This window comes from Hesperophylax consimilis, unplaced genomic scaffold (assembly GCF_061612785.1).
Source record: "Hesperophylax consimilis isolate HC1 unplaced genomic scaffold, BYU_Hcon_1.0 scaffold_39, whole genome shotgun sequence".
Lineage (NCBI taxonomy): Eukaryota > Metazoa > Arthropoda > Insecta > Trichoptera > Limnephilidae > Hesperophylax > Hesperophylax consimilis.
In genome coordinates, this window is record NW_028301269.1 from 1,042,686 (window position 1) to 1,186,864 (window position 144,179).

General features: G+C 39.0%; 2 protein-coding genes across 3 annotated transcripts; both read right to left on the reverse strand.

Moving 5' to 3' along the window:
- Positions 1–7,701: 7,701 nt before the first annotated feature.
- LOC149409010 (kallikrein-8-like) lies at positions 7,702–64,585 on the reverse strand. Its single transcript, XM_089650252.1, has 9 exons — positions 64,369–64,585; positions 62,674–62,768; positions 56,755–56,875; positions 55,291–55,445; positions 20,340–20,434; positions 18,132–18,272; positions 11,820–11,919; positions 10,754–10,876; positions 7,702–8,213 (listed from the first exon to the last, which is right to left on the reverse strand). Exons 1-9 carry the CDS (start codon positions 64,388–64,390, stop codon positions 8,046–8,048), a joined length of 1,020 nt encoding a protein of 339 aa, XP_089506378.1. The 5' UTR covers positions 64,391–64,585; the 3' UTR covers positions 7,702–8,045.
- Positions 64,586–64,703: 118 nt separating this feature from the next.
- On the reverse strand, positions 64,704–90,116 carry LOC149409011 (trypsin beta-like). 2 transcript variants are annotated; one of them, XM_089650256.1, is made up of 6 exons: positions 89,990–90,116; positions 71,823–71,984; positions 70,281–70,402; positions 65,891–66,070; positions 65,315–65,480; positions 64,704–64,926 (listed from the first exon to the last, which is right to left on the reverse strand). In XM_089650256.1, exons 1-6 carry the CDS (start codon positions 90,057–90,059, stop codon positions 64,793–64,795), a joined length of 834 nt encoding a protein of 277 aa, XP_089506382.1. In that variant the 5' UTR covers positions 90,060–90,116; the 3' UTR covers positions 64,704–64,792. The 2 variants fall into 2 exon arrangements, with proteins under 2 accessions (XP_089506382.1, XP_089506383.1); XM_089650257.1 differs by lacking the exon at positions 64,704–64,926 and adding an exon at positions 64,995–65,094.
- Positions 90,117–144,179: the final 54,063 nt, after the last annotated feature.

The following is a 144,179-nucleotide window of genomic DNA, read 5'->3' on the forward strand; positions in this document are numbered from 1 at the left end:
ACCAAATAGGTGAATTATATTCCACTTGGCTTCTAACTAGTGAAATGTAGAGTGTTTTCATGCAATCCAAGGACTTAAAATCAGTTAAGGTTCTACAAAGGAAGCCAAGAATCTTTAAAGCCTTATTAGTTATATCATCTATATGCGCTGTGAATGTTAAGTTTGATTCGAATATAACTCCCAAGTCACGAATTTGTGATACTGGTGTTAATTTAACATTATTTAAATTATATTCATGTAAGATATGAGAATGAGTTCTGGAAAATCGTATTACTTGACATTTCTCAATGTTCAAAAATAACATATTTTGTTCGCACCATTTAAAAAATTTATCTAAATTAGCTTGTAAAATTAGGCAATCATATATATTTCGTATTCTTTTAAACAATTTTAGATCATCTGCAAAAAGTAGGACTTGTACATCTTTAAATATGTTTACAATGTCATTAATGAATATTAAGAATAATATTGGGCCAAGGTGGGACCCTTGAGGGACACCACTTGTGGCCTCGAATACATAGGATTCTATAAAATTAATCCTGACACAAAGAACTCTATTACTGAGGTAACTAATAATCCATGTCAATAAACTACCTTTGATGCCTAACAGTCGGAGTTTGGATATAAGAATATGATGTCGAACCTTATCAAATGCTTTACTGAAATCGGTGTATATAGAATCCACTTGTTGTTTCAGACTGAGCGATTCAGATATGTAATTATTGTAGATAGTTAAATTACTTAAGGTAGATCGACCTCTGATAAAGCCATGTTGGTTAGGAACAATAATATTGTTGATAGGTTTTACAATGGTATCTAATACTAATGACTCGAAAAGTTTGGGTAAAGCAGACATAATACAAATAGGTCTGTAGTTAGATATATCGCTTTTGTCGCCTTTTTTATGAATGGGCGTTAAATAACTCTTTTTCCACAGAGCCGGAAAACAGCCAGACGCTAAGGATTTGTTAAAAAGTTTATGTAAGGGATATATCAAACTATCAATGCAAGTTATTAAAAATATGGGAGGAATACCATCCGGTCCAGCAGATTTATTACTATCTAGTGCTTTTATGCTTCTTTCTATGGAATCTAATTTTATGAAACATTGACTTAGGTTTAATGACTCTTCCACTGACGTACTGGAGACTGCTTTGATGGGAATATCTTTGTCGTAGACACTTTTAAATGAGTCAGCAAAAAGATTAACTATACCCTCAATACTGTCGGCACATTTTTCTTTAAAGAACATGCTATTAGGATATCCACAGTTGTCTTTTCGTTGAGATTTAGTAAAATTCCAGAATTTTTTCACATTGTGATGATGTACCTCATTTTCAATTACGTTAACATAGTCACTATAGCACTTTATTGATAATTCTTTACATTGTTTTCGTAGTTTAGTAAATGCTATATAATCGTTAGAATTTCTGGTATGTTTATATTTTCTGTGGATACATTTTTTTTTATTAATTAAATTAGTTAGTTCCCTTGTAAACCATTTCGGATAATTAGATGATGTAAAGCTAACCTTGGGAACAAATTGTTCTATAGAGGTATTTAAAATCGAGTAAAAGTATTCTAATTGATCATTTATATTATTTTCCTCATCTAAAAAGGACCAATCTGTTTGGGCAAGGTACTCCGTAATATGATGGTATTCAGCTTTGGAAAAGTTATACGATGGGACACTTGTTTTTTTTGAAGATGTTAAAGGCCTATTTGTTATGATAATGTCCAACGGTGGGTGGTGTTGATCTAATGGTAATAATAATTCGTCGGATAGCTCAACCACTATTTTCGAATCACTTGAAAACACTAAATCCAACATTCGATTGTTAAAGTTGAAAATCTTGTTTGATTGAGTTAGTCCCAAAAATAAAGACATATCACGAATTTCACTACATTTAGCACACTGTAAATCGGCTTGGTTTGTAGCAGGTCCGTTGTCATCTTGGCTGGTCCAGTTAGGAAGGTTATAATCACCAGCAATAATGAATTTTGCTTTAGGATATTTGAATTTGAGTACTTCTATGTCCTCATTGTGATTTTTATACGTTTGCAAATCCGATGCAGGTGGGATATAGACACAGCCAATAATAATTTTTCCATTAGGTATATTGAGCAATACAAAAATTTGTTCAACACTTTTGTGTTTTACCGGTAATTTAGTAGATGATATATTCTTGGATACGCACAGCATCACACCTCCTCCGTTAGACTTTTTGCTCGTAATAGAATTTCGATCAGAACGATATGTGGTATATTGATGTAGGCCTAATTCTGACGAGCTGATATCAGCATTTAACCATGTTTCAGTTAAAAACAGAATATCGTGTGAGAAGATTGGGGAGTTAGTTTTAAGTTGGTGCAATTTTGTACGCATTCCCCGTACATTTTGATAATATCCTGTAAGTCTAGAAAATCTGTTCTGTTTGTTTTTCAGTTTTTTGCTTGGGTTTTGATGATTTTGGGAATTCCGTTGAAATGTTTGATTCGTAAATCGACTTCGCCCTTTTCTTTCCTCTCTTCTAATTCCTTCCAGAGGTCAGTTAAGTGATTTCTTTGTTGTAGTGTCCTGTCAGGTTTGATTATAATTCCATTGGACAGAGTAGTTTTGTTAAAGAGTATTAGTTTCGCCTGTTTGACTTCATCAAATTCTAATTTAATTGGCCTGGTTTTGTTTGGAATTTTACTTCCGAGCCTGTAAATTTTCACATCTTCTAGATTGAACTCGCTATTAATTTCACTAATAGCTGCTAATACCTTTTTTCCATCCTCCAAGACGCTCACTGTAGTTGAGTTCGAATTACACTCGGGGACGTTGAGTAAAATTATGTTCTTCGAGCGGGTCTTGCGTTCCTCTATCTCAGCGAGCACCTCACAAATTGGCGTTGTTTCCTGTGGTAATACTTTCTTTTCAATGATTTTTTCGAATGTCATAACTTTTCCTTCAAGAACTCCAACAGTTACTCCTAGGTCTTGCATAGTTCCAGATAGATTAGAAAGTTTACTGAGTATTTTTGCCATTTGGTCTTTTGTTATTTTTAAGACAGGATCGGTAATGGCATTGTGGATGCTATTAATCTCCTCCTTAGCTTTGTTTAGGAAAGCAATTGCTTCATTATTATTCATTTCGAAAGTTAAATTTAAATTTTTTTTTTTTATAAGAAAATAATATGAGTGACAACCCTGCTCGCAATGTACAGGTAATTAACTCAAGTAGGTAGCGGGAGCGTCCACAAGTGTTATCCAGTAAGTGCGAGGGAGAGAATACCTTATCCTGTTACTTGTTAGAGCGAGACGTAGGGAACACTGTGCACAATTGATTATTAAACAAATTGATTTATAAATTTTATAATAATGGTGAATATTTACGATGATTTCGAAATGATTATTAATAAATAACGTAGTGCACTAAATTATGTTGCAGTATACTGAAACTTGTTTAAAAACACTGTTTTTTTTTGTTCTATTTATAAGTTTCTAGTAAGACACAGAAAAAACTCGACAGCTGTCAGTGATATTTATTGTTGTGAAGAATTCAGACAAGCGATTAAAGTTATATAATATTCTTCTAATATTATATTTTAACAGAAAATTATTATAATTGACATTTAAAAAATGGATATTATTAGTGAAGAATTCAGACTATCTCGTGATTTTTCACAGGTGTGCACTATTACATAACTAAATATGAAGTATTTAGTACTATTACATAACGCTATAAACATTCATAGTAATTGCAAATATATTTTCTTATTCAAAAAAATATTAATATACTGAAAAAAGATGAATATACAAAAAATTACTCTATGGTGCAATACATTTAAAGAAAATAAAGAAAAGGAACATCTGTTTTTTTGAGCTAATGGTCGGACGGGCAGACGCAACTTATGGCCACACCACACTCTCCACCCAGGGGGTGTAGTGGGCCACGCGGAGGAACAGTTGATGGTCAGACGGGCAGACGCAGCTTATGGCCACACCACACTCTCCACCCCGGGGGTGTAGTGGGCCACGCGGAGGAACAGTTGATGGTCAGACGGGCAGACGCAGCTTATGGCCACACCACACTCTCCACCCCGGGGGTGTAGTGGGCCACGCGGAGGAACAGTTGATGGCCAGACGGGCAGACGCAGCTTATGGCCACACCACACTCTCCACCCGGGGGGGTGTAGTGGGCCACGCGGAGGAACAGTTGATGGTCAGACGGGCAGACGCAGCTTATGGCCACACCACACTCTCCACCCAGGGGGTGTAGTGGGCCACGCGGAGGAACAGTTGATGGTCAGACGGGCAGACGCAGCTTATGGCCACACCACACTCTCCACCCAGGGGGTGTAGTGGGACACGCGGAGGAACAGTTGATGGTCAGACGGGCAGACGCAGCTTATGGCCACACCACACTCTCCACCCAGGGGGTGTAGTGGGACACGCGGAGGAACAGTTGATGGTCAGACGGGCAGACGCAGCTTATGGCCACACCACACTCTCCACCCAGGGGGTGTAGTGGGACAGGCGGAGGAACAGTTGATGGTCAGACGGGCAGACGCAGCTTATGGCCACACCACACTCTCCACCCAGGGGGTGTAGTGGGACACGCGGAGGAACAGTTGATGGTCAGACGGGCAGACGCAGCTTATGGCCACACCACACTCTCCACCCAGGGGGTGTAGTGGGACACGCGGAGGAACAGTTGATGGTCAGACGGGCAGACGCAGCTTATGGCCACACCACACTCTCCACCCAGGGGGTGTAGTGGGACACGCGGAGGAACAGTTGATGGTCAGACGGGCAGACGCAGCTTATGGCCACACCACACTCTCCACCCAGGGGGTGTAGTGGGACACGCGGAGGAACAGTTGATGGTCAGACGGATAGACGCAGCTTATGGCCACACCACACTCTCCACCCAGAGGGTGTAGTGGGCCACGCGGAGGAACAGTTGATGGTCAGACGGGCAGACGCAGCTTATGGCCACACCACACTCTCCACCCCGGGGGTGTAGTGGGCCACGCGGAGGAACAGTTGATGGTCAGACGGGCAGACGCAGCTTATGGCCACACCACACTCTCCACCCCGGGGGTGTAGTGGGCCACGCGGAGGAACAGTTGATGGTCAGACGGGCAGACGCAGCTTATGGCCACACCACACTCTCCACCCGGGGGGTGTAGTGGGCCACGCGGAGGAACAGTTGATGGTCAGACGGGCAGACGCAGCTTATGGCCACACCACACTCTCCACCCAGGGGGTGTAGTGGGCCGCGCGGAGGAACAGTTGATGGTCAGACGGGCAGACGCAGCTTATGGCCACACCACACTCTCCACCCAGGGGGTGTAGTGGGACACGCGGAGGAATAGTTGATGGTCAGACGGGCAGACGCAGCTTATGGCCACACCACACTCTCCACCCAGGGGGTGTAGTGGGACACGCGGAGGAACAGTTGATGGTCAGACGGGCAGACGCAGCTTATGGCCACACCACACTCTCCACCCAGGGGGTGTAGTGGGACAGGCGGAGGAACAGTTGATGGTCAGACGGGAAGACGCAGCTTATGGCCACACCACACTCTCCACCCAGGGGGTGTAGTGGGACACGCGGAGGAACAGTTGATGGTCAGACGGGCAGACACAGCTTATGGCCACACCACACTCTCCACCCAGGGGGTGTAGTGGGACAGGCGGAGGAACAGTTGATGGTCAGACAGGCAGACGCAGCTTATGGCCACACCACACTCTCCACCCAGGGGGTGTAGTGGGACACGCGGAGGAACAGTTGATGGTCAGACGGGCAGACGCAGCTTATGGCCACACCACACTCTCCACCCAGGGGGTGTAGTGGGACACGCGGAGGAACAGTTGATGGTCAGACGGGCAGACGCAGCTTATGGCCACACCACACTCTCCACCCAGGGGGTGTAGTGGGACACGCGGAGGAACAGTTGATGGTCAGACGGATAGACGCAGCTTATGGCCACACCACACTCTCCACCCAGAGGGTGTAGTGGGCCACGCGGAGGAACAGTTGATGATCAGACGGGCAGACGCAGCTTATGGCCACACCACACTCTCCACCCCGGGGGTGTAGTGGGCCACGCGGAGGAACAGTTGATGGTCAGACGGGCAGACGCAGCTTATGGCCACACCACACTCTCCACCCCGGGGGTGTAGTGGGCCACGCGGAGGAACAGTTGATGGTCAGACGGGCAGACGCAGCTTATGGCCACACCACACTCTCCACCCGGGGGGTGTAGTGGGCCACGCGGAGGAACAGTTGATGGTCAGACGGGCAGACGCAGCTTATGGCCACACCACACTCTCCACCCAGGGGATGTAGTGGGCCACGCGGAGGAACAGTTGATGGTCAGACGGGCAGACGCAGCTTATGGCCACACCACACTCTCCACCCAGGGGGTGTAGTGGGACACGCGGAGGAACAGTTGATGGTCAGACGGGCAGACGCAGCTTATGGCCACACCACACTCTCCACCCAGGGGGTGTAGTGGGACACGCGGAGGAACAGTTGATGGTCAGACGGGCAGACGCAGCTTATGGCCACACCACACTCTCCACCCAGGGGGTGTAGTGGGACAGGCGGAGGAACAGTTGATGGTCAGACGGGCAGACGCAGCTTATGGCCACACCACACTCTCCACCCAGGGGGTGTAGTGGGACACGCGGAGGAACAGTTGATGGTCAGACGGGCAGATGCAGCTTATGGCCACACCACACTCTCCACCCAGGGGGTGTAGTGGGACACGCGGAGGAACAGTTGATGGTCAGACGGGCAGACGCAGCTTATGGCCACACCACACTCTCCACCCAGGGGGTGTAGTGGGACAGGCGGAGGAACAGTTGATGGTCAGACGGGCAGACGCAGCTTATGGCCACACCACACTCTCCACCAAGGGGGTGTAGTGGGACACGCGGAGGAACAGTTGATGGTCAGACGGGCAGACGCAGCTTATGGCCACACCACACTCTCCACCCAGGGGGTATAGTTGGACACACGGAGGAACAGTTGATGGTCAGACGGGCAGACGCAGCTTATGGCCACACCACACTCTCCACCCAGGGGGTGTAGTGGGACACGCGGAGGAACAGTTGATGGTCAGACGGGCAGACGCAGCTTATGGCCACACCACACTCTCCACCCAGGGGGTGTAGTGGGACAGGCGGAGGAACAGTTGATGGTCAGACGGGCAGACGCAGCTTATGGCCACACCACACTCTCCACCCAGGGGGTGTAGTGGGACACGCGGAGGAACAGTTGATGGTCAGACGGGCAGACGCAGCTTATGGCCACACCACACTCTCCACCCAGGGGGTGTAGTGGGACACGCGGAGGAACAGTTGATGGTCAGACGGGCAGACGCAGCTTATGGCCACACCACACTCTCCACCCAGGGGGTGTAGTGGGACACGCGGAGGAACAGTTGATGGTCAGACGGGCAGACGCAGCTTATGGCCACACCACACTCTCCACCCAGGGGGTGTAGTGGGACACGCGGAGGAACAGTTGATGGTCAGACGGGCAGACGCAGCTTATGGCCACACCACACTCTCCACCCAGGGGGTGTAGTGGGACATGCAGAGGAACAGTTGATGGTCAGACGGGCAGACGCAGCTTATGGCCACACCACACTCTCCACCCAGGGGGTGTAGTGGGACACGCGGAGGAACAGTTGATGGTCAGACGGGCAGACGCAGCTTATGGCCACACCACACTCTCCACCCAGGGGGTGTAGTGGGCCATGCGGAGGAACAGTTGATGGTCAGACGGGCAGACGCAGCTTATGGCCACACCACACTCTCCACCCAGGGGGTGTAGTGGGACACGCGGAGGAACAGTTGATGGTCAGACGGGCAGACGCAGCTTATGGCCACACCACACTCTCCACCCAGGGGGTGTAGTGGGACACGCGGAGGAACAGTTGATGGTCAGACGGGCAGACGCAGCTTATGGCCACACCACACTCTCCACCCAGGGGGTGTAGTGGGCCATGCGGAGGAACAGTTGATGGTCAGACGGGCAGACGCAGCTTATGGCCACACCACACTCTCCACCCAGGGGATGTAGTGGGACATGCGGAGGAACAGTCGCTGGCAGGTGTCACCGACTATCTCCATATCCATGTGGAGCCCCACCAGCAGCCGGGTGCAGGCCACTCTGCCACCGTTGCTGGCTGTGAGGTAGTCTCCACTGAAGATCTGCAATGCACACATTAGAGTCAGTCAATGTGGAATATAAGCAGTAATAACCCTTTGTGCAGTGAAAAGCTCGGTGGCATTAGTGGACAGCGCGGCACAACAGCCGCCCACAAGGTAATTTTATTTTTATTTTTATTTTGTTTATTGCAGAAACAAACAGTACATAATTACATAGATGACAATAGTTACAAAATTATAAAAGTTAGTACAATTATTGGTACCAATGACATGTCGCTGACATATATACATAGGAGGTATATTATACATTTTACGGTTAAGTTACATTTTTAAGTTAAGTTAAATTAGTGTTCTGGGGAAGGAGAGAGGTGTGTGTGAGTGTTTGTGTGTGTGTGTACGTGTGCATGTGTGTCTGTGTGTGGTTGTATGTGTTATGTGGGCGAATTCAGTGTGCTAAAAAAGTTTTTCTTAAATAGAGGGAGAGAATCAAAAAATATATCGGTATTTGTGCTTGTTTGAATTGAGTTGAATGTTTGAAGGATGCGAGAAATAGGGGAATTGGCTGCAGCGTTTGTATTATTACTAGTTGTGTAAAAAAGGTTGGTGTGTCGAGTTCTTTTAGATGGGGTGTTAAAATTTATTTGGGATAGAAGTTCTGAGCAGTCTATTTCGTTGTGTATTATTTTATGGAGAAATGTCAAACAATAATGGGAGGTATTCTGCTCGTGGTCAGTAAGTAGGCAGTAATTCACACGGGAGTCATTCTCAACAATCAAAGATTAGTTTAATATTTTAGCATATTTAAACTTGGTCTAATTTACTGATTTTGCTAAAAAACTTGTCCCGTATTATCTGTTATAAACAGTTTGTAAAAATAGTAATCTTCACAGTTGATTAATCAATCAGTCAATATTAGTGACATTGTCAAACAACGTGACGGTTAAACTAAATATTGCTTAAATATGAAACAATGATTATAAAATACACATTTGGGACGGGTTGTTACACAGAATTTCAACGATTCATTAAATTTCAAAGTTAATTTTCTAGTTCTGCGAAGGTTCTATCCAAGTTCTACTAATGATACAATAATAGAACATGGATAGAACCTTCCAGAACTTTAATATTAACTTTGAACAACTGGCCCTTATACTTTTTAAATCACTTTAATTTATGTAAGTCTATAATTTGATAAAATGGAGATTTAAATAAAAAATAATATAATCATCATACTACTTATTTTAAAGGTACAGAATATCAGAATAAAGAATTCTTTTTTTGTGCAGTAGGTACTGTGGGGTTACTTCGGGGTAAGAGGGGACTGTGGGAGGGTGTTTCAAACAAATACTGTCGCGGTAAGTGTATTTTATAACAGCTGATATTAGAGCAGGCTGTACGCTTAAGTGCATTTTATAACAGCTGATATTAGAGCAGGCTGTACGCTTAAGTGCATTTTATAACAGCTGATATTAGAGCAGGCTGTACGCTTAAGTGCATTTTATAACAGCTGATATTAGAGCAGGCTGTACGCTTAAGTGCATTTTATAACAGCTGATATTAGAGCAGGCTGTACGCTTAAGTGCATTTTATAACAGCTGATATTAGAGCAGGCTGTACGCTTAAGTGCATTTTATAACAGCTGATATTAGAGCAGGCTGTACGCTTAAGTGCATTTTATAACAGCTGATATTAGAGCAGGCTGTACGCTTAAGTGCATTTTATAACAGCTGATATTAGAGCAGGCTGTACGCTTAAGTGCATTTTATAACAGCTGATATTAGAGCAGGCTGTACGCTTAAGTGCATTTTATAACAGCTGATATTAGAGCAGGCTGTACGCTTAAGTGCATTTTATAACAGCTGATATTAGAGCAGGCTGTACGCTTAAGTGCATTTTATAACAGCTGATATTAGAGCAGGCTGTACGCTTAAGTGCATTTTATAACAGCTGATATTAGAGCAGGCTGTACGCTTAAGTGCATTTTATAACAGCTGATATTAGAGCAGGCTGTACGCTTAAGTGCATTTTATAACAGCTGATATTAGAGCAGGCTGTACGCTTAAGTGCATTTTATAAAAGCTGATATTAGAGCAGGCTGTACGCTTAAGTGCATTTTATAAAAGCTGATATTAACCCCCTAAGGAACCTTTTTTTTCAAATTAGACCTAAAAAGATCCATCTTTGGACTCGATTTACTCAAAAACGAAATCTCAAATCAAAAACTGTTGTGCCACAAAATTAACACAAAATATTATTTAGATTCACAAACTTCCCACTTTTGCTACGATTTTCCGGACACAGTGTATAAAAAGAGTCAGTACCTACCTAAAGAAAACATTTAATTTACAAAAACAATCAAATATTCTATTTAGTATTATTGTAATATCATTTTAACATTTGCAATTGAATGAACCAATACAACAAGATCCCTTTGTGTGTTAATCATTTAATTTAATAAGAAATGGGAACTAAAGGGATATTTAAATTTAATAAATGAATGATTTAACAAAATCACAGAATAGCCCGCAAGGCCCGTCGAGCAGTGCATTGAATTAATTAATAGTTGCGTCATCGCTACTTACATAACACTCTTCAATACTGCTGTTGGTGCACATGAGTCCGTCTGTAACTCCGCCAGGTGCTCCTTCACTGCCGCGAGGGAACCGTCTGCTGCACTCCTCTTGGGGCTGAAGGGTCGCTGGGAACTGTGAATATACACAGAAACAATAACAACTAATTATTATGTATTTACTTTCATACTGAAGAGATGCTGGAGGCCACTAATTTACATACTTATCCCCTTATTAATAAACGTATTTTAAATTTTAACAGATTGCCATGTATGAATGGTTGAATAACAGTTGTGTTAATTTTAAAACACGTTTATTAGTCAGACCCATAAAGTTTAAAAACATGCATATCACTTAACTTAACTATCTACTTTTCACTTTAAACTTCGTTTAGTTAACTTTACACAATAATATACACGCGTACTTGTAATATATAAGTTCTCCTGTCCTAAACACAAGCGTCAGCTTTATCAGGAGAGTGTATGTAATATTAATATTATTTACCGGGAACCATTTATTGGATAACCCATTGCCAGTATTTGGCTACGTTCGGTGACTTAGCAGGGGTGCCCGGGTTCATGGGGTGAGATTAGTCTAGGTCTTTGCGTTTGGCGGGTCAGATTGAGAGAGACTGGTTGAGGGAGACCTTTTGACCTCTCCAGCCGGACCCTGTCGACCCATCGCCTTGTACCGCAGTGGGAGGGATGGATTCATACATCCCTTCCTCCTGGACATATTGATTCCTACCCACCCCTCATACCTTTTTTCCTTCCCGGAACTTTTTATGATTCCTATCCTTAAAATGCCTCCCCACAGCATCCCCAAAGATTTTTTTGCTCAGGGCCTCCTGTATCGATTTATGAAAAAAAAAAATTGAAAAAAAACATAAAATTAAAAAAATTGTTAAATTTCTCGCTAACTTGAAAAAGGCACCTGAAATTTATATGCGTGTAATAAAAAATAATAATTGAAAAGGATATTGTGAATTAAAAAAGTGCTGAACTAATTTGGTTCTGAATGTGCCGAAAATATCAGCGACCTCTGCAAGCTCATTGCCCGGGGATTATGGTTAACTTACCTTATTACCCAGCAAGCCCCACTCAGTGACTGTCAGTCCTCCCACAGAGTCCTGCGGCGTGTGAAGACAAACCGGCCGATACTTCCTGCTGAAGAGGACCCTGAAACACCATCACAGAGTTACTCTATCAATCATTATATTTACTTATTACATTACCATTAAAAAGTGACAAAGATTCATTAAAAGCGATAAAACAAAAACTAGGTTTAATAGTTACCTATGTAACCTGTTGTGTGTTGAATTGTCATTTTGATGATATACCCGATCACCATTTTATTTGTACCTTTATTACCATTGTAACATTATTTTAGGTAGGACAAATTTAATGAAAATGTTTTGATACCAGGAAATTTGTAATTGGTCTTGTGACATTACCTCACGAGGGTCACAACTGCCCAGAGCCAGTGGGACTATGGCATCCACATAATGCCAAAGGGATTAAGGGAGAGGAAGGCGGTGGGGGGGGCAGTAAGTACCTGGCTATTCAGATCTGATCATCAAACACGGCTACCGGGGCGATACTGAGAGTATCTATTGTGATGGAATGTGTCGCTAATTTGTAATTGGTCTTGTGACATTACCTCACGAGGGTCACAACTGCCCAGAGCCAGTGGGACTATGGCATCCACATAATGCCAAAGGGATTAAGGGAGAGGAAGGCGGTGGGGGGGGCAGTAAGTACCTGGCTATTCAGATCTGATCATCAAACACGGCTACCGGGGCGATACTGAGAGTATCTATTGTGATGGAATGTGTCGCTAATTTGTAATTGGTCTTGTGACATTACCTCACGAGGGTCACAACTGCCCAGAGCCAGTGGGACTATGGCATCCACATAATGCCAAAGGGATTAAGGGAGAGGAAGGCGGTGGGGGGGGCAGTAAGTACCTGGCTATTCAGATCTGATCATCAAACACGGCTACCGGGGCGATACTGAGAGTATCTATTGTGATGGAATGTGTCGCTAATTTGTAATTGGTCTTGTGACATTACCTCACGAGGGTCACAACTGCCCAGAGCCAGTGGGACTATGGCATCCACATAATGCCAAAGGGATTAAGGGAGAGGAAGGCGGTGGGGGGGGCAGTAAGTACCTGGCTATTCAGATCTGATCATCAAACACGGCTACCGGGGCGATACTGAGAGTATCTATTGTGATGGAATGTGTCGCTAATTTGTAATTGGTCTTGTGACATTACCTCACGAGGGTCACAACTGCCCAGAGCCAGTGGGACTATGGCATCCACATAATGCCAAAGGGATTAAGGGAGAGGAAGGCGGTGGGGGGGGCAGTAAGTACCTGGCTATTCAGATCTGATCATCAAACACGGCTACCGGGGCGATACTGAGAGTATCTATTGTGATGGAATGTGTCGCTAATTTGTAATTGGTCTTGTGACATTACCTCACGAGGGTCACAACTGCCCAGAGCCAGTGGGACTATGGCATCCACATAATGCCAAAGGGATTAAGGGAGAGGAAGGCGGTGGGGGGGGGCAGTAAGTACCTGGCTATTCAGATCTGATCATCAAACACGGCTACCGGGGCGATACTGAGAGTATCTATTGTGATGGAATGTGTCGCTAATTTGTAATTGGTCTTGTGACATTACCTCACGAGGGTCACAACTGCCCAGAGCCAGTGGGACTATGGCATCCACATAATGCCAAAGGGATTAAGGGAGAGGAAGGCGGTGGGGGGGGCAGTAAGTACCTGGCTATTCAGATCTGATCATCAAACACGGCTACCGGGGCGATACTGAGAGTATCTATTGTGATGGAATGTGTCGCTAATTTGTAATTGGTCTTGTGACATTACCTCACGAGGGTCACAACTGCCCAGAGCCAGTGGGACTATGGCATCCACATAATGCCAAAGGGATTAAGGGAGAGGAAGGCGGTGGGGGGGGGCAGTAAGTACCTGGCTATTCAGATCTGATCATCAAACACGGCTACCGGGGCGATACTGAGAGTATCTATTGTGATGGAATGTGTCGCTAATTTGTAATTGGTCTTGTGACATTACCTCACGAGGGTCACAACTGCCCAGAGCCAGTGGGACTATGGCATCCACATAATGCCAAAGGGATTAAGGGAGAGGAAGGCGGTGGGGGGGGCAGTAAGTACCTGGCTATTCAGATCTGATCATCAAACACGGCTACCGGGGCGATACTGAGAGTATCTATTGTGATGGAATGTGTCGCTAATTTGTAATTGGTCTTGTGACATTACCTCACGAGGGTCACAACTGCCCAGAGCCAGTGGGACTATGGCATCCACATAATGCCAAAGGGATTAAGGGAGAGGAAGGCGGTGGGGGGGGCAGTAAGTACCTGGCTATTCAGATCTGATCATCAAACACGGCTACCGGGGCGATACTGAGAGTATCTATTGTGATGGAATGTGTCGCTAATTTGTAATTGGTCTTGTGACATTACCTCACGAGGGTCACAACTGCCCAGAGCCAGTGGGACTATGGCATCCACATAATGCCAAAGGGATTAAGGGAGAGGAAGGCGGTGGGGGGGGGGCAGTAAGTACCTGGCTATTCAGATCTGATCATCAAACACGGCTACCGGGGCGATACTGAGAGTATCTATTGTGATGGAATGTGTCGCTAATTTGTAATTGGTCTTGTGACATTACCTCACGAGGGTCACAACTGCCCAGAGCCAGTGGGACTATGGCATCCACATAATGCCAAAGGGATTAAGGGAGAGGAAGGCGGTGGGGGGGGCAGTAAGTACCTGGCTATTCAGATCTGATCATCAAACACGGCTACCGGGGCGATACTGAGAGTATCTATTGTGATGGAATGTGTCGCTAATTTGTAATTGGTCTTGTGACATTACCTCACGAGGGTCACAACTGCCCAGAGCCAGTGGGACTATGGCATCCACATAATGCCAAAGGGATTAAGGGAGAGGAAGGCGGTGGGGGGGGGCAGTAAGTACCTGGCTATTCAGATCTGATCATCAAACACGGCTACCGGGGCGATACTGAGAGTATCTATTGTGATGGAATGTGTCGCTAATTTGTAATTGGTCTTGTGACATTACCTCACGAGGGTCACAACTGCCCAGAGCCAGTGGGACTATGGCATCCACATAATGCCAAAGGGATTAAGGGAGAGGAAGGCGGTGGGGGGGGCAGTAAGTACCTGGCTATTCAGATCTGATCATCAAACACGGCTACCGGGGCGATACTGAGAGTATCTATTGTGATGGAATGTGTCGCTAATTTGTAATTGGTCTTGTGACATTACCTCACGAGGGTCACAACTGCCCAGAGCCAGTGGGACTATGGCATCCACATAATGCCAAAGGGATTAAGGGAGAGGAAGGCGGTGGGGGGGGGCAGTAAGTACCTGGCTATTCAGATCTGATCATCAAACACGGCTACCGGGGCGATACTGAGAGTATCTATTGTGATGGAATGTGTCGCTAATTTGTAATTGGTCTTGTGACATTACCTCACGAGGGTCACAACTGCCCAGAGCCAGTGGGACTATGGCATCCACATAATGCCAAAGGGATTAAGGGAGAGGAAGGCGGTGGGGGGGGGGCAGTAAGTACCTGGCTATTCAGATCTGATCATCAAACACGGCTACCGGGGCGATACTGAGAGTATCTATTGTGATGGAATGTGTCGCTAATTTGTAATTGGTCTTGTGACATTACCTCACGAGGGTCACAACTGCCCAGAGCCAGTGGGACTATGGCATCCACATAATGCCAAAGGGATTAAGGGAGAGGAAGGCGGTGGGGGGGGGCAGTAAGTACCTGGCTATTCAGATCTGATCATCAAACACGGCTACCGGGGCGATACTGAGAGTATCTATTGTGATGGAATGTGTCGCTAATTTGTAATTGGTCTTGTGACATTACCTCACGAGGGTCACAACTGCCCAGAGCCAGTGGGACTATGTCATCCACATAATGCCAAAGGGATTAAGGGAGAGGAAGGCGGTGGGGGGGGCAGTAAGTACCTGGCTATTCAGATCTGATCATCAAACACGGCTACCGGGGCGATACTGAGAGTATCTATTGTGATGGAATGTGTCGCTAATTTGTAATTGGTCTTGTGACATTACCTCACGAGGGTCACAACTGCCCAGAGCCAGTGGGACTATGGCATCCACATAATGCCAAAGGGATTAAGGGAGAGGAAGGCGGTGGGGGGGGGCAGTAAGTACCTGGCTATTCAGATCTGATCATCAAACACGGCTACCGGGGCGATACTGAGAGTATCTATTGTGATGGAATGTGTCGCTAATTTGTAATTGGTCTTGTGACATTACCTCACGAGGGTCACAACTGCCCAGAGCCAGTGGGACTATGGCATCCACATAATGCCAAAGGGATTAAGGGAGAGGAAGGCGGTGGGGGGGGGCAATAAGTACCTGGCTATTCAGATCTGATCATCAAACACGGCTACCGGGGCGATACTGAGAGTATCTATTGTGATGGAATGTGTCGCTAATTTGTAATTGGTCTTGTGACATTACCTCACGAGGGTCACAACTGCCCAGAGCCAGTGGGACTAAGGCATCCACATAATGCCAAAGGGATTAAGGGAGAGGAAGGCGGTGGGGGGGGCAGTAAGTACCTGGCTATTCAGATCTGATCATCAAACACGGCTACCGGGGCGATACTGAGAGTATCTATTGTGATGGAATGTGTCGCTAATTTGTAATTGGTCTTGTGACATTACCTCACGAGGGTCACAACTGCCCAGAGCCAGTGGGACTATGGCATCCACATAATGCCAAAGGGATTAAGGGAGAGGAAGGCGGTGGGGGGGGCAGTAAGTACCTGGCTATTCAGATCTGATCATCAAACACGGCTACCGGGGCGATACTGAGAGTATCTATTGTGATGGAATGTGTCGCTAATTTGTAATTGGTCTTGTGACATTACCTCACGAGGGTCACAACTGCCCAGAGCCAGTGGGACCATTGCATCCACATAATGCCAAAGGGATTAAGGGAGAGGAAGGCGGTGGGGGGGGCAGTAAGTACCTGGCTATTCAGATCTGATCAACAAACACGGCTACCGGGGCGATACTGAGAGTATCTATTGTGATGGAATGTGTCGCTAATTTGTAATTGGTCTTGTGACATTACCTCACGAGGGTCACAACTGCCCAGAGCCAGTGGGACTATGGCATCCACATAATGCCAAAGGGATTAAGGGAGAGGAAGGCGGTGGGGGGGGCAGTAAGTACCTGGCTATTCAGATCTGATCATCAAACACGGCTACCGGGGCGATACTGAGAGTATCTATTGTGATGGAATGTGTCGCTAATTTGTAATTGGTCTTGTGACATTACCTCACGAGGGTCACAACTGCCCAGAGCCAGTGGGACTATGGCATCCACATAATGCCAAAGGGATTAAGGGTGAGGAAGGCGGTGGGGGGGGGCAGTAAGTACCTGGCTATTCAGATCTGATCATCAAACACGGCTACCGGGGCGATACTGAGAGTATCTATTGTGATGGAATGTGTCGCTAATTTGTAATTGGTCTTGTGACATTACCTCACGAGGGTCACAACTGCCCAGAGCCAGTGGGACTATGGCATCCACATAATGCCAAAGGGATTAAGGGAGAGGAAGGCGGTGGGGGGGGCAGTAAGTACCTGGCTATTCAGATCTGATCATCAAACACGGCTACCGGGGCGATACTGAGAGTATCTATTGTGATGGAATGTGTCGCTAATTTGTAATTGGTCTTGTGACATTACCTCACGAGGGTCACAACTGCCCAGAGCCAGTGGAACTATGGCATCCACATAATGCCAAAGGGATTAAGGGAGAGGAAGGCGGTGGGGGGGGCAGTAAGTACCTGGCTATTCAGATCTGATCATCAAACACGGCTACCGGGGCGATACTGAGAGTATCTATTGTGATGGAATGTGTCGCTAATTTGTAATTGGTCTTGTGACATTACCTCACGAGGGTCACAACTGCCCAGAGCCAGTGGGACTATGGCATCCACATAATGCCAAAGGGATTAAGGGAGAGGAAGGCGGTGGGGGGGGCAGTAAGTACCTGGCTATTCAGATCTGATCATCAAACACGGCTACCGGGGCGATACTGAGAGTATCTATTGTGATGGAATGTGTCGCTAATTTGATAAGTTCTGTAAAACTATAAAAATAATATAATTATAAAATTATACACAATATTTTTCAACCAAAAAATGCTATCTCCGAGATTCGAACCCGCGAACTCTACTACGGAGTTCAATAATAATGGAAATTAAATTTGAAAATTGATAATAATTCATTTATTATTAATGTTTGATGCTTACGGCCGGTCCATTTCCAGAAGAGCTATATCATTAGTTCCTGGAAGTCCAGTTCTATTCCCGGGGAGGTACTGGGGATGGAGCACACTCCTGCTCACTGTGAACACCACCTCTGGAGGGGGGGTGATATTCACAGCAGGCCGTCTGCAACCAATCAACGTTCAACCAACAGTATTATTAACATTCCATTGGCATTAGTAACTGACAACGGTTTATACAAAACAAACTAAATTTGTTTGCCTAAAAATTGTAGAAAGTTTAATAAAAATCTTGTATTAATTTTATCTTTGTTCTATGAATGATTTATACAGTCATCGATTTTTACAAGTTTCAATTTCACTCTGATTAAATTAGCCGTTGAAAAGAAAGAGACCATAGTTTGTAAGATTCATTAAAGGTATATGATAAGCAAAATTATGTGATTTGACAGAAAACAACCAATACATCTAAAACTACCCTTCGTATGCTATTCCCAGGATTGGTAATGGCAGAGTTTCTTTCGTAATTAATGTAGACATACAACCATAGTAAATAAAACAGTGATACGCAATAAAACCCACATTTACAACATAAATCTATAGTTTTAGACAATATTTTGTTGATGTAAGATATGTAGATAATACACACATGATATCTATTGTTATAAATAATTAAATCATTTGCCATCAAATGTCAACACATATCACGGTGTTTTTATCATTCCGAGTGAGAAGTGAATCTGTCATTTATCATTTAAATCTTTGAAAAATGCCCTGAAAAAGTTTTAAAAGCAGGTCAAAAGGAATAATACCGACTCACTTAAAGAATTACAATTATCAACGGAAGCTGAGAATGCAGTAATTAATACCAAATCTACTTGTTCATGTAAAATTGTCGTTTTGCTTCTGACTGTCATATTTTTCGAAGCCCATAATACATATCAAATGCGTGATTCCGAACGGTTAGAACGTCATGCTTGTCAACGCCAGTATACTGGGTTACTGGGTTTGTGTATGCGTGAGAATCCATTGTTTTTACTGTAATTTTGCGAGTATGTATTTATCAAAACTTAGAAGCAGTCAAAATTTTAACTAAAACTTCCTTAAAACATTAGAATTTTACTACTTAATGAACAATAAACGGAACTGTCAAACAGATACTATCTAAATATTTTGTCTATTTTTTCCGCAGTAAATTCGTAATGAACAATTAACGGAACTGTCAAACAAATACTATTAAATTATTTTGTTTATTTACTCCGCAGTAAATACGTAATGAACAATTATTTAAAATAATATCTGTGGTCGGAAAACACGTCAAAGGCGCGGCCAACATTTGTACACTGTTGACATCTGTTACATGAGAACTGGTCGTTTATACGACTCGTTCTTGAGTTGAATAGCTCGGCTGTGAAACCTCCTGTGTTGCATCCCTCCTACAACACGGGTCTCTTTAAGACCCATGCCCACTCTTTCCTCTCATCAAAAGACCCTCCACACAGCATCTCCAAAGATGACACAGGTTATGAGGGAAAATGTTTTTTTGAAGGTCTCCCGGTGTGGAGTTAATGTAACAAACATAACTATTACCAAGATGTCTTCTTGCAACAATATATTACTGACATGTCTTCTTGAAACAATATAATACTGACGTGTCTTCTAGAAACAATATATTTCAGACATGCCTTCTTGAAACAATATATTTCAGACATGCCTTCTTGAAACAATATATTTCAGACATGCCTTCTTGAAACAATATATTCCAGACATGTCATCTTGAAAGAATATATTACAGACATGTGTCCTTGAAGCAATATAATGCTGACATGTCTTCTTAAAACAATATATTACTGACATGTCTTCTTCAAACAAAAAAAAAAGACATTTCTTCTTGAAACAAAATATTACAGACATGTCTTCTTGAAGCAATATATTTCAGACATGTCTACTTGAAACAATAAGATAAATCATTTTTGTATATTCCAGTCTAAATTTAAAATGTTTTAAATTTTACACAACTATAAACATCCATTTACGTATGATTAACGGTTGTATATCAGTTGTGTTAACTTTAAAGAAAACAAATGATTACATACTAAAGGCTGTTAGAGTGTAAATAATATTAGCTCCGCAGTACTAATAGTATTAGCCAGGGGAATATAAGTTCCGTTACTGAGAATAATCAGTCCGCCCTACAAGCACAAGCACGCTGCAACTTACTACTGGAACTTACCCAAGCACACGGTTCCAGTCTGATGTCTTGGTAAGCAGCCAGCGCTCACTTACTATGAACACTGAGAACCCCACCCATCCGCCAGGCACCAATCCCTGGAAAAAACAATCTTATATAATATCTGTGTTATAATAATTCATTTCATATTTTATTAAAAAGTTATTAATAAAAAATCAAAAACATTTTGGTTTATAACCAGAGCAAAGTTTATAATGAAAAATCACGGGATAGTCGTAGAGGTACTATTGGGTAGTAATATATCATTTGAAATTTGTTCCACTATTACACAAGTAGCAGTGCGAGGGACCGAATTCAGTAATTTCCTGTCGTTGCAGGTAAAATTGGACTAATTGGTTTGTACAAAAGTGGACCAATTTTTGGCTTCGTGTCTCATCTAAGTAGAATATATCGAAGGGAATGGTATGAAATCTCAACAGATCAGTTCAAATTTTTAAAATGGCAATTAAATAATTTTCTGGTAAAAAAATTATAGTATTGGTAGGTACCTAATTTATTTCTAGTCTGATTTTTCCAAAGAAACAACATTGAAAGTCACACTTAAATTCAAAGCAAAAGTTTTAGAGCTCATTGAACCGGAGTCATAATAGTCCAGTCAAGTTAAACATGAAAAGGGGGCTGTGCTTGCAAAAGGTCCAGTCATTCTGAATTTTTTATATGTTGTTAGGACCTAAACCAGTATTAAAAAAAAAATTTTGCAACTTCGGAAGTGCTGTGCGAGCGGCGGTGGACCTAAAAAACCAAGAAATTTTCGGATTTTTTTCAGTTTTTGCTAAATATCTCAGTAAAGGAAGGGTCTGACCGGTGTAGTTGGTATGCACACTTTTAAAGTAGACTAAATTTGCTATAATTTGAGACTAAAGCAAGCCATACACAGCCATTGGTTTTCAAGATGCAGTTCTTCAAAAATAGGCAATTTTTTCCAATAAGTGAAATTTTTTCGAAATAGTCACTTATTTTGTAAAATAACTTCTAAAATACGCATCCCACGTCAAATATTATTGGAAATAAAGTTGTTGTAAATTTAATTAGCTTTCATTTGAAACTAATATCTGTAGACTTAACGGTTCTCTCAAAAATGGCAGATAACCAAAAACAGTCATAAGTGGATTTTGGGTGAAATGCAAATAAACTGTTCTCACTTCTTTTTATGGTTTTATTTAGCAAACAGTTAACAGATTTTTGATGAAAAAAAGAAAAGATATTACATTTATCGGGAATTACGTCATCTTCAAACATTGTTTTAATGCTTGTACAAACATCATGGTACCTACCATAAGGACAAATTACATGTACACAAAAAATAAAACTAATATAAATCATGTAGGTATTGTGTCTTGGTTGCCAAATCACGTCTTTCTTTTTATCTTAGCTGGGAGAGGCGCCCAGTCTGTAGTCGGGTCATCTTCATCGTCCGAGTATTTCAGCTCCACATCCGGGACGTTAATGCAAAATTTGCCACCGCATGACTGACAGAGGACTGAGCAGTGGAGCCCAGCTTTTCTACACGAGCAGCTCCCAGAGCATCCTTTTTTTCACGAATTTTTTCGCAAAAGGGCAGGAGGTGCGGGATCCATCGTGGTGGGGATGGGGCTGAGTCATTGAGAAGACAGCTTCCACCCCCATTCAGTGGGATTCAAGTTGACTCCCCGCCACTTCTGCACTTGGAGGTAGCACCTTGCTGCATGGTGGCCTGCAGCATCTTCCGTCGGTGGCAAACGGGCGAGGTTTATATTTGTTGAAGTGACAAACGTCTTTTACCTCAGGAAATCCAAAGTATCCCTCGCGATGTCACCCCCATATAGAGCCACGAAGCACTTGATGCCTGCTTCACTCACGGCTTGTGGGGTAGAGTCTGGCCGAAGGAAGACCTCCACTTGGTCAGCAAGTGGTTCACTCTTGCTCAGAAGTGTGCTGATTTTGGTCTTTCCTTGGCCAAACGGTGCTGAGGTGGTATCGCACCCGGCAAACGCGTGGGTAAATATTACCGTTCCTGGTAATTGTCGGGAGTCCTGGTTGTTGTAGGAGGTCGTAGAGTAGTGACAGCAACCAGCTTCACCCTTCGTGCTCTTCTGAAGATAGACGTTTGTCTCTTCAGCGCCTTAACCATTGAGAAGAACAAGCAGGTCGACATCTTCTCCCACTATGACGACCCGATCGGCATCTGCTCTTTTTGATAACGCCATCATGACGATCTCTCGATCAGCATCTTCTTCGGCAACAGCCACTTCTACTCCCTCCTTCTGAAAGGCGTCACAGAGAAGAGTTATATGGCGTCTCTTATTGTTTTCATTGCCCAAAACATGCTCTTGAGCAATTCGAATTACTGTGGATTCATCGAAATTCAATTCGTAGCTGGAATGAGCTGCGTAGCGCCGGAGTCGTTCCGCTGTTTTGGTGTTTTTTTTTGGTAGCATCTTCGGGGTAGCCGTCAAAAACGATGGAGACGTTCTTCCCAAAGTGGTTTCGGACGTAGGTGGTATAACGCGCCAAAAGTGCTCGAACCGTGCTTTTCCGCTGCCACACGACCTTGTGCAAGAGGTAGCCAACATCCAAAATGACGTGAGTGCTGGCATCTATCGGCGTGTGGCTGGAAAGAGGAGTGAAGGCAGAGTACAGAGTAGATTTTGTGCCCTTGCGCATCCCTTGTTCATTGAACAGAGACATCGGGAACGGGGCCAACTCATACTTGAAGTCATCCTGTAAATCCTGTTCAGATTTCTTTGCAATACACACTCGCTGAAAAATTGTGAGCGGATCCACAGCCACTCTTCTGTTTTTGTCCGACAGTTTAACGGTTGAGGTGATCGATGCCAGCGTGGTAACTTTATTTTTCCGTTTTATTACTACCTTGTCGTACATTTTCCCCACAATTTTCATTACTCCTTCCGTTCCAACTCTCTGGGCTGTGTGGCAATTAATTTCAGGACCTGCCAGTAAACCACTACTGATAGAAATGAAACTGTCAGTTTTAGGAAATGGAGGGTGGAGAGCAAACCAGTTTTTTAGTTTTTTCACATCACTATTATCTCGGATGATTCGAGAAGGTCTCATGTCTACATGCTGCTCTCTAGTATGACATGATAAGCTGTAAAAACTTTCCAGTTCTTCACAAATGTTCAACATAAACACCATTCCTGTTGTCCACCTTGCCAGAACACTTTCGGAGATTCCTCTTCCTTGGGTCAACCCACCGTAGGTTTTCATGGATCGCATCAGCTTCTGCTCAATTGTTAGGTCTGACCACAACCCAGACCAAAACTCGTCAGACCGGCAAATGGTGAAGGATCCTTTTGTGAACATGTCGTATTCACTTTTATCCATCCGATCTTATAGAGCCATCATATTGCTACGTGGAGTAGTTGCTATGGTTACCTGCTACGTGCAACCTACAATACTCACTAGATATTTCAGGTTATAATAATGAATGTGGAATCACAAACTTTATCCAGTACTGGAAGCGCCAATTCTTGAGGGTCAGATACCCACAAGAATGTTTGTGATCCCAGGGTTCTCAGGGGGTTGGGTTCGAAACCAGAAATGTGTCAGGTTACAATGTGTAATTTAGAGTCAAGGAAAGAAGGTTTAGAGTAACATTGATGTATATTATTTCGAATACAATACAAGTCTATACACTCTACCGTGTGAGTTATAACGAAAACAATATAATAAAAGCCAGATACAAGCTTACCCCCAAGGTTACGACCACGCTTTATCTATCTAGCTAATTAAGTAACATCCCACTCGAGCTGGAGCAGCACCTCATCAGGCTGAGCTCCAGGAGGCTCCAGACGGAGCAAGAGGAAGAGTCAGTTCCGCCTCCTGGCGACTGTCCGTGGCAGGAAACTGGCAATCTGGCGACTGAGGAAGAGGAATCTGGTGCCCGCGGTCGCATCCGTGTATCCTGGCGAGGATTCCCTTTATGCAAGGAAAAATAGGCCTCCCTACGGCCCTGGTGAAAATGCGGTCGGCGTAGTGCCAAACCGCGAGAAAGAATACCATCCTTAGGCTTCCGGTAACCGGGCACAACATTTCAAGCCACTGGCTTCTTCATCCCATAAAGGATGGGTCGGATTCAAGCAGATCACACGTCTGACTCCGTTTGCGATTCATGATGCCGCGTGGTTACAATATTCGAACGAGCCACGGAACCAATTCCACTATGGAACCTCGTATTTTACTCCATTTATACGACTCTATAAAACTAGACTTCGCCACTCCGATTAAAGGGAAACCATTCCCAAACAATTTCACTCCGGAAAACTGTGACTGTCGTCTGCCGAGAGATCAGGCCCACTCCCTGGTTTCTCTGCAGGCAAGGAAGTTTTTTTGTTTTTTTTTCTGTTTCCGCCCGGTACAGATTTTAAATTTTAAATTATGATTCGAAATTTTACCAAAACCAATACCCGCGACAATCGCCCAGTTCCTAACTAGGTTAGAGAATCGGCGAGGGTAAATGTGATGATGCAGAATAAATTAATGAATAAAATATTAAAACAAAAGGAGTCTAGCCCTGCATCATAACAATATCCTGAAGATAGAGGTGCGCGCTCTTAGCATACAAAAACTGTCCAGCTGCGTGGAAAAAAGGGAGCATCTTGTGGACAGTGTACAAATGAAGGTTCCAATCACCAGCACGCTCTGCCTGGATGAATAGTTTTATCAAAGTGGTCATACGAAAGTATTGGACCCACAACTGTGATGTTGGACCATTCGCTTTAATTTTCTCCAAGGCACTTTTAAATTTTGCCTTTAGTATTTGGTAGGTATCAATTTCTTCTGCTGATATAGTGAGAGACCTTTCAGTGTCTCGCAGAAATTTTTCAGTCTCGTCTCGCTCCTCAGAAGTTATGTCAACCTCATAAAAATCAATGCTGGCCAGTGTGAGGTTTGCCAAAATGTGGGCTCGAACAGCTCGTGAATATGCGTGCCCATTCATATGGGTACCCATGGGTATAGGTACTAATGGGTACTTGAAATTTGAAATAGTCGTAATTATATTATAACCCTAGAATAAACCCACGATGATTAATGGATTTACTTCACAGCACAATAAAACCATAAAAAGACGCGAGAACAGTTTATTTGCATTTCACCCAAAACCCACTTATGACTGTTTTTGGTTATCTGCCATTTTTGAGAGAACCATTTAGTCTACAGATATCAATCTAGTCTCAAATAAAAGCTTGTTAAATTTACAACAACTTTATTTCCAATAATATTTGACGTGGGATGCGTATTTTAGAAGTTATTTTACAAAATAAGTGACTATTTCGAAAAAATTTCACTTATTGGAAAAAATTGCCTATTTTGAAGAACTGCATCTTGAAAACCAATGGCTGTGTATGGCTTGCTTTAGTCTCAAATTATAGCAAATTTAGTCTACTTTAAAAGTATGCATACCAACTACACCGGTCAGACCCTTCCTTTACTGAGATATTGAGCAAAAACTGAAAAAAATCCGAAAATTTCCTGGTTTTTTAGGTCCACCGCCGCTCGCACAGCATTTTCGAAGTTGCAAATTTTTTTTTTTAATACTGGTTTAGGTCCTAACAACATATAAAAAATTCAGAATGACTGGACCTTTTGCAAGCACGGATGTACATCTTGACTGGACTATAACAGAAATTACTATTTATTGAGAATAATATTACCGTGTAAAAAAACGTTTATTTTCAATGAAGTCTACAAAATACTTGTTTAACAACTGAAAAACTCTTTACTCAGTGAATCCAATCTGTGAAGGCAATCCAATAGTTCCGTCCTGACTTCTAGAGGCGTGCGACGCATGAACTAGACAAGTGCAAACAAGTATTGAACAATAGCTCCATTCTGCCAGGAGTGTTTGGAGATGTTTAAATGTTAGAAGAAGTCGGTGACGCCCGAGGGAAACTTAATGCAATATCTCTGCACCGGAATGAGTTAAATAGTCTAATTACAGTCGATGTAATGTAGTTTATTAACAGTAACATTGTGGTATACAGTAGTGAATGGTGGAAGAAGTCGGAGGCGCCCCAGAAAGATATTAGCAATAGCGAAGTATTGAGGGGGATCCACTAGCCGTTCAGTATTTTAAATATGTTCAAATACAGTAGTGAATGGTGGAAGAAGTCGGAGGCGCCCCAGAAAGATATTAGCAATAGCGAAGTATTGAGGGGGATCCACTAGCCGTTCAGTATTTTAAATATGTTCAAATACAGTAGTGAATGGTGGAAGAAGTCGGAGGCGCCCCAGAAAGATATTAGCAATAGCGAAGTATTGAGGGGGATCCACTAGCCGTTCAGTATTTTAAATATGTTCAAATACAGTAGTGAATGGTGGAAGAAGTCGGAGGCACCCCAGAAAGATATTAGCAATAGCGAAGTATTGAGGGGGATCCACTAGCCGTTCAGTATTTTAAATATGTTCAAATACAGTAGTGAATGGTGGAAGAAGTCGGAGGCGCCCCAGAAAGATATTAGCAATAGCGAAGTATTGAGGGGGATCCACTAGCCGTTCAGTATTTTAAATATGTTCAAATACAGTAGTGAATGGTGGAAGAAGTCGGAGGCGCCCCAGAAAGATATTAGCAATAGCGAAGTATTGAGGGGGATCCACTAGCCGTTCAGTATTTTAAATATGTTCAAATACAGTAGTGAATGGTGGAAGAAGTCGGAGGCGCCCCAGAAAGATATTAGCAATAGCGAAGTATTGAGGGGGATCCACTAGCCGTTCAGTATTTTAAATATGTTCAAATACAGTAGTGAATGGTGGAAGAAGTCGGAGGCGCCCCAGAAAGATATTAGCAATAGCGAAGTATTGAGGGGGATCCACTAGCCGTTCAGTATTTTAAATATGTTCAAATACAGTAGTGAATGGTGGAACAAGTCGGAGGCACCCCAGAAAGATATTAGCAATAGCGAAGTATTGAGGGGGATCCACTAGCCGTTCAGTATTTTAAATATGTTCAAATACAGTAGTGAATGGTGGAACAAGTCGGAGGCGCCCCAGAAAGATATTAGCAATAGCGAAGTATTGAGGGGGATCCACTAGCCGTTCAGTATTTTAAATATGTTCAAATACAGTAGTGAATGGTGGAAGAAGTCGGAGGCGCCCCAGAAAGATATTAGCAATAGCGAAGCACTGCGGGGGATCCCATAGTATTTATATATTTTAACAGTAACATTGTGGTATACGGTAGTGAATGGTGAAAGAAGTCGGAGACGCCCGAGGGAAACTTAATGCAATATCTCTGCACCGGAATGAGTTAAATAGTCTAATTACAGTCGATGTAATGTAGTTTATTAACAGTAACATTGTGGTATACAGTAGTGAATGGTGGAAGAAGTCGGAGGCGCCCCAGAAAGATATTAGCAATAGCGAAGCACTGCGGGGGATCCCATAGTATTTATATATTTTAACAGTAACATTGTGGTATACAGTAGTGAATGGTGGAAGAAGTCGGAGGCGCCCCAGAAAGATATTAGCAATAGCGAAGTATTGAGGGAGATCCACTAGCCGTTCAGTATTTTAAATATGTTCAAATACAGTAGTGAATGGTGGAACAAGTCGGAGGCGCCCCAGAAAGATATTAGCAATAGCGAAGTATTGAGGGGGATCCACTAGCCGTTCAGTATTTTAAATATGTTCAAATACAGTAGTGAATGGTGGAACAAGTCGGAGGCGCCCCAGAAAGATATTAGCAATAGCGAAGTATTGAGGGGGATCCACTAGCCGTTCAGTATTTTAAATATGTTCAAATACAGTAGTGAATGGTGGAACAAGTCGGAGGCGCCCCAGAAAGATATTAGCAATAGCGAAGTATTGAGGGGGATCCACTAGCCGTTCAGTATTTTAAATATGTTCAAATACAGTAGTGAATGGTGGAACAAGTCGGAGGCGCCCCAGAAAGATATTAGCAATAGCGAAGTATTGAGGGGGATCCACTAGCCGTTCAGTATTTTAAATATGTTCAAATACAGTAGTGAATGGTGGAAGAAGTCGGAGGCGCCCCAGAAAGATATTAGCAATAGCGAAGCACTGCGGGGGATCCCATAGTATTTATATATTTTAACAGTAACATTGTGGTATACGGTAGTGAATGGTGAAAGAAGTCGGAGACGCCCGAGGGAAACTTAATGCAATATCTCTGCACCGGAATGAGTTAAATAGTCTAATTACAGTCGATGTAATGTAGTTTATTAACAGTAACATTGTGGTATACAGTAGTGAATGGTGGAAGAAGTCGGAGGCGCCCCAGAAAGATATTAGCAATAGCGAAGCACTGCGGGGGATCCCATAGTATTTATATATTTTAACAGTAACATTGTGGTATACAGTAGTGAATGGTGGAAGAAGTCGGAGGCGCCCCAGAAAGATATTAGCAATAGCGAAGTATTGAGGGAGATCCACTAGCCGTTCAGTATTTTAAATATGTTCAAATACAGTAGTGAATGGTGGAACAAGTCGGAGGCGCCCCAGAAAGATATTAGCAATAGCGAAGTATTGAGGGGGATCCACTAGCCGTTCAGTATTTTAAATATGTTCAAATACAGTAGTGAATGGTGGAACAAGTCGGAGGCGCCCCAGAAAGATATTAGCAATAGCGAAGTATTGAGGGGGATCCACTAGCCGTTCAGTATTTTAAATATGTTCAAATACAGTAGTGAATGGTGGAACAAGTCGGAGGCGCCCCAGAAAGATATTAGCAATAGCGAAGTATTGAGGGGGATCCACTAGCCGTTCAGTATTTTAAATATGTTCAAATACAGTAGTGAATGGTGGAACAAGTCGGAGGCGCCCCAGAAAGATATTAGCAATAGCGAAGTATTGAGGGGGATCCACTAGCCGTTCAGTATTTTAAATATGTTCAAATACAGTAGTGAATGGTGGAAGAAGTCGGAGGCGCCCCAGAAAGATATTAGCAATAGCGAAGCACTGCGGGGGATCCCATAGTATTTATATATTTTAACAGTAACATTGTGGTATACGGTAGTGAATGGTGAAAGAAGTCGGAGACGCCCGAGGGAAACTTAATGCAATATCTCTGCACCGGAATGAGTTAAATAGTCTAATTACAGTCGATGTAATGTAGTTTATTAACAGTAACATTGTGGTATACAGTAGTGAATGGTGGAAGAAGTCGGAGGCGCCCCAGAAAGATATTAGCAATAGCGAAGTATTGAGGGAGATCCACTAGCCGTTCAGTATTTTAAATATGTTCAAATACAGTAGTGAATGGTGGAACAAGTCGGAGGCGCCCCAGAAAGATATTAGCAATAGCGAAGTATTGAGGGGGATCCACTAGCCGTTCAGTATTTTAAATATGTTCAAATACAGTAGTGAATGGTGGAACAAGTCGGAGGCGCCCCAGAAAGATATTAGCAATAGCGAAGTATTGAGGGGGATCCACTAGCCGTTCAGTATTTTAAATATGTTCAAATACAGTAGTGAATGGTGGAACAAGTCGGAGGCGCCCCAGAAAGATATTAGCAATAGCGAAGTATTGAGGGGGATCCACTAGCCGTTCAGTATTTTAAATATGTTCAAATACAGTAGTGAATGGTGGAACAAGTCGGAGGCGCCCCAGAAAGATATTAGCAATAGCGAAGTATTGAGGGAGATCCACTAGCCGTTCAGTATTTTAAATATGTTCAAATACAGTAGTGAATGGTGGAACAAGTCGGAGGCGCCCCAGAAAGATATTAGCAATAGCGAAGTATTGAGGGAGATCCACTAGCCGTTCAGTATTTTAAATATGTTCAAATACAGTAGTGAATGGTGGAACAAGTCGGAGGCGCCCCAGAAAGATATTAGCAATAGCGAAGTATTGAGGGAGATCCACTAGCCGTTCAGTATTTTAAATATGTTCAAATACAGTAGTGAATGGTGGAAGAAGTCGGAGGCGCCCCAGAAAGATATTAGCAATAGCGAAGTATTGAGGGAGATCCACTAGCCGTTCAGTATTTTAAATATGTTCAAATACAGTAGTGAATGGTGGAACAAGTCGGAGGCGCCCCAGAAAGATATTAGCAATAGCGAAGTATTGAGGGAGATCCACTAGCCGTTCAGTATTTTAAATATGTTCAAATACAGTAGTGAATGGTGGAAGAAGTCGGAGGCGCCCCAGAAAGATATTAGCAATAGCGAAGTATTGAGGGAGATCCACTAGCCGTTCAGTATTTTAAATATGTTCAAATACAGTAGTGAATGGTGGAACAAGTCGGAGGCGCCCCAGAAAGATATTAGCAATAGCGAAGTATTGAGGGGGATCCACTAGCCGTTCAGTATTTTAAATATGTTCAAATACAGTAGTGAATGGTGGAAGAAGTCGGAGGCGCCCCAGAAAGATATTAGCAATAGCGAAGTATTGAGGGGGATCCACTAGCCGTTCAGTATTTTAAATATGTTCAAATACAGTAGTGAATGGCGGAACAAGTCGGAGGCGCACCAGAAAGATATTAGCAATAGCGAAGTATTGAGGGGGATCCACTAGCCGTTCAGTATTTTAAATATGTTCAAATACAGTAGTGAATGGTGGAAGAAGTCGGAGGCGCCCCAGAAAGATATTAGCAATAGCGAAGTATTGAGGGGGATCCACTAGCCGTTCAGTATTTTAAATATGTTCAAATACAGTAGTGAATGGTGAAAGAAGTCGGAGGCGCCCCAGAAAGATATTAGCAATAGCGAAGTATTGAGGGGGATCCACTAGCCGTTCAGTATTTTAAATATGTTCAAATACAGTAGTGAATGGTGGAAGAAGTCGGAGGCGCCCCAGAAAGATATTAGCAATAGCGAAGTATTGAGGGGGATCCACTAGCCGTTCAGTATTTTAAATATGTTCAAATACAGTAGTGAATGGCGGAACAAGTCGGAGGCGCACCAGAAAGATATTAGCAATAGCGAAGTATTGAGGGGGATCCACTAGCCGTTCAGTATTTTAAATATGTTCAAATACAGTAGTGAATGGTGGAAGAAGTCGGAGGCGCCCCAGAAAGATATTAGCAATAGCGAAGTATTGAGGGGGATCCACTAGCCGTTCAGTATTTTAAATATGTTCAAATACAGTAGTGAATGGCGGAACAAGTCGGAGGCGCACCAGAAAGATATTAGCAATAGCGAAGTATTGAGGGGGATCCACTAGCCGTTCAGTATTTTAAATATGTTCAAATACAGTAGTGAATGGTGGAAGAAGTCGGAGGCGCCCCAGAAAGATATTAGCAATAGCGAAGTATTGAGGGGGATCCACTAGCCGTTCAGTATTTTAAATATGTTCAAATACAGTAGTGAATGGTGGGAGAAGTCGGAGGCGCCCCAGAAAGATATTAGCAATAGCGAAGTATTGAGGGGGATCCACTAGCCGTTCAGTATTTTAAATATGTTCAAATACAGTAGTGAATGGTGGAAGAAGTCGGAGGCGCCCCAGAAAGATATTAGCAATAGCGAAGTATTGAGGGGGATCCACTAGCCGTTCAGTATTTTAAATATGTTCAAATACAGTAGTGAATGGTGGAACAAGTCGGAGGCGCCCCAGAAAGATATTAGCAATAGCGAAGTATTGAGGGGGATCCACTAGCCGTTCAGTATTTTAAATATGTTCAAATACAGTAGTGAATGGTGGAAGAAGTCGGAGGCGCCCCAGAAAGATATTAGCAATAGCGAAGTATTGAGGGGGATCCACTAGCCGTTCAGTATTTTAAATATGTTCAAATACAGTAGTGAATGGCGGAACAAGTCGGAGGCGCACCAGAAAGATATTAGCAATAGCGAAGTATTGAGGGGGATCCACTAGCCGTTCAGTATTTTAAATATGTTCAAATACAGTAGTGAATGGTGGAAGAAGTCGGAGGCGCCCCAGAAAGATATTAGCAATAGCGAAGTATTGAGGGGGATCCACTAGCCGTTCAGTATTTTAAATATGTTCAAATACAGTAGTGAATGGTGAAAGAAGTCGGAGGCGCCCCAGAAAGATATTAGCAATAGCGAAGTATTGAGGGGGATCCACTAGCCGTTCAGTATTTTAAATATGTTCAAATACAGTAGTGAATGGTGGAAGAAGTCGGAGGCGCCCCAGAAAGATATTAGCAATAGCGAAGTATTGAGGGGGATCCACTAGCCGTTCAGTATTTTAAATATGTTCAAATACAGTAGTGAATGGTGGAAGAAGTCGGAGGCGCCCCAGAAAGATATTAGCAATAGCGAAGTATTGAGGGGGATCCACTAGCCGTTCAGTATTTTAAATATGTTCAAATACAGTAGTGAATGGCGGAACAAGTCGGAGGCGCACCAGAAAGATATTAGCAATAGCGAAGTATTGAGGGGGATCCACTAGCCGTTCAGTATTTTAAATATGTTCAAATACAGTAGTGAATGGTGGAAGAAGTCGGAGGCGCCCCAGAAAGATATTAGCAATAGCGAAGTATTGAGGGGGATCCACTAGCCGTTCAGTATTTTAAATATGTTCAAATACAGTAGTGAATGGTGGGAGAAGTCGGAGGCGCCCCAGAAAGATATTAGCAATAGCGAAGTATTGAGGGGGATCCACTAGCCGTTCAGTATTTTAAATATGTTCAAATACAGTAGTGAATGGTGGAAGAAGTCGGAGGCGCCCCAGAAAGATATTAGCAATAGCGAAGTATTGAGGGGGATCCACTAGCCGTTCAGTATTTTAAATATGTTCAAATACAGTAGTGAATGGTGGAAGAAGTCGGAGGCGCCCCAGAAAGATATTAGCAATAGCGAAGTATTGAGGGGGATCCACTAGCCGTTCAGTATTTTAAATATGTTCAAATACAGTAGTGAATGGTGGAAGAAGTCGGAGGCGCCCCAGAAAGATATTAGCAATAGCGAAGTATTGAGGGGGATCCACTAGCCGTTCAGTATTTTAAATATGTTCAAATACAGTAGTGAATGGTGGAAGAAGTCGGAGGCGCCCCAGAAAGATATTAGCAATAGCGAAGTATTGAGGGGGATCCACTAGCCGTTCAGTATTTTAAATATGTTCAAATACAGTAGTGAATGGTGGAAGAAGTCGGAGGCGCCCCAGAAAGATATTAGCAATAGCGAAGTATTGAGGGGGATCCACTAGCCGTTCAGTATTTTAAATATGTTCAAATACAGTAGTGAATGGTGGAAGAAGTCGGAGGCGCCCCAGAAAGATATTAGCAATAGCGAAGTATTGAGGGGGATCCACTAGCCGTTCAGTATTTTAAATATGTTCAAATACAGTAGTGAATGGCGGAACAAGTCGGAGGCGCACCAGAAAGATATTAGCAATAGCGAAGTATTGAGGGGGATCCACTAGCCGTTCAGTATTTTAAATATGTTCAAATACAGTAGTGAATGGTGGAAGAAGTCGGAGGCGCCCCAGAAAGATATTAGCAATAGCGAAGTATTGAGGGGGATCCACTAGCCGTTCAGTATTTTAAATATGTTCAAATACAGTAGTGAATGGTGAAAGAAGTCGGAGGCGCCCCAGAAAGATATTAGCAATAGCGAAGTATTGAGGGGGATCCACTAGCCGTTCAGTATTTTAAATATGTTCAAATACAGTAGTGAATGGTGGAACAAGTCGGAGGCGCCCCAGAAAGATATTAGCAATAGCGAAGTATTGAGGGGGATCCACTAGCCGTTCAGTATTTTAAATATGTTCAAATACAGTAGTGAATGGTGGAAGAAGTCGGAGGCGCCCCAGAAAGATATTAGCAATAGCGAAGTATTGAGGGGGATCCACTAGCCGTTCAGTATTTTAAATATGTTCAAATACAGTAGTGAATGGTGAAAGAAGTCGGAGGCGCCCCAGAAAGATATTAGCAATAGCGAAGTATTGAGGGGGATCCACTAGCCGTTCAGTATTTTAAATATGTTCAAATACAGTAGTGAATGGTGGAACAAGTCGGAGGCGCCCCAGAAAGATATTAGCAATAGCGAAGTATTGAGGGGGATCCACTAGCCGTTCAGTATTTTAAATATGTTCAAATACAGTAGTGAATGGTGGAAGAAGTCGGAGGCGCCCCAGAAAGATATTAGCAATAGCGAAGTATTGAGGGGGATCCACTAGCCGTTCAGTATTTTAAATATGTTCAAATACAGTAGTGAATGGCGGAACAAGTCGGAGGCGCACCAGAAAGATATTAGCAATAGCGAAGTATTGAGGGGGATCCACTAGCCGTTCAGTATTTTAAATATGTTCAAATACAGTAGTGAATGGTGGAAGAAGTCGGAGGCGCCCCAGAAAGATATTAGCAATAGCGAAGTATTGAGGGGGATCCACTAGCCGTTCAGTATTTTAAATATGTTCAAATACAGTAGTGAATGGTGGAACAAGTCGGAGGCGCCCCAGAAAGATATTAGCAATAGCGAAGTATTGAGGGGGATCCACTAGCCGTTCAGTATTTTAAATATGTTCAAATACAGTAGTGAATGGTGAAAGAAGTCGGAGGCGCCCCAGAAAGATATTAGCAATAGCGAAGTATTGAGGGGGATCCACTAGCCGTTCAGTATTTTAAATATGTTCAAATACAGTAGTGAATGGTGGAACAAGTCGGAGGCGCCCCAGAAAGATATTAGCAATAGCGAAGTATTGAGGGGGATCCACTAGCCGTTCAGTATTTTAAATATGTTCAAATACAGTAGTGAATGGTGAAAGAAGTCGGAGGCGCCCCAGAAAGATATTAGCAATAGCGAAGTATTGAGGGGGATCCACTAGCCGTTCAGTATTTTAAATATGTTCAAATACAGTAGTGAATGGTGGAACAAGTCGGAGGCGCCCCAGAAAGATATTAGCAATAGCGAAGTATTGAGGGGGATCCACTAGCCGTTCAGTATTTTAAATATGTTCAAATACAGTAGTGAATGGTGGAAGAAGTCGGAGGCGCCCCAGAAAGATATTAGCAATAGCGAAGTATTGAGGGGGATCCACTAGCCGTTCAGTATTTTAAATATGTTCAAATACAGTAGTGAATGGTGAAAGAAGTCGGAGGCGCCCCAGAAAGATATTAGCAATAGCGAAGTATTGAGGGGGATCCACTAGCCGTTCAGTATTTTAAATATGTTCAAATACAGTAGTGAATGGTGGAACAAGTCGGAGGCGCCCCAGAAAGATATTAGCAATAGCGAAGTATTGAGGGGGATCCACTAGCCGTTCAGTATTTTAAATATGTTCAAATACAGTAGTGAATGGTGGAAGAAGTCGGAGGCGCCCCAGAAAGATATTAGCAATAGCGAAGTATTGAGGGGGATCCACTAGCCGTTCAGTATTTTAAATATGTTCAAATACAGTAGTGAATGGTGAAAGAAGTCGGAGGCGCCCCAGAAAGATATTAGCAATAGCGAAGTATTGAGGGGGATCCACTAGCCGTTCAGTATTTTAAATATGTTCAAATACAGTAGTGAATGGTGGAACAAGTCGGAGGCGCCCCAGAAAGATATTAGCAATAGCGAAGTATTGAGGGGGATCCACTAGCCGTTCAGTATTTTAAATATGTTCAAATACAGTAGTGAATGGTGGAAGAAGTCGGAGGCGCCCCAGAAAGATATTAGCAATAGCGAAGTATTGAGGGGGATCCACTAGCCGTTCAGTATTTTAAATATGTTCAAATACAGTAGTGAATGGCGGAACAAGTCGGAGGCGCACCAGAAAGATATTAGCAATAGCGAAGTATTGAGGGGGATCCACTAGCCGTTCAGTATTTTAAATATGTTCAAATACAGTAGTGAATGGTGGAAGAAGTCGGAGGCGCCCCAGAAAGATATTAGCAATAGCGAAGTATTGAGGGGGATCCACTAGCCGTTCAGTATTTTAAATATGTTCAAATACAGTAGTGAATGGTGAAAGAAGTCGGAGGCGCCCCAGAAAGATATTAGCAATAGCGAAGTATTGAGGGGGATCCACTAGCCGTTCAGTATTTTAAATATGTTCAAATACAGTAGTGAATGGTGGAAGAAGTCGGAGGCGCCCCAGAAAGATATTAGCAATAGCGAAGTATTGAGGGGGATCCACTAGCCGTTCAGTATTTTAAATATGTTCAAATACAGTAGTGAATGGTGGAAGAAGTCGGAGGCGCCCCAGAAAGATATTAGCAATAGCGAAGTATTGAGGGGGATCCACTAGCCGTTCAGTATTTTAAATATGTTCAAATACAGTAGTGAATGGCGGAACAAGTCGGAGGCGCACCAGAAAGATATTAGCAATAGCGAAGTATTGAGGGGGATCCACTAGCCGTTCAGTATTTTAAATATGTTCAAATACAGTAGTGAATGGTGGAAGAAGTCGGAGGCGCCCCAGAAAGATATTAGCAATAGCGAAGTATTGAGGGGGATCCACTAGCCGTTCAGTATTTTAAATATGTTCAAATACAGTAGTGAATGGTGAAAGAAGTCGGAGGCGCCCCAGAAAGATATTAGCAATAGCGAAGTATTGAGGGGGATCCACTAGCCGTTCAGTATTTTAAATATGTTCAAATACAGTAGTGAATGGTGGAACAAGTCGGAGGCGCCCCAGAAAGATATTAGCAATAGCGAAGTATTGAGGGGGATCCACTAGCCGTTCAGTATTTTAAATATGTTCAAATACAGTAGTGAATGGTGGAACAAGTCGGAGGCGCCCCAGAAAGATATTAGCAATAGCGAAGTATTGAGGGGGATCCACTAGCCGTTCAGTATTTTAAATATGTTCAAATACAGTAGTGAATGGTGGAAGAAGTCGGAGGCGCCCCAGAAAGATATTAGCAATAGCGAAGTATTGAGGGGGATCCACTAGCCGTTCAGTATTTTAAATATGTTCAAATACAGTAGTGAATGGTGGAAGAAGTCGGAGGCGCCCCAGAAAGATATTAGCAATAGCGAAGTATTGAGGGGGATCCACTAGCCGTTCAGTATTTTAAATATGTTCAAATACAGTAGTGAATGGTGGGAGAAGTCGGAGGCGCCCCAGAAAGATATTAGCAATAGCGAAGTATTGAGGGGGATCCACTAGCCGTTCAGTATTTTAAATATGTTCAAATACAGTAGTGAATGGTGGAACAAGTCGGAGGCGCCCCAGAAAGATATTAGCAATAGCGAAGTATTGAGGGGGATCCACTAGCCGTTCAGTATTTTAAATATGTTCAAATACAGTAGTGAATGGTGGAAGAAGTCGGAGGCGCCCCAGAAAGATATTAGCAATAGCGAAGTATTGAGGGGGATCCACTAGCCGTTCAGTATTTTAAATATGTTCAAATACAGTAGTGAATGGTGGAAGAAGTCGGAGGCGCCCCAGAAAGATATTAGCAATAGCGAAGTATTGAGGGGGATCCACTAGCCGTTCAGTATTTTAAATATGTTCAAATACAGTAGTGAATGGCGGAACAAGTCGGAGGCGCACCAGAAAGATATTAGCAATAGCGAAGTATTGAGGGGGATCCACTAGCCGTTCAGTATTTTAAATATGTTCAAATACAGTAGTGAATGGTGGAAGAAGTCGGAGGCGCCCCAGAAAGATATTAGCAATAGCGAAGTATTGAGGGGGATCCACTAGCCGTTCAGTATTTTAAATATGTTCAAATACAGTAGTGAATGGTGGAAGAAGTCGGAGGCGCCCCAGAAAGATATTAGCAATAGCGAAGTATTGAGGGGGATCCACTAGCCGTTCAGTATTTTAAATATGTTCAAATACAGTAGTGAATGGCGGAACAAGTCGGAGGCGCACCAGAAAGATATTAGCAATAGCGAAGTATTGAGGGGGATCCACTAGCCGTTCAGTATTTTAAATATGTTCAAATACAGTAGTGAATGGTGGAAGAAGTCGGAGGCGCCCCAGAAAGATATTAGCAATAGCGAAGTATTGAGGGGGATCCACTAGCCGTTCAGTATTTTAAATATGTTCAAATACAGTAGTGAATGGTGAAAGAAGTCGGAGGCGCCCCAGAAAGATATTAGCAATAGCGAAGTATTGAGGGGGATCCACTAGCCGTTCAGTATTTTAAATATGTTCAAATACAGTAGTGAATGGTGGAACAAGTCGGAGGCGCCCCAGAAAGATATTAGCAATAGCGAAGTATTGAGGGGGATCCACTAGCCGTTCAGTATTTTAAATATGTTCAAATACAGTAGTGAATGGTGGAAGAAGTCGGAGGCGCCCCAGAAAGATATTAGCAATAGCGAAGTATTGAGGGGGATCCACTAGCCGTTCAGTATTTTAAATATGTTCAAATACAGTAGTGAATGGCGGAACAAGTCGGAGGCGCACCAGAAAGATATTAGCAATAGCGAAGTATTGAGGGGGATCCACTAGCCGTTCAGTATTTTAAATATGTTCAAATACAGTAGTGAATGGTGGAAGAAGTCGGAGGCGCCCCAGAAAGATATTAGCAATAGCGAAGTATTGAGGGGGATCCACTAGCCGTTCAGTATTTTAAATATGTTCAAATACAGTAGTGAATGGTGGAAGAAGTCGGAGGCGCCCCAGAAAGATATTAGCAATAGCGAAGTATTGAGGGGGATCCACTAGCCGTTCAGTATTTTAAATATGTTCAAATACAGTAGTGAATGGTGGAAGAAGTCGGAGGCGCCCCAGAAAGATATTAGCAATAGCGAAGTATTGAGGGGGATCCACTAGCCGTTCAGTATTTTAAATATGTTCAAATACAGTAGTGAATGGTGGGAGAAGTCGGAGGCGCCCCAGAAAGATATTAGCAATAGCGAAGTATTGAGGGGGATCCACTAGCCGTTCAGTATTTTAAATATGTTCAAATACAGTAGTGAATGGTGGAACAAGTCGGAGGCGCCCCAGGAAGATATTAGCAATAGCGAAGTATTGAGGGGGATCCACTAGCCGTTCAGTATTTTAAATATGTTCAAATACAGTAGTGAATGGTGAAAGAAGTCGGAGGCGCCCCAGAAAGATATTAGCAATAGCGAAGTATTGAGGGGGATCCACTAGCCGTTCAGTATTTTAAATATGTTCAAATACAGTAGTGAATGGTGGAACAAGTCGGAGGCGCCCCAGAAAGATATTAGCAATAGCGAAGTATTGAGGGGGATCCACTAGCCGTTCAGTATTTTAAATATGTTCAAATACAGTAGTGAATGGTGGAAGAAGTCGGAGGCGCCCCAGAAAGATATTAGCAATAGCGAAGTATTGAGGGGGATCCACTAGCCGTTCAGTATTTTAAATATGTTCAAATACAGTAGTGAATGGCGGAACAAGTCGGAGGCGCACCAGAAAGATATTAGCAATAGCGAAGTATTGAGGGGGATCCACTAGCCGTTCAGTATTTTAAATATGTTCAAATACAGTAGTGAATGGTGGAAGAAGTCGGAGGCGCCCCAGAAAGATATTAGCAATAGCGAAGTATTGAGGGGGATCCACTAGCCGTTCAGTATTTTAAATATGTTCAAATACAGTAGTGAATGGTGGAAGAAGTCGGAGGCGCCCCAGAAAGATATTAGCAATAGCGAAGTATTGAGGGGGATCCACTAGCCGTTCAGTATTTTAAATATGTTCAAATACAGTAGTGAATGGTGGAAGAAGTCGGAGGCGCCCCAGAAAGATATTAGCAATAGCGAAGTATTGAGGGGGATCCACTAGCCGTTCAGTATTTTAAATATGTTCAAATACAGTAGTGAATGGCGGAACAAGTCGGAGGCGCACCAGAAAGATATTAGCAATAGCGAAGTATTGAGGGGGATCCACTAGCCGTTCAGTATTTTAAATATGTTCAAATACAGTAGTGAATGGTGGAAGAAGTCGGAGGCGCCCCAGAAAGATATTAGCAATAGCGAAGTATTGAGGGGGATCCACTAGCCGTTCAGTATTTTAAATATGTTCAAATACAGTAGTGAATGGTGGGAGAAGTCGGAGGCGCCCCAGAAAGATATTAGCAATAGCGAAGTATTGAGGGGGATCCACTAGCCGTTCAGTATTTTAAATATGTTCAAATACAGTAGTGAATGGTGGAACAAGTCGGAGGCGCCCCAGAAAGATATTAGCAATAGCGAAGTATTGAGGGGGATCCACTAGCCGTTCAGTATTTTAAATATGTTCAAATACAGTAGTGAATGGTGGAACAAGTCGGAGGCGCCCCAGAAAGATATTAGCAATAGCGAAGTATTGAGGGGGATCCACTAGCCGTTCAGTATTTTAAATATGTTCAAATACAGTAGTGAATGGTGGAAGAAGTCGGAGGCGCCCCAGAAAGATATTAGCAATAGCGAAGTATTGAGGGGGATCCACTAGCCGTTCAGTATTTTAAATATGTTCAAATACAGTAGTGAATGGCGGAACAAGTCGGAGGCGCACCAGAAAGATATTAGCAATAGCGAAGTATTGAGGGGGATCCACTAGCCGTTCAGTATTTTAAATATGTTCAAATACAGTAGTGAATGGTGGAAGAAGTCGGAGGCGCCCCAGAAAGATATTAGCAATAGCGAAGTATTGAGGGGGATCCACTAGCCGTTCAGTATTTTAAATATGTTCAAATACAGTAGTGAATGGTGAAAGAAGTCGGAGGCGCCCCAGAAAGATATTAGCAATAGCGAAGTATTGAGGGGGATCCACTAGCCGTTCAGTATTTTAAATATGTTCAAATACAGTAGTGAATGGTGGAACAAGTCGGAGGCGCCCCAGAAAGATATTAGCAATAGCGAAGTATTGAGGGGGATCCACTAGCCGTTCAGTATTTTAAATATGTTCAAATACAGTAGTGAATGGTGGAACAAGTCGGAGGCGCCCCAGAAAGATATTAGCAATAGCGAAGTATTGAGGGGGATCCACTAGCCGTTCAGTATTTTAAATATGTTCAAATACAGTAGTGAATGGTGGAAGAAGTCGGAGGCGCCCCAGAAAGATATTAGCAATAGCGAAGTATTGAGGGGGATCCACTAGCCGTTCAGTATTTTAAATATGTTCAAATACAGTAGTGAATGGTGGAAGAAGTCGGAGGCGCCCCAGAAAGATATTAGCAATAGCGAAGTATTGAGGGGGATCCACTAGCCGTTCAGTATTTTAAATATGTTCAAATACAGTAGTGAATGGTGGGAGAAGTCGGAGGCGCCCCAGAAAGATATTAGCAATAGCGAAGTATTGAGGGGGATCCACTAGCCGTTCAGTATTTTAAATATGTTCAAATACAGTAGTGAATGGTGGAAGAAGTCGGAGGCGCCCCAGAAAGATATTAGCAATAGCGAAGTATTGAGGGGGATCCACTAGCCGTTCAGTATTTTAAATATGTTCAAATACAGTAGTGAATGGCGGAACAAGTCGGAGGCGCCCCAGAAAGATATTAGCAATAGCGAAGTATCGAGGGGGATCCACTAGCCGTTCAGTATTTTAAATATGTTCAAATACAGTAGTGAATGGTGGAAGAAGTCGGAGGCGCCCCAGAAAGATATTAGCAATAGCGAAGTATTGAGGGGGATCCACTAGCCGTTCAGTATTTTAAATATGTTCAAATACAGTAGTGAATGGTGGGAGAAGTCGGAGGCGCCCCAGAAAGATATTAGCAATAGCGAAGTATTGAGGGGGATCCACTAGCCGTTCAGTATTTTAAATATGTTCAAATACAGTAGTGAATGGTGGGAGAAGTCGGAGGCGCCCCAGAAAGATATTAGCAATAGCGAAGTATTGAGGGGGATCCACTAGCCGTTCAGTATTTTAAATATGTTCAAATACAGTAGTGAATGGTGGGAGAAGTCGGAGGCGCCCCAGAAAGATATTAGCAATAGCGAAGTATTGAGGGGGATCCACTAGCCGTTCAGTATTTTAAATATGTTCAAATACAGTAGTGAATGGTGGAAGAAGTCGGAGGCGCCCCAGAAAGATATTAGCAATAGCGAAGTATTGAGGGGGATCCACTAGCCGTTCAGTATTTTAAATATGTTCAAATACAGTAGTGAATGGTGGAACAAGTCGGAGGCGCCCCAGAAAGATATTAGCAATAGCGAAGTATTGAGGGGGATCCACTAGCCGTTCAGTATTTTAAATATGTTCAAATACAGTAGTGAATGGTGGGAGAAGTCGGAGGCGCCCCAGAAAGATATTAGCAATAGCGAAGTATTGAGGGGGATCCACTAGCCGTTCAGTATTTTAAATATGTTCAAATACAGTAGTGAATGGTGGAAGAAGTCGGAGGCGCCCCAGAAAGATATTAGCAATAGCGAAGTATTGAGGGGGATCCACTAGCCGTTCAGTATTTTAAATATGTTCAAATACAGTAGTGAATGGTGGAAGAAGTCGGAGGCGCCCCAGAAAGATATTAGCAATAGCGAAGTATTGAGGGGGATCCACTAGCCGTTCAGTATTTTAAATATGTTCAAATACAGTAGTGAATGGTGGAACAAGTCGGAGGCGCCCCAGAAAGATATTAGCAATAGCGAAGTATTGAGGGGGATCCACTAGCCGTTCAGTATTTTAAATATGTTCAAATACAGTAGTGAATGGTGGAAGAAGTCGGAGGCGCCCCAGAAAGATATTAGCAATAGCGAAGTATTGAGGGGGATCCACTAGCCGTTCAGTATTTTAAATATGTTCAAATACAGTAGTGAATGGTGGAAGAAGTCGGAGGCGCCCCAGAAAGATATTAGCAATAGCGAAGTATTGAGGGGGATCCACTAGCCGTTCAGTATTTTAAATATGTTCAAATACAGTAGTGAATGGTGGAACAAGTCGGAGGCGCCCCAGAAAGATATTAGCAATAGCGAAGTATTGAGGGGGATCCACTAGCCGTTCAGTATTTTAAATATGTTCAAATACAGTAGTGAATGGTGGAACAAGTCGGAGGCGCCCCAGAAAGATATTAGCAATAGCGAAGTATTGAGGGGGATCCACTAGCCGTTCAGTATTTTAAATATGTTCAAATACAGTAGTGAATGGTGGAAGAAGTCGGAGGCGCCCCAGAAAGATATTAGCAATAGCGAAGTATTGAGGGGGATCCACTAGCCGTTCAGTATTTTAAATATGTTCAAATACAGTAGTGAATGGTGGAAGAAGTCGGAGGCGCCCCAGAAAGATATTAGCAATAGCGAAGTATTGAGGGGGATCCACTAGCCGTTCAGTATTTTAAATATGTTCAAATACAGTAGTGAATGGTGGAACAAGTCGGAGGCGCCCCAGAAAGATATTAGCAATAGCGAAGTATTGAGGGGGATCCACTAGCCGTTCAGTATTTTAAATATGTTCAAATACAGTAGTGAATGGTGGGAGAAGTCGGAGGCGCCCCAGAAAGATATTAGCAATAGCGAAGTATTGAGGGGGATCCACTAGCCGTTCAGTATTTTAAATATGTTCAAATACAGTAGTGAATGGTGGAAGAAGTCGGAGGCGCCCCAGAAAGATATTAGCAATAGCGAAGTATTGAGGGGGATCCACTAGCCGTTCAGTATTTTAAATATGTTCAAATACAGTAGTGAATGGCGGAACAAGTCGGAGGCGCCCCAGAAAGATATTAGCAATAGCGAAGTATCGAGGGGGATCCACTAGCCGTTCAGTATTTTAAATATGTTCAAATACAGTAGTGAATGGTGGAAGAAGTCGGAGGCGCCCCAGAAAGATATTAGCAATAGCGAAGTATTGAGGGGGATCCACTAGCCGTTCAGTATTTTAAATATGTTCAAATACAGTAGTGAATGGTGGGAGAAGTCGGAGGCGCCCCAGAAAGATATTAGCAATAGCGAAGTATTGAGGGGGATCCACTAGCCGTTCAGTATTTTAAATATGTTCAAATACAGTAGTGAATGGTGGGAGAAGTCGGAGGCGCCCCAGAAAGATATTAGCAATAGCGAAGTATTGAGGGGGATCCACTAGCCGTTCAGTATTTTAAATATGTTCAAATACAGTAGTGAATGGTGGGAGAAGTCGGAGGCGCCCCAGAAAGATATTAGCAATAGCGAAGTATTGAGGGGGATCCACTAGCCGTTCAGTATTTTAAATATGTTCAAATACAGTAGTGAATGGTGGAAGAAGTCGGAGGCGCCCCAGAAAGATATTAGCAATAGCGAAGTATTGAGGGGGATCCACTAGCCGTTCAGTATTTTAAATATGTTCAAATACAGTAGTGAATGGTGGAAGAAGTCGGAGGCGCCCCAGAAAGATATTAGCAATAGCGAAGTATTGAGGGGGATCCACTAGCCGTTCAGTATTTTAAATATGTTCAAATACAGTAGTGAATGGTGGGAGAAGTCGGAGGCGCCCCAGAAAGATATTAGCAATAGCGAAGTATTGAGGGGGATCCACTAGCCGTTCAGTATTTTAAATATGTTCAAATACAGTAGTGAATGGTGGAAGAAGTCGGAGGCGCCCCAGAAAGATATTAGCAATAGCGAAGTATTGAGGGGGATCCACTAGCCGTTCAGTATTTTAAATATGTTCAAATACAGTAGTGAATGGTGGAAGAAGTCGGAGGCGCCCCAGAAAGATATTAGCAATAGCGAAGTATTGAGGGGGATCCACTAGCCGTTCAGTATTTTAAATATGTTCAAATACAGTAGTGAATGGTGGAACAAGTCGGAGGCGCCCCAGAAAGATATTAGCAATAGCGAAGTATTGAGGGGGATCCACTAGCCGTTCAGTATTTTAAATATGTTCAAATACAGTAGTGAATGGTGGAAGAAGTCGGAGGCGCCCCAGAAAGATATTAGCAATAGCGAAGTATTGAGGGGGATCCACTAGCCGTTCAGTATTTTAAATATGTTCAAATACAGTAGTGAATGGTGGAAGAAGTCGGAGGCGCCCCAGAAAGATATTAGCAATAGCGAAGTATTGAGGGGGATCCACTAGCCGTTCAGTATTTTAAATATGTTCAAATACAGTAGTGAATGGTGGAACAAGTCGGAGGCGCCCCAGAAAGATATTAGCAATAGCGAAGTATTGAGGGGGATCCACTAGCCGTTCAGTATTTTAAATATGTTCAAATACAGTAGTGAATGGTGGAACAAGTCGGAGGCGCCCCAGAAAGATATTAGCAATAGCGAAGTATTGAGGGGGATCCACTAGCCGTTCAGTATTTTAAATATGTTCAAATACAGTAGTGAATGGTGGAAGAAGTCGGAGGCGCCCCAGAAAGATATTAGCAATAGCGAAGTATTGAGGGGGATCCACTAGCCGTTCAGTATTTTAAATATGTTCAAATACAGTAGTGAATGGTGGAAGAAGTCGGAGGCGCCCCAGAAAGATATTAGCAATAGCGAAGTATTGAGGGGGATCCACTAGCCGTTCAGTATTTTAAATATGTTCAAATACAGTAGTGAATGGTGGAACAAGTCGGAGGCGCCCCAGAAAGATATTAGCAATAGCGAAGTATTGAGGGGGATCCACTAGCCGTTCAGTATTTTAAATATGTTCAAATACAGTAGTGAATGGTGGGAGAAGTCGGAGGCGCCCCAGAAAGATATTAGCAATAGCGAAGTATTGAGGGGGATCCACTAGCCGTTCAGTATTTTAAATATGTTCAAATACAGTAGTGAATGGCGGAACAAGTCGGAGGCGCCCCAGAAAGATATTAGCAATAGCGAAGTATTGAGGGGGATCCACTAGCCGTTCAGTATTTTAAATATGTTCAAATACAGTAGTGAATGGTGGAACAAGTCGGAGGCGCCCCAGAAAGATATTAGCAATAGCGAAGTATTGAGGGGGATCCACTAGCCGTTCAGTATTTTAAATATGTTCAAATACAGTAGTGAATGGTGGAAGAAGTCGGAGGCGCCCCAGAAAGATATTAGCAATAGCGAAGTATTGAGGGGGATCCACTAGCCGTTCAGTATTTTAAATATGTTCAAATACAGTAGTGAATGGTGGAACAAGTCGGAGGCGCCCCAGAAAGATATTAGCAATAGCGAAGTATTGAGGGGGATCCACTAGCCGTTCAGTATTTTAAATATGTTCAAATACAGTAGTGAATGGTGGAACAAGTCGGAGGCGCCCCAGAAAGATATTAGCAATAGCGAAGTATTGAGGGGGATCCACTAGCCGTTCAGTATTTTAAATATGTTCAAATACAGTAGTGAATGGTGGAAGAAGTCGGAGGCGCCCCAGAAAGATATTAGCAATAGCGAAGTATTGAGGGGGATCCACTAGCCGTTCAGTATTTTAAATATGTTCAAATACAGTAGTGAATGGTGGAACAAGTCGGAGGCGCCCCAGAAAGATATTAGCAATAGCGAAGTATTGAGGGGGATCCACTAGCCGTTCAGTATTTTAAATATGTTCAAATACAGTAGTGAATGGTGAAAGAAGTCGGAGGCGCCCCAGAAAGATATTAGCAATAGCGAAGTATTGAGGGGGATCCACTAGCCGTTCAGTATTTTAAATATGTTCAAATACAGTAGTGAATGGTGGAAGAAGTCGGAGGCGCCCCAGAAAGATATTAGCAATAGCGAAGTATTGAGGGGGATCCACTAGCCGTTCAGTATTTTAAATATGTTCAAATACAGTAGTGAATGGTGGAAGAAGTCGGAGGCGCCCCAGAAAGATATTAGCAATAGCGAAGTATTGAGGGGGATCCACTAGCCGTTCAGTATTTTAAATATGTTCAAATACAGTAGTGAATGGTGGGAGAAGTCGGAGGCGCCCCAGAAAGATATTAGCAATAGCGAAGTATTGAGGGGGATCCACTAGCCGTTCAGTATTTTAAATATGTTCAAATACAGTAGTGAATGGTGGAAGAAGTCGGAGGCGCCCCAGAAAGATATTAGCAATAGCGAAGTATTGAGGGGGATCCACTAGCCGTTCAGTATTTTAAATATGTTCAAATACAGTAGTGAATGGTGGGAGAAGTCGGAGGCGCCCCAGAAAGATATTAGCAATAGCGAAGTATTGAGGGGGATCCACTAGCCGTTCAGTATTTTAAATATGTTCAAATACAGTAGTGAATGGTGAAAGAAGTCGGAGGCGCCCCAGAAAGATATTAGCAATAGCGAAGTATTGAGGGGGATCCACTAGCCGTTCAGTATTTTAAATATGTTCAAATACAGTAGTGAATGGTGGAAGAAGTCGGAGGCGCCCCAGAAAGATATTAGCAATAGCGAAGTATTGAGGGGGATCCACTAGCCGTTCAGTATTTTAAATATGTTCAAATACAGTAGTGAATGGTGGAAGAAGTCGGAGGCGCCCCAGAAAGATATTAGCAATAGCGAAGTATTGAGGGGGATCCACTAGCCGTTCAGTATTTTAAATATGTTCAAATACAGTAGTGAATGGTGGGAGAAGTCGGAGGCGCCCCAGAAAGATATTAGCAATAGCGAAGTATTGAGGGGGATCCACTAGCCGTTCAGTATTTTAAATATGTTCAAATACAGTAGTGAATGGTGGAAGAAGTCGGAGGCGCCCCAGAAAGATATTAGCAATAGCGAAGTATTGAGGGGGATCCACTAGCCGTTCAGTATTTTAAATATGTTCAAATACAGTAGTGAATGGTGAAAGAAGTCGGAGGCGCCCCAGAAAGATATTAGCAATAGCGAAGTATTGAGGGGGATCCACTAGCCGTTCAGTATTTTAAATATGTTCAAATACAGTAGTGAATGGTGGAAGAAGTCGGAGGCGCCCCAGAAAGATATTAGCAATAGCGAAGTATTGAGGGGGATCCACTAGCCGTTCAGTATTTTAAATATGTTCAAATACAGTAGTGAATGGTGGGAGAAGTCGGAGGCGCCCCAGAAAGATATTAGCAATAGCGAAGTATTGAGGGGGATCCACTAGCCGTTCAGTATTTTAAATATGTTCAAATACAGTAGTGAATGGTGGAAGAAGTCGGAGGCGCCCCAGAAAGATATTAGCAATAGCGAAGTATTGAGGGGGATCCACTAGCCGTTCAGTATTTTAAATATGTTCAAATACAGTAGTGAATGGTGGAAGAAGTCGGAGGCGCCCCAGAAAGATATTAGCAATAGCGAAGTATTGAGGGGGATCCACTAGCCGTTCAGTATTTTAAATATGTTCAAATACAGTAGTGAATGGTGGAAGAAGTCGGAGGCGCCCCAGAAAGATATTAGCAATAGCGAAGTATTGAGGGGGATCCACTAGCCGTTCAGTATTTTAAATATGTTCAAATACAGTAGTGAATGGTGAAAGAAGTCGGAGGCGCCCCAGAAAGATATTAGCAATAGCGAAGTATTGAGGGGGATCCACTAGCCGTTCAGTATTTTAAATATGTTCAAATACAGTAGTGAATGGTGAAAGAAGTCGGAGGCGCCCCAGAAAGATATTAGCAATAGCGAAGTATTGAGGGGGATCCACTAGCCGTTCAGTATTTTAAATATGTTCAAATACAGTAGTGAATGGTGGAAGAAGTCGGAGGCGCCCCAGAAAGATATTAGCAATAGCGAAGTATTGAGGGGGATCCACTAGCCGTTCAGTATTTTAAATATGTTCAAATACAGTAGTGAATGGTGGAAGAAGTCGGAGGCGCCCCAGAAAGATATTAGCAATAGCGAAGTATTGAGGGGGATCCACTAGCCGTTCAGTATTTTAAATATGTTCAAATACAGTAGTGAATGGTGAAAGAAGTCGGAGGCGCCCCAGAAAGATATTAGCAATAGCGAAGTATTGAGGGGGATCCACTAGCCGTTCAGTATTTTAAATATGTTCAAATACAGTAGTGAATGGTGGGAGAAGTCGGAGGCGCCCCAGAAAGATATTAGCAATAGCGAAGTATTGAGGGGGATCCACTAGCCGTTCAGTATTTTAAATATGTTCAAATACAGTAGTGAATGGTGAAAGAAGTCGGAGGCGCCCCAGAAAGATATTAGCAATAGCGAAGTATTGAGGGGGATCCACTAGCCGTTCAGTATTTTAAATATGTTCAAATACAGTAGTGAATGGTGGGAGAAGTCGGAGGCGCCCCAGAAAGATATTAGCAATAGCGAAGTATTGAGGGGGATCCACTAGCCGTTCAGTATTTTAAATATGTTCAAATACAGTAGTGAATGGTGAAAGAAGTCGGAGGCGCCCCAGAAAGATATTAGCAATAGCGAAGTATTGAGGGGGATCCACTAGCCGTTCAGTATTTTAAATATGTTCAAATACAGTAGTGAATGGTGGGAGAAGTCGGAGGCGCCCCAGAAAGATATTAGCAATAGCGAAGTATTGAGGGGGATCCACTAGCCGTTCAGTATTTTAAATATGTTCAAATACAGTAGTGAATGGTGAAAGAAGTCGGAGGCGCCCCAGAAAGATATTAGCAATAGCGAAGTATTGAGGGGGATCCACTAGCCGTTCAGTATTTTAAATATGTTCAAATACAGTAGTGAATGGCGGAACAAGTCGGAGGCGCCCCAGAAAGATATTAGCAATAGCGAAGTATTGAGGGGGATCCACTAGCCGTTCAGTATTTTAAATATGTTCAAATACAGTAGTGAATGGTGAAAGAAGTCGGAGGCGCCCCAGAAAGATATTAGCAATAGCGAAGTATTGAGGGGGATCCACTAGCCGTTCAGTATTTTAAATATGTTCAAATACAGTAGTGAATGGTGGAAGAAGTCGGAGGCGCCCCAGAAAGATATTAGCAATAGCGAAGTATTGAGGGGGATCCACTAGCCGTTCAGTATTTTAAATATGTTCAAATACAGTAGTGAATGGTGAAAGAAGTCGGAGGCGCCCCAGAAAGATATTAGCAATAGCGAAGTATTGAGGGGGATCCACTAGCCGTTCAGTATTTTAAATATGTTCAAATACAGTAGTGAATGGCGGAACAAGTCGGAGGCGCCCCAGAAAGATATTAGCAATAGCGAAGTATTGAGGGGGATCCACTAGCCGTTCAGTATTTTAAATATGTTCAAATACAGTAGTGAATGGTGGAACAAGTCGGAGGCGCCCCAGAAAGATATTAGCAATAGCGAAGTATTGAGGGGGATCCACTAGCCGTTCAGTATTTTAAATATGTTCAAATACAGTAGTGAATGGTGGAACAAGTCGGAGGCGCCCCAGAAAGATATTAGCAATAGCGAAGTATTGAGGGGGATCCACTAGCCGTTCAGTATTTTAAATATGTTCAAATACAGTAGTGAATGGTGAAAGAAGTCGGAGGCGCCCCAGAAAGATATTAGCAATAGCGAAGTATTGAGGGGGATCCACTAGCCGTTCAGTATTTTAAATATGTTCAAATACAGTAGTGAATGGCGGAACAAGTCGGAGGCGCCCCAGAAAGATATTAGCAATAGCGAAGTATTGAGGGGGATCCACTAGCCGTTCAGTATTTTAAATATGTTCAAATACAGTAGTGAATGGTGGAAGAAGTCGGAGGCGCCCCAGAAAGATATTAGCAATAGCGAAGTATTGAGGGGGATCCACTAGCCGTTCAGTATTTTAAATATGTTCAAATACAGTAGTGAATGGTGGAACAAGTCGGAGGCGCCCCAGAAAGATATTAGCAATAGCGAAGTATTGAGGGGGATCCACTAGCCGTTCAGTATTTTAAATATGTTCAAATACAGTAGTGAATGGTGAAAGAAGTCGGAGGCGCCCCAGAAAGATATTAGCAATAGCGAAGTATTGAGGGGGATCCACTAGCCGTTCAGTATTTTAAATATGTTCAAATACAGTAGTGAATGGCGGAACAAGTCGGAGGCGCCCCAGAAAGATATTAGCAATAGCGAAGTATTGAGGGGGATCCACTAGCCGTTCAGTATTTTAAATATGTTCAAATACAGTAGTGAATGGTGAAAGAAGTCGGAGGCGCCCCAGAAAGATATTAGCAATAGCGAAGTATTGAGGGGGATCCACTAGCCGTTCAGTATTTTAAATATGTTCAAATACAGTAGTGAATGGTGAAAGAAGTCGGAGGCGCCCCAGAAAGATATTAGCAATAGCGAAGTATTGAGGGGGATCCACTAGCCGTTCAGTATTTTAAATATGTTCAAATACAGTAGTGAATGGCGGAACAAGTCGGAGGCGCCCCAGAAAGATATTAGCAATAGCGAAGTATTGAGGGGGATCCACTAGCCGTTCAGTATTTTAAATATGTTCAAATACAGTAGTGAATGGTGAAAGAAGTCGGAGGCGCCCCAGAAAGATATTAGCAATAGCGAAGTATTGAGGGGGATCCACTAGCCGTTCAGTATTTTAAATATGTTCAAATACAGTAGTGAATGGCGGAACAAGTCGGAGGCGCCCCAGAAAGATATTAGCAATAGCGAAGTATTGAGGGGGATCCACTAGCCGTTCAGTATTTTAAATATGTTCAAATACAGTAGTGAATGGTGGAACAAGTCGGAGGCGCCCCAGAAAGATATTAGCAATAGCGAAGTATTGAGGGGGATCCACTAGCCGTTCAGTATTTTAAATATGTTCAAATACAGTAGTGAATGGTGAAAGAAGTCGGAGGCGCCCCAGAAAGATATTAGCAATAGCGAAGTATTGAGGGGGATCCACTAGCCGTTCAGTATTTTAAATATGTTCAAATACAGTAGTGAATGGCGGAACAAGTCGGAGGCGCCCCAGAAAGATATTAGCAATAGCGAAGTATTGAGGGGGATCCACTAGCCGTTCAGTATTTTAAATATGTTCAAATACAGTAGTGAATGGCGGAACAAGTCGGAGGCGCCCCAGAAAGATATTAGCAATAGCGAAGTATTGAGGGGGATCCACTAGCCGTTCAGTATTTTAAATATGTTCAAATACAGTAGTGAATGGTGGAAGAAGTCGGAGGCGCCCCAGAAAGATATTAGCAATAGCGAAGTATTGAGGGGGATCCACTAGCCGTTCAGTATTTTAAATATGTTCAAATACAGTAGTGAATGGTGGAAGAAGTCGGAGGCGCCCCAGAAAGATATTAGCAATAGCGAAGTATTGAGGGGGATCCACTAGCCGTTCAGTATTTTAAATATGTTCAAATACAGTAGTGAATGGCGGAACAAGTCGGAGGCGCCCCAGAAAGATATTAGCAATAGCGAAGTATTGAGGGGGATCCACTAGCCGTTCAGTATTTTAAATATGTTCAAATACAGTAGTGAATGGTGGAACAAGTCGGAGGCGCCCCAGAAAGATATTAGCAATAGCGAAGTATTGAGGGGGATCCACTAGCCGTTCAGTATTTTAAATATGTTCAAATACAGTAGTGAATGGCGGAACAAGTCGGAGGCGCACCAGAAAGATATTAGCAATAGCGAAGTATTGAGGGGGATCCACTAGCCGTTCAGTATTTTAAATATGTTCAAATACAGTAGTGAATGGTGGAACAAGTCGGAGGCGCCCCAGAAAGATATTAGCAATAGCGAAGTATTGAGGGGGATCCACTAGCCGTTCAGTATTTTAAATATGTTCAAATACAGTAGTGAATGGTGGAACAAGTCGGAGGCGCCCCAGAAAGATATTAGCAATAGCGAAGTATTGAGGGGGATCCACTAGCCGTTCAGTATTTTAAATATGTTCAAATAAAGTCCCAAGCGACATTGAAATTGTCATTAATTTTAGGAATATTTCCAAGATATTTTAAATTTAGTATAGAGTTTGTAAACTAGATGAAATTATCAGTAATTCTTTACCTACAACTACCGTTTTTAATACGCAATTAAAAATATTCAAACATTTGATTCAACTTAATAATAACTAAATCAGGAAAATTTCATATCTGGGTCATGTAATTCGAGGGGAGAAGTATCACTTGCTCCAGTTAATATTGAAAGGCAAGATAGAGGGTCGCAGAGGGCCTGGTAGGAGACAAATGTCTTGGCTGCGAAATATACGAGAGTGGACCGGCCTTAGAAGTGTGGAGGAGCTATTCCGGGCAGCGCAAGACAAAGAGACATTTTCTAGAGTGATCGCCAACGTCGGGGGGACCTGATACGGCACATAAAGAAGAAGAAGAATGATAATTAGCAACAACTTTTTGCATTTACGATTTTGAAAAATATTGACATTTAATATTATTTAAGTAAATAATAATTTACGCGAAAATTATGCCAACAGACGCACCATTTTGACAGAACACCGATATGAAGTTTGCGCATAATTCGCGTTTGTTTGTAGGCAGTGTAGGCACTGCCAACCTAACAATAGAAAACATGAAACACAATCGGAAGCTAGAAACGAAAAAATCTAAATACAATTAATAATAAATGATTGTAAAATTAGCCAACAAATCTCTAATCTGATATGTACTTATATGTATAGTAAAACAACAAAACCGACAAACTTTAACCAGCTATTCCTTAGCACATTTGGAGTAAAAATGTTATGGGCACTTCCGGTAACTTTTTTTTATAATTAAAAACAAAAAAGCACACTCCGTCACTGTCCAGAGTAAATAGGTGAAATAAGCGACATCCCTCCTCGCTACTGTCACCTCTTTCACACATATTCTGTCTCAAGTCCAGTGACATTCCCAAATAGTCAGTGTTGTTTTGGGAGTTCGCCTGTCATCATGTCTGATGGGAGCCGCTGCAGAAATGAAAGCAAACCATGCCAACTTAAACATTTAAAAGACTACACGCTTGCATTGATAAAAATGGCAGTCATTTCGAACAAATGCTCCAGTAAAAAATATTATAACATAACCTACATGTCAGCATTTTCATTTATTATTTATTGGTAAAATTCTCACAATGTCATTCATTTACACATAATATTGATATTATCAAACATTGTGCGTGAAGGGTATTTCTACCCATTACGCTGGTCCTAATCGAATGGCGGGAAAGGCATTGCTATCCTATAATATTATATGAATAATATACATCAATCTCTTTGTAAGGGTCCAATGTGTATGTGTAAAAAAACTGTTATTCAAGTCTTAACCATCTTCTTATATTCGCGTCTTTTGTGTGAAAGTATATTTTATCAAAAATAATCTAACTCGAATCTTATATAAAATCTATAGAATGAGTAATAATCCTGGTGAGTACTATAAAAAAAACACCATTCAAATTGTTTTCAAAGATACAGCGGTTAAAAAACATCAATTTTCTCGAATGGGACCCTTATTGACGGCATTGTTTCTCGTGTTCAACAGCAGTTGTTAGCAAGTAAGTCAAAACACACTAAATAATAGTAGTTAAAAATGAGACGAATGATGCCTTGCCATTTCGTTTTGATAGTAAAAGCGCGCCAATGTAGGTACGTACGTACGCGTGTTGAGTTGAGACGCGACGTTGCTTTCAAACTTTGACTAAGGATAAAACAGTGGTGACATGTGGTGAAAATATGAATAGTAAAAAAACGTTACCGGACCGCAAAGTAGCAATAACATTTTTTACTCCATATTTGCTCAGGAATCGCTGGTTTAAGTTTGTTGGGTACGTGCCGATACACCCTGTAATTTACTTAATTTATCTCCACCCATTTCGGCAATTATTTGGGATCGCTGGCCACGCTTAACATTATTTTTTTTTTAAATAAAAAGTTTTAAGGTTAGGTAAGGTTAGGTTGGGTTATTATAGGTTAGGTTAATATAGGTTAGGTTGGGTTAGGATAGGATAGGTTGGGTTATTATTTCTTTTGAATCGAGTGTAAATATTTAAAGCAATAAGGAACATCATTTCGTTCTCTTTCAGAAATAAAAAAAAATCACAAATGTTGGCATGAAAGGAAGAGAGATATCTAATTTTTAATAAAGTATGGTCGCTCTGGTACAATATTGGTTACCTGCATTCATAACGGCATATGATGTGTGATACCAAATGTGGTTTCTTAATAATTAACGGGCTAGTATACATATACTTTAACTGTTTTTTTTTCAAAGTTTACAATAGATATGACGTCACACAACCAATAAATTTGAGGTAAAGTATTTTATGTTAATTCATTAAAAAAATATTATTCTTTTCAGCTTGTTTTCTTTAGGGAGTTTGTTTAAACATTTAATGGCTTAGTGTGTGTAATGGTGTTGTGCGGTTGTTGTATTGGCTTTAGGGATTATTTAATGGCTGAGTATGTGTAATGGTGTTGTGCGGTTGTTGTATTGGCTTTAGGGATTATTATTTGTCCCATGGTTCTCGGTCTGGTGCTAATATAATCTTCTACTATTATATTATTATTTGTACAAGTACTCACATATGTCTGGACCTCCGAGGGGCTGGCTTTAGTAAGGGGAAACATGGTGTATTGTGTTATGTGTTTGTGTGGTTCATCCCCGCACAGATCCCCTCTGCTCCATCTCGACCCGTTCCGCTGGCATGGGTGTAGTTTTTCGGCCAGGTCTACGCAGTCTGCAAGCAACGAGAAAACATTATTTGTGTTTATTTAATAATATTTTAAATGACTTACCTAATCCAATGGCAATTTTCTTTGTTCGATTAATTATTTTTTTATTATTAAAATAGTTTTTGTAAAAATTGTGTTTAGTTGATGCGGTGATGATTAGCTAATTGCCGAAGACACGCATCATGCCTCCATATCTACACAAGTACCATTCTATTAATCTCTCTAACTGCTGATCATGTAAATAAAATTTTACATAAAATTAAATAATGCTATGTACGAGAAAGAAGTCAACTTGCCTACCATTGCACAACTTGCCTACCATGGCACAACTTGCCTACCATGGCAAAACTTGCCTACCATGGCACAACTTGCCTACCATGGCACAACTTGCCTACCATGGCACAACTTGCCTACCATGGCACAACTTCCACTCGGGATGGGCGAATGGTGTACGTATGTATCTGTGTGTGAGTCTTCCAGGGCGAATTCCTGGAACCACTGACCCCACCCAGGTGGACCTGAGAAAATAATTTCCCACCAAGACCTATGTTATCTTTGAGGATGCTGTGTGGAGGGTGTTTTTGAGGAAGGGAAGGAGTGGAAATTCTGGGAAGGAAAAAGGTATTGGTAGGAACCTAGAGATCAGTATATTCAGGACTGATGGACGTATTATGTATCCTTCCTGCAGCAGCGCAAGGCGATGGGTCAAGAGAGATCAGTTGAGGAGGTCAAAGGGTCTCCCCAAACCAATCTATCCCGATTCCGTGAGTAGGCACATCCTGAACACACCTCACGAGATGAACCCGGGCACTCCTGCTAAGTCACAAAACGTAGCTTGCCACTTGGGGTGACCTTTGGCAGAGGTATTGGTTAACCGATAAATGGTTGCTGGGGCAGCGGTACCTTAAATTGTTGCATTCGTAACTTCTTCTTCTCTATGAGCTTCCAGCCTCCAGCGTCCAGCTTTGCATATAGTCGCCCCTCAAATATAATCAGATTTTTCGATTTATGGCGGATCTTTTACGTATGGAGCATGCAGATCTCGTCAAATCGCCAGCACATCTCATCTGCGAGCGACCTCTGCTTCTCTTTCCTAACCACGGACGCCACTCGATGAAACTGAGATTCCAGCGGTCATCTGTCACATGCCCAGCATAGCTCCACTAGAGGAGGGAGATGGTGATGATAATGTTGGCCAGCTTGGACTTGCTTTTGTGACACGATACATAATAATATGATGGAGGCAATAAGTCATCTCAAGTGTGTGCATTATTATTAGAGCCAGAATGAATGCAGAGCAATGCAACAACTTACAGTCGTTGGCCTTTGAACCAGTCTTCCGCTGGCTGACAGTAGAACGGGGCAGAGGCGGGCAGGTCTCCACTAACTCCACAGACTCCACACAGCAGATTTTTGGACTGGAGGGTGAGCAGAGCTGGGAAAAGGGACACTCTTGTATTATAACATACAGTCAGTTTATCAGGACAACCGGTTATTTGCACCAAAACTCAACAGAAGAACAAATAACAAATTAAAATACTAATAATGTGGCATTATTTTAATTTATTGACAATTAAATAAAAGTTTTATCAAAATAATAGCCATATTATTAAAGCAATGGTTTCTTCGTAAAGATAAAAGTAAGATAAGGGGGCGTGGCTTTCAAGTTGAACGGTTGTTCAACGCCCAAGCATCCAACCAGCGAACCGCCAACCAAGTTGGATCGCCTGCAGCGTATTGAGCGGTTGGACCAACTCCGTCTGCCTGGGGAACCGTCGTGCTTTGTTGTTTGTGACCGAACATTTAAAGATTCCTGAAGACTTGGTCGTGGGATACTACAAGCAAGATGTTCCAAGAGCTAAGCTTTTGGGATCCTTGTGGAGCACTTCAAATGTATTGAAAAGGATGCAACCATTGAAAAAGCTAATTTATTGTTATTTTAGTAGCATCACGTGAATGATTATTTTTTCATTCCATGAGCCATTTTTATATCTATGAAGGTGATCTATATTTAAAAAAAATATACCAAGACGTATCCAAAAGAATGTTTTCGTAAGGCAATAGTGTTAATTCACAATTCACATGTGGCTATTTAATTACTAATGTATTAACATTATTTAAAACTTTTAAAGGATCGCATAAAGGTTCGTCTTGCATGAACCTCTTCACGATTAGGTGGCATAGCACTGTCTTGCATAAACCTCTTCACGATTAGGTGGCATAGCACTGTCTTGCATGAACCTTTTCACGATTAGGTGGCATGGCACTCTCTTGCAAGAACCTCTTCAATAAAATAGTAGAAAGAAATGGTTTGTTGTTTACCCTGTAGGTATGTTGTTTACCCTGTAGGTTTATTGTTTGTCCTCTAGGTGTGTTGTTTACCCTGTAGGTTTGTTGTTTGTGCTCTAGGTGTGTTGTTTACCCTGTAGGTTTGTTGTTTACCCTGTAGGTTTGTTGTTTACCCTGTAGGCTAACAACTTTCAAAAGGGGCTCCCACTCGCCCCTTGACGGCTTAAGACGGCCTTATTAATAACCACGAGTATCGCCGGATACACGTCACTTGTGTGTAAATATGTCTCGTTTATTCTTTCTAGTTCCTTATGCCTGCCCTGTGGTTGTAAGTTTGGGTTATTTTAATAATTTCCTAACCTTCAAACAAAAAGTTTTTCTTACAGTCAGTAATTAAGTTGAAACCATGTGCTATCTATAATTTTCTTGGGTAATAAGCGTGAAGCGGAAGTCGACAAGTTTATCGATGAGAGAGAGTAAACCTGCAAGAATAACACTGCAAATGTACTGAGAGAAATGAACGAGTGTTACTACTTACTTCAAGAATAATTGTTGTCATGTATATTTTGTTCAGACCCAACGACCTACTCATGTACTCAGAAATCGTGTTGACAAAATTATTTGCTCGGTATATCAGTAAATCGACCTGGTTATAACAGTCAACTATTATATGAAGATAAGCCTGTACTAAAATATTGTTTTGTAATTGTTCATTATAGCCGTGAACTCGCTATAGCCGTGAACTTGCTAAAGCCGTGAACTCGCTATAGCCGTGAACTCGCTATAGCCTTGAACTCGCTATAGCCGTGAACTCGCTATAGCCGTGATTGTTATTATCAAGTTCGACAGTATTTAAAATTTCTCTGTAGATACATTTTTTGTTCACAAGTACAGCTCAAATTTTGGACATTTATGAAAGCCAAAAGGAACCGATTCCAAAAATAGCCGATCTCTTGGAAAAATAATATCGGGAGATCTAGTGGCAGTCACCGGGTGAAAAGCCGTGACAGAAATATCAGCGTACATGAAATAATATCGGGAGATCCAGTGGCAGTCACCGGGTGAAAAGCCGTGACAGGAATATCAGCGTACATGAAATAATATCGGGAGATCGTGGCAGTCACCGGGTGAAAAGCCGTGACAGGAATATCAGCGTACATGAAATAATATCGGGAGATCGTGGCAGTCACCGGGTGAAAAGCCGTGACAGGAATATCAGCGTACATGAAATAATATCGGGAGATCGTGGCAGTCACCGGGTGAAAAGCCGTGACAGTAATATCAGCGTACGTGAAATAATATCGGGAGATCGTGGCAGTCACCGGGTGAAAAGCCGTGACAGGAATATCAGCGTACATGAAATAATATCGGGAGATCGTGGCAGTCACCGGGTGAAAAGCCGTGACAGTAATATCAGCGTACATGAAATAATATCGGGAGATCGTGGCAGTCACCGAATGAAAAGCCGTGACAGTAATATCAGCGTACATGAAATAATATCGGGAGATCGTGGCAGTCACCGGATGAAAAGCCGTGACAGTAATATCAGCGTACATGAAATAATATCGGGAGATCGTGGCAGTCACCGGATGAAAAGCCGTGACAGTAATATCAGCGTACATGAAATAATATCGGGAGATCGTGGCAGTCACCGGGTGAAAAGCCGTGACAGTAATATCAGCGTACATGAAATAATATCGGGAGATCGTGGCAGTCACCGGATGAAAAGCCGTGACAGTAATATCAGCGTACATGAAATAATATCGGGAGATCGTGGCAGTCACCGGGTGAAAAGCCGTGACAGGAATATCAGCGTACATGAAATAATATCGGGAGATCCAGTGGCAGTCACCGGGTGAAAAGCCGTGACAGTAATATCAGCGTACATGAAATAATATCGGGAGATCGTGGCAGTCACCGAATGAAAAGCCGTGACAGTAATATCAGCGTACATGAAATAATATCGGGAGATCGTGGCAGTCACCGGATGAAAAGCCGTGACAGTAATATCAGCGTACATGAAATAATATCGGGAGATCGTGGCAGTCACCGGATGAAAAGCCGTGACAGTAATATCAGCGTACATGAAATAATATCGGGAGATCGTGGCAGTCACCGGATGAAAAGCCGTGACAGTAATATCAGCGTACATGAAATAATATCGGGAGATCCAGTGGCAGTCACCGGGTGAAAAGCCGTGACAGTAATATCAGCGTACATGAAATAATATCGGGAGATCGTGGCAGTCACCGGATGAAAAGCCGTGACAGTAATATCAGCGTACATGAAATAATATCGGGAGATCGTGGCAGTCACCGGATGAAAAGCCGTGACAGTAATATCAGCGTACATGAAATAATATCGGGAGATCGTGGCAGTCACCGGGTGAAAAGCCGTGACAGGAATATCAGCGTACATGAAATAATATCGAGAGATCCAGTGGCAGTCACCGGGTGAAAAGCCGTGACAGGAATATCAGCGTACATGAAATAATATCGGGAGATCGTGGCAGTCACCGGATGAAAAGCCGTGACAGTAATATCAGCGTACATGAAATAATATCGGGAGATCGTGGCAGTCACCGGATGAAAAGCCGTGACAGTAATATCAGCGTACATGAAATAATATCGGGAGATCGTGGCAGTCACCGGGTGAAAAGCCGTGACAGGAATATCAGCGTACATGAAATAATATCGAGAGATCCAGTGGCAGTCACCGGGTGAAAAGCCGTGACAGGAATATCAGCGTTTTTGGCGCTATTATACTTACCTTTATAGCAGCCAATTAATGTGTATAGTGTAGGTTGTGATAAAGTAAAAAGATGTAGTTGATAATTTAAGTTTAATGAAAACACGTTACACTATAACACGAAATTAATATCAGAAGGATTTAGTAGGAATCAAGAAATGTCGACTGCCAAGGTAGACCGGAGAAACAGGAATGTTGGTCGGTAACGAATTAGTAGCGAGCTCTGCTATTCGGGTTGCCATTCCCAAATCAGTGTTTCTGTATGCAAAAATATCATTTAGGTTGGTTGACAGTTCTTGACTCCACACGTTCAAGAAGTTTTTTCTATTCAAATTTTATCTCCTAGATTTTGTTATTCTTCGGTTAATTCTGAAAAAGAGTTGAAGTCCCGAGACGCAAGAAGGTTGATATACGTAGGTAATAATGCCCTCATACATAATTGTAATAGTTCAGAGGTAGGTAATTTAGAATCAAGCATGTTGTTATGCTTCTGCATTCTCAACGTAAATTCGAAAGCAGACATACCGGCAGGTTGTTTCATAGAAAAAAGTTGTGACTTTAATTCTATCTGTCTATTATTTGTTTCGAATTGTTTTAGTACTCAATTACTGTCAAACTTGTTGTGAAATCAGATATGAGCGCATCAGCAGAATGCTGCCTGCTCATTACATAATAATAATAAGTAATGTAGATAATTCAATCCAAGTTAACTCGGGAGTATAAATGGACCTAAACCATAATAAGGCCAAACCCTCTAAAATATCAGGAAAACATCTTACTAAATCAACATGACTGACATTCCTAGTTCTGCATTTTTTTTTTAATTTCCATCAAATTTAATCTTCCGATCATTAATAGTACTTGAGGATGAAGATGAGGAAGGATGTGATTCGTTATAAATAACTTTTGTATATTTTATGTAATTTGTCCCAAATTCGCTGTCATTGTCTGGGTTAACATTCCCCTCGTGATGCTCTATAACTTGTGAAATCTTAATGTTTTTGCTATGCCTTCTGGCTTGAGTCCGCATTTCATCCAATGTACTGTCCGGTGTTATATTCCTGGATAGAAGGTCCGAAGACAATTCATCCTTCGATTTACCATTGATGTTGTCTATTACGGTCGACATTTTGTAATGTTTACTTATTAAACCCCAAGTATTGAATATACAATGATAATAAATTAGCGAATTACGAAAGCTATGAATATATTGCCCTCCCGCGGGGCAATTATTTAATAGATGCACTTATAAGCACTGTATAGTATTGATTGCATAACAAAATTTTAGAAACTTTCAAAGTGTAATATTATTATGAAAGTTGTCAAAATCACGATGTTTGTTTACGCTTGACATTCCCGCCTGTCAAGTTGACACATAGTATTCGTGTTGCCCGTAAACTGAAATAAAATTGCCCGTAAAATAAAAATAATGCGTACAACCGTTATTAATATGTTGGTTGCACTGATGGCACTCGCACTGTTTACATGTTTGCACCTAATGACATTTATAGGGAGAACATTTATAGGTCCTAACTCATTTTCTAACACGATCGAATTGATAACTTGACAATATCGAATCTATTAGCTCAACTTCCTACAATTGTATACCGATATTCCTAGCACGGTTGCGCTATCGATAGCCAAACCGATATTGACACGAAATAAATAAGAAATAGCAACACTAGCGGACCTGTTCATGAATTGGCATTACTAATCTGAGAATTAATTGAGGTCTTTAGTCATAACTGACAACTTTCGTTTCTCCAATCAGGAACGGAATCAATTGATCGTGTCTTAGATGAATCAATTAAGGATTGTGTATACGATTTCTTTCAATTCTAAGGGTGCGTATAAGTACGGCGAAGTTTGCGCAAGCCGAAACACGAATTACGCCGCATTTTCGATTGCTTCGTTTATTTCCCGTAATTCGTGGATCGGCTGCTTATAAGCTGCCTGAGAGCTTCGGTAGTTCACCTCCATTGATTAATAAGTCAGTTATTTTGCGTAAAGAACGAAATTATACAATATTTTTTGTATAATGACAGGTTATCTGACACCTTGGAGGCCAGCTGGAATCAGTGCCAACGCAAATATCACTAACTGACCACAGACGACGGAATTTGTCAATATCGTATTGATATCGGGTTTTATCAGCCATCCTCGTATTATATTCCCGGGTAATACATATTATTATACCTGCGGTAGAATTCCATTTGCTGCCTGTTCTTTGGCTCTCGGGCAGTCAGAGTAAATCTTGCAAACACCGACGGACTCCTTTAGTCTGCAACCTTCTGCAAGAACCAAAAAATACAACTGTTATTAGATAGGGAAACAATGGAATTATCACTCCAAACTCAACAACCGATTAGTGAAAATCTTCAATCATAGTGTAAACACAAATCATGACGAAATGGAAGCCGTAATAATCCAGAATCGTAAGCACTCAACCACGGAGACCGTCAAACAGAGCTTCATTTGTCTGCTCACCAGAAGAAGATGCAATGTGACAACTAAGGCAACTAGTCACTTTACTTTATATGAGATAATATTATAGGCAGGTACAGATGTCTCCAAGTTGCTACGCTAGCTTGAGCCGTGTTGTGGCAACAAGTCACTTTACTTTATATGAGATAATATTATAGGCAGGTACAGATGTCTCCAAGTTGCTACGCTAGCTTGAGCCGTGTTGTGGCAACTAGTCACTTTACTTTATATGAGATAATATTATAGGTAGGTACAGATGTTTCCAAGTTGCTACGCTAGCTTGAGCCGTGTTGTGGCAACAAGTCACTTTACTTTATATGAGATAATATTATAGGCAGGTACAGATGTCTCCAAGTTGCTACGCTAGCTTGAGCCGTGTTGTGGCAACTAGTCACTTTACTTTATATGAGATAATATTATAGGTAGGTACAGATGTTTCCAAGTTGCTACGCTAGCTTGAGCCGTGTTGTGGCAACAAGTCACTTTACTTTATATGAGATAATATTATAGGCAGGTACAGATGTCTCCAAGTTGCTACGCTAGCTTGAGCCGTGTTGTGGCAACTAGTCACTTTACTTTATATGAGATAATATTATAGGGAGGTACAGATGTTTCCAAGTTGCTACGCTAGCTTGAGCCGTGTTGTGGCAACTAGTCACTTTACTTTATATGAGATAATATTATAGGGAGGTACAGATGTTTCCAAGTTGCTAAGCTAGCTTGAGCCATGTTGTGGCAACAAGTCACTTTACTTTACATTAGATAATATTAATTAAACCAACTTAATTTGTGTTACATATGTATAGTATACAATTTTATATTACAAAATGATTTTAGACGTTAACAATAAAAATAAAACTTTAAACAGTTGAAAATCACATAAATAAAAAAAATAAATAATGGAATTGAAGGCACACCAACCGAAAAAAAACCTTTATTTTTATCTGTTTCTCCAATGCATCTGTACAAATGAGATCCTATCAAAACTGTGGTTCCAACAATTTGAAAAAATTTTCATAAAAAATATTGACATATTTCAATGAGAATTGGAAATTATTCCGTTTCTTTAGATATTTATAAAATTCACCTACTTGACTACCCATATTGTACTTTCCGAGGCCACAGAAGTGGGAATTTATATCTCATGTATTTTGCTTGTCCCTCTCTAAATAAATATTCTCTTTTCTACTTTTTTAAATCTTATGTGTGGATTCTATGTTAATTCCAAATCAACAATGTACCAAGAAGGAGTTAGCCCAACACGGCATAAAAACTTAAAATCATAAATGTGCCATGACTTTCTATTTAGAGCCGCCTCCCAAAGTCTTCCAACGCTGTAACTTGTTAAATGTTATAATAAGAAGGTCGCGATCTAATAATGGGTTAGTTGTGTGAAGTTAGATTTACCTTGCGGTTGAAGGTCCTCCATATTAGTGGACAGCCATACACGGTGCTTAAATACACTGGTATAAAGGGCGAGCACGTTAATCCGGCAAGCATTATCCAGATTGTAAGAAGTCGGCGCATTGCTCAAAACTGCACCCAGGTACCAGCGCGGGGGATCTTCAGGTGTGTTCTGCAGCGGGAACACCAGTCCGCCCCCGCTGTCTCCCGGGCACGTGGCTGATCCTGGAATGGAATTACATTGTGATCAAAGTGTAGGTCAGACAGGGATTCTTGAGATCGTAAGAAGTCGTCTCAGAACTGTACCCAGGTACCAGCGCGGGGGATCTTCAGGTGTGTTCTGCAGCGGGAACACCAGTCCGCCCCCGCTGTCTCCCGGGCACGTGGCTGATCCTGGAATGGAATTACATGGTGATCAAAGTGTAGGTCAGACAGGGATTCTTGAGATCGTAAGAAGTCGTCTCAGAACTGTACCCAGGTACCAGCGCGGGGGATCTTCAGGTGTGTTCTGCAGCGGGAACACCAGTCCGCCCCCGCTGTCTCCCGGGCACGTGGCTGATCCTGGAATGGAATTACATGGTGATCAAAGTGTAGGTCAGACAGGGATTCTTGAGATCGTAAGAAGTCGTCTCAGAACTGTACCCAGGTACCAGCGCGGGGGATCTTAAGGTGTGTTCTGCAGCGGGAACACCAGTCCGCCCCCGCTGTCTCCCGGGCACGTGGCTGATCCTGGAATGGAATTACATGGTGATCAAAGTGTAGGTCAGACAGGGATTCTTGAGATCGTAAGAAGTCGTCTCAGAACTGTACCCAGGTACCAGCGCGGGGGATCTTCAGGTGTGTTCTGCAGTAGTAACACCAGCTCGCACCGGCTGATCCTGGAATTGTATTCAGTAATAAAGTATCGGTTAGACAGGGATTATAGATGTTACTGAAGCGCGTTACTTACCGTTAGTGAGTCCCGCACATATCTTGTCTGTCGTGATGTATCTAGAATATGAGAAGGATGTGTTGGTAAGCTGCTTCGTGCACTCTAGATCCCCCACCACAGGGAGCTTCAGGAAGTTGAGGCTGTCGGACAACTGACCCGTTTCCGTCAGCCCCCAGCCCGCCACCTGCAGGGACAATTACTATCATTCACTTCTTTCGTTCTTAAATAATGGGTAAACAGGTTAATTAATTACGTGCAATAATATTTAAAAATACATAATATTAAGGAATTCTGCAATGGACTATCATTGGACCAATTGTATTGGTAATTTACGTACCTACATAAAGAAATATATGACATCCAGAATGCGAAAAAGGTTAACTTTTACAGTGTGTCAAATACCTTTTTATGTTAGTTTAAAAGTTAAATAAATACAAAATCATCTTTGTGTTGAACGTATTTTAAGTAAAATGCTGAAAACCATTCACTTGTTCTGAATGCGATAATAATTAAAGCTGGTGGACATTAAAATCAGTCCTCTCTTCAGAATGCATAGTTCTAGTTATGCGAAAATTCCAGTTGTAGATTTATTACCTTCCCCACACTGCCTGGGCTAGTCTGCGTATTGTGCAGTTCTCTGTCTACCAGATTCAAGCAGACTGCACGCACTATGCTGGAGAAGGTGAAACCCTTCTGGAGATGCACGAGGGCGATGTCATCCTGAAGGTTTCGGCCATATCCTCCGTACCGCTCCGCCAAACGAACAACAAGCACCTAAAAAAATTGATATGTTTTTATATTGATAATGGATAAAAAAAAATCATTGTGAAACACAAATCAATTTTGAACAGAAACTGGCTGAAACGCTGTTTAAATTCTGTTGAATATTGAGTGACGCACAATATTTAATAGTATTTAGAATAATTGAAAAATTGAAAATGATCTACTTCTCCCTGGTGCAATCTGCAATCACTTATGACATAATAGGATGGGGTGGTGCACTTGATACATTTATTAAGCCTCTACAAATAATTCAAAAACACATAATTAAAGTCATATATTACAAAAATAAAACATTCTCGAACGACCTATTATACAAGGAATCTAAATTATTTAATATTCGTAAATTATTTATATTACAAACTATGAAATATTTTTTTAAAAACAAAAATAATTTAAAAATAAATGAAAACAGAATGAGCAAAAGAACAAATAATATATTTTACACCCCCCAAACCGATACTAAATTAATGCAGACACAAAGCAGTTTCATTGGTCCTCGTACATTTAACCTTCTACCACTACAAACTCAAATGATAAATAAAAAGATAGAATATATTAAAGAGGTAAAATTATGGCTGAATGACGCAGATATTGAAAAGCTTTTATTATAAATTTATTGATCCTTTCTACAACTCACTTGCTGAAATTTTATAAACTATTGTACATAATGCTTTCTCTTTACTTTTTATTATAACTATAAACAAAAAAAAAACTTTTTCTACTAATGTATATTATACTTTAGGTACTTGAAATATAGTAATCGTTTTATATTACCCACACTCAGGCAGTGCCTTAGTGGGTTTTCATTTCTTGTGTATACTATTTGGTATTATATATTATGTTATTATATACTATCTATTAATATGTATAATATGTGTAAAGAAATGAAAATAAATAAAGTTAAAAAAAAACTAAAAAAAAAAAGTAAGCAGATTCAAATATCTCTGTTCATCACTTTCAACATCTAAATTAAAATTAGTTGCTTCCACTAAAACCACGACTATGTCCAAGCTGGTTGGATAAAAAAATAACGTTCAAATCACTCAAAAAGTTTTTTCAATCATAAAAGGTGTTAATTTCGTTAAATCATCAAAATTCTATATGTCCCATCGGTTCTATGGGATGAGAGTTAAGTTTCGTATTGAATTTCAAAATGCTTCTGAGGTATTTTTAATATATGTAGAATACTTTATACTTTATAGTTCTATTGCAAACTGTTTACTCATTTCTCAAATTGTTTCTCGGATCTCAATTAATTGATAATGGCGGACAACCTCCAGCTCCAACAAGCGTCCAGATTTATTTCTCACTTTTGAAGTTGTAAAAACAAATACTTTTTTAGAAACCAGATAACATTGTCTTTCAGATATTTGCGTGTGAAATAAACATTGATCTTTCTTAATAATAACATTTTAATATCAAACATTAAAATGTTGATAAAAAAACAAACAGATTTGTTTTTATTCAAATTCAATTTTGAAAGAATTCCATATTAAGAAAACACATTCTTTTGTGTAGAGACTTTTAAGATTTAATCTTTTCTTTAATGTTCTTTTATCTTTAACTTAGATTTAATTTTACTATAACTAAGAAGAATATTAATTTCTCTTTTATGACGACTAACCAAAAATAAAAAAATACTTTTTAAATGCCTGTTCAGATCTGAACTTCAGAGGCTCTATGGGATATTTATTTATTTATTTATATATAATTTGTACATTTATTTATAACAATTACAGGTAATAAAGCCTAAGACTGTTATGAAAATAACATACGATTTTCACTCTAAGTAAGAACCTGTCAAATCTGTGATTTATCTTGTCTATTGTTTATGCTCTGGCAACTTAGAACTTTAACAGGAAGTGAGAAAAAATTCAAGATGGTGGCACTTCCCGGCCGGTGACAGGAGAGACAGGCTGTCCGGTCGGGGGGTCAATTATTATTTCTGGAGGTCTGAGGCTCTAATCGAAAGTTATTTCATGGATTTGCGATTAATACCGAAATGTTCAGTTTGTGCTTCGAGATTAGAAGTCTAGTCATATTTCCCGCGAGTGGAATTCGCCCCGGGTGGCGTGAATAATGAAAACGTTTTTACCATGTGTGGCCGTGGGGGTAATCATAGTTTATCCAAGCGATCGGTGATTATTTCTGCCGATAAACTGTTTTCGCCGTGTGCATTTTGATTCAGAGCATTATTAAGTTCCACCTTGCCTCGTGGAAGGGCAACTTACGGATTAACCGTCTACTCAGGGCTGGACCACACTGGGCCGTAGGCCAGCCACATTCTGATGCCGTCTACTCCTCTTGGCTGGACCACATTGGGCCGTAGGCCAGCCACATTCTGATGCCGTCTACTCCTCTTGGCTGGACCACACTGGGCCGTAGGCCAGCCACATTCTGATGCCGTCTACTCCTCTTGGCTGGACCACACTGGGCCGTAGGCCAGCCACATTCTGATGCCGTCTACTCCTACTGGCTGGACCACACTGGGCCGTCGGCCAGCCACATCCTGATGCTGCCGTCCTCTAGCTACATGGCTGATTCATCTACTCCGCCATTCGCGGCACTCAGTGTTCGTTCCTCATAACTAAATACGTTCTTATTATTTTAGACAGGGTAGATAGATTCTACGTTCTGGTCGATGGGGGTAAGTTTTCACCTTTTTTTGTATTTCTCTGTGAAATTTATCAAATATAATTTGTTACGGCCAGTCCAAAGTTTATCCAGATTACTTTCATTCTACAACCTTGCAACTTCCTTTCAAACATCATGTAGATGGGATATATTTTTCCCCGCCCTGAATGGAGAATTATGCTCTACCGTCGGTAGGTCGGTTTGGCGAGCTCTTTTCCAGTTCAACCACTGGAAGGGACTCTGGCGCGTTGGCCTTCAAAGACCAACAAAGTCAAACTTGGCCACCCACTATTCAATCATATTAACAGTCAATAATGTACTTAGAAAAACCACACACAATAACAGCCTATTAACACATCTATGGGCTAAGTAAGTATCGTAACATAGTGTCAAATGCATATCCATAACAAGACGTTATAATTGTACCATTTATGCAGTGTATATGCAATGCCAAAAATCTCGTAAATGCGCTATAGGACACAAAAAATAAATCTAATTTCTTATCTACCGCATTCAAAAAGCACGTAGCTCTCCCCACAGGTGAGTTCATTAATAAATTAGTGCGGCTTGCTCTACTATATAGAAGATTGTGATGACGTCCTCGAGAGTGAGACTCTGGTACAAAAAAATTTAATTGGGCCAGTATCTCATTATTAGATAAGTGACCGTTTATTAGTTGGAAAAAATATTTAAGCAAAGCAATACCTCTACGTGTCTCTAGGGAGTGGTAATTGGTCATGCCTAATATATAAATCGATGGGTAAAGCCAAGGATAACGTCCATAGAGCCGCGAGAATAAAAACCTTAAAAATTTTTTATGGACTCTTTCAATGCGTAAAGTGTATGTTAATTCATGTGGAGCCCAGATGATCGAGTTTGATTCAAGTACACTTAGGACTAGTGTATTATATAATAACGTCAGTGTTTTTGTGTTACGAAACGGATATGAGTTTCTAATTACGAAGCCGAGAAGCCTGTATCCTCTGCTTATTAAATCATCGATGTGTTGGTGAAAGGTTAGTTTGCTGTCGTAAATAACTCCTAGATCTTTGATTTGATTTAGGTGTTGGAGAATAATTTCATTGATTGTATATTCAAATACATGCGGTTTCTTTGATCTTGTATACGAGACGATATTGCACTTGGGTGTACTGAAGTTCAAGCCATTTATTTTGGCCCAGTTTGAGACGCAGTCAATGTCACGTTGAAGGAGAATACAGTCAAGATGGTTTTTTATTGAACGATATAGTTTCAAGTCATCTGCAAATAGTAAATACAGCGAATGCGTGATGACTGAACCAATATCGTTGATAAAAATCAGAAACAGAAGTGGTCCAAGGATAGACCCCTGAGGAACTCCAGAAAAAACTGTGAATTCCAAAGAACTCCAAAGAATATTATGTTTGTGGATATTATGTTTGTGGCTAGTAATGTCCTTCAGAGGCTCTATGGAATATGATGCTTGTGGCTAGTAATGTCCTTCAGAGGCTTGCAGGGTTATGCCGATTCTTCATAAATACGGAAAAGAAACATTTTGTTATTCATGAAAGTGTATTTTGTAACCAACCCTCCTTTGCTGTCTGCCTGGCCTTCGTACAGTCAATGAAGAAGAGAGACTCCCTGCAACCACCCGATAATTACTCTCATTAACCCGATGGTTATAAGTTTCATCAGAAAAGCAGTGAGCAGCTGAAAACCAAAAAGAATAAACAAGCTTTTAAGGTTCCTATATTTTCATTTATTTATGTGACACAAATTTGTGGGGAACCCAAAATAATCTCTGTTTTAGAGGATTTAATATTTAGAATGAACTACCCACAGATGTTAAAGAAGCTAAAAGCCTTGCTGCTTTTCGTAGGTTATCCTTAAATACTGTAAAGAGTAAGTTTTAGATGAAGGGTAAAGTGTACTTAATGTCATAGAAATAATTTGTTAAAAGGTTGATACTAGATATAAAAATGTAATATTTTATTAGTTAATAAAAACATACAAAAAACAGCACAAAAATGTCTATTCTACTGTATAGAACATATACATTAACGGCTCAGAAGGAAGAACTACACACTTGTTCAGCCTGCAAGACAACTATATTGGATCAGTTTGTGGGATAATTCAGAGAGCTCTGGCAGACCATTCGCTAATCTGTTCCTGATGAGTTTCCAAGACTGACTACCAACTAGGGTTGCCAGCTCCCGTTTTATGAATTAGAGGATTTGATACGATTAAATAAAGGACATATGATGAAAATAAAGGACATCAATATATTTTTTTAATAAAATGCTGTTATGGTATCAGTAGTTACATTTATTAATAAAAAACAATATGCACAATGTTAATCGAAGCCAAGTAAGTAGTGCGACCTTAATTAGTCATTTTGCATTTAAAGTAATAAATAAAGTTAAAACTTGGTATTACTTTTGGCTGCTCTAAGAGCTTCTTCGTTTTCTATAATGAAATTGTTTGCATTTCATGTTGAAGTTCGACTTTATTTGTAGTTCTGCTTTTACAGTATCAATATTTATCTTATTTCGGTTTTTGGTCCACGTATCGTACACAAGGAAAAAATCCTTTCGGCTTGGGCATTAGAAACGGGGATGAAAAATACGTATTGTATTATTTTTAGCAGATTCTTGTTTTCATCCGTAGATTTGAGAATCTGAATCCAAATTTCAAGAACATTTTCACACTTCTTATCGTCTATAATTTTCGTCCTCTTCATACAATGCATCAAGGTTAATATTAGGTATCTGTAGTTTTGATACCATGATGACAAAGTATTGTCCTCTATTGAAGATTTTAAATCAGAGGACAAGATCAATTTTAGGGTCTGAAATAGAGGACGTCCTTTAAAATAAAGGACGTCTGGCAACCCTACTGCCAACGCTACTGTCGGTAACTATTGTTTCTATGTTGAAATTTCTTTTTAAATCTATGGTTAGTTTACCTCTTAGAAGAGAGATTCAATAGGAAAATCCCCTTTATAATTTCTACCACCCACAGGTGATCCTTACAGCTGCTTGCATTGATTTTTAACTTGTACAATCATTTGTTAAACTAGGCATCATGTAAATATATATTTAAAAATAAAATAGATTGTCTAAAAACTCACCGCTGATCACTAGCCTGCTCCGCACTAGGCTGCCACTGCATATCTGGATGAAGTTTTCTCCTTCCTTGCGGAATATGGCCACCTGCCAAGGAAACTCATTTGCTCTCACCTTCTGTCCCCCCCTTATCATTGCAGTCGCGTGTGTATCCTCCAACCCGCAATCTGGAAACATAAATACGTCATCTTCAATCATAGCCTTTCACGTAGGACGCGCGCACCGATACTAGTACATTGACATCTTCACTACAGTATCACAATCCAATGCACATTGCGATAAACACAAACCATTATCTGTTGACTGGATAAAATCAGCAGTAGGTATGGTCATTAGGCAAGACAAAAGACCAGTAGCAAATACTTAGATTAGATATGCACGAATTAAAAAAGTATTATTTGCAATAGTATGTGGATGTCATAAATTTAATTAATATTTATATTCTCAAACCGATCATAAACCATTTACATTATTTAAAAATTCGTTATATGACATACCCAGCCAGATTACATGGTCTCACATTCCAGACAATAATATCTGTAGATCGCAGAATGCAGACACACTGTCAAGGTAAGCACTGTCAACGTTAACTTTTGAAAACGATATTAATTTACATGTAAACACTAGAATCATCCTTATGGCAGTAACACCACACTAATTAGAAGAAATTAAAAAAAGTAACTATGGACGACTCAGCTAAATTTAAAAATTACTGTATTACAGGTTGGTCTATATCTAAAAATAAAATAAATTCTTTAGATAAACAGTACTGGAAAATGGAATCAGAAATAAATGTGTGCAAGATTTAATTTTTAACGAACAAATTAAATGTCAGTATTTATTTGGGTACAGAATGACATTAGAAACGTAAAACGCAATGAACTGGTGTTAATTTTGTTGAAATATGATGTAAATATAACAATTTCGTGATATATTTATATAAAATAACATACCGGGTGGTCCTTTGAGAGATTTTATCTTTAATTTGGTAATGAATTAGATGAAAAGCATTTTTCGTGAGTGGAAATCGTGATTTGAAATCAATATCGCCCAATACTTCCAAAACATTAACGCGAGCTCTTAGAAGTCGCGGTGTTCTCGTTCTGCCGCCCTCTCGTGTGCTTCTGCATCTTCAATTGCTTCGGGTAAAATTCGGTTTATGGGAGTCACTCGAATAACCGAAATTGAACTTGATTTAGACTAATTTAGGGCTGGGGAATCCGAATCTGTAAGAATTAGGTGGGGGTCGGCACTATTAACTGAGTTATAGGGTTTTGAAATTTCGTACGCGATACATAGAAACCATATTTTATTTATCAATTATGACATAAGAAAATCAAATTAGTGACGATTTATTAGTCTCACATTTCAGAAGTGCCAACCAAAAAATAAAAAGTGTTGCCATATAACAATAATATTTTTTTACAAAATAGGTTAGGTTTTTAGTTTGGGTTAGAGTAGGCAGAAGAACATGGGAAAAAGGTATTAGAATTAAATCAAAAACCAGTCTATACAAACCTAGCGTAGCCCACAAACTATTTGAAAACTGGGATGTAACTCTAAAGGGGACGCGAGCAGGCGTTATTAAAGGGGCAATTGTTTGTAACAGGAAATAACATGGAAAAAAGGTATTAGAATCAAATCACAAACCAGTCTATACAAACCTAGCGTAGCCCACAAACTACTTGAAAACTGGGATATAACTCTAAAGGGGACGCGAGTGGGCGTTATTAAAGGGTCATTTTTTTGTTATAGAAAATCACAGTTAGGTTAGGTTATATATATATAAATTTAATATTTACAAGATTTTAAATAATAAACTACAAATCTGGCAAATGATATTTAATTTTCTGAATTTTCCATGCATTGATATTATTATTATATGGCAACACTTTTTATTTTTTGGTTGGCACTTCTGAAATGTGAGACTAATAAATCGTCACTAATTTGATTTTCTTATGTCATAATTGATAAATAAAATATGGTTTCTATGTATCGCGTACGAAATTTCAAAACCCTATAACTCAGTTAATAGTGCCGACCCCCACCTAATTCTTACAGATTCGGATTCCCCAGCCCTAAATTAGTCTAAATCAAGTTCAATTTCGGTTATTCGAGTGACTCCCATAAACCGAATTTTTTCCAAGGAACGAACATGGAACGAATCAACTGCAAGCGGCGTTTGCTTCGTTTCTTTCCAAGAAGTTGAGGTTCAGTTCAGCAGTTCCGCTCGCAGATGTATACGTAGCATTAGCTGCTTCAAGTACCCTATAAGGCTGGGTTTACACGTGTAAGTAAATTTTACGACTTTCGTAAATTGTTGATAAGTTACTCACAGGAGCGATTACATATGCGTCCAACTTATCGTAAATAATGCTCACGGAAGTTGTTTGGAAGTTTAATTTACGAACTTCTCACAGAGACCTCTACACCAGTAATTCTATTGTTGGTAAGATGGCTTCCTGACAACAACGCGTTGCCGCCGACTTTGACAGCTGTCAAATAGTTGATTTATGGCTGTCAGTTAGTAATATTTGATGACAGCGATTTGTTTATTTACGGTTAGATCATGGATCCCCATATAATACAATACCCATTTCCGCACACAACGGATTGCCGCTGCGATAATATGCACAATTTAGTCAAACAATAAAGTAATGGCCCGCAGAGTGTTGGATTAGGAGTTGGCTTCAAAGAAGAAGTACTGATGGGACTTTCGTTCGTTTAACGGCAGAATTAAGAATTGAGGATCAACAACAATTCTTTAATTTTATCCAAATGACAGCAACTGACTTCTAATACATATTGGAAAGGATTGGAGCGCTAATTAAAAATAATGATACTCGTTTTCGGAATGCTATTTCACCAGCTGAAAAATTAATGAGATTCCTGAGGCGTTTGTGTGTAACACCATGTACGATCGTGTGAGAAATGCGGAGATCCGCAAAGAGTACAAGGCTGATGTAAGCGTAACGAGTAAGATCAAGAAAGGGACGCTTAGATGGTTTGGGCATGTAGAGCGAAGAAAGGAGTTTAAGAAGAATATACGATGCAAATGTGAATGGTAGCAGAAGTCTGGGACGCCCGAGGAAGACACGGAACGACCAAGTGTACCAGATACTTGAGTCGGGCCATGTCAAGAGTCAGAATAATAGAAGAGTATGTATGAATGTGAATGAGGCAAGAAGTATGTGCCAAGACCGAGTTGTTTGGCGGTCCGTCCTCTCAGCCTACCCCTGCGGGGAAACGGCGTGATGGTTAGTTAGTTAGTTAAAAAATTTAATGGTGACTTCGATTTTTGGCGTCAGGTAATATTTTCTATGTATTGTTATATTGCATTTTTGTATGAATTCATTGGAGATATTAATTTGTTGTGAAGTGTTTGTTGATAGCTGATCCATCAGTTCGTGAAGTCGAATATTAGAATCATTATCACACATTTACACAGGCATTTGTTAAACATGACATTGTGTTTGATAAATAATGTTGTCTCCATAGTGATATGTATTGAGCTGGTGACAAACCCGTCACAGAAGTAGGGATAAGTATACAAACAATCTATTAGACGTTGAGCTGGTGACAAACCCGTCACAGAAGTAGGGATAAGTATACAAACAATCTATTAGACGTTGAGCTGGTGACAAACCCGTCATAGAAGTAGGGATAAGTATACAAACAATCTATTAGACGTTGAGCTGGTGACAAAAATTAATAATTTTTTGAAAACATAAATTTAATTAAAATCTTTTTGAATGTTTGAACAGATCGTTCTGCTAATCCATTTGACTCGGGATTATACGATGGAGAAAATAATAATTTAATAGATTTTTCTATACAAAAAATAGAAAATTCTTTACATGAAAATGGAGGACCGTTATCACAAACAATAGTTTTCGGAAACGCAAATCTGGAAAAAACTTCACTTAATTTTGATAAGAAATCCGAATATTTAGTATTTTTCATATAAAAACATTCTATCCACTTTGAATCTGAATCGCAAACTAATAAGTATTTGGAACCTTTTAAGTCAGTGATTGTGACAATAACACACAACTCAACGAAATAAACAACACAGTGTAAATTAGGGTAAACATGACGCACACAAATAACCACCAATTTATGGAATCATGCAAGACGGCAATTCAAGACCTGTTGGAGGCAGTACAAGATCCAACAAAAAAATTTACCAAGGATCAACAAAACTTAATTACTTTAAAAGTGAATACAATATTGGCACTGATGGGTCACGTCGCCATTGAAATGACTGAAAACAATGTCAAACTTGAGTCGTATGACCAATCAGTAGATAAAAAACGATACTTAAATCGAAAAAACGAATTTTCCCTAATGATTACCCCGAATCAAAATAATAAAGAAACAAATGAAAAACTCCAAAAACGAATCCAAGAAAAAATTAAAAACGGAAAATTAAGGATTAATATTGACAGCATTAAAAAAATTTCTCAAAACAGATTAATCATAAAATGCTTTAAGAAAGAGGACGCACTGATGCTGCAAAAAGAAATCTCCAAAGAATTACAGGATGTAGAAGCAAAAGAACTTATGAAAAAAAAACCTACACTTATATTCAAAGGCATCTTCAATGACTACAACACTGAAGATTTTACTGATGACCTATTTGAACAAAACGAATATCTTAAAGTTTTTACACACACTACAGATATCAAATCACTAATAAATGTTGTTAAAAATAAATACAACGACACGATGAACTTCATTGTAGAGGTAGACAAGGACATCCGAAGAACTATAATACAAAAAGAATAAATAAATATCGGATATCAAAGAATTTACGCCGAAGATGCAAACCCGCTGGTACAATGTTTCCATTGCTTACGCTTTGGACACACATCAAGTAGATGCCTTGGGAAAGAAAAGGACGCAGCTAGCTGCAGCTATTGTGGAGGCCCTCACACACATACGGCTTGTATTAATATAAGCCAAGCACCCAAATGTCTGAACTGTGAACAACATAACCTAAAAAATAAACTGACATTTCCATCAAATCACCGAGCAAATGACAAAATTAATTGTAAGTTTTATAAAAAAATGCTTGAAATTGCACACCAAAAAATCGATTATTGAAAATCGTAATGTTTTAATGTTTTCTTCATCAGGATGTCATAAAATTGACATTTCTAAGTACGTTTTACAAATCCATATTCTTGAAGTTTATTTTGTAGTAGTATTTTGCACATAACTCTACAGCAGTATTCTCTCGTATTATTATTGAAACATATCTCTTTTTTTATATATTCTACTTACACGCCGATATTATTCAAATTTGTTTTGTATTACTCAATACTAGGTTGTACATAGCTTCTCGGGAAATAGTATCAAATAATACTAAACCCAACAACCATAATATTAATATATACGAGGATTATACTATTATTACAAACAGTTCGATATTTTTCTTTATAAGATGCACAAAATTAAAATCTATTTTTCAATTTATTTTTTACAAGCCTACAATATTCAAGTATATTTTGTACATCATTATTATTTTGTACATTATTGATAGATGCTATATTTCAACTTCCAACCATTATACTGAATGTTACGAGTATAATATTATATTATATTATATTTTTAAATGGCTTTCAACTATATTGAAAATGATACTGATGTAGAATTTACCCGTGTAAGCAATTTAGAATGTTGGATTCACGCACAAAATATTAATAAATGCAATACTAACCTAACCTGTGTCCAAATAAATATAAGATCACTAAACAAGTATTGGGATATTCTTCATGCCTATTTGAAAAACTGTTTGAAAGACATAGATGTAATTATGCTTTGCGAAACTGCAATTAACGAGGAACTTATTAAATTATATGATATTCCAGGATATAAATCGTATTATTATTGCAGAAAAAATAAACAAGGAGGTGGAATATTACTGTATATAAGGGAACATTTACATTTTAAACAAAAAAATAGTTGAAACCATTCACTTTGAAAATGTGTTTGGAATATTGACATTACCTAATAAATGTAATTTTTATATTTTAGCAATTTATAGACCACCTAACCTCAATAAAAAGGGATTCTTAAATGAAATTTCTTATTTTTTTTGCAATAGTGTAAACTTTAATGATAATATAATATTTTTTGGGGATATTAATCTTAACATACTAAATCAAAGTGATTCAAATATAATAGCTTATGAAAATATACTTACCAGTAATTACTTAACAAAATGTATTAATGATACGACTAGAGAAGCAATCGTTGCTGGTCAAATAACCAAATCCTGTATTGACCACATATATGTTAGATCTAATAAATGTAACTTGTCCGCGTGTGTAATTGATTCGAGAATTGCTGATCATTTTATGACGGGACTAAATTTACAATACCATGACGTCAAAAATATTGAACAAAATGAAAAAATCACAATTCTGTCTCAAAAACGTGTTGATAAAGAAATAAAAAAATATAATTGGAATATTCTTTTGAAAGAAGTGGATTGCGTTACTCTGTATAATAAAATTAAAAATAAATTTAATGAAATCTATGAAAAAAGTACTGTAGTAAAGTCTTGACCTCAAATCAGACCTAATGCCATAAATGAATGGATAAATGAAGATTTATTATCAAAAATCAAATTAAAAGATACACTTTACAAAAGATGGAAAAATAATCCTACAAATAAATTTCATGAAACAGAGTACAAATGTAATCGAAACAAAGTTACAAAATTAATCAGTGCATGCAAATTAAAATTCTTCAACTCAAAATTTAAAAATTACTTTGCCGACTCTAAAAAAACGTGGGACGAAATAAACAGATTGTTAGGAAGGAAGAGCAAAAGTAATTGCGACCAAGTAATATCAAACTATTTAAAAAAAAAGAACAAATGACTGAACAATCCAAATGGACTCTTTCCCATGGACTTTCAGCGATAGGCCAATTATGACGCACTGTTAGCTTTTTGTACCGACTGACACATTTATAAATAATATCTTGATTCATACCTAACCTCCAAACATAAGAACTGATTTTACTATATCATGATGACCATAATGTATTAAATTTAAGACTTTAGACGAGATTCTGGTATTACAATTCTGTCACCAAATATAAGACCGACAGTAAATTTCTGAACTTGAAATTGTTTTTAATTTCTGGACTTGACAAGTTTTCAATCCAACCGATTGAAACATACTTCATGACTTTACATAATATTTCATCTTTTGCAGAATGACTTTCAACTTCTGAAATGGAATTAAGGGTGTTGACATGTATACAAAATTACATTCCTCTACATTAAATTGTTGTTCAATTGGCAAACGTGACATTACATCAGCTTGAGGAATTTTCAGTCCTTTTTTAAAAACTAATTTATAATTGTACGCGGACAATATTAAAGATCATCTTATGAGACGTAATTCAGCTAAAACGGGGACTTTTGGCAAATAAAGATCAGTATATATAGTAAAATGACGACCAATTAAATATTTATGTAATTTCTTGATTCCAAAAATAATAGCAAGGGCTTCCTTGTGCAATTGGCTATAATAGCCAAAGATATTTGCCAAAAGTCCCCGTTTTAGCTGAATCACGTCTCATAAGATGGTCTATAATATTGTCCGCGTACAATTATAAATTAGTTTTTAAAAAAGGACTGAAAATTCCTCAAGCTGATGTAATGTCACGTTTGCCAAGTGAACAACAATTTAATGATTGGTGAAACCCCCTGTCAGATTTAGTCATAGTGATTATGTTTAAGTTTTTTTTTGTCATTGTAAATTTTTTGAAAAAAAAAAAATTAAAAAAATGTTAGTAGGAAAGGATGATATGTATTGCTATGTTGGCAGTCCTGATGCGTCACGTGGGAGATAAGAACTAATGTGCAGAGTGTCAATAAACGTCATAGGTCTGAGTCAACTGTCTTTTATTCTTCAATAATCCCCGATATAATACTATATAGACTACCAAAAGGCTTTCGATAGTGTCCCGCACTCGTGGCTGATCGAAGTATTAAATATATATAGACAATTAACCCTATTATTATTAGCTTTTTGGAAAATATTATGTCCTTTTGGAATACCAATTTACTTTTCAATTTAAAAGTCAAGAAAAAGTAATACCGGGCATTTCAATTAAAATAGGGATTTTTGAAGGAGACTCATTGAGTCCTCTTTGGTTTTGCTTAGCAATGAATCCTCCATCTAAAATGTTAATTAACAGCAAGTTTGGAATAAAAGTTAAGGGTAATACAAGGGAGGGTAGTACAATTTCGCATTTATTATTTTTCGATGATATAAAATTATTTTAGAATTCTGAACATAATTTAGAGAAAATGATCGAGGTAGTTAAAAACTTGACGGGGATGAGAGTATATTTATAAATTTCCAAATTACTAGTATGATAGGGGATGAGGTTTGTTTATTTATTTATTCATTAATTTACGGACAATATGTCCATTAAAACCATAATATTGACACGAATAAGAAAACATAGATGACAGTGAATGGAGAGTACATGAATGTGAAGGGCAAAGACAATGTAAAATAGAAAATGTACACATAGAAAATAACTACAAGTCAGAGCATCAATAACGAAGTATTTAGGAATTTATTAAATTACTTTATTTTTTTATAAGTATTTAGGATACCCACAATCAAATAGATTAGACCATACTAGTATTAAAAATGATATTTGGATTAAATTTCAAACTAGGATCAGGAAAATTTTAAAATGCAATCTATCTGCTAAAAATTTAGTAAAAGCAATAAATACTTGGGCAATACCTCTATTAACGTACTCATTTTTCATAATTAAATAGTCCAATACAGATTTAGATAACTTAGAACGATTAATTAGAACTACGCTAACAAAATTTAATTACCATCATCCAAATTCAGTTATAGAACGAATTAATTTACCTAGAAATTTAGGAGGTAGAGGAATAGTCAAAATAACTTCTTTGAAACATTATCAGGTAGAAATGCAAATATTTTTTTTTCCATAGGAAAGCTCATAGCTCAGAAATGCACAAAATAATTTGCAAGGCAGATAGAAACATTACACCTTTAAATTTATACGAAGAGAATGCCAACATTTTTATAAATCCCAACCAGGAATTATTAAATTCCTGGTCATCTCAATCAAAAGTATGTTGATAAATTTTCTTCAAACAAATGGTTGAGTATTGGAGAGTTGAGGGCAGAAATAGAAGGATTTATGCTTGCCATTCAGGATAGAGTCGTTAATAATAAAAATTGTAGGAAGCATATCTGTGGTGTTATGGAAAAGGGAGATGAGTCAGTAAAATTGCGAAATGGAGTTAAATATGCCAGAAGAATCCTAATTTTTTTCTCTACACGGAAAAGAAAGATGAGTCCGCTCAAAAAATTAGTTTCCGAGTTATTAGCCGTTGTCATACAGAGACGAGTCATATTTTAAATAAATTAACACGCACTTGGAGATAACTCAAGTTGTCTCTGTATAACGAAATATATATTTTTAAATATTGACACGGAAAACAGAGTTAACTTTAATAATCGCTGTTTTCTGTGTTATCTATGGTTCATTCTGTGCTTTATGGTTACATGACGCCGCGGCTTGTTACATTTGACAGTTGTTGTTTCACTGGCGATTTGAATCATTCTTTCGGTCGCATTATCATTTTTTGTTGTTTATTTTATATTTATATTTGGTACCGTGTGTTTTGAGGAGTTTTAAAGATGTTTAGTAAGCGAACGAGGTCAATAATAGAGCTTTCGAATGCAAATTCATCGCATGGTAAGATTTTTATATTATTTCTTCATGTTCTTTTGTGGTATTATGTTTGTATTAGATTCATCTCACTAAATTATTGACTAATTTATGAAATCCTATTAAATTTCAGATGTCACAAACGGACTTTTAGATGTTTCTACTGCTTCAAGTAGTTTAAATGGTGACCAAATCATTGTCGCGAATAAGATGCAAGATATTATATTGTATGAAGACATGTCAGATGATGACAGCGTGGCCAGACAAATGACAAATAGTAACCAGATCAGTGTTATAAATAACATGCAAAATATTATATTGCATGAAGACATGCCAAATGATGACAGCGTTCCTACTCCAGGTAAATCATTTAAATGATATTAGCCTAAAAGTTTGCTTTTGAAATACTCGTATAGTTGATGGTTTATTCCAAAAACACTTATTTGATGTATTCATTCAAACCATAAAGTAAGGTAAATTAATCAGTATTTCTTATTAAAGGAATATAATTATGTACCTACTTTAATTAAGTAACTGAATGCATTATTTGTTCATATGAAGCAATTACTTGGTGACGTGAAATTATAATTTAAAATAAAACAATGACTTGGTAAACACCATTTTTATTTATATACTTAATGCCAACTGGGTTTCGCTACAACCGTAGCTTCTTCAGGGCAGAAGTTACCCCTCAGGGGTAGGCAGAGAGCACGGACCACCAAACAACTCGGTCTTGGCACACATTCCATGCCTCGTTCACATTCATACAATGTCTCATACATGCTCTTCTATTATTCTGACTCTTGACATGGCCTGACTCAAGTATCTGATTCACTTGGTCGTGCCATGTATTTCTTAAAGCTATAGTATATAAAGCTGTAGATATTATAAATACTGATTTTATTTTATATGTCCGTCTTCCAGTTATCCTCTCCAAGACTTACAGACGATAGTTCCAGATTATTCAAGTGATTTTAGCAACAGTGATATGGATGTAAGCTATAAACCCCCCAGTTCCAGTAATTCCAGCTACGATGGACCCAGTCCCTTCAACAATGCACTCCTTGGTGAAGCAACTACTGAAACTGAAGACACGCACCCTGGAAACCGAGGAAAATCTCTTTATTTATTAAGGAAAGAGATTAAAGAAAAACGTAATCGAGGTCTAAAATACAAATCTAAAACTGGGAAATTGGTCAAGGGTCGAGAAACGGAACGCTTAAGTGCTTGCCGTAAAAAATGCATGGATAAAGTGTCTTTTGAATATCAAAGTATATTATTTAATGAATACTGGGCACTAGGAACCTTCGACAAAAGAATTACGTTTATCTCATCCCTCATCACCGATGGGCCTAAGAAAACTATGCGGGTTAGAAATGTACCACCGAAGAAGAGGGAAATTAATCATAAATATCATATACGAGTTAACGGTGCCATTATCGAAATATGCAAAGGTTGCTTTAAAAAGATTTTTTGTGAAACAAACAAATTCATATGTACCGTCATTAAAAAGAGATGTACATCTGTTTCTGGGCTCCCGGTTTCTGACAAACGGGGAAGCAGTATGCCTTCTACCAAGATATCGGATGACCGCATTCATCAAATTAAAAATCACATAAGAGAGTATCCTGCCTACGAGTCACATTACTCTAGAAGGGATACCTCTAAGAAGTATTTGCCCATTGGACTCACTTTAACCAAAATGTATTTTATGTATAAGGAAAAAGTAGAGGATCCGGTTTCCAGATCAATGTTCTCAAATGTGTTTCGTACAATGGGCTTATCATTTAAAAAACCTTCTCTGGATACGTGCAGTACGTGCGATTCGTATTCGATTCAGATGAAACTTGTACAAGAACCTGATTTTTCAGTACTGAAGGCAAAATATGAAGCCCACAAGCAGGAAGCAGATTATGCATATTCTGCCAAGGCAAAAAATAAAGAAGAGTCGTCAGAGAGCAGAAGGACCTATTGTTTTGATTTGCAGCAGTGCCTCCCAACTCCCCTGCTACGTTCAAACATTGCTTTTTATAAACGTTCCTTGTGGACGTTTAATTTAACCATTTACGACTGCTTCTCAAATGAAACAACGTGTTACATGTGGCATGAATGTGAAGGTGGTCGAGGGGCTAATCAAATAGCGTCATGTTTGTATGATTTCATTCTTGCGATTCCACCACAAATAAATGAATTAACATTTTATTCAGATACCTGTGGTGGGCAAAATAAAAACAGCCATGTTGTTGCAATGTTTTTATGTGCTCTTCAAGCAAGACCAAACATAATCATACATCATAAATTTTTAGTCCCAGGCCACACTCACATGGAATGTGATTCCATTCATGCTATAATTGAGAGGAAAAAAAAGCAACCGACATGAATATTCATTTACCAAGAGATTGGTACAATCTTGTAAGAACTGCTGGAAAAAAGAAATCGTTTACAGTAAAAATCATGACACATGAACATTTTTTAAACTTTGCTGGGCTATACAAGCGTTCATTGCAGCTGAAACAAACTGATGATGAAGGTAATCGATTTTTATTCCACGATATAAAATGGTTCATGTATAAAAACACAACCCCAGGAACTATACATTTTAAAAGGACTTTGCATATTGAAGACCCATTTAAAACTATTTCTTTTAAACGTAGGGGTAATGCAATCACCATTTTGAGCCCTGGAAAATGCTACAGTGGTCTTATTCCAATAAACAAGGAAAAGAAAAAGGACATACTAAGTGTTTTTCATTTAGTAGATCCTGATTGCCATGATTTTTATAAAAAAATACCAGATGCTAGCAACGTTCCGAATGTTGATCCAGACGGATATGAAGATGCCGGTGAATGAGTCCCCCAAATTATACTAATTAGAAATCTGTTGTATGTTTTGTTTATATTGGATGAGTATTACATGTCATTATAACAGGATACTTTTTTTTACTTTGCAATATCATTGTAAATTTATGTTAAAAATGTCGTTTTTTAACTAAATAAAATTATTCCAATACAAATTTCTGTGTCAATGATTATAAGTGCATCCTTCCTAAATAGGTAAATGATTTTTCCTTTATTAAGTTGAAAAATAACAGAAAAAAATAAGAAACATTTAAGACATAACTCATGTTTTATTCAAAATTAGGTCCAAACGTGACACGGAAAAGAGGAATGAGTCACGTAAAATTGTTAAAAATAGGTTTTTTCCAAATTTTCAAATACTCTTCTGTAGAATAAATATTTTCATTAATTATTGCATAAAAATATATTCCTAATTACAATTCTCAGATCTGGCAAAAAATCGAGAATACAAAATTGGCTCCCCTGTAAAATTGACTATTATTGACTCGTCTCCCTTTTCCAAAACACCACAGATATAATCAAAGATACAAATCAAAATGATGATTTATGTAGAAAATGTTTGGATTTTCCGGAAAATATAGAACATATTATATCGGGATGTTCTATATTAGCACCGTCCGAGTATACATTTCGGCACAATCAAGTTTTAAAAATAATTCACCAAAATTTGGTAATTAAACATAACTTGATTGACTGCCGTAATATAATACCATATTATGAATACGAATCAAATTCATGTTTAGAAAAAGAATTTTATAAAATATATTATGATAAAACTATACCAACAGACCAAACGATTAGTCATAATTAGGATCCGGAATCGCGGTGGCTTTTTGAAGAATTCCAGGGCCGCTCATTATTAAAGGCAAAACAATTAAATTATCGTTATTCAACGGGTTAAATTCGTTTTAAACATACTGTCCTTTTGCAGCTGCATGTAGTATACATACTAGAGGCTTGGTCTGAACAAATTCTCAATTTTACATTATTTTTTAAAGAAATTAATTTTCATACGGGGAATATTATTATTTATTGGATAATTTGTATAGCGCCGCTTTTGTGAGAGGGGCGCTTTACAGTTGATGCAGGTATTACAGAAAATATAAATATTACAAAAATAGAGTGAAGTTAAGTTAAGTAAAATGAAGTATAGGAACAGGTGACACGAAAATAGACGATGGAGACTCTGCAGCAAGAATCCTAGGTGGTGAACAAACTGAAACATTCCACTTGAAGTGAAATAACACAGAAGTGCGCTATATAAATGTCATGTTATTATTCTTATTCCCTTTCCCTTCCCTTCTCGCCCTGCTTGTTTCGACACTAATCGCGCGCAACACTAAAATTTAACAAAGTTTCATCACAATAGGATGAATGATATAGAAAAATGAGAATTTTGATCAAAATTTCATAACGCAGAGCTCACCATTATTTACAGAAACCTTTCCTAGCATCCACACAACTGGCCAAAGTTTCATTGATATAGGAAGAATTGTATAGGAAAAAAAAATTATACACACTTAATAACGCCAGAGCTCACTTTTATGTATAGAAACCTTCCCAGGCGTGTGGACAACAACTTGCACAACAACTCGCCAAAGTTTTATCGCAATCAGACGAATAGTATACGAAATAAGGGAATTTTATACAAATTTCAAAACACCAGAGCTCACCATTAAATATAGAAACCTTCTCTTGCATCCACACAATAATTCACCAAAGTTTCTTTGCAATCGGATAGGAAACAATGGATTTTATGCACAAATTTTATGTTGCCAGAACTCACTTTTAGGTACATAGAAACCTTTCCAGGTGTGTGAACAACAAATTGCCAAAGATCAGACATCCAAACATACATTGATTTTTATATATATTGAAAATATGAAATCAAGGTTAAAATTAAATTTAAACAATATTAATAAAAGACAATACAGTTTCCTTGTTGGTATCACTATGTAAGCCAGTACTGTGATTCAACTACGGTATACAAAATTTGAGTTTATGTGGAAAGGTTTATATCAATCACACTAAAACAATATTATGTGACGTACTGCTCTTTGTCCTTTTTGTGGTAAAAATGACTTTACTTAACTTGTTAACTGAAGCTCGGCCCAGGAAATATGAAATTCGATACTTTTGTTTATCGTACCACGTTGGCAATCGATAATAATAATTTCGTCTTTTTCTATTCAATGAACAAAATATGAGAAAGAAAAGAGACAATAGGTAATGGTAAATCGGTATGTCTTACTTTAAAACAAATATTTTTAAACGACAAGCCGATAGGAAATATTTCATTTTTTAGAAGTTATTTACGAATTAGTATTCATCAATCATCATCATGGCCGCGTTTATAGTACCTTCAATTAATCTAATAAATAAGTGGATAAAACCCCATCCTGAGCTAAAATTTGATCGTGGGGTGATTTATTGTGACGTGTGTGATATTTCTTTAAAACAATTAAAAAAATATACAGTAACTAAGCACGTTTCAAGCAGAAATCATTTGATAATGAAGACAAATGATAAGTGTAAAACAGATTTCTATTTTGATTTAGCTATGTTTTTAATATGTTTTAATATTCCATGGACAAAACTAGACAATTTTAATTTCCGTCTTTTTTTTTCGAAATATTTGTGTTGTAAATGTTCGACTATGGATCTTCCGAGTGAATCTACTCTCCGAAAAGTGTATTTAAATAAAGTGTTTTGTAGTGAAATTAACGATATCAGAAAAAAATTAGGACATTCATATATATGGGCGACAGTTGATGAAACGACCGATAAGTTTGGACGCAATATAGCTAATCTGGTCGTAAAACCACTAGGAGACATTGTAACTCGGTCATATTTGATTGCTAGCAAGGTTTTACCAAAAACCAATGCCGAAACCATAAAGGATTTTGTAAAAAACAGTTAAATTTTTTTGTGGCAGGAATCTGCAGTTAATAATTTCGAAAAACTTTTAATTTTAACAACAGACTCTGCTCCTTATATGCTAAAAGCCGGACGCGAACTTAAAGATGTGTTTCCCAATATGATACACTTTACCTGTTTGGCTCATTCACTAAATCTAGTCGCTTCAACTGTGCGGGATAAATATAAGAAAGTGGATGATCTTATTTCCTGTGTTAAAAAAATATTTTTGAAAGCACCGACAAGAGTAGACATATTTAAAACCATGATTCCAGATATTGCACTACCACCAGAGCCGATATTAACGCGTTGGGGAACTTGGCTCAAAGCTGCTGTTTACTATGGTCAACATTTCGAAAAAATAAAAAGTGTCGTTTCAATTTTAAATGAAAAGAACGCTGTGGCAATAGCGAAAGCTAAATTATTGTTTGAAGATGCGAGTATTAAGGGTGACCTAATTTTTATAATGGAATATTTCGGAACAATTCCAAATGCTATTAAAAAACTCGAGGATCCTAAGCTTACTATCATCGAATCGTTCGAAATTATAGATGAGATAAGGACTCTTTTATCGTGGAGCAATGAAGAGTGGGCAGAAAAAAGATTCGATGCCATATTAAATAGAAACCCTGGCTACGATAAATTACGGAGCATTAGTGAAAATTTAAATGTTACCATCGATTCAAGACAACTCTATAAATTTGCTCCGCTGACATCTGTCGATGTTGAACGATCATTTTCCATATATAAGTGGATTTTTGAAAATAGGTATAATTTATCACCAGAAAATATGGAACGGATTCTTATACTGTATTATAAAAATAATGTTGACATCAAAATGAATTGATCCTGCATCATGTACAATGTACATTCTGTTTGAATTCACAACAGGTAAGCATTAAATAAAGATATTATTAATAAGAGGTGTGAAAGTTATTTCTAATAGGCTTCTCCGAGAAAACTTTTCAATGTTGACAACATACTTGACTCCTGGCATACTAAAACTGGAAAGCGGTCTATAAATAAGTGTTTCATAAGTAGGTAATTATTTTTCCCTTGAGTACAGCACTGGTAAAGCCACCGCGATTCTGGATCCTAGTCATAATAGACCCGATATAGTTTTAAATGACTAAATTTAAAAAAAAATAACTCATATCATTGATGTCGCTATTCCAAATTCCTGTAATATTCAAAAATCTGTTAATGAAAAAATAAGAAAATACACAGATTTAGGAAAGGAGATAAAAAGAATTTGGCATTCATTTGACTATAAAAACATTACTATTTGTAATTTCGGCTACTGGCATTATACCTAGCTCTCTCATTAAAAATTTAGGCGTATTAGATCTATCAAAAAAATTAAATGTAAAATTGCAAAAATCAGCCATTTTAAATACATGTAGGATTACGAAAGATTTTTTAAATATTTATGTTGAGGGATCAGTAGGATTTATAGGCCCTGTTAGAAGTTCTACCGAGCCGAACCCTCTGATATGAAAATATCTGGAGTCGGTGAATTATTTTCCCATTTGATCTCTGGTGAGTTGACGTTTTGTTTTTGTTTCATTTGTGGAAAAGTGTGTGGAAGGTTTTAGTTTTTCCTATTGGGAGATTTAACGCGGACATAAAGTCGGAAATTATAATAAGGAGGTAAGTAAAATTTGTAAAACGCCCTTGAGGTGATGATCACAAAAATGGCGCTATAAAATGTATAAAGTTGGTGTTATAATATGGGTGTGTGTTGGCCTTGCAAACATTAAAATTACTCGTTAATAGTACGCAGAAATCCTTTAGCTTTCAAAAGAATTTGTATATTTCATGTACAATGTTTACACGATGATGCAGTACATTTTCTTTTGACTATCATAATAGGCTAATGCCCGTGTCATACATAAAATACTTCATTAATAAAATATAATAATTGAAAGATAAAAAGTATTAATATGAAAATAAGAAAATCTAACATAAAAACATACAAGAATAAATAAAACTAAATGCAAATATAAAAATTAAAAGTTAGGTGAGAAATAAAGAAAAATAATATTTTGATTGAAATAGAACTGAAAGTTGAACTAAAAATTGTAGTTTTCTACTACAAAAGTACATGTTTAAAATTCGTGCCATATAAGAAATTGGAAAGAAGGTTTTATAGAGTAAGTTATTTATCTTATTTTTTATACAAATATATATATATATTATTTTTTGAATAGTTTTATGAGCTTAAGGAGTTTTAGTAGAAAGTTCGTCCCCTTTCAAATAACCAATGTTTTATTCTGGCAATAAAAAGAGAGTTAGAATTATACGACTTTATGTCGGTACTCAATGCATTATATATTTTTTACTAAGCTATAATTTACTAAGCATGTTGAACAGGATAAATGCAATAAATTATTATAAGCTATAATTATTCGCCTGTAATATAAATATAAATTGAAAATATTTCCCGAGTAAAAATAAATGTCGCCGACGGGAATTGAACTTCTGATTTCCGGTCAGACGCTCTGGACTCAATTTGTATTGATATAACAGGCGACTAATTATTGCTTATAATAATTTATTATCCCTTGTGCTATGCATAAAACCCTTGTCTTATAAACATTAGTTTATCATTTAAAAATAAGAATAAATACATTTTGTAATATACATACCATGTTCAAATTTATCACTTTCACTGATTCCACAAAAACACAAAAATAATAAAAATTTCACTAAAATCATTTTAGCAAGAATTAAAACGACGCGTCGCCAGCAACTAAATATCACTGAATCCGCATTAATTACACAAGAGATACTAACTTTTATGAGCGATTGAGCGTTTTTTCGCCGCACAAAATAAAGAATTAATCTATTGATAAAACTCGAGTGATCAGCAAACATTGGTTTTTGAGCTCAAATTTCAAATATTAACCAGTAATATCAGAAAAGGTTTTTTTTACTAAAAGGCATCTATTTTTTTATTATATAGTTAAACAGTTTCGTCTTTCCGCTACGGTCCTCCACGGTCGCATCGAACGCCACGAACTAGTCGCGCCATCTCTTAGGCCGGCTCGTAACCAATTCAGAGAAATGTGTGTGCGTGTATGTGTGTCACCAAATGTTAAAAGAATGCATTTTCATCGACAACAAGTTTATCTGCCGAGTCTCAGTTCGATCAGATGTCGGAAAGTGGGTTGATTTACAAGATTTGCAGTCATTCATTCTAGACAACAAAATCAAAATTCAATTAGATGTATTCAAGAAAGTTATCAGAAAATTTCCATAACACCGGTACGTACTTAAAATAGTTGATAAATTAATTACCGATACACCTTTTGAATAATTTTGTTCAAACCCTAGTGTTATGAGCAGTGGCGGCCGGTGGTCAAAATATGTGGGGGTTCACCGGATTACAACATTAAGTCATAAAATAAATTAAATAAAGGTACATACCTATTTATAAAGAAGTTCTATTCTCTGTTCATTTTGTTTAGCAAAGACCTCTATCAATGCTTAACACTGATAGTGCGTTCAGTCTGTCCTGGCTCAACGTGTTAAAAGATTTTATTCTTTTTAACGTTGAGAAACATCTTTAGCTTTCAACTGAGGTCATTCCAAAGGTCATGAATGGTGCACAAAAGTTTTAGTAATTTCACAGTCTCGGGAAAGTCTTCTAATAAACAAGTACTATAAAAAAGTTGTAAAATTGATAAAGCGCCGTTAGCTTTTGAAAAATCGTCGCGGGCGTAAATTGCACAGAGTTTACCTTTTAGGTACTGAACTTTATTTAGGAAGTCATACGTTTTAAGCGTCACATTGAAATCATGTTCTGGGAAATTTGACCTGTATCGATTTTTATTAAATAGCTCATTATGGTGTTTACCTTAGGCACGGTAGCCTGAATCCAATTGCATTCTGATGTCAACTTTTCCTAAAACCTTTAAGCTCAAAACTTTTTGTAAATGTAAATGATAAGAATTATGTTTTTTGATTTTTTCAGAAAGGTGAGTTACATCAGTAACACCGCTGATTGTCCAAACTGAATCAACATCGTAAATTAAACACGTAAAACAAAATAAACTATTCAATTGATCACATGCACAGAGCTACAAGCTTTGTTATACATTGTTTTGTTAAATGATGGAGTGAACTTCTTCGATCCAGATTTGCACTCTTGTTTTATTATCAGTTCAGGTTTTAGGTGGACCGGCATTTTTTATTATCACTTTGTTTTCAAAACTCGACCTATTATTCTTAATGTATTCCACATTCAAACTCATTCTTAATTTATACGTTGAACAAACACAAAAGTAATCATAAATTAGTATAACATGCAATTGATATGCCTTATTAATAATTGATATACAAGATCGATATAACCTGCAATTAAACTTCAAAACTTTCTCAGAGTAAGAAAAGTTTTAAATTCAAGAGACAATGCCTGGCAACGGCGAGTACTGACTGAACTGATAATAAGTAATCTGACCATCACTCATCTCTTAATGACAAGTTTTATCCTGTATGCTTGTATCGAAGAAGCGTAACATTCGCTGAAAAATAGCAGATGGTAAATTGAAACAACGATATCGACAATAATATCAAACATACGCGTTTTGGTTTAACTTTCTACTGAATAAACCGTTCCTTCTGATGTGGTGGTAAAACTCCGAACGCCGTTCTTGATATGGTATTATTTGCAAAGAATAGTATGTAATGGTATGGACCCACGCTTTCGACTGTTCCACAGAATATGCGACAAAGCAGTTAAATTTTGGATCGCAATCGAAAACGAACTGCTACGAACATAGGCACAAGTCAAAGTCGGTCTGCAAGTTAAGCGCGCTTAATAAGTAGGTACCTTTTGAATGAGATATTATAACCGAACCGAGTTTCGTATTGTGATTAGCCATGTCGGAAATCTTGTTGGTTGTTCGGCGCTCGGGAGCACATATTAGCTGGCCGCCACTGGTTATGAGTTGCCCATATCCTCCGTAAAACAAGGATCCTTACGACTACAAATCATAGAGGATACACCGCAACATCTATCACATAGCAATAAAGTGTAAAACATGCCTTGGTCACGTGCAATCAAAAGGATCACCTTATATGGTGATCGACGATAAACAGCAATAAGCGCTAATGAAAAAATCATGCCCCTAAAACGAATGATTAACTACGGACGAGGGGGAAATAAGAGACGGAGAGACGAAACTGGTGGGAAAGCGGGAACACTCAGCGGGACTGCACTTGAGTTGGGAGAACTCGGCACTTCCGGGCAGAGAGCCGTGGACTTCAGGTGGGAGTCAGGAGACGAGCAGCCGTCAGCTGTGTGGGTTATTACCCACACATAGCTGTGAGGCTGAATGCAGATTTACTCTGGAGGGTTGAACCACGCGATGGACACGAGAGAAGAATCCCGAACGTCCCACATCGGTTCACTTTTAAGCGCTTTTAAATATGTGGTACCTCTAACAAACGTAATGCCGGAGATAGAGTAAACAGAGCCAGTAATTTCCAGCGCACACTTGTTCCATGCAATAGTTTACGATAATTTAGTAACTAACCTGAACTAGAAATCCCTGAGATTGTTATTAATAAAACAGAGAAGTGTTTTTTTATAACACTACACAAAAAGAGAGACTCCGACCAACTGGCCTAATTTTAACCAACTTCTCCTTTTTTCAATAATAACAATGTGTAACCTGACATGACGTACTGTCTGTAAATTTGTTTGTGTGTTCTGTTTCCGCTTCAACATGGTGGCCGTGTTGGATTCACATAATCAATATCATAGTACCTACTTTGTGACGTTACTGTGGGCAAATTGTATTATTCCGTATTTGACAAACAAACCCTGTTAATTTAAATATGATATGGTTTATAATTAAGTAGGTAGGGGATACCGGGGATTGTACTATGTACCATGGATTAGTATTGACCCAAACGTAAAACGATGTTACTTCAGGTCCGGTTTTAAAGTATTTATTTGAAATGACTGTTGGGGTATAGTTGTACCGATTTATCGGGTGATGATTGTACCGGTACAATTGACCCCGTGCTCTGTGAGCTACAGCTCCTAAGTCTTATGATCTCAAGTGCGTGTCCGTTCGTAACATTTTGTCCAAACCCTTCTCGCTTTATGTATGCTTGTTCAAAAACAAATATTAAGTTTTTGAAGTCTTATCGAGATTTTAATAAAGCTATTGTATTTTTATTTCATCAGATGCCGCGAAACAGAAAAAGATAGCAATCAATAGCAAACTGGCTAAAATCTGTCGCTTAACACAAACAAAACTGAACTTCTAAAATTTTGTCCAGTATAAGCTACACCTATAAACATAAATGTTGATAACAATCATATCAAACCTTCCCAATCTTGTTCACTGCTGGGAATACAACTAGATGCACGTATGGACTATTGTAATAGTGTTGTACTAGTAGACTATTGTAATAGTGCATATGCTGGCCTACCTAAAAAACAATTCAACAGAATCCAGTCCGTTTTCGATGCTGCGGCGAGAATGATTTTTGGTGAATCTAAGCATTGTCGTCTAACCCCGCTTCTAAGGGATCGTCTTCATTGGCTTCGATGCCCTGAAAGAATAGAGTTCAAGATCTGCTTAATGACCTTCAAAGCATTGCAGGGAATGGCGCCAGCCTATGTATCGGAATTATGTGTCCGACAAAACCTAAGCGATAGACAGCTTACTCTGAGGTCAGCAGATCTAGATGTTACCAATCGTTTAATCGAACTTTCTCGGTCAAATCGAGCTGTTTACTATGATTGCTCTTTTCGTGTAGCTGGCCCACTCATTTGGAATAAACTTCCCCCAGCCCTTACCAATATACTAAATTTGGCTGAATTTAAACGGGTTTTAAAAACAAAATTATTCAAAAATCAAAATCAAATCATTTATATTCTCATGAATCTAAGCTTCTTTTCAATATACTATAATAAGCCAGGTTTTGAAGTTTCCGGTAATTGTTTGGTTTCGGTTTCCTCCTTATTGTACTTTTTTGTTTAATGTCCACCTATTATATAATATTTTAATGTTTTCCTGTTTTATATAATATTTTAATTTTAAAGTTCTTATTTTTCGTGCACTGTAATTGTCTTTTATTGTTGTCCTCTACTAAAATAGCTCTGTTATTGTTAAATTTTATTCTCTGCTTTTGTGTAAACCGTTTATTCTTTATTTCATATTATGTTATAAATTTTTTTTTTTTTTAAAGGAACACAATAGGAAATTTTATTTTTAAGTTTATTATAGTTAAGCGCACTTGAAGTGAAACAACACAAAACTGCGCTATATAAATGCTATGTTATTATTATTATTATTATGCAAAAATAAACTGCAAAGAACATGTATCTAAAGTTGTAGCAAAAATCAGTAGCTTTTCTTTTGCTCTAGGCACCCTTAAAAATATCTTAAACATCGAGTCAGTAATCACCGCATACTATGGATACGTATACTCAATGATAAAATACGGAATAGTTTTTTGGGGAAACTCAGTAAACGCCAAAGATGTTTTTATCATCCAAAAGAGGTGCCAAACTCTGATCACCGGGATTCATGTAGACCAATTTTTAAAAATCTCAAACTTCTGACAGTGATGGACATAATATATAATGGAGTTATGCCTGTTAGTTCGATCATCTCCAGAAAAGTTCCCACAGAAAAACTCAACACATAAACACGCTACAAGGTTCACAGAAAACTTATTAATCCCAAAAGCAAACAAAACTATATTTCAAAAAGGACCACACTACATGGCCATTAAAGTATATAACAACCTTCCACGTAGCATCAAACAAATAACCGACATACTTAAATTTAAATCATCACTAAAAACATTTCTTTTAAACAAATGTCACTACACCTTAAATGAATACCTTACATAAATTAAATACCTCTGTTTTTATTTTTTATTTACATATATTTGTTAACATGTAATTGTTGGGTTATGTAATATAATGTGTATTTGTTGGGTTAGCTGGAAGTCATTCCAGTGAGGAACCAGGTATGAACGACGTCATTCCAGCGACGAACCAGGTATGAACGACGTCATTCCAGCGACGAACCAGGTATGAACGACGTCATTCCAGCGACGAACCAGGTATGAACGACATCATTTCAGCGACGATGTTGGTAATAAAGCGCGGAAGTACCTGGCTAATCACCAAACATGGCCAAAGCCGTTTCAATTGTGAATGGTGGTCTTACACCTGAGAGGAAGCTCGCTAGTCGAGAGAGTTACCCTAAAAATAAACAATAACTGGTTTGCCTCTCCTGAATTAGTCGACTCGCATCGGGTTATCGCAACAAACGCAGAACAAAGTTCAACAGTAGGTATATCACATATTAGGCAATGTCAAGTCTGTTATCAGATTACAGATTAAGTCCCCTAGTATCAATAGATAAGCATACTACCTTCAAGGACTGTGTTTTTACCAAAGTCTAGTCGATTTATTTTAATTTAGGAATGTTGGTTTATGCATATTTACTGAGAAACCAATTATGTATTTAACAATTTAACGGCGAAGATTTTACATATTATATATCTATAATTACAACAAGAGTTACACCATAATATATTTTGTACTTGGGTTTATTTGAGATATGAATATGTTTTTAATACATTTTTAACACATTGTAGTCGGGCGCTTCAAACAATAGACTCTAGCCTTTCGCTTGTATTTTTCGCGATTAGCGCAAAAATATATCGCTTTCTTAAAATTGATACAATTTCTAAACCAAATAATATTTTCGATTGAAATTTTCAAAGAAATCATATATGACATTTGATCATCAAAAATAAATTATAATTGCTTTGATTAAATCATAATTACACCACATTTCAAAGCTGAATATAAAAATCTGATATCAATTCAATAAATAGCATTCAATATTCAATATTTGAAAATTCCATGTAAAAGATAACATGTTTATTTATATCATATAGTTATATAATAAATAATAATATACATTTGCCATGCCCGCAATTTGACAATCGCTGGATGTGTGAAATCTGATCGCGTATTGAACAGTGTCACCTAAGGCCGAAGGCGAACACTCAATAACTCATAACTTTAATTGTTTCTTATCAAAAAAGAGTCTTTTGCGGTTGCTCCGCCTAATGAAGAATTGAAGAGCCCATTCCACTTATGAATGATAGTATTTATTCTTTCAAGGAATCAGTACACTTCATATATTGATAATCCATCACACACCATAAGTGCTTGTAGAGACATTTTTGTAGGGATAAAGTCCTATGCAATGATAATATATTCAAATAATAAAATACCAAACAGTAAACAAAACAGTGCGAGCGGTATGAAAAATAGTCCAATACGTGAAATGACTCAAACTAAACTGGAGATTGAGATCGCATAAAAGCTCTAAATTTGTGGCGACGCCTTTAAAAGCGGCACACTAGCCAATCCGGACAAGGCATCTCAAATAACGTGGACAGACTGTCGCCTAGCAGCCAGGTAGCAAATTACCCACAGACATAGGAATTAATAGACGAGAAGATAATGGCGAGGGGTAAAAGCAACTGTTGAAGAACGAAGGGGGTGAAGCTGACTGCGATTAGTCAATAAATCAATCTGACGTAATCTGAATAATTTGCGCTCCCATGTGAAAATGTCTATTCATTCAAAAGCAGATTTTACTTTTAAAAACTAAATGGTGATATTATAATACGAGATGCCTATGTCCTGTCAGATTGATTTATTGACGAATCACAGTCAGCTTTACCCCCTTCGTTCTTCAACAGTTGATTTTACCCCTCACCTTTAATTTCTAGTCTATATATTCAATGTCTGTGGTCATTACCCAAATTTAGTATACGGCCAACGGGGGTATAGAATTGAGATTCTGTGTTGGAGTTATCACAATAGAACGGTAGATAAAGCCTCGATGTTGGTTTGTGAGGTATATGCAAAGAAATCAAGTATAATAGTTCAGGGCTGTCGATTATTGAATTTATGATTTTATATAAACATTTTAGGTCATTAACTATTATACGTTCAGATAATTTTAATAAATTGAGTTGAAAATTATATGTGAGGTTGGGTTAGGTTACTATAAGTTAGGTTAGGTTACGTTTTTAAGGTAAGTTCAGGTAAGGTTAGGTTAGGTTGGGTTATTATAGGTTAAGTTAGGTTAGGATAGGTTTTTAAATGTAAGTTTGGGATAGGTTATTATAGGTTAACATAGGTGAGGTTAGGTTAGGTAATTATAGGTCCGGTTAGGTAAGGTTAGGTTAGGTTATTAAAGATTAGGTTAAGTTACGTTACTATAGGTCAGGTTAGGTTAGGTTATTATGTTATATATTTTCATGGCTTGTTTATATTATTCTCATAGTTTGTTTATATTTTCAAAGGTTCTTAATATCATACGAGATGGTGTGTTTATATTTGAATCGATTATACAGGGTGTCCGGGGGTAAAGTGCACTAACTTCGGGAGGTGATTCCACATGATGGTAGAAGTAAAAAAGAAAAATAAATTTTTATAAATTTCATCTTTTTCCCATACTAAAATATTTGTAAATTGAACAATATTTATTTTCCCATATAAACAATTCACCTCTTTTATCCTAAAAACTATCTTAAAACGTTCGAATTTTGTAAAAAGTGTCTAATTTTTGGTACTTCTAATCTTCCTCTTCAAAGTAGAATCACCCCCCGAAGTTAGTGCACTTTTCCCCCCAACAACCCGTATGTTATATATTATTCTCACCGTGTGTTTATATTTTCATAGCTTGTTTATATTATTTTTCAGACTTAAATCCAAGTTTCATATTCAATAACATATGTACGATAAGATTATGGACATAAAGGTAAATAATGAACTTATTACGTAATACGTTACTCGTGAAAATGGCTACAAGCAAGTTGACTTGCCAAGGTGAAAACTGACAAACTGAATCACAAAATGTGATCTAATCCACAATGTTCTGTAGATTTATTATCTTTATATTTTTATTTGATTGATACAATAATAAATGATTATGTATTTTCCAACATTATGTGATTGGTATTTTTTTATGATAAACTAATATTTATAAGATAAGGTTTTTTAATGCGTAGCACAAACGATAAAAAAATGATTATAAGCGATAATTACTCGCCTGAAATATCCATACAAATTGAAAATATCTCCCGAGTAAAAATAAATGCCGCCGACGGGAATTGGACCCGCAACTTCTAATGTCCGGTCAGGTGCTCTGGACCACTGAGCTCATTTTGAATTTATGTTCCAAATACTTGATAGTTGACCCAAACTGGGTCATTATTATTTTAAATGAAAATGTTTAGCAACCATTGATAAAGAATTGTATTCCAAATTATAAAATAAAGACAAATCGACTTTACTCCCGGCACACTTGTTATGAAAATAATTACTTTTGTTTTATAAATAATTATTTTCCTAACTAAAGTTAGTAATGTTTCATAATACCATGGGTAAATTGCAGTCAGTTCATAATAATTGACTGGCTATATACAGTTACACCTTTTCTCCGGGAATAGTTTAAGATTTGAACTCCAACTTGGTCGTTCGGGTCACTTTTTGGGAACGCGCCGACAGGCCACGGCACGTTACCGACTGGTCACCAAAATGTGGATTATTTATTAATAAAGTGTAACGGATCGGTGTGCTATTTAACAGTATCATGTGATCGTTAAGTTTACAGCCGGTCGAGGAGCGACTGCGCTGATTTGATTGTCTTATCTGGAAATTCTAGTTCGGAATTCCGGCTATAATGGCGGGCGGTGATACCGTCAATGTAACATTCATATCCGCTGGATATTAAAGTCATCCGACTACGTTCGAGCTACACAGCGGCTGAATAAACGACACATCGCACTACCGTATCTTCGTGTCCGCTTATTTGTGGAGTTTGGGGATTCCACCGAGCTCATGTCGAGGGTCCACGCGCACACCAGCCAGAGGGAGGAAAGAGCTACCAGACCAGACGCTGATGCCACGAGGAGGGAGATGGAGGGCTCCTCAGGCCCGTGGAGTCTCCATCCCGTTTCCAAGAACCCGAATCGTCGCATCGAGTGATCTTAGGTTCTAGATCTAGATATATAGCTCAGGTGTAGAATTGGTCTACAGGTATGTGTTTAAACCCAGGTATATTAATTAAAAAACCTTTAATATCAATCCACATCTATTTTATTTATTATGATTCCAAAGCTCTAATTAATGTAAAAAACAGTGCCCATCTCTGGTGATGATTCTCAAACTCTACCACACTGTTCAGCATACTTTATCTTCACTGGCATAGTTTGGCGTCGAAGTTTCCGTCACAGGAAATGAAGCTGTTCACTGTGCAAATTGATTCCATCTATGTACCATACCTTATATTACCTACAACGGGTATATTACCTACCCCACAATAGCACTCATTGCTCATAGCAATTGATTGCGTAGAATCATTGCGCGTAGCACACTGACACACTTGTAGCGGTTATCACTCAGGGCCACTTCCCCTCAAATCTTAAACAAGGTATCGTTATTCCTATACTTAAAACAGGAAACAAGACTGATATAAATAATTACCGACCAATAACCCTACTAACAAGCCTATCAAAAGTATTTGAAAAAGTCATCAACTCACAGCTGGTAAGATTCCTCGTGAGCCATAAACTGATCTCAGAAAATCAATACGGGTTTCAAGAAAACAAGAGCACCTCGGACGCTATTGCCGCTGTCACAGATTTCATTGTAAAACACCTTGATAAAAGGAAAAAATGTATTTCAATCTTCTTAGATCTTTCCAAAGCCTTTGATACAATATCACACAATAAATTAATAAACAAACTTGAACAAATCGGTATTACGGGAAACGAACTTAACTTTTTTAAAAGTTACCTTAATGAGCGCAAGCAACAAGTTAAAATAAATAACATACTTAGCAACACTTGTTCATCTAACTACGGTATACCACAAGGTAGTATATTAGGTCCGTCTTTGTTCTTGTTGTATATTAACGACTTATGCAACATTAATATTCAGGGGAAAATCGTTAGTTTTGCCGATGACACCGTCTTACCGTTTGAAGCTGACACTTGGCTAGCTGTCTACAAAAAAGCTGAAACGGACATAAGCATGATAAAAAAATGGTTGGATATAAACACGCTCACACTGAACACAGAGAAAACTAAATATGTCACACCTAGTATTAATATTACTGGTCAACCTCCTGATGATGCCTACATCAGAATACACTCGTGTTTGAATTCCGATGAATGCTGTCAGTGCCCCTACATTGAGCGCTCTACTCAGATGAAGTACCTCGGCCTCACCATTGATCCATATCTCAAATGGAACCTTCATACCCAAATAATTGCAAACAAAATTAGAAAAACCATGCACTTTTTTAGAATCATACGAAACTTTCTCGGCTTTCAAGACCTGAAAATGATTTATTTTGCAGTCTGCCAATCTATTATTGAGTATGGTATCATAGCATGGGGAGGCGGCACTTCATCTGCACTAGACCCAATCATAAAGGCTCAGAAAACAATTTTAAAAATAATTCTAAGGCTACCTATAATTACAGTCTCGAATCTAATTTTTAATATTATGAATGTATTCGATGTTCGGCAGCTATATGCAAAAACCATTCTTACTCATCTATACTCAAATATAAATAATTACTACATAAAAAGTTCAAATATACGATGTACTCGAAGCAATAACAAAATCTTATTACAAATTCCGAAAACACATACTACGTTTGGTCAACGAAATTTTAAATACTTTGCGACAAGACTCTACAACATTCTTCCAGACAGCATAAAACAATGTGATTCACAAAAAAATTTCAAAGATAATGTAAAAATTTGGATTAAAAATAAAAATAGGGCCTTTACCGGTGCATTCACCCAAATTTGCAGTTATTGAAGTCACCACATTACCACCACATTATTGAGCGAATACTTCTTAATACAAGTATAGGTATGTTCAATGGTATTAGGAACTAACACAAATAATTCTGCCTCAACACAGGCTAGCCTAGTGAGGCGGTATTTGAGAAACCACAACTGTGCTTTTATTTTCTATTTACCTTCAAAATATTATGTTTGTATTAATAGTTCTTCATTTTGTTTAAATTTATAACCTTAAATATAAAAGTTACAAATTAATGTACACCATAATATGTATATATAGTTGTAATGTGTAAACTTTCTTAAATAAAGATATTATTATTATTATTATTATTATCTCCTCAGTGGTCTCTGTTAACTTTACAGTAGAGCCGATTAAAGATTACACAAAGTAAGGGCAAATCGACCTTACTCCCGGCACACAGACACACTTGTAGCGGTTATCTCCTCAGTGGTCTCTGTCAACTTTACAGTAGAGCCGATTAAAGATTACACAAAGTAAGGGCAAATCGACCTTACTCCCGGCACACTGACACACTTGTAGCGGTTATCTCCTCAGTGGTCTCTGTCAACTTTACAGTAGAGCCGATTAAAGATTACACAAAGTAAGGGCAAATCGACCTTACTCCCGGCACACAGACACACTTGTAGCGGTTATCTCTTCAGTGGTCTCTGTCAACTTTACAGTAGAGCCGATTAAAGATTACACAAAGTAAGGGCAAATCGACCTTACTCCCGGCACACAGACACACTTGTAGCGGTTATCTCCTCAGTGGTCTCTGTCAACTTTACAGTAGAGCCGATTAAAGATTACACAAAGTAAGGGCAAATCGACCTTACTCCCGGCACACAGACACACTTGTAGCGGTTATCTCCTCAGTGGTCTCTGTCAACTTTACAGTAGAGCCGATTAAAGATTACATTGTTGACACATTTGAGATTTGATTTCCTAAGTAAATAGATATTTTACTTTTCTATCTAATTTTACTTCAATAGTGAAATCGCAGCGGTTCACGAAATAATTGGTTTGTTAATCAAATTAGCGTTTCTGGAAAAAGGTTAACAAACATTTAATAGTTATGTGAACATATGGCTTATGGACTTACGGCCATTTATTGCGTCAGAAATAAAACTTTGCAGATAATATTACAAATAATGAAGGAAAGGAACATCGTTATAAAGCACACCTTAATAACGATATCATTTTGCACGCGCCCGGCATTTCTTAAATAAGTTGATAGAAATGACTTATCTTATCATTAAGGCTATTAATATGGTACGAATACGTGACTTGAAAGGCAAACGCATTTTGAAATCCCGTCATCTGTTAACTTATATTGTTTGAGTATTATCATTATAATTATTTCTCAAAATAAAAAAAGATATTTTATCACAATGAGATAAATTGTTGTGAATTCCTATAAAAACCACAGAGCATGTTTTGTTTTTTATGAATACAAGTATTTAAAAAAAACGACGTGGATCGATAATTAAAATGCATTAACAGTAAGTAATCATTAGGCCGGAGCGACATTGCAGGGAACTATGCATTAACAGTAAGTAATCATTAGGCCGAAGCGATATTGCAGGGAACTATGCATTAACAGTAAGAAAACATTAGGCCCGAGCGACATTGCAGGGAACTATGCATTAACAGTAAGTAATCATTAGGCCGGAGCGACATTGCAGGGAACTATGCATTAACAGTAAGTTATCAGTAGGCCGAAGCGAGATTTTTGTCAAAATATTGGATTAAACGAGAATTTCTTAGCACAGGGGAGGCCGACCGGCTAACATCGTTCGATTGCTATTTGCTTAGGCTTCCACCGAGAGAAAACCAGCGTGATGATTTCTAAAGCTTCCACCGAGAGAAAACCAGCGTGATGATTTCTAAAGCTTCCACCGAGAGAAAACCAGCGTGATGATTTCCTAAGTCTCCACAGAGAGCAAACCAGCGTGATGATTTCTAAAGCTTCCACAGAGAGCAAACCAGCGTGATGATTTCTAAAGCTTCCACCGAGAGAAAACCAGCGTGATGATTTCTAAAGCTTCCACCGAGAGAAAACCAGCGTGATGATTTCTAAAGCTTCCACCGAGAGCAAACCAGCGTGATGATTTCCTAAGCTTCCACCGAGAGAAAACCAGCGTGATGATTTCCTAAGCCTCCACAGAGAGCAAACCAGCGTGATGATTTCTAAAGCTTCCACCGAGAGAAAACCAGCGTGATGATTTCTAAAGCTTCCACCGAGAGCAAACCAGCGTGATGATTTCTAAAGCTTCCACCGAGAGAAAACCAGCGTGATGATTTCTAAAGCTTCCACCGAGAGCAAACCAGCGTGATGATTTCCTAAGCTTCCACCGAGAGAAAACCAGCGTGATGATTTCCTAAGCCTCCACAGAGAGCAAACCAGCGTGATGATTTCTAAAGCTTCCACCGAGAGAAAACCAGCGTGATGATTTCTAAAGCTTCCACCGAGAGCAAACCAGCGTGATGATTTCTAAAGCTTCCACCGAGAGAAACCCAGCGTGATGATTTCTAAAGCTTCCACCGAGAGCAAACCAGCGTGATGATTTCTAAAGCTTCCACCGAGAGAAAACCAGCGTGATGATTTCTAAAGCTTCCACAGAGAGCAAACCAGCGTGATGATTTCCTAAGCCTCCACAGAGAGCAAACCAGCGTGATGATTTCTAAAGCTTCCACCGAGAGAAAACCAGCGTGATGATTTATAAAGCTTCCACCGAGAGCAAACCAGCGTGATGATTTCTAAAGCTTCCACCGAGAGAAAACCAGGGTGATGATTTCTAAAGCTTCCACAGAGAGCAAACCAGCGTGATGATTTCTAAAGCTTCCACCGAGAGAAAACCAGCGTGGTGATTTCTAAAGCTTCCACCGAGAGAAAACCAGCGTGATGATTTCTAAAGCTTCCACCGAGAGAAAACCAGCGTGATGATTTCTAAAGCTTCCACCGAGAGCAAACCAGCGTGATGATTTCTAAAGCTTCCACCGAGAGAAAACCAGCGTGATGATTTCTAAAGCTTCTACAGAGAGCAAACCAGCGTGATGATTTCCTAAGCCTCCACAGAGAGCAAACCAGCGTGATCTACCAAGTCGTTTTATCAGAAGAAGACTGGCTGAGGCGACGTGAACTACCTAGTCGTTCTATTAGAAGAAGACTGGCGGAGGCCATGTGAACTACCTAGTCGTTCAATTAGAAGAAGACTGGCTGAGGCCACGTGAAGTACCTAGTCGATCTCTTATAAGAAGACTGGCTGAGGCCACGTGAACTACCTAGTCGATCTATTATAAGAAGACTGGTGGAGGCCACGTGAACTACCTAGTCGTTCTATTTGAAGAAGACTGGCTGAGGCCACGTGAAAAACCTAGTCGTTCTATTAGAAGAAGACTGGCTGAGGCCACGTGAACTACCTAGTCGTTCTATTAGAAGAAGACTGGCTGAGGCCACGTGAACTACCTAGTCGATCTATTATAAGAAGACTGGTGGAGGCCACGTGAACTACCTAGTCGTTCTATTTGAAGAAGACTGGCTGAGGCCACGTGAAAAAACCAAGTCGTTATATTAGAAGAAGACTGGCTGAGGCCACGTGAACTACCTAGTCGTTCTATTAGAAGAAGACTGGCGGAGGCCATGTGAACTACCTAGTCGATCTATTATAAGAAGACTGGTGGAGGCCACGTGAACTACCTAGTCGTTCTAATTGAAGAAGACTGGCTGAGGCCACGTGAACTACCTAGTCGTTCTATTTGAAGTAGACTGGCTGAAGCCACGTGAACTACCTAGTCGTTCTATTAGAAGAAAAATGGCTGAGGACACGTGAACTACCTAGTCGTTCTATTAGAAGAAGAGGCCACGTGGGTAACGCTGGGGACTTCAGCAATTTGTAAATAAATCATGATTCCCTGTACTTTATTTGCAATCAATGTTTGTGCAGAAAATGATAACATTTTAACTTCAGATAGCAACTTGCTAATGTTTCCCACATCCTACTAAATAAATACATTTAATGATAACGCTGGCCTGTTACATTAAATTAGCGGTTAAAAATGAATGCTTACGCTATCTGAAATGTTGAATTCATTTTCTCGTTATCATTTTATTTTATTTTTTAATGTGATGAGGTACCGCAGAAAAGATCCAACTGCTCCCATACGTCTACAGCCTTGGGGAAGGGAAGGGGATGTGGGAGAGAAAGATTGTGAAGTACCTGGTTATACAGATCTGGCCACCAAATAGAATAAAGTCATTTCAAGCAACTTTACAAATATAAATGGTGACACTGAGAGTCCCGACTGCTCCCAAACGTCTACAGCCGTGGGGAAGGGAAGGGCATGTGGGAGAGAAAGATTGTGAAGTACCTGGTTATTCAGATCTGGCCACCAAATAGAATAAAGTCATTTCAAGCAACTTTACAAATATAAATGGTGACACTGAGAGTCCCAACTGCTCCCAAACGTCTACAGCCGTGGGGAAGGGAAGGGGATGTGGGAGAGAAAGATTGTGAAGTACCTGGTTATTCAGATCTGGCCACCAAATAGAATAAAGTCATTTCAAGCAACTTTACAAATATAAATGGTGACACTGAGAGTCCCAACTGCTCCCAAACTCCTACAGCTGTGGGGTAGGGAAGGAGATGTGGAAGAGAACGGTTGAAGAATGAAATGGATTAGTTAGTTCCGTGCTTCCACTACTCTATTTGCCAGGAAGTGTTTCCTAGGATTGGATGCTAAAGATGTCCACATTTGTATTATTTCATTACATATTCAATGATCGCTTACTTGGTCGTACTTGTTAGCCTTATTCTACCTACTATGTCCTACTATGTCAGTCGTGGCAACGGACTATAATACCATCATACATACAAGTCCTACTATGTCAGTCGTGGCAACGGACTATAATACCATCAGACAGTTTCTCCGCAGAGGTAGGCAGAGAGGATAGAGCGCTAAACAACGCGGTGTTGACAGATAAAAATAATAAAACAATAATACATACCGATTGAACAGTTAAAGTATACAGGGTGTATCGGCACGTACCCGACAAACTTTAACCAGCTATTCCTTAGCACATTTGGAGTAAAAAATGTTATGGGCACTTTGCTGTCCGGTAACATTTTTTTTCTTTTAAAAACAAAAAATAAATAAAATTTCCACACTCCGTTACTGCCCCCAGTATAGGGGTAAAGTACTTGGCAACGCCGCGCTACTGTCATCTCTTTCACACGTATTCTGTCTCAAGTCCCGTGTGGGCTTTTATAAGCAAGTGTGTCGAAAACCATCTTCGCTCTTTCCTACACACTAAATAATAATAGTTAAAAATGAGACGAATGATGCCATACCATTGTGATTGTAAAGCGCGCCAATACGTAAGTATACAACGAAACTCGAATAAGAATTGCCAGGTGGGTTTTTTAATCGCTTTAATCTGACTTCAAAAAATAATTAAACATGTAAAAATTTATTAAAATATTTCCAAGTATTATTAAATATAATATTACAGTACAGTACTTTGAACCTTCGCAATAAATTTATTTGATTTTAAGTTTAGTTTGTAGACCTCCATTTCAATTTAGAGATTTTTTAAAATTTTTAACAGTCTTATTATTAAATTTATAAAAAAAATGTGTTTATAAACAAGTTCTGCTAGTTGTAATTATTATTACGCGTGACAGCTGTTTCACCTTCTGACTGCATTATCAAACTGTGGTGAAGCCACTTACAGACGAAGTAAGTGATAACTTCCTATTTTTATTATCCTGGCTTTATTGATTTCCGAGTAAATTGTCGTAAATTATTATTTGCTAATTCCTATTATTGCATTGTTTAAAATTTCACTTAATGTCGTTGGTATTTCCAACTGATGACTCAGGGGTTTATTTCCCTGAATAATTAAGTATTTTGGGGTCTAATTATCATGCATTTCATTACATCCGATATATCTACACAATTTTTATGTTGAATTGGGGAAAGTTTTATGGCTAAGGGAAGGAGTGGAAGGTGAGGAAGTACCTGGATATTCAGATCTGGTCACCAAATACGGCTAGTCATTTCAAGCAACGTTTAAATTCTGAACCTGGATATTCAGATCTGGTCACCAAATACGGCTAGTTATTTCAAGCATTGTTTAAATTCTAAACCTGGATATTCAGATCTGGTCACCAAATACGGCTAGTTATTTCAAGCATTGTTTAAATTCTAAACCTGGATATTCAGATCTGGTCACCAAATACGGCTAGTTATTTCAAGCATTGTTTAAATTCTGAACCTGGATATTCAGATCTGGTCACCAAATAGGCTAGTTATTTCAAGCATTGTTTAAATTCTAAACCTGGATATTCAGATCTGGTCACCAAATACGGCTAGTTATTTCAAGCATTGTTTAAATTCTAAACCTGGATATTCAGATCTGGTCACCAAATACGGCTAGTTATTTCAAGCATTGTTTAAATTCTAAACCTGGATATTCAGATCTGGTCACCAAATACGGCTAGTCATTTCAAGCAACGTTTAAATTCTGATATTATTGTAGAAAGCAATCACTTTGTGGTTTGACATATTTAATAAAATAAAATACTTTTTTGTTTTAAAACCACGATATTTATTAATTTAAGAACCGACCGGTTTCGCTTTACTTAAGCATCATCAGGGTACAAATTAATACTGTATTAATTTGTACCCTGATGATGCTTAAGTAAAGCGAAACCGGTCGGTTCTTAAATTAATAAATATCGTGGTTTTAAAACAAAAAAGTATTTTATTTTATTTAAATTCTGAATTAATTAATCAATTACGAAAAAGCGTGGGGTTAAGAATATTTTTTTAAATTATAGTTGTAATTTATTGTCGATTTTTTTAAAAATTTGCGATATTTTAAATAAAATTTAATAATTATTATGTAAATCAATTAGCAATCTGGCAGCATTCATTTGCAGGTGGTCAATCCAATGCAGTCATGACGTTTGTGTGAGTGCTTTCCTTTGTGTGAGTGTGTTGCGCAGCAGTTTTATATGAACCGTTTTTTGATTCATCGGGATTGTTTTTAAAACTATACATTCTTTGTACCTTTAAATTAGTGGAAATAAACTTAAGTGTGTCAAGCTGCTCGTTATATTCCGGTAATTCTGGAAGGCAATAAGCAATAATATTCATAAATAACATTCCGCGAAGTTGTAAATAACTAAATTTATTAAAAATATACGTTGTAGGATAGCCTAGCAAGTAACATTTTGACAGAGCACTTACGGTGATTTAAAAAACAACGGCGCTGTTCAAATAATCCAATTATTATTATTGATAAATACCTAAGTGAGGAAAATTGTTTTTAAAAGTGCTCAGAATTATTGGACTTCGATTATAAATTCAGGAAATCTACTAATTAGTTTCTTAGTTTCAAAATTAGACTATTTAATACGTGAAACGCGTAAGAGGTGAAACCAGAGCATTCCAGAGGTGAAACAATTTAGTTACAAAAATAAAACTGATGTGTACAATACAAGAAGATAATCAGTGATTCACATACGAAAAATGTGAATAATCATTTATTGTTAAATAAAATATTTATTTTCTGGTACTGGATTATGTAATACGGGCTTCGTTCGCAGCGATACGCGAGTTAAGTTGCGATGTTGCTTTCAAACTTTGACAAAAAATAAAACAGTGGTGACATGTGGTGAAAATATGTTTAATTAATTTTTTATTTAAAAAAAACGTAACCGGACAGCAAAGTGCACATAACATTTTTTACTCCAAATGTGCTAAGGAATAGCTGGTTAAAGTTTGTCGGGTTAGTGCCGATACACCCTGTATATTTATTCGATTCTCCGTTTTGAGGCTATCGTGAAAGAGATTGTAAATGTGTTTAACCTCATGGCCTATGCTAATCTTAACACTTTCAGTCTTTACTGTATTAGTGCACCATTTATGTTGTATTTCATTTTGTATTTTGAAGATTAAAATGCGTTACATGTTGTATTCGTACAATACTCAGTAACGTTATAACGTTGTAACTTTTATAATGTAAATTCTTTGGGTAAAATATTTATAAACAATAAAGATAAAAGAGGTAATCTGGAAAACTCTGGAGTCTACCAGGTGAACTGCTCGAATTGCCCCGCGTATTACGTAGGACAAACAGGAAGAGCAGTATCAACCCGTATAAAAGAACATTTCGCTAGTTGGGTTAATCAAAAAGGAGATTTATCGAACGTTGCCTTGCATCTACTAGAAAACCAACATACTTTTGACAAAGATAGAGATGTAAAAATCCTTCATGTTTGCAACAAAGGACAAAAATTAGACAGATTAGAGTCACTAGAAATCAATCGCTTAACGAAGAAAATAGATCGTAAATATGTTATGAATAAACAGTTGGAACATAATGCTCAATCACCATTAATTTACCCATTATAATTCACTTAGAATAATTTTACTTCAGAGAGCAGTGGTATAATTTAAGTATGCAATTTAAAGATGTAATAACCCAAATATGTGGGGAACCCTAATAATAATAATTATTTAAGTGCCATCAATATTTGACAATAAGCCCTAAGCAACAAGGAGGGAATATCCCAACATTACAAAAATAAAATATCAGAAATCACAAACCTTTTTAATTATATAAATCAAATCAAATCAAATCAAAAATTATTTATTGTAAAATTAAAATTACAAAAGGTATAGCTTATGGGTAGACCCCATTTCTTCCAGCTAACCACATTTATTTAATTACAATGTTTATACAGATAAAATAACAATATACCAATGAAAAAATACAAAAATACAAATATATATACCAATAAAAATAGGTGTTTCATTTACGTGAGGTATTCACTCAACGTGTAGTGACATTTATTAACAAGGAAAGTGTTTAGTAACGTTTTGAATTTGTGTGTATCTTGTATTTGTTTAATGTTATGTGGAAGGTTGTTATATACTTTAATGGCCATGTAGTATGGTCCTTTTTGGAATATTGTTTTGTTTGCTTTTGGTATTAGTAAGTTTTCTGTGAGCCTTGTAGCGTATTTATGTGTTGAGTTTTTTAGTGGGAAATTGTCTGTAGATGATCGCACTAACATGCATAACTCCAATATATATATGTCTGTGACTGTCAGAATTTTCAGATTTTTAAACATAGGTCTACATGAATCTAAACGATCAATTATATAATTATAAATTCTTTTATATTCATATGAACTACAAATATCTACTTGCTTTGTAACATCATTCATAATTTGTAAAAATAAACTTTATAATTACCTTATGTACCCTAAATTAACAAAATAACTCATAATACCTACCTCAAATTAACAAAATAGAATCATTCATTATATATAAACAATGTTGTGTACCCCTGCCTAAGCTTGTATAAAATCAGTAGCATAAGAGTTTCAACTACCAGTCTGAAAATGTCCGTAGTAGGATGAAACCGGTCCTGGTAATAATAAATAAGTGGAACAAAGTGAAAAAGTTTTTTAGTTTTTTAATTTTAATTCTAATACTCAGTAAGTCCAACTCTTGGTATATATTTTTCGTATCTATATTATATACAATTGAAGAGTTTTTTTATACATTATTTTGTATTATTTGTAAATCGTTTAAGTAGGTAATGCGTGTGTTTGCCATATTTCTATTAGATAATTGGGTTTTAAATCCACACACCTTAGGCCTTAGACACATTACGCCACATTGTGGAAATATACATATACATAGTCGAGCCGAACTGCCTGTAAGCTGCTGTTTCACATACAACTTTGGGACGTCTTTTTCAGCGCTGACAAACTGAATCTTAACCGGTTTCGGCGAACAGCTTTCCTGTCGGTCTTTCGACAAGCTCGGAGGAGATTGCATCTCATATTGGGACGGCTTTGTGCTCTCGTGCCACCAGAGCCGACCCAGGCATCTATTTACTTTGTTGGTTCTTTATTTCATTTAAATTTAATGATTAAAAGGAACTTTAATAAAACTGATTGATTTGCATTTACATTTATAAAACAAAATGTTTATATAAATAAGGACCACATTACTTTGAAATAAGAAGAAGACTGGCTGAGGCCACGTGAACTACCTAGTCGTTCTATTAGAAGAAGACTGGCGGAGGCCACGTGAACTACCTAGTCGTTCTATTAGAAGAAGACTTGCGGAGGCCCTGTGAACTACCTAGTCGTTCTATTAGAAGAAGACTGGCGGAGGCCACGTGAACTAACTAGTCGTTCTATTCGAAGAAAACTGGCGGAGGCCACGTGAACTACCTATTCGTTCTATTAGAAGAAGATTGGCGGAGGCCACGTGAACAACCTAGTCGTTCTATTAGAAGGCCACGTGAACTACCTATTCGTTCTATTAGAAGAAGACTGGCGGAGGCCACGTAAACTACCTAGTCGTTCTATTAGAAGAAGACTTGCGGAGGCCCTGTGAACTACCTAGTCGTTCTATTAGAAGAAGACTGGCGGAGGCCACGTGAACTACCTAGTCGTTCTATTCGAAGAAAACTCGCGGAGGCCACGTGAACTACCTATTCGTTCTATTAGAAGAAGATTGGCGGAGGCCACGTGAACAACCTAGTCGTTCTATTAGAAGGCCACGTGAACTACCTAGTCGTTATATTAGAAGAAGACTGGCGGAGGCCACGTGAACTACCTAGTCGTTCTATTAGAAGAAGACTTGCGGAGGCCCTGTGAACTACCTAGTCGTTCTATTCGAAGAAAACTGGCGGAGGCCACGTGAACTACCTATTCGTTCTATTAGAAGAAGATTGGCGGAGGCCACGTGAACAACCTAGTCGTTCTATTAGAAGGCCACGTGAACTACCTAGTCGTTCTATTAGAAGGCCACGTGAACTACCTAGTCGTTCTATTAGAAGAAGACTGGCGGAGGCCACGTGAACTACCTAGTCGTTCTATTAGAAGAAGACTGCGGAGGCCCTGTGAACTACCTAGTCGTTCTATTAGAAGCAGACTGGCGGAGGCCACGTGAACTACCTAGTCGTTCTATTCGAAGAAAACTGGCGGAGGCCACGTGAACTACCTAGTCGTTCTATTAGAAGAAGATTGGCGGAGCCCACGTGAACAACCTAGTCTTTCTATTAGAAGGCCACGTGAACTACCTAGTCGTTCTATTAGAAGAAGACTGGTGGAGGCCAAGTGAACTACCTAGTCGTTCTATTAGTAGAAGACTGGCGGAGGCCACGTGAACTACCTAGTCGTTTTATTAGAAGAAGACTGGCGGAGGCCACGTGAACAACCAAGTCGTTTTATTAGAAGAAGACTGGCGGAGGCCACGTGAACAACCTAGTCGTTCTATTAGAAGAAGACTGGCCGAGGACACGTTAACTACCTAGTCGTTCTATTAGAAGAAGTCTGGCGGAGGCCACGTGAACAACCTAGTCGTTCTATTAGAAGAAGACTGGCTGAGGACACGTTAACTACCTAGTCGTTCTATTAGAAGAAGTCTGGCGGAGGCCACGTGAACTACCTAGTCTTCTATTAGAAGAAGACTTGCGGAGGCCACGTGTACTACCTAGTCGTTCTATTAGAAGAAGACTGGCTGAGGACACGTGAACTACCTAGTCGTTTTATAATAAAGAATAACGGCTAGTTCTCGTTATTTTTTGAAGATTTTTTATACAACCTAACCTTTGAAGTTACAAGAGATTAATTTGTTGATGAGCTTTGCTTTGTTGTTTTTTTTAAGTGAAACGATATACCTTACTCCCACCACTACTTTCAGGTAAAAAGATATACCTTACTCCCACCACTACTTTCAGGTGAAAATATATACCTTACTCCCACCACTACTTTCAGGTGAAAAGATATACCTTACTCCCACCACTACTTTTCTTGAAGTTCTTTGGACTTGAAGGAAATGTTATACTTTGGAGGTTGCAGCATGCGCCATTTGTTCACAGGCACACGTGATAAAATTTTACTACTTTAGTAGTAATGTTGAATAATTTGCAGTTGATTTCATTCCAAAAGAATTGAACTTGACGTTAAATTTTCCATTTTCTTGGAGTCTTTCAAAGCCATTCCTAAATCAACAAGTTACATATTAAAATTCGTGAATAACAGGTAACATACTATTGTATTTTTATAACAGTCCTGATGATGGTACGGAGGTATCGAAACCGGTAGACTTTAAAAATTTCAATAAAGTGACTTTAAACAAAGTGTTTTCCTTTTTATTATTTAAAATGTCAAGTCACAATGTGTTTGCTTCTTTTGAAAAAAACTTATATATTTATATAAATGTTAAAGTATTTTTACGACAATATTGATGATATAAGGCGTTTTTATTGTTAAAATTATACTGACTTTTGATTTTTGCAAAGTCACTCCATCCTACTGTTAACTAGGGGTTTATATACTTACTTTCTCCCCAGTTGTTCATAATGGTAAGGAACCAGAGAAGTGCTTTAATTGTAAGTATATCCTTCTAACAAAACAATAGCAGTTGTCAATCGCTTCTTTGTCTATATATATATATATATTAGTTCTGGCAAGCATTATATATTTTATAAATATATTAGTTTTACGATAGCGGTTTGTATTTTTTAAGTAAATCCAAGAACAGAGTCGGGATCAAAGTTCATGAACATGTTAACAGATAAAAACGACTTTAAGACATGATAAGGAAATCCAATATATTATTTACATTTAGGAGTATTCACATTAATATCAGTATTTTGAATTATTTTAAATTTCAAAGTGTTAATTTTTCAATGACGGTTTGTAATCAAAATCAACCCTTCCGCCGTAAATAAATAACAAGAATTCAACCAAACATTAATTTTTCCAAAATATAATATCCCCTTTAAAATATACTTGTATTATTGGTATTCAACATTATGGACTCCGCACCAAACTAAATGTATAAATATGCAATCCTCAAGAGGAATATGAAAGTCAAAAATATTTTTGTTTTTTCAACTTCCAAAATAATAATCGAGCAACTCGTATCGTAAAGATTATTTGTGTCGTCTGCGCGAGGCAAGGAATTGTAAAATAATAGTCGCCGTGCAGTAGGTGTATTTTGGCTGTATTTTTAATATTTTTGTAGATATATTTATATGAATAATCATTAAAAACAACAAGAGCATTATTAACATTATACACGGTGTCCGGAAACTCGTAGTACAAGCGGGAAACTGGAGAATCTTCATCACACGGAGAACCCAAATTGAAATTACCCGTTTAACTCAAAAAATAGACCCTCACTTTGTAACGAATAAGCAATTAGAATCAATCGTCTCCGCTTTTGTATTCATTATAATTTTCATAATAATTTCAAAATTATAATATGTATTTAATTTATGTGATGACCATCCCCACTCCAATGAAAACATATCCCTTCAAAAAACAATATTATATTATTTTTTTTTTAAATCCCATACATCATAATAACGATTTGACAATAAAATTAGGACATTAATAATTCATATTACTTGTAAGGTTTTAGTATCTACTTACAAATATCCCGATTTCAGGAGAAATTTTAGTTATAATTTATAAAATACTGGTTGCATTGTACCCGGCGTTGGTAGGGGTTGTGAACACTAGCTGACGTGGACCCGGCGTTGCTAGGGCATGTGAACACTAGCTGACGTGTACCCGGCGTTGCTAGGGCATGTGAACACTAGCTGACGTGTACCCGGCGTTGCTAGGGGATGTGAACACTAGCTGACGTGTACCCGGCGTTGCTAGGGCATGTGAACACTAGCTGACGTGTACCCGGCGTTGCTAGGGCATGTGAACACTAGCTGACGTGTACCCGGCGTTGCTAGGGCATGTGAACACTAGCTGACGTGTACCCGGCGTTGCTAGGGCATGTGAACACTAGCTGACGTGTACCCGGCGTTGCTAGGGCATGTGAACACTAGCTGACGTGTACCCGGCGTTGCTAGGGCATGTGAACACTAGCTGACGTGTACCCGGCGTTGCTAGGGCATGTGAACACTAGCTGACGTGTACCCGGCGTTGCTAGGGCATGTGAACACTAGCTGACGTGTACCCGGCGTTGCTAGGGCATGTGAACACTAGCTGACGTGTACCCGGCGTTGCTAGGGCATGTGAACACTAGCTGACGTGTACCCGGCGTTGCTAGGGCATGTGAACACTAGCTGACGTGTACCCGGCGTTGCTAGGGCATGTGAACACTAGCTGACGTGTACCCGGCGTTGCTAGGGGTTGTGAACACTAGCTGACGTGTACCCGGCGTTGCTAGGGCATGTGAACACTAGCTGACGTGTACCCGGCGTTGCTAGGGGTTGTGAACACTAGCTGACGTGTACCCGGCGTTGCTAGGGCATGTGAACACTAGCTGACGTGTACCCGGCGTTGCTAGGGCATGTGAACACTAGCTGACGTGTACCCGGCGTTGCTAGGGCATGTGAACACTAGCTGACGTGTACCCGGCGTTGCTAGGGGTTGTGAACACTAGCTGACGTGTACCCGGCGTTGCTAGGGCATGTGAACACTAGCTGACGTGTACCCGGCGTTGCTAGGGCATGTGAACACTAGCTGACGTGTACCCGGCGTTGCTAGGGCATGTGAACACTAGCTGACGTGTACCCGGCGTTGCTAGGGCATGTGAACACTAGCTGACGTGTACCCGGCGTTGCTAGGGGTTGTGAACACTAGCTGACGTGTACCCGGCGTTGCTAGGGCATGTGAACACTAGCTGACGTGTACCCGGCGTTGCTAGGGCATGTGAACACTAGCTGACGTGTACCCGGCGTTGCTAGGGCATGTGAACACTAGCTGACGTGTACCCGGCGTTGCTAGGGCATGTGAACACTAGCTGACGTGTACCCGGCGTTGCTAGGGGTTGTGAACACTAGCTGACGTGTACCCGGCGTTGCTAGGGCATGTGAACACTAGCTGACGTGTACCCGGCGTTGCTAGGGCATGTGAACACTAGCTGACGTGTACCCGGCGTTGCTAGGGGTTGTGAACACTAGCTGACGTGTACCCGGCGTTGCTAGGGCATGTGAACACTAGCTGACGTGTACCCGGCGTTGCTAGGGCATGTGAACACTAGCTGACGTGTACCCGGCGTTGCTAGGGCATGTGAACACTAGCTGACGTGTACCCGGCGTTGCTAGGGCATGTGAACACTAGCTGACGTGTACCCGGCGTTGCTAGGGGTTGTGAACACTAGCTGACGTGTACCCGGCGTTGCTAGGGCATGTGAACACTAGCTGACGTGTACCCGGCGTTGCTAGGGCATGTGAACACTAGCTGACGTGTACCCGGCGTTGCTAGGGGTTGTGAACACTAGCTGACGTGTACCCGGCGTTGCTAGGGGTTGTGAACACTAGCTGACGTGTACCCGGCGTTGCTAGGGGTTGTGAACACTATCTGACGTGTACCCGGCGTTGCTAGGGCATGTGAACACTAGCTGACGTGTACCCGGCGTTGCTAGGGGTTGTGAACACTAGCTGACGTGTACCCGGCGTTGCTAGGGGTTGTGAAAACTAGCTGACGTGTACCCGGCGTTGCTAGGGCATGTGAACACTAGCTGACGTGTACCCGGCGTTGCTAGGGCATGTGAACACTAGCTGACGTGTACCCGGCGTTGCTAGGGGTTGTGAACACTATCTGACGTGTACCCGGCGTTGCTAGGGCATGTGAACACTAGCTGACGTGTACCCGGCGTTGCTAGGGGTTGTGAACACTAGCTGACGTGTACCCGGCGTTGCTAGGGCATGTGAACACTAGCTGACGTGTACCCGGCGTTGCTAGGGGTTGTGAACACTATCTGACGTGTACCCGGCGTTGCTAGGGCATGTGAACACTAGCTGACGTGTACCCGGCGTTGCTAGGGGTTGTGAACACTATCTGACGTGTACCCGGCGTTGCTAGGGCATGTGAACACTAGTTGACGTGTACCCGGCGTTGCTAGGGGTTGTGAACACTAGCTGACGTGTACCCGGCGTTGCTAGGGGTTGTGAACACTATCTGACGTGTACCCGGCGTTGCTAGGGCATGTGAACACTAGCTGACGTGTACCCGGCGTTGCTAGGGGTTGTGAACACTAGTTGACGTGTACCCGGCGTTGCTAGGGGTTGTGAACACTATCTGACGTGTACCCGGCGTTGCTAGGGCATGTGAACACTAGCTGACGTGTACCCGGCGTTGCTAGGGGTTGTGAACACTATCTGACGTGTACCCGGCGTTGCTAGGGCATGTGAACACTAGCTGACGTGTACCCGGCGTTGCTAGGGGTTGTGAACACTAGCTGACGTGTACCCGGCGTTGCAAGGGGTTGTGAACACGAGCTGAGGTGTACCCGGCGTTGCTAGGGGTTGTGAACACTAGCTGACGAGTACCCGGCGTTGCTAGGGGTTGTGAACACTAGCTGACGTTTACCCGGCGTTGCTAGGGGTTGTGAACACTAGCTGACGTGTACCCGGCGTTGCAAGGGGTTGTGAACACTAGCTGAGGTGTACCCGGTGTTGCTAGGGGTTGTGAACACTAGCTGACGAGTACCCGGCGTTGCTAGGGGATGTGAACACTAACTGACGTGTACCCGGCGTTGCTAGGGGTTGTGAACACTAGCTGACGTTTACCCGGCGTTGCTAGGGGTTGTGAACACTAGCTGAGGTGTACCCGGTGTTGCTAGGGGTTGTGAACACTAGCTGACGTGTACCCGGCGTTGCTAGGGGTTGTGAACACTAGCTGACGTGTACCCGGCGTTGCTAGGGGTTGTGAACACTAGCTGACGTATACCCGGCGTTGCTAGGGGTTGTGAACACTAGCTGAGGTGTACCCGGTGTTGCTAGGGGTTGTGAACACTAGCTGACGTGTACCCGGCGTTGCTAGGGGTTGTGAACACTAGCTGACGTATACCCGGCGTTGCTAGGGGTTGTGAACACTAGCTGACGTATACCCGGCGTTGCTAGGGGTTGTGAACACTAGCTGACGTCTAAATGCTGAACTAAAATAACTGATTTAAAAAACACTTGTTTTACACAAAATATCTTAAATGGAATATTTGTGAACGTTACCGAAAACTAAAAATTGTTTTTGAAACGAAATGAAATACGTATTCTCATTTTATTACTTATTATTATCCGCGTCTGCCTGTTTGTGCGCTTAGTTCTTCTAACCTACGCAACGGATTTTAATTTAGGGTTATTAGAGAACATAGAAAAATTAATAAAAATCAAAGTTTTGTAAATAAGTACTAATCATTAATTATAATCCTTTAAACATTTCAAATAACATTTGTACAATTTAAAAAAAAGATTTATACAATTATGACCAAAAAACATCACTATCGCAATGACTATTATTTTATCAACTTAACTGTCTTCAGGTTGGTAAGTAGGTACCACAATAGAAATTAATTCTCTTTGACATCTCGTAGAAGGATCCACGCTAATGTGAACTCTGGCAGAATCTTGAAAAGGAAACGTCACTATCGCAATGACTATTATTTTATCAACTTAACTGTCTTCAGGTTGGTAAGTAGGTACCACAATAGAAATTAATTCTCTTTGACATCTCGTAGAAGGATCCACGCTAATGTGAACTCTGGCAGAATCTTGAAAAGGAAACGTCACTATCGCAATGACTATTATTTTATCAACTGTCTTCAGGTTGGTAAGTAGGTACCACAATAGAAATTAATTCTCTTTGACATCTCGTAGAAGGATCCACGCTAATGTGAACTCTGGCAGAATCTTGAAAAGGAAACGTCACTATCGCAATGACTATTATTTTATCAACTTAACTGTCTTCAGGTTGGTAAGTAGGTACCACAATAGAAATTAATTCTCTTTGACATCTCGTAGAAGGATCCACGCTAATGTGAACTCTGGCAGAATCTTGAAAAGGAAACGTCACTATCGCAATGACTATTATTTTATCAACTGTCTTCAGGTTGGTAAGTAGGTACCACAATAGAAATTAATTCTCTTTGACATCTCGTAGAAGGATCCACGCTAATGTGAACTCTGGCAGAATCTTGAAAAGGAAACGTCACTATCGCAATGACTATTATTTTATCAACTGTCTTCAGGTTGGTAAGTAGGTACCACAATAGAAATTAATTCTCTTTGACATCTCGTAGAAGGATCCACGCTAATGTGAACTCTGGCAGAATCTTGAAAAGGAAACGTCACTATCGCAATGACTATTATTTTATCAACTGTCTTCAGGTTGGTAAGTAGGTACCACAATAGAAATTAATTCTCTTTGACATCTCGTAGAAGGATCCACGCTAATGTGAACTCTGGCAGAATCTTGAAAAGGAAACGTCACTATCGCAATGACTATTATTTTATCAACTGTCTTCAGGTTGGTAAGTAGGTACCACAATAGAAATTAATTCTCTTTGACATCTCGTAGAAGGATCCACGCTAATGTGAACTCTGGCAGAATCTTGAAAAGGAAACGTCACTATCGCAATGACTATTATTTTATCAACTGTCTTCAGGTTGGTAAGTAGGTACCACAATAGAAATTAATTCTCTTTGACATCTCGTAGAAGGATCCACGCTAATGTGAACTCTGGCAGAATCTTGAAAAGGAAACGTCACTATCGCAATGACTATTATTTTATCAACTGTCTTCAGGTTGGTAAGTAGGTACCACAATAGAAATTAATTCTCTTTGACATCTCGTAGAAGGATCCACGCTAATGTGAACTCTGGCAGAATCTTGAAAAGGAAACGTCACTATCGCAATGACTATTATTTTATCAACTTAACTGTCTTCAGGTTGGTAAGTAGGTACCACAATAGAAATTAATTCTCTTTGACATCTCGTAGAAGGATCCACGCTAATGTGAACTCTGGCAGAATCTTGAAAAGGAAACGTCACTATCGCAATGACTATTATTTTATCAACTGTCTTCAGGTTGGTAAGTAGGTACCACAATAGAAATTAATTCTCTTTGACATCTCGTAGAAGGATCCACGCTAATGTGAACTCTGGCAGAATCTTGAAAAGGAGACGTCACTATCGCAATGACTATTATTTTATCAACTTAACTGTCTTCAGGTTGGTAAGTAGGTACCACAATAGAAATTAATTCTCTTTGACATCTCGTAGAAGGATCCACGCTAATGTGAACTCTGGCAGAATCTTGAAAAGGAAACGTCACTATCGCAATGACTATTATTTTATCAACTGTCTTCAGGTTGGTAAGTAGGTACCACAATAGAAATTAATTCTCTTTGACATCTCGTAGAAGGATCCACGCTAATGTGAACTCTGGCAGAATCTTGAAAAGGAAACGTCACTATCGCAATGACTATTATTTTATCAACTGTCTTCAGGTTGGTAAGTAGGTACCACAATAGAAATTAATTCTCTTTGACATCTCGTAGAAGGATCCACGCTAATGTGAACTCTGGCAGAATCTTGAAAAGGAAACGTCACTATCGCAATGACTATTATTTTATCAACTTAACTGTCTTCAGGTTGGTAAGTAGGTACCACAATAGAAATTAATTCTCTTTGACATCTCGTAGAAGGATCCACGCTAATGTGAACTCTGGCAGAATCTTGAAAAGGAAACGTCACTATCGCAATGACTATTATTTTATCAACTGTCTTCAGGTTGGTAAGTAGGTACCACAATAGAAATTAATTCTCTTTGACATCTCGTAGAAGGATCCACGCTAATGTGAACTCTGGCAGAATCTTGAAAAGGAAACGTCACTATCGCAATGACTATTATTTTATCAACTGTCTTCAGGTTGGTAAGTAGGTACCACAATAGAAATTAATTCTCTTTGACATCTCGTAGAAGGATCCACGCTAATGTGAACTCTGGCAGAATCTTGAAAAGGAAACGTCACTATCGCAATGACTATTATTTTATCAACTGTCTTCAGGTTGGTAAGTAGGTACCACAATAGAAATTAATTCTCTTTGACATCTCGTAGAAGGATCCACGCTAATGTGAACTCTGGCAGAATCTTGAAAAGGAAACGTCACTATCGCAATGACTATTATTTTATCAACTGTCTTCAGGTTGGTAAGTAGGTACCACAATAGAAATTAATTCTCTTTGACATCTCGTAGAAGGATCCACGCTAATGTGAACTCTGGCAGAATCTTGAAAAGGAAACGTCACTATCGCAATGACTATTATTTTATCAACTGTCTTCAGGTTGGTAAGTAGGTACCACAATAGAAATTAATTCTCTTTGACATCTCGTAGAAGGATCCACGCTAATGTGAACTCTGGCAGAATCTTGAAAAGGAAACGTCACTATCGCAATGACTATTATTTTATCAACTGTCTTCAGGTTGGTAAGTAGGTACCACAATAGAAATTAATTCTCTTTGACATCTCGTAGAAGGATCCACGCTAATGTGAACTCTGGCAGAATCTTGAAAAGGAAACGTCACTATCGCAATGACTATTATTTTATCAACTGTCTTCAGGTTGGTAAGTAGGTACCACAATAGAAATTAATTCTCTTTGACATCTCGTAGAAGGATCCACGCTAATGTGAACTCTGGCAGAATCTTGAAAAGGAAACGTCACTATCGCAATGACTATTATTTTATCAACTGTCTTCAGGTTGGTAAGTAGGTACCACAATAGAAATTAATTCTCTTTGACATCTCGTAGAAGGATCCACGCTAATGTGAACTCTGGCAGAATCTTGAAAAGGAAACGTCACTATCGCAATGACTATTATTTTATCAACTGTCTTCAGGTTGGTAAGTAGGTACCACAATAGAAATTAATTCTCTTTGACATCTCGTAGAAGGATCCACGCTAATGTGAACTCTGGCAGAATCTTGAAAAGGAAACGTCACTATCGCAATGACTATTATTTTATCAACTGTCTTCAGGTTGGTAAGTAGGTACCACAATAGAAATTAATTCTCTTTGACATCTCGTAGAAGGATCCACGCTAATGTGAACTCTGGCAGAATCTTGAAAAGGAAACGTCACTATCGCAATGACTATTATTTTATCAACTGTCTTCAGGTTGGTAAGTAGGTACCACAATAGAAATTAATTCTCTTTGACATCTCGTAGAAGGATCCACGCTAATGTGAACTCTGGCAGAATCTTGAAAAGGAAACGTCACTATCGCAATGACTATTATTTTATCAACTGTCTTCAGGTTGGTAAGTAGGTACCACAATAGAAATTAATTCTCTTTGACATCTCGTAGAAGGATCCACGCTAATGTGAACTCTGGCAGAATCTTGAAAAGGAAACGTCACTATCGCAATGACTATTATTTTATCAACTGTCTTCAGGTTGGTAAGTAGGTACCACAATAGAAATTAATTCTCTTTGACATCTCGTAGAAGGATCCACGCTAATGTGAACTCTGGCAGAATCTTGAAAAGGAAACGTCACTATCGCAATGACTATTATTTTATCAACTGTCTTCAGGTTGGTAAGTAGGTACCACAATAGAAATTAATTCTCTTTGACATCTCGTAGAAGGATCCACGCTAATGTGAACTCTGGCAGAATCTTGAAAAGGAAACGTCACTATCGCAATGACTATTATTTTATCAACTGTCTTCAGGTTGGTAAGTAGGTACCACAATAGAAATTAATTCTCTTTGACATCTCGTAGAAGGATCCACGCTAATGTGAACTCTGGCAGAATCTTGAAAAGGAAACGTCACTATCGCAATGACTATTATTTTATCAACTGTCTTCAGGTTGGTAAGTAGGTACCACAATAGAAATTAATTCTCTTTGACATCTCGTAGAAGGATCCACGCTAATGTGAACTCTGGCAGAATCTTGAAAAGGAAACGTCACTATCGCAATGACTATTATTTTATCAACTGTCTTCAGGTTGGTAAGTAGGTACCACAATAGAAATTAATTCTCTTTGACATCTCGTAGAAGGATCCACGCTAATGTGAACTCTGGCAGAATCTTGAAAAGGAAACGTCACTATCGCAATGACTATTATTTTATCAACTTAACTGTCTTCAGGTTGGTAAGTAGGTACCACAATAGAAATTAATTCTCTTTGACATCTCGTAGAAGGATCCACGCTAATGTGAACTCTGGCAGAATCTTGAAAAGGAAACGTCACTATCGCAATGACTATTATTTTATCAACTGTCTTCAGGTTGGTAAGTAGGTACCACAATAGAAATTAATTCTCTTTGACATCTCGTAGAAGGATCCACGCTAATGTGAACTCTGGCAGAATCTTGAAAAGGAAACGTCACTATCGCAATGACTATTATTTTATCAACTGTCTTCAGGTTGGTAAGTAGGTACCACAATAGAAATTAATTCTCTTTGACATCTCGTAGAAGGATCCACGCTAATGTGAACTCTGGCAGAATCTTGAAAAGGAAACGTCACTATCGCAATGACTATTATTTTATCAACTGTCTTCAGGTTGGTAAGTAGGTACCACAATAGAAATTAATTCTCTTTGACATCTCGTAGAAGGATCCACGCTAATGTGAACTCTGGCAGAATCTTGAAAAGGAAACGTCACTATCGCAATGACTATTATTTTATCAACTGTCTTCAGGTTGGTAAGTAGGTACCACAATAGAAATTAATTCTCTTTGACATCTCGTAGAAGGATCCACGCTAATGTGAACTCTGGCAGAATCTTGAAAAGGAAACGTCACTATCGCAATGACTATTATTTTATCAACTGTCTTCAGGTTGGTAAGTAGGTACCACAATAGAAATTAATTCTCTTTGACATCTCGTAGAAGGATCCACGCTAATGTGAACTCTGGCAGAATCTTGAAAAGGAAACGTCACTATCGCAATGACTATTATTTTATCAACTGTCTTCAGGTTGGTAATAGGTACCACAATAGAAATTAATTCTCTTTGACATCTCGTAGAAGGATCCACGCTAATGTGAACTCTGGCAGAATCTTGAAAAGGAAACGTCACTATCGCAATGACTATTATTTTATCAACTGTCTTCAGGTTGGTAAGTAGGTACCACAATAGAAATTAATTCTCTTTGACATCTCGTAGAAGGATCCACGCTAATGTGAACTCTGGCAGAATCTTGAAAAGGAAACGTCACTATCGCAATGACTATTATTTTATCAACTGTCTTCAGGTTGGTAATAGGTACCACAATAGAAATTAATTCTCTTTGACATCTCGTAGAAGGATCCACGCTAATGTGAACTCTGGCAGAATCTTGAAAAGGAAACGTCACTATCGCAATGACTATTATTTTATCAACTGTCTTCAGGTTGGTAAGTAGGTACCACAATAGAAATTAATTCTCTTTGACATCTCGTAGAAGGATCCACGCTAATGTGAACTCTGGCAGAATCTTGAAAAGGAAACGTCACTATCGCAATGACTATTATTTTATCAACTGTCTTCAGGTTGGTAAGTAGGTACCACAATAGAAATTAATTCTCTTTGACATCTCGTAGAAGGATCCACGCTAATGTGAACTCTGGCAGAATCTTGAAAAGGAAACGTCACTATCGCAATGACTATTATTTTATCAACTGTCTTCAGGTTGGTAAGTAGGTACCACAATAGAAATTAATTCTCTTTGACATCTCGTAGAAGGATCCACGCTAATGTGAACTCTGGCAGAATCTTGAAAAGGAAACGTCACTATCGCAATGACTATTATTTTATCAACTTAACTGTCTTCAGGTTGGTAAGTAGGTACCACAATAGAAATTAATTCTCTTTGACATCTCGTAGAAGGATCCACGCTAATGTGAACTCTGGCAGAATCTTGAAAAGGAAACGTCACTATCGCAATGACTATTATTTTATCAACTGTCTTCAGGTTGGTAAGTAGGTACCACAATAGAAATTAATTCTCTTTGACATCTCGTAGAAGGATCCACGCTAATGTGAACTCTGGCAGAATCTTGAAAAGGAAACGTCACTATCGCAATGACTATTATTTTATCAACTTAACTGTCTTCAGGTTGGTAAGTAGGTACCACAATAGAAATTAATTCTCTTTGACATCTCGTAGAAGGATCCACGCTAATGTGAACTCTGGCAGAATCTTGAAAAGGAAACGTCACTATCGCAATGACTATTATTTTATCAACTGTCTTCAGGTTGGTAAGTAGGTACCACAATAGAAATTAATTCTCTTTGACATCTCGTAGAAGGATCCACGCTAATGTGAACTCTGGCAGAATCTTGAAAAGGAAACGTCACTATCGCAATGACTATTATTTTATCAACTGTCTTCAGGTTGGTAAGTAGGTACCACAATAGAAATTAATTCTCTTTGACATCTCGTAGAAGGATCCACGCTAATGTGAACTCTGGCAGAATCTTGAAAAGGAAACGTCACTATCGCAATGACTATTATTTTATCAACTGTCTTCAGGTTGGTAAGTAGGTACCACAATAGAAATTAATTCTCTTTGACATCTCGTAGAAGGATCCACGCTAATGTGAACTCTGGCAGAATCTTGAAAAGGAAACGTCACTATCGCAATGACTATTATTTTATCAACTGTCTTCAGGTTGGTAAGTAGGTACCACAATAGAAATTAATTCTCTTTGACATCTCGTAGAAGGATCCACGCTAATGTGAACTCTGGCAGAATCTTGAAAAGGAAACGTCACTATCGCAATGACTATTATTTTATCAACTGTCTTCAGGTTGGTAAGTAGGTACCACAATAGAAATTAATTCTCTTTGACATCTCGTAGAAGGATCCACGCTAATGTGAACTCTGGCAGAATCTTGAAAAGGAAACGTCACTATCGCAATGACTATTATTTTATCAACTGTCTTCAGGTTGGTAAGTAGGTACCACAATAGAAATTAATTCTCTTTGACATCTCGTAGAAGGATCCACGCTAATGTGAACTCTGGCAGAATCTTGAAAAGGAAACGTCACTATCGCAATGACTATTATTTTATCAACTGTCTTCAGGTTGGTAAGTAGGTACCACAATAGAAATTAATTCTCTTTGACATCTCGTAGAAGGATCCACGCTAATGTGAACTCTGGCAGAATCTTGAAAAGGAAACGTCACTATCGCAATGACTATTATTTTATCAACTGTCTTCAGGTTGGTAAGTAGGTACCACAATAGAAATTAATTCTCTTTGACATCTCGTAGAAGGATCCACGCTAATGTGAACTCTGGCAGAATCTTGAAAAGGAAACGTCACTATCGCAATGACTATTATTTTATCAACTTAACTGTCTTCAGGTTGGTAAGTAGGTACCACAATAGAAATTAATTCTCTTTGACATCTCGTAGAAGGATCCACGCTAATGTGAACTCTGGCAGAATCTTGAAAAGGAAACGTCACTATCGCAATGACTATTATTTTATCAACTGTCTTCAGGTTGGTAAGTAGGTACCACAATAGAAATTAATTCTCTTTGACATCTCGTAGAAGGATCCACGCTAATGTGAACTCTGGCAGAATCTTGAAAAGGAAACGTCACTATCGCAATGACTATTATTTTATCAACTGTCTTCAGGTTGGTAAGTAGGTACCACAATAGAAATTAATTCTCTTTGACATCTCGTAGAAGGATCCACGCTAATGTGAACTCTGGCAGAATCTTGAAAAGGAAACGTCACTATCGCAATGACTATTATTTTATCAACTGTCTTCAGGTTGGTAAGTAGGTACCACAATAGAAATTAATTCTCTTTGACATCTCGTAGAAGGATCCACGCTAATGTGAACTCTGGCAGAATCTTGAAAAGGAAACGTCACTATCGCAATGACTATTATTTTATCAACTGTCTTCAGGTTGGTAAGTAGGTACCACAATAGAAATTAATTCTCTTTGACATCTCGTAGAAGGATCCACGCTAATGTGAACTCTGGCAGAATCTTGAAAAGGAAACGTCACTATCGCAATGACTATTATTTTATCAACTGTCTTCAGGTTGGTAAGTAGGTACCACAATAGAAATTAATTCTCTTTGACATCTCGTAGAAGGATCCACGCTAATGTGAACTCTGGCAGAATCTTGAAAAGGAAACGTCACTATCGCAATGACTATTATTTTATCAACTGTCTTCAGGTTGGTAAGTAGGTACCACAATAGAAATTAATTCTCTTTGACATCTCGTAGAAGGATCCACGCTAATGTGAACTCTGGCAGAATCTTGAAAAGGAAACGTCACTATCGCAATGACTATTATTTTATCAACTGTCTTCAGGTTGGTAAGTAGGTACCACAATAGAAATTAATTCTCTTTGACATCTCGTAGAAGGATCCACGCTAATGTGAACTCTGGCAGAATCTTGAAAAGGAAACGTCACTATCGCAATGACTATTATTTTATCAACTGTCTTCAGGTTGGTAAGTAGGTACCCCAATAGAAATTAATTCTCTTTGACATCTCGTAGAAGGATCCACGCTAATGTGAACTCTGGCAGAATCTTGAAAAGGAAACGTCACTATCGCAATGACTATTATTTTATCAACTGTCTTCAGGTTGGTAAGTAGGTACCACAATAGAAATTAATTCTCTTTGACATCTCGTAGAAGGATCCACGCTAATGTGAACTCTGGCAGAATCTTGAAAAGGAAACGTCACTATCGCAATGACTATTATTTTATCAACTGTCTTCAGGTTGGTAAGTAGGTACCACAATAGAAATTAATTCTCTTTGACATCTCGTAGAAGGATCCACGCTAATGTGAACTCTGGCAGAATCTTGAAAAGGAAACGTCACTATCGCAATGACTATTATTTTATCAACTGTCTTCAGGTTGGTAAGTAGGTACCACAATAGAAATTAATTCTCTTTGACATCTCGTAGAAGGATCCACGCTAATGTGAACTCTGGCAGAATCTTGAAAAGGAAACGTCACTATCGCAATGACTATTATTTTATCAACTGTCTTCAGGTTGGTAAGTAGGTACCACAATAGAAATTAATTCTCTTTGACATCTCGTAGAAGGATCCACGCTAATGTGAACTCTGGCAGAATCTTGAAAAGGAAACGTCACTATCGCAATGACTATTATTTTATCAACTGTCTTCAGGTTGGTAAGTAGGTACCACAATAGAAATTAATTCTCTTTGACATCTCGTAGAAGGATCCACGCTAATGTGAACTCTGGCAGAATCTTGAAAAGGAAACGTCACTATCGCAATGACTATTATTTTATCAACTGTCTTCAGGTTGGTAAGTAGGTACCACAATAGAAATTAATTCTCTTTGACATCTCGTAGAAGGATCCACGCTAATGTGAACTCTGGCAGAATCTTGAAAAGGAAACGTCACTATCGCAATGACTATTATTTTATCAACTGTCTTCAGGTTGGTAAGTAGGTACCACAATAGAAATTAATTCTCTTTGACATCTCGTAGAAGGATCCACGCTAATGTGAACTCTGGCAGAATCTTGAAAAGGAAACGTCACTATCGCAATGACTATTATTTTATCAACTGTCTTCAGGTTGGTAAGTAGGTACCACAATAGAAATTAATTCTCTTTGACATCTCGTAGAAGGATCCACGCTAATGTGAACTCTGGCAGAATCTTGAAAAGGAAACGTCACTATCGCAATGACTATTATTTTATCAACTGTCTTCAGGTTGGTAAGTAGGTACCACAATAGAAATTAATTCTCTTTGACATCTCGTAGAAGGATCCACGCTAATGTGAACTCTGGCAGAATCTTGAAAAGGAAACGTCACTATCGCAATGACTATTATTTTATCAACTGTCTTCAGGTTGGTAAGTAGGTACCCCAATAGAAATTAATTCTCTTTGACATCTCGTAGAAGGATCCACGCTAATGTGAACTCTGGCAGAATCTTGAAAAGGAAACGTCACTATCGCAATGACTATTATTTTATCAACTGTCTTCAGGTTGGTAAGTAGGTACCACAATAGAAATTAATTCTCTTTGACATCTCGTAGAAGGATCCACGCTAATGTGAACTCTGGCAGAATCTTGAAAAGGAAACGTCACTATCGCAATGACTATTATTTTATCAACTGTCTTCAGGTTGGTAAGTAGGTACCACAATAGAAATTAATTCTCTTTGACATCTCGTAGAAGGATCCACGCTAATGTGAACTCTGGCAGAATCTTGAAAAGGAAACGTCACTATCGCAATGACTATTATTTTATCAACTGTCTTCAGGTTGGTAAGTAGGTACCACAATAGAAATTAATTCTCTTTGACATCTCGTAGAAGGATCCACGCTAATGTGAACTCTGGCAGAATCTTGAAAAGGAAACGTCACTATCGCAATGACTATTATTTTATCAACTGTCTTCAGGTTGGTAAGTAGGTACCACAATAGAAATTAATTCTCTTTGACATCTCGTAGAAGGATCCACGCTAATGTGAACTCTGGCAGAATCTTGAAAAGGAAACGTCACTATCGCAATGACTATTATTTTATCAACTGTCTTCAGGTTGGTAAGTAGGTACCACAATAGAAATTAATTCTCTTTGACATCTCGTAGAAGGATCCACGCTAATGTGAACTCTGGCAGAATCTTGAAAAGGAAACGTCACTATCGCAATGACTATTATTTTATCAACTGTCTTCAGGTTGGTAAGTAGGTACCACAATAGAAATTAATTCTCTTTGACATCTCGTAGAAGGATCCACGCTAATGTGAACTCTGGCAGAATCTTGAAAAGGAAACGTCACTATCGCAATGACTATTATTTTATCAACTGTCTTCAGGTTGGTAAGTAGGTACCACAATAGAAATTAATTCTCTTTGACATCTCGTAGAAGGATCCACGCTAATGTGAACTCTGGCAGAATCTTGAAAAGGAAACGTCACTATCGCAATGACTATTATTTTATCAACTGTCTTCAGGTTGGTAAGTAGGTACCACAATAGAAATTAATTCTCTTTGACATCTCGTAGAAGGATCCACGCTAATGTGAACTCTGGCAGAATCTTGAAAAGGAAACGTCACTATCGCAATGACTATTATTTTATCAACTGTCTTCAGGTTGGTAAGTAGGTACCACAATAGAAATTAATTCTCTTTGACATCTCGTAGAAGGATCCACGCTAATGTGAACTCTGGCAGAATCTTGAAAAGGAAACGTCACTATCGCAATGACTATTATTTTATCAACTGTCTTCAGGTTGGTAAGTAGGTACCACAATAGAAATTAATTCTCTTTGACATCTCGTAGAAGGATCCACGCTAATGTGAACTCTGGCAGAATCTTGAAAAGGAAACGTCACTATCGCAATGACTATTATTTTATCAACTGTCTTCAGGTTGGTAAGTAGGTACCACAATAGAAATTAATTCTCTTTGACATCTCGTAGAAGGATCCACGCTAATGTGAACTCTGGCAGAATCTTGAAAAGGAAACGTCACTATCGCAATGACTATTATTTTATCAACTGTCTTCAGGTTGGTAAGTAGGTACCACAATAGAAATTAATTCTCTTTGACATCTCGTAGAAGGATCCACGCTAATGTGAACTCTGGCAGAATCTTGAAAAGGAAACGTCACTATCGCAATGACTATTATTTTATCAACTGTCTTCAGGTTGGTAAGTAGGTACCACAATAGAAATTAATTCTCTTTGACATCTCGTAGAAGGATCCACGCTAATGTGAACTCTGGCAGAATCTTGAAAAGGAAACGTCACTATCGCAATGACTATTATTTTATCAACTGTCTTCAGGTTGGTAAGTAGGTACCACAATAGAAATTAATTCTCTTTGACATCTCGTAGAAGGATCCACGCTAATGTGAACTCTGGCAGAATCTTGAAAAGGAAACGTCACTATCGCAATGACTATTATTTTATCAACTGTCTTCAGGTTGGTAAGTAGGTACCACAATAGAAATTAATTCTCTTTGACATCTCGTAGAAGGATCCACGCTAATGTGAACTCTGGCAGAATCTTGAAAAGGAAACGTCACTATCGCAATGACTATTATTTTATCAACTGTCTTCAGGTTGGTAAGTAGGTACCACAATAGAAATTAATTCTCTTTGACATCTCGTAGAAGGATCCACGCTAATGTGAACTCTGGCAGAATCTTGAAAAGGAAACGTCACTATCGCAATGACTATTATTTTATCAACTGTCTTCAGGTTGGTAAGTAGGTACCACAATAGAAATTAATTCTCTTTGACATCTCGTAGAAGGATCCACGCTAATGTGAACTCTGGCAGAATCTTGAAAAGGAAACGTCACTATCGCAATGACTATTATTTTATCAACTGTCTTCAGGTTGGTAAGTAGGTACCACAATAGAAATTAATTCTCTTTGACATCTCGTAGAAGGATCCACGCTAATGTGAACTCTGGCAGAATCTTGAAAAGGAAACGTCACTATCGCAATGACTATTATTTTATCAACTGTCTTCAGGTTGGTAAGTAGGTACCACAATAGAAATTAATTCTCTTTGACATCTCGTAGAAGGATCCACGCTAATGTGAACTCTGGCAGAATCTTGAAAAGGAAACGTCACTATCGCAATGACTATTATTTTATCAACTGTCTTCAGGTTGGTAAGTAGGTACCACAATAGAAATTAATTCTCTTTGACATCTCGTAGAAGGATCCACGCTAATGTGAACTCTGGCAGAATCTTGAAAAGGAAACGTCACTATCGCAATGACTATTATTTTATCAACTGTCTTCAGGTTGGTAAGTAGGTACCACAATAGAAATTAATTCTCTTTGACATCTCGTAGAAGGATCCACGCTAATGTGAACTCTGGCAGAATCTTGAAAAGGAAACGTCACTATCGCAATGACTATTATTTTATCAACTGTCTTCAGGTTGGTAAGTAGGTACCACAATAGAAATTAATTCTCTTTGACATCTCGTAGAAGGATCCACGCTAATGTGAACTCTGGCAGAATCTTGAAAAGGAAACGTCACTATCGCAATGACTATTATTTTATCAACTTAACTGTCTTCAGGTTGGTAAGTAGGTACCACAATAGAAATTAATTCTCTTTGACATCTCGTAGAAGGATCCACGCTAATGTGAACTCTGGCAGAATCTTGAAAAGGAAACGTCACTATCGCAATGACTATTATTTTATCAACTGTCTTCAGGTTGGTAAGTAGGTACCACAATAGAAATTAATTCTCTTTGACATCTCGTAGAAGGATCCACGCTAATGTGAACTCTGGCAGAATCTTGAAAAGGAAACGTCACTATCGCAATGACTATTATTTTATCAACTGTCTTCAGGTTGGTAAGTAGGTACCACAATAGAAATTAATTCTCTTTGACATCTCGTAGAAGGATCCACGCTAATGTGAACTCTGGCAGAATCTTGAAAAGGAAACGTCACTATCGCAATGACTATTATTTTATCAACTGTCTTCAGGTTGGTAAGTAGGTACCACAATAGAAATTAATTCTCTTTGACATCTCGTAGAAGGATCCACGCTAATGTGAACTCTGGCAGAATCTTGAAAAGGAAACGTCACTATCGCAATGACTATTATTTTATCAACTGTCTTCAGGTTGGTAAGTAGGTACCACAATAGAAATTAATTCTCTTTGACATCTCGTAGAAGGATCCACGCTAATGTGAACTCTGGCAGAATCTTGAAAAGGAAACGTCACTATCGCAATGACTATTATTTTATCAACTGTCTTCAGGTTGGTAAGTAGGTACCACAATAGAAATTAATTCTCTTTGACATCTCGTAGAAGGATCCACGCTAATGTGAACTCTGGCAGAATCTTGAAAAGGAAACGTCACTATCGCAATGACTATTATTTTATCAACTGTCTTCAGGTTGGTAAGTAGGTACCACAATAGAAATTAATTCTCTTTGACATCTCGTAGAAGGATCCACGCTAATGTGAACTCTGGCAGAATCTTGAAAAGGAAACGTCACTATCGCAATGACTATTATTTTATCAACTGTCTTCAGGTTGGTAAGTAGGTACCACAATAGAAATTAATTCTCTTTGACATCTCGTAGAAGGATCCACGCTAATGTGAACTCTGGCAGAATCTTGAAAAGGAAACGTCACTATCGCAATGACTATTATTTTATCAACTGTCTTCAGGTTGGTAAGTAGGTACCACAATAGAAATTAATTCTCTTTGACATCTCGTAGAAGGATCCACGCTAATGTGAACTCTGGCAGAATCTTGAAAAGGAAACGTCACTATCGCAATGACTATTATTTTATCAACTGTCTTCAGGTTGGTAAGTAGGTACCACAATAGAAATTAATTCTCTTTGACATCTCGTAGAAGGATCCACGCTAATGTGAACTCTGGCAGAATCTTGAAAAGGAAACGTCACTATCGCAATGACTATTATTTTATCAACTGTCTTCAGGTTGGTAAGTAGGTACCACAATAGAAATTAATTCTCTTTGACATCTCGTAGAAGGATCCACGCTAATGTGAACTCTGGCAGAATCTTGAAAAGGAAACGTCACTATCGCAATGACTATTATTTTATCAACTGTCTTCAGGTTGGTAAGTAGGTACCACAATAGAAATTAATTCTCTTTGACATCTCGTAGAAGGATCCACGCTAATGTGAACTCTGGCAGAATCTTGAAAAGGAAACGTCACTATCGCAATGACTATTATTTTATCAACTGTCTTCAGGTTGGTAAGTAGGTACCACAATAGAAATTAATTCTCTTTGACATCTCGTAGAAGGATCCACGCTAATGTGAACTCTGGCAGAATCTTGAAAAGGAAACGTCACTATCGCAATGACTATTATTTTATCAACTGTCTTCAGGTTGGTAAGTAGGTACCACAATAGAAATTAATTCTCTTTGACATCTCGTAGAAGGATCCACGCTAATGTGAACTCTGGCAGAATCTTGAAAAGGAAACGTCACTATCGCAATGACTATTATTTTATCAACTGTCTTCAGGTTGGTAAGTAGGTACCACAATAGAAATTAATTCTCTTTGACATCTCGTAGAAGGATCCACGCTAATGTGAACTCTGGCAGAATCTTGAAAAGGAAACGTCACTATCGCAATGACTATTATTTTATCAACTGTCTTCAGGTTGGTAAGTAGGTACCACAATAGAAATTAATTCTCTTTGACATCTCGTAGAAGGATCCACGCTAATGTGAACTCTGGCAGAATCTTGAAAAGGAAACGTCACTATCGCAATGACTATTATTTTATCAACTGTCTTCAGGTTGGTAAGTAGGTACCACAATAGAAATTAATTCTCTTTGACATCTCGTAGAAGGATCCACGCTAATGTGAACTCTGGCAGAATCTTGAAAAGGAAACGTCACTATCGCAATGACTATTATTTTATCAACTGTCTTCAGGTTGGTAAGTAGGTACCACAATAGAAATTAATTCTCTTTGACATCTCGTAGAAGGATCCACGCTAATGTGAACTCTGGCAGAATCTTGAAAAGGAAACGTCACTATCGCAATGACTATTATTTTATCAACTGTCTTCAGGTTGGTAAGTAGGTACCACAATAGAAATTAATTCTCTTTGACATCTCGTAGAAGGATCCACGCTAATGTGAACTCTGGCAGAATCTTGAAAAGGAAACGTCACTATCGCAATGACTATTATTTTATCAACTGTCTTCAGGTTGGTAAGTAGGTACCACAATAGAAATTAATTCTCTTTGACATCTCGTAGAAGGATCCACGCTAATGTGAACTCTGGCAGAATCTTGAAAAGGAAACGTCACTATCGCAATGACTATTATTTTATCAACTGTCTTCAGGTTGGTAAGTAGGTACCACAATAGAAATTAATTCTCTTTGACATCTCGTAGAAGGATCCACGCTAATGTGAACTCTGGCAGAATCTTGAAAAGGAAACGTCACTATCGCAATGACTATTATTTTATCAACTGTCTTCAGGTTGGTAAGTAGGTACCACAATAGAAATTAATTCTCTTTGACATCTCGTAGAAGGATCCACGCTAATGTGAACTCTGGCAGAATCTTGAAAAGGAAACGTCACTATCGCAATGACTATTATTTTATCAACTGTCTTCAGGTTGGTAAGTAGGTACCACAATAGAAATTAATTCTCTTTGACATCTCGTAGAAGGATCCACGCTAATGTGAACTCTGGCAGAATCTTGAAAAGGAAACGTCACTATCGCAATGACTATTATTTTATCAACTGTCTTCAGGTTGGTAAGTAGGTACCACAATAGAAATTAATTCTCTTTGACATCTCGTAGAAGGATCCACGCTAATGTGAACTCTGGCAGAATCTTGAAAAGGAAACGTCACTATCGCAATGACTATTATTTTATCAACTGTCTTCAGGTTGGTAAGTAGGTACCACAATAGAAATTAATTCTCTTTGACATCTCGTAGAAGGATCCACGCTAATGTGAACTCTGGCAGAATCTTGAAAAGGAAACGTCACTATCGCAATGACTATTATTTTATCAACTGTCTTCAGGTTGGTAAGTAGGTACCACAATAGAAATTAATTCTCTTTGACATCTCGTAGAAGGATCCACGCTAATGTGAACTCTGGCAGAATCTTGAAAAGGAAACGTCACTATCGCAATGACTATTATTTTATCAACTGTCTTCAGGTTGGTAAGTAGGTACCACAATAGAAATTAATTCTCTTTGACATCTCGTAGAAGGATCCACGCTAATGTGAACTCTGGCAGAATCTTGAAAAGGAAACGTCACTATCGCAATGACTATTATTTTATCAACTGTCTTCAGGTTGGTAAGTAGGTACCACAATAGAAATTAATTCTCTTTGACATCTCGTAGAAGGATCCACGCTAATGTGAACTCTGGCAGAATCTTGAAAAGGAAACGTCACTATCGCAATGACTATTATTTTATCAACTGTCTTCAGGTTGGTAAGTAGGTACCACAATAGAAATTAATTCTCTTTGACATCTCGTAGAAGGATCCACGCTAATGTGAACTCTGGCAGAATCTTGAAAAGGAAACGTCACTATCGCAATGACTATTATTTTATCAACTGTCTTCAGGTTGGTAAGTAGGTACCACAATAGAAATTAATTCTCTTTGACATCTCGTAGAAGGATCCACGCTAATGTGAACTCTGGCAGAATCTTGAAAAGGAAACGTCACTATCGCAATGACTATTATTTTATCAACTGTCTTCAGGTTGGTAAGTAGGTACCACAATAGAAATTAATTCTCTTTGACATCTCGTAGAAGGATCCACGCTAATGTGAACTCTGGCAGAATCTTGAAAAGGAAACGTCACTATCGCAATGACTATTATTTTATCAACTGTCTTCAGGTTGGTAAGTAGGTACCACAATAGAAATTAATTCTCTTTGACATCTCGTAGAAGGATCCACGCTAATGTGAACTCTGGCAGAATCTTGAAAAGGAAACGTCACTATCGCAATGACTATTATTTTATCAACTGTCTTCAGGTTGGTAAGTAGGTACCACAATAGAAATTAATTCTCTTTGACATCTCGTAGAAGGATCCACGCTAATGTGAACTCTGGCAGAATCTTGAAAAGGAAACGTCACTATCGCAATGACTATTATTTTATCAACTGTCTTCAGGTTGGTAAGTAGGTACCACAATAGAAATTAATTCTCTTTGACATCTCGTAGAAGGATCCACGCTAATGTGAACTCTGGCAGAATCTTGAAAAGGAAACGTCACTATCGCAATGACTATTATTTTATCAACTGTCTTCAGGTTGGTAAGTAGGTACCACAATAGAAATTAATTCTCTTTGACATCTCGTAGAAGGATCCACGCTAATGTGAACTCTGGCAGAATCTTGAAAAGGAAACGTCACTATCGCAATGACTATTATTTTATCAACTGTCTTCAGGTTGGTAAGTAGGTACCACAATAGAAATTAATTCTCTTTGACATCTCGTAGAAGGATCCACGCTAATGTGAACTCTGGCAGAATCTTGAAAAGGAAACGTCACTATCGCAATGACTATTATTTTATCAACTGTCTTCAGGTTGGTAAGTAGGTACCACAATAGAAATTAATTCTCTTTGACATCTCGTAGAAGGATCCACGCTAATGTGAACTCTGGCAGAATCTTGAAAAGGAAACGTCACTATCGCAATGACTATTATTTTATCAACTGTCTTCAGGTTGGTAAGTAGGTACCACAATAGAAATTAATTCTCTTTGACATCTCGTAGAAGGATCCACGCTAATGTGAACTCTGGCAGAATCTTGAAAAGGAAACGTCACTATCGCAATGACTATTATTTTATCAACTGTCTTCAGGTTGGTAAGTAGGTACCACAATAGAAATTAATTCTCTTTGACATCTCGTAGAAGGATCCACGCTAATGTGAACTCTGGCAGAATCTTGAAAAGGAAACGTCACTATCGCAATGACTATTATTTTATCAACTGTCTTCAGGTTGGTAAGTAGGTACCACAATAGAAATTAATTCTCTTTGACATCTCGTAGAAGGATCCACGCTAATGTGAACTCTGGCAGAATCTTGAAAAGGAAACGTCACTATCGCAATGACTATTATTTTATCAACTGTCTTCAGGTTGGTAAGTAGGTACCACAATAGAAATTAATTCTCTTTGACATCTCGTAGAAGGATCCACGCTAATGTGAACTCTGGCAGAATCTTGAAAAGGAAACGTCACTATCGCAATGACTATTATTTTATCAACTTAACTGTCTTCAGGTTGGTAAGTAGGTACCACAATAGAAATTAATTCTCTTTGACATCTCGTAGAAGGATCCACGCTAATGTGAACTCTGGCAGAATCTTGAAAAGGAAACGTCACTATCGCAATGACTATTATTTTATCAACTGTCTTCAGGTTGGTAAGTAGGTACCACAATAGAAATTAATTCTCTTTGACATCTCGTAGAAGGATCCACGCTAATGTGAACTCTGGCAGAATCTTGAAAAGGAAACGTCACTATCGCAATGACTATTATTTTATCAACTGTCTTCAGGTTGGTAAGTAGGTACCACAATAGAAATTAATTCTCTTTGACATCTCGTAGAAGGATCCACGCTAATGTGAACTCTGGCAGAATCTTGAAAAGGAAACGTCACTATCGCAATGACTATTATTTTATCAACTGTCTTCAGGTTGGTAAGTAGGTACCACAATAGAAATTAATTCTCTTTGACATCTCGTAGAAGGATCCACGCTAATGTGAACTCTGGCAGAATCTTGAAAAGGAAACGTCACTATCGCAATGACTATTATTTTATCAACTGTCTTCAGGTTGGTAAGTAGGTACCACAATAGAAATTAATTCTCTTTGACATCTCGTAGAAGGATCCACGCTAATGTGAACTCTGGCAGAATCTTGAAAAGGAAACGTCACTATCGCAATGACTATTATTTTATCAACTGTCTTCAGGTTGGTAAGTAGGTACCACAATAGAAATTAATTCTCTTTGACATCTCGTAGAAGGATCCACGCTAATGTGAACTCTGGCAGAATCTTGAAAAGGAAACGTCACTATCGCAATGACTATTATTTTATCAACTGTCTTCAGGTTGGTAAGTAGGTACCACAATAGAAATTAATTCTCTTTGACATCTCGTAGAAGGATCCACGCTAATGTGAACTCTGGCAGAATCTTGAAAAGGAAACGTCACTATCGCAATGACTATTATTTTATCAACTGTCTTCAGGTTGGTAAGTAGGTACCACAATAGAAATTAATTCTCTTTGACATCTCGTAGAAGGATCCACGCTAATGTGAACTCTGGCAGAATCTTGAAAAGGAAACGTCACTATCGCAATGACTATTATTTTATCAACTGTCTTCAGGTTGGTAAGTAGGTACCACAATAGAAATTAATTCTCTTTGACATCTCGTAGAAGGATCCACGCTAATGTGAACTCTGGCAGAATCTTGAAAAGGAAACGTCACTATCGCAATGACTATTATTTTATCAACTGTCTTCAGGTTGGTAAGTAGGTACCACAATAGAAATTAATTCTCTTTGACATCTCGTAGAAGGATCCACGCTAATGTGAACTCTGGCAGAATCTTGAAAAGGAAACGTCACTATCGCAATGACTATTATTTTATCAACTGTCTTCAGGTTGGTAAGTAGGTACCACAATAGAAATTAATTCTCTTTGACATCTCGTAGAAGGATCCACGCTAATGTGAACTCTGGCAGAATCTTGAAAAGGAAACGTCACTATCGCAATGACTATTATTTTATCAACTGTCTTCAGGTTGGTAAGTAGGTACCACAATAGAAATTAATTCTCTTTGACATCTCGTAGAAGGATCCACGCTAATGTGAACTCTGGCAGAATCTTGAAAAGGAAACGTCACTATCGCAATGACTATTATTTTATCAACTGTCTTCAGGTTGGTAAGTAGGTACCACAATAGAAATTAATTCTCTTTGACATCTCGTAGAAGGATCCACGCTAATGTGAACTCTGGCAGAATCTTGAAAAGGAAACGTCACTATCGCAATGACTATTATTTTATCAACTGTCTTCAGGTTGGTAAGTAGGTACCACAATAGAAATTAATTCTCTTTGACATCTCGTAGAAGGATCCACGCTAATGTGAACTCTGGCAGAATCTTGAAAAGGAAACGGAACGACCAAAATAATTTGCAGAAATGCGTTTCGCGGTCGAGTGGAGAATGAATCCGGAGGTCGCGGGTTCAAATCCCGTTCAAGGTATATCTACGTTCTAGAGTGGAAGATACTCTCAGTATCGCCCTGGTGTAAGACCATCATTCAGTATTTAACCGTTGCTTGAAATGGCTTTTGCCATGTTTGGAGATCAGATCTGAATAGTTAGGTACTTCCTCACCTTCCTCCTCCCCAACTCCTTATTCTTCCTAATACCTTCATCCTCACAACATGCCCCAATTCAAGATGCCATAGTCTCACTGGCTCCAGATAAACGATCAACTAAAATCGGGTTGCCATCCGTCCCGATTTATTGGGACTCTGCAACTTCTCCTACTTAGGAACCCCTTTTCGGATATGGTTTTATTATAGATATAATGTTACAAAAGAAGTTCTTCAGATTATGATCGGAAAATAATTCATATTTGTGATTGAACTTCACAAAATAAAATAAAACATAGGTAAAGTCATTTTGTCGATGTTTCTTCTTTTTTACTAAATCAAAGCTGAATTAAATGAATTAGCAATTAGGAATTGAACCTGATAGCTTCTGCTAAAACAGATGGGCACATTATATTATATTGGAGAGGAAACGTACAAGAAGATAATACTAACAAATCTAAGCGGAACATGAAACAGAACAAGACACAGAGAATGAGAAAGATAACAGTCTCAACTGGGAATCGAACCCAGGGTCTCTTTTTTACCGGGACAATGTTTTAATCCACTCGACCATTAATAAGAACAAACTTGTTATGATCTCTTATTCAAAAATCAGAATTGACAATTTTACCTCGTAAGTAATTGTTAATATTTTTAGTATTATTTTTTATTTATTTATTATGACCTTCAAAAAAGTCTAAGAATATAAATGATATTCGAACATTATATAATAGCGTAATGCGTGATGATATAAATATATACAGTTGCAAAGATATAAAATTTAAACGTAAGATAAGCAATATTAAAAAATAAGATAAGAAATTGGAAAAACAAGTTACGTAATCAGATTTTTGAAGTTTTAGATAAATGAAGATTTAAGAAAAGTATTAATATTATATACCCTTGTCAGAAAAGCCAGTTAGAATTTAACTCAACCACTTGAAATCCATCCGTTATAATATTCATGAAAAACATGTAGAATATTTAGCTTAATTAACCTCCTCAGTCCCCGCGTCTCCTGTGGGCGACATAAAAAAGGTCCATAAAAGTGGTGTGATTCCAAGGGTCTATATCAATTGCAAACTAATTTCGAGTTTGCAGTGTTGCTCATAAATGTCATTAACTGTTTTAAATTGACATATTTTTCAAATAAATGTTTACACAACGGTTTTTTGACAGTTTAAAAATGGCAGGTTTGGGGAAAGGACTTTTCGCTGGTTCAGAAATTGGTAAGTTTGTTATATTTACTATATTTTCAGCTCAACTTTTACTCTGTGAACTTTTTGGTGTTCTATTATGTTTATTTTATAACATCGAATTGATAGATTTTCAATGTTTTGTCATTCATGTCTGTAAAAATGGCCAAAGTTGTATGTCTCCAGGAGGAGACATCGAGTCTTAGTGTCAAAATTTTTCAGATAGAAGTTTTCAGATCTAGATTCCATGTAGGTATATTTGGTATTATTCATGCATTTCCTTCATAAATATTTAATAACTTTTACAAGTTAGTTGAGAAAACAATTCAGATAATACGTTTTTAAACACATTTTCGTATGCTAATTCATACAATGTTTTCTATTTCCAGATTCTGATGCATTTATTAATTTTGGCAACTTAGAGGTGGATGGAAATATTACTGAATGTGACCTCAGTGATGATGAGAGTAACGACCCTGACTGCAATGAAACTACTGCGGATGACGTGATGATATCTAATGATGAATAGTTAGCAGTGGCGGTTTTCTCTAAAGTGCGTTTGTGCGGCGAATCCCCATTAAAAAGATGAGAAAATAAAACAAACTTGTTTCATAATAATATAAGCACATTATAGATAGCATGCTATTAAAATTTCGCCTTCAAAACCCGCGCCACCGAAAAATACGATACATATTCCAAGTTTGTGCGAGTTGAAATCCGCGCCAAACTCTTCATACAAAAGAATTTTAGCCGGTACAGACCCTATGACGGTGACTTATACAAAATTTGGTCTTTCTTTCCAAAACTAAGACAAATTGTGTGCGTCGATCACGCGGTATGATATCACGTGACCTCCGAACATTGACGAATGTAACCGAAGAAACCCGAGAACTTCGCGGAATGACTGGCCGACGTTTGACCTTTGAACCATAGGGAAGCAAGTGTTATTTTTTATGTTATATTATTATGTTATATTTATGGTATTTAACTTTTTAGTCATTTTTGTACATATTTTTGTTTTCTTGTTTCTGCATTTCTCCAACCGTTTGCTTATGGCATTTGTAAATCTACTACCTATTGAAGTAGACCGATTTTGATTTCTGTTTTCGTATTTTTTTTTTAGATAGGTCGTTATATTCCTTAATTATATTTGCGAAAGTTTCGGCAAACGCCCCATTGTCGTCGCTAGTTATGCAATTTTGTGTTTTGTCTTCTCCAGTATTCTTTCGGATTTCAAATTGAAAGCGTTTGCGTATATGTTTATTTATGCGTTTGCGTTTATTGATTGTCGCGAATATTTTGTCATAATTTTTTTATACAATGGCGGAATACAGTGTTGTCTATATAAAAAATAATGCCAATGCTTATGAAAAAAGGTTGGAAATTAAAAATAAAGGGATTCCGCGTCCTGACCTCTCATTAAACCAGGTTTGTGCCGCGAAAACCGAGAAATTCACTCGAGTTTTTAAACGTGAGTGGTACGCGAGGTGTACTTGGTTATGTGGTTGCGAGGAAACCAATCGGTTATTTTGCTTCCCCTGTTTAGTTTTTGGAGGCGACCCATCGTGGTTTAAAATTGGAGTAAACGATCTTTCCTTTATTAATAATTATAAATATAATTTAATTCCTATAAAACTTTTCTCATTATCTAATAATTGTGTCTAGTGTAAAGTGATTTAAAAACAATAATATTATGTAGGTACCCCTCCCACTAACTTTATTTAAGTTGTGTGACTGCTGGCGTATTCGACTATTTGACGAAGGACAACAGTAAGTAAATTTTAAATAGATATGTTTATCTTCTCTTGAATTTCTGAACCCCCTGTTAAAAAGACCACGAACCGCCACTGATAGTTAGTCAACAATATTGAGGAAATTAATTTAACGGAATCCACGACCCAAAACAGGCGTGAATTTTGAAAGAAATCTGAAGATTTTTTTCCGCTTCTTCCAGCACCAGAGTACGAATAATTGCCTTCCAATGCTGTAAATTTGCCTCCATTCGAATACTTCAGTAAGTACATTCCCCACAATATGTATATTGACTTGCAAATACAAATCAACGGTTTTTGGTTGAAAGGGGACGACCATTGAATTGCTCTCTGGCTGAAATGAAAACATTTTTTGGGGTAACCTTAATAATGTCATACCTAAAATATCCCAGAATTAGAATGTATTGGGCAGCTAAGACTAGAGTTCCAATTATAGCCGATAACATGACGAGGATTAGGTATTTTAATATCCTAAATAATTTAAAAATACGTGATGACGCTTTAGCGTTGCCAGAAGAAAAGGAAAGTAATAAATATTGGAAAGTTCAACCATTAATTAAATCAGCTCATCAGTGGTATCCATTGATGAACAGATGATACCGTTTTGGGGCCACACATCAGCAAGGCAGTTTGTGAGAAATAAACCGAACTCATGTGGTTTGAAAAATATGGTAGTAACTGCTCCTGATGGTCTACCATTTGATTTTTTTATTTATCAAGGTAAAGGAGATTCAATCCAATGAATATGAGAAATTGTATATAGGAGGCAAGACGGTTATACTCCTTTCTGAGACTCTTCCATCAGGAGTTACCATATACTATACATGGACCGTTACTTTACTTCCATCAGACTTTTGGATTTACTTCACATTAAAGCTGAATGTCAAGGTACTGGTACTATTCAGGTGAACAGAATTCCAAAAGACTGCAAATTAAAAACAGACAATGAAATGAAAAAAGAAAATCGAGGGTCCATTGACCAGTCCGTGAGATATGATGGCCAAATAGCTATTATTAAATGGTTTGACAACCACCCAGTTACATTGATTTCTAGTAAAAAGGGGAAAATTCCTACCGATCTATGTCGCCGGTGGTCGACAAAAGGATATATAATGGTCAATAGACCAGCACTCGTGAAAGCCTACAACACAAACATGGGCGATGTTGACATGTTAAAAAATGGACAGTCTGATTATTGATGCATTTATTTGATTTTTCCATAGCTGAATCTCGGATAGAATACAGACGACATCAGATAGCATTGAAAACCCCGAAGAAGGAAATTTTGGATAATTTAGATTTCAGAGTTCAAATCGA

What these genes read in the sequence shown, in the direction of transcription:
- LOC149409010 (XM_089650252.1), bottom strand. Translation starts at nt 64,390, where the DNA reads ATGGAGGACCTTCAACCGCAAG. An exon ending in TGGTTCAAAGGCCAACGACT is followed by an intron (nt 55,446 to 56,754) that starts GTAAGTTGTTGC and finishes CGTTGCTTGCAG; the next exon opens with ACTGCGTAGACCTGGCCGAA. An exon ending in GGGGCTTGCTGGGTAATAAG is followed by an intron (nt 10,877 to 11,819) that starts GTAAGTTAACCA and finishes GTATATTCACAG; the next exon opens with TTCCCAGCGACCCTTCAGCC.
- LOC149409011 (XM_089650256.1), bottom strand. Translation starts at nt 90,059, where the DNA reads ATGATTTTAGTGAAATTTTTATTATTTTTGTGTTTTTGTGGAATCAGT. An exon ending in GAGCAGGCTAGTGATCAGCG is followed by an intron (nt 70,403 to 71,822) that starts GTGAGTTTTTAG and finishes TTTGGTTTTCAG; the next exon opens with CTGCTCACTGCTTTTCTGAT. An exon ending in CAGGCAGACAGCAAAGGAGG is followed by an intron (nt 66,071 to 70,280) that starts GTTGGTTACAAA and finishes CAATTTTTTTAG; the next exon opens with GTGCTTGTTGTTCGTTTGGC.